The sequence below is a fragment of the Eleutherodactylus coqui genome, chromosome 8 (assembly GCF_035609145.1).
Source record: "Eleutherodactylus coqui strain aEleCoq1 chromosome 8, aEleCoq1.hap1, whole genome shotgun sequence".
NCBI lineage: Eukaryota > Metazoa > Chordata > Amphibia > Anura > Eleutherodactylidae > Eleutherodactylus > Eleutherodactylus coqui.
This window is the reverse complement of record NC_089844.1, coordinates 139,146,193-139,290,371: the sequence shown is the minus strand read 5'-3', so window position 1 is coordinate 139,290,371 and position 144,179 is coordinate 139,146,193. Positions and strand designations below refer to the sequence as shown.

The 144,179-nt window shown below is 45.3% G+C and overlaps 4 protein-coding genes and 1 long non-coding RNA gene across 5 annotated transcripts; 2 read left to right on the top strand and 3 right to left on the bottom strand.

The window, feature by feature from the left end:
• Positions 1-27,037: 27,037 nt before the first annotated feature.
• Positions 27,038-68,031, bottom strand: LOC136576915 (hexosaminidase D-like). Its single transcript, XM_066576559.1, has 15 exons — positions 67,891-68,031; positions 67,429-67,608; positions 66,428-66,518; positions 58,069-58,324; positions 54,126-54,235; positions 51,196-51,283; positions 48,139-48,303; positions 43,454-43,637; positions 41,587-41,658; positions 39,908-40,112; positions 37,482-37,564; positions 37,329-37,407; positions 35,233-35,334; positions 33,074-33,163; positions 27,038-29,891 (listed from the first exon to the last, which is right to left on the bottom strand). The coding sequence occupies exons 3-15, from the start codon at positions 66,514-66,516 to the stop codon at positions 29,699-29,701; spliced, it is 1,716 nt and encodes a 571-aa protein (XP_066432656.1). The 5' UTR covers positions 66,517-66,518; positions 67,429-67,608; positions 67,891-68,031; the 3' UTR covers positions 27,038-29,698.
• On the top strand, positions 57,783-86,497 carry LOC136576916 (uncharacterized). Its single transcript, XR_010786417.1, has 3 exons — positions 57,783-57,843; positions 66,357-66,571; positions 85,903-86,497. It is a non-coding gene; the product is annotated as an uncharacterized lncRNA (long non-coding RNA).
• Positions 86,498-88,601: 2,104 nt separating this feature from the next.
• On the top strand, positions 88,602-107,018 carry MLST8 (MTOR associated protein, LST8 homolog). Its single transcript, XM_066576557.1, has 9 exons — positions 88,602-88,657; positions 95,109-95,244; positions 96,548-96,599; positions 97,757-97,919; positions 98,411-98,486; positions 102,978-103,130; positions 105,187-105,311; positions 105,415-105,578; positions 106,673-107,018. The coding sequence occupies exons 2-9, from the start codon at positions 95,113-95,115 to the stop codon at positions 106,789-106,791; spliced, it is 984 nt and encodes a 327-aa protein (XP_066432654.1). The 5' UTR covers positions 88,602-88,657; positions 95,109-95,112; the 3' UTR covers positions 106,792-107,018.
• On the bottom strand, positions 107,013-122,395 carry BRICD5 (BRICHOS domain containing 5). Its single transcript, XM_066576558.1, has 6 exons — positions 122,141-122,395; positions 118,331-118,471; positions 116,121-116,270; positions 112,170-112,277; positions 110,143-110,296; positions 107,013-107,687 (listed from the first exon to the last, which is right to left on the bottom strand). Exons 1-6 carry the CDS (start codon positions 122,162-122,164, stop codon positions 107,596-107,598), a joined length of 669 nt encoding a protein of 222 aa, XP_066432655.1. The 5' UTR covers positions 122,165-122,395; the 3' UTR covers positions 107,013-107,595.
• A 14,505-nt stretch (positions 122,396-136,900) lies between these two features.
• PGP (phosphoglycolate phosphatase) lies at positions 136,901-141,645 on the bottom strand. The gene is made up of 2 exons (XM_066576556.1): positions 140,952-141,645; positions 136,901-137,539 (listed from the first exon to the last, which is right to left on the bottom strand). Exons 1-2 carry the CDS (start codon positions 141,544-141,546, stop codon positions 137,214-137,216), a joined length of 921 nt encoding a protein of 306 aa, XP_066432653.1. The 5' UTR covers positions 141,547-141,645; the 3' UTR covers positions 136,901-137,213.
• Between the last annotated feature and the right edge of the window lie 2,534 nt (positions 141,646-144,179).

Sequence of the window (144,179 nt, the reverse complement as noted above, 5' to 3'; positions counted from 1 at the left end):
ATCAGGCTTGACTTTCTACAAGAGATACACAAACATTTTTAGCTAAGCACTGATAAGGGAGTGAAAGTTTATGGTCCCTGAATTACTGTTGATGGTGTGATAGACATGATGATTATTTATAAAATGTCTATCGTTTAATATAACCCAAATGTATTTTGCTATTGTAATGACTTTTAGCTCAGGAGTTTAAAGGACACACACACAATCTAATCATAGTATTTGCTAGACAATGGATGTCTGATCTAATGTTAGTTAAGTACATAGAAGTTACACAAGTTGCACAACCAGCTTCTAAGAGTTAAGGGCCATAGTGTCGTGTATATCCTTATATCCTGTGTTTAATACTGAGTGTTTGTCTAGCCCCCTTCCACTCCTCATCCTGAAGCTAGGTAAACAATGAGTCATCACTACACGGAGATGACTTCAGCTAGAGGACGAAGTCCATACCACCTCAACACTTGGAGGGGGTGGGCAGAGAGGTGGGGGATTCTGTATGATCCGACAAATGAGAATCTTATATGTTACTGATGTAATCTGTTGCACGCCCATTGAAGGGCGGTTGTCATGTGTTATAATAAAAAGCCTGAGCCTCTACACATGGTAGAGACTCTCTCCCGGTTTTAGACCAGCATTTGTGTCTGATTCTGGATCGATGATGTGTGCACACGACACTCAATTCGGAAAGCGACAAAATACCCCAAAGCCTGCTGGAGAAATCATATTCCAGATCAGTGGCGTCCCTGGGTGGGCCGAGTTAAGAGATTTTGATTTCTTTCATTCTGGAAAAATACAGAGATCGGCGGATGGCACGCAGAACTCAGGGGCCCGAAAATCTACAGAACACGGTAAGATTGCTTTATGTAAATCTACCGATGTGATCTGGGTTCTGACTGCTTTTCTGCCTGTTCCTGATCCAGAGTGATAAATCAATGAAAGGCAGGTAATATAGTTCTTTCTTACTCGGAAAAGACCACCGTTTTAACCTGCTTAAGGGGTATTTTGTATGCTGTGTCTGTTATGTCTGAGACGGTTAAAAATTGTGTATACAAGACCAAGAGATAAATTCTGTGAGGGTTAATGTGTCGGGAGGGCGGACTCGGCTGTTTAAGTCTGAGGGAACACGCCAGTGACACGTGCTCCTAGGTAAAACTAGTGTGAGGTTAGGAAGATTTATGATACGTATACTTAACTTTATGATTGAGCGTGTTATGTTCTCATATGTGGAAAGGTATATACTGTGAAGTATAGCCGTGCTTTGTGACGGCTGATTTCTCCAGAATATTATTGAGGTTTTGGTCATTGAAAATAATCGTCAGTCTCTGTGTATAGCTAAATGTCCTGTCTAGGACGTGTACAGGAAGTGCTCTTCGGGATTGCTAGTAGACCTTGGGTTGATATAAAGGTAGATGAGATATATACCTTGGGTTGATATAAAGGTGGATGAGATATATATATACCTTGAGCCGTTGTGGGTATTCTCCAGTAATCCCGTCTGTCTGGTATTATAGAAAGAATGTGCAGTGTTTATTGTTGGGGGGAGGGCTGCTGATAAGAGTGAGCTGAAAGCTTTTTCCAATTAACCCTTTCTGTTTACTTTGTCGTTCCCTGTGTTTTGTAGAATTAATGTGCATTATAATTCTGAGTGGGAAAGAGGTTATATGGAAAGGATTTGAAGAAAGCAGATTTTACAAGAGAAACAGTACTGTATGCAGAAACTTTGAATAGAATAGAATAAGCAGGTAGCATAGAGTTGAGCAAAGTGAGCAAGGACAAAGGTCATAGAGCTTGTGATTTGGTTACTGAACAATGGGAAAGGATCAGGAAAAGTTGCAGAAAGAAATGCCAGGTTATAGACAGATAAGATAGATTGTAGAAAGTTTTCAGAAGATGAGCAGGAAGCCTAGCAGAAAGAAATGTGTTTTTAGATTGCTAGAAGGAGGTATAATGTAGTTAAGAGATTGAAGAGGGGAAAGCATGTAGGGGGGGTATGTGTATTGCTTATGAACAATGTAATGTCTTTGTGTTGACTGCGGCCCCTCCCTGTAATGGCGGCCGTGCTTGCAATGTTTACAATCCAACATAGTGTGACTCTGCAGTAAATGTAGTGAGGCCTGCCCCCACCCTGAAGTTACTTCCCCCCATGTGCTCACTTTCAGGGTGTGTGATGTTACTTCCGGTCCCTCCCCATCCGGGACAGGACCTGGCCCCGCCCCTTCCTCCTCCAGCAGCCATCTTGCCTCACCTGGAAGTGCTGCTGCCCCTGGCCCCGCCCGTTCCTCCGGCAGCCATTTTGCCTCACTTGGGAGATTTGTAGCCCCGCCCCTTTCTGCCTCTGGCGGCCATTTTGCTGCATTTGGGAAGCCTATATTTCCCAATGCCACTGTATCCAGTGCTGACATCATGATTGTCTGAAGTAAGGTTTTGTTTGACCAGACTTTGTTACGCTCCAAGATGTGGCCACTTTGGATGTGTGATAAGTTCAGGGAAACAAACCTTTGTGGAGATGCAGCTTGGGACATAGTAGATGGCTAAGCTGGTTTATAGTGCATGGAAGATTGGAGTTGATGCATGGGGGGCAGAGGCTGGGAATACATGACAGGGGACGCTCTCTCATGTTCCCAGGGGCTCTGTTTTCCACTGCCCGCTTCTCCAATGGATGCTCAGACAGATGATGTTACGGAAGGCTCCTACAGATGAAATAATTTCCCTATAGTCACCCAGCAAACTTTTTCATGCAATTTGGTGAAGTAATTTTACTTTTTATGTGAAGAAAGAGGGACTGAATTGCCCAGAGTAGGATGTTAATTCATCCGTATTCTTTAGTTTTTCTTTAAGTCTTTTGTATATTCTAGTGTCAGTTTACACTGAAGCTATAATTATATTCCGACAGGAGAGTAAAAGCTAAACGCTGGCCATACCCTGAAATACTATTACACTGGGTGACGTAAAATTTTACTTGTGTTGCGCCCCCTTGTGTTAAAAAATGCTAACTGCGACCTGAAATTAAAAAAAAAAATTTTTTTTAAGGAGATTTTCGCTCAGACTTCGCTGCATACAATGTCACCTTGACCTACAAAGTGCTTGTTTTTGTGCCTCTTGGTTTACTAGTTTGAACGCAATGACTCTTTTTCCATTGAGTATTGCGGTTCAAAAGGGGGGAGGCATAGGTGATCTGGGTCATAGATGATCTAGGTGTTGTAGATCAGCTATTGGGTTTGAAAAAAAATAAATAAATGATTTTGTGCTACAAGATTCCGAGCCATGTGAAATAGAACATCAGAACGATTATTTAGTACTAATTCAGTAAGAAACTGCAGATATGCAAACAGTTATCAGAACCTCTGTTGATAATGCATATGTTGAGCTTTTTGCAGATGGTACCAGGGTGAGGACTGATGACTCCACATCGGATATGCAGTGGTCACACAACAAGATGTCCTAGAAGCAGGAGCTCTGCCTCCGCATGTCACAGTACAATAAGCGGAATGGAAGGCCCTCACTGAGGCGTGTAGAGTGGCGAGAGGTAAGACCGGCAATCCTTTACACTGACTCCTGGTATGCATTTGGCATAGCTCATGATTACGGCCCAATATGGAAGGCCAGACAGTTTTTTACCTTAGCAGGACAACCAATTGAGAATGGTGCAACGGTACAGAGTCGCATGGAGGCCCTACTTCTACCTGACAAAGTTGAGAGTTCGCACCGATTCCTACACTGGAGAGGCGAGAGACGACACACTCGCTGACAGCGCAGCAAAGGCAGCGGCCCTCAAGCCGTGGAAGAAAGAAGAAAGATACTGACAGCATGAGTCAGTGGTAAAAAAAACTTTGGACATTGACAAAAATTTGGACTTTGATATGCTAAAGACTTTTACAGTTACCAGCCAGCAAGGAAGGAAAGAATAAATGGACTAATATGGGAGCAGCAGAAACAGGACAGCGTGTGGTGAACAGTCAACAGCACTTGCCCACCACAGTTCCTGTATCCCATGATGGCCCAGCTGATGGACGCAAAGACCCACCTAGTAAAGCAGTAATGACGACGACGCTTGAAAGAGGTTGGGCGACTTCTAGGTTCTCTGTAGCTGCTGCATCATTTGTCCGGTTTAGCATGATCTATGCCATGGGTAAGTCAGGGCAGAAGTAAATTTGCCACATCACACTTGCCGGGACCACTCTACCCATTTCAGGGATTGCAAATTGACTACGTTCAGCTCCCACTTGTTGGGAAGTATGACTACGTGCTTGTTGTTGTTGATGTCTTTGCAGGTTGGAGGCCGACCCTGTTACCAAGGTAAACAAGTAGGTAACCGCAAAGAAGCTCATGAACGAGGTAAACTGTGAATATGGGGTACCAGAGGTGATTCAGAGTCAGACAGAGGTATAAACTTCGCAGGTGAATGTAACATGTCATGTCTGCTCTGGGTGTATCCCAGGCCTTTTACATACTCTACCATCTTTAGAGTAGTGGAAAGGTGGAGAGACGTAGTGGCACGCTAAAAAGTAAGACACTTAAAAATGACGCCACTTTGGAAAGACTGTCATCCAATAGCCTTATACAGTGTTAGATATGAACCCAGGGGGGATTATACATTATCTCCCTACGAGATTGTTTGGGCTAGCCCCAAGACTAGGTCGTTACTATCCTCAGTGGTTACAATTACAATCTGATGTGTTGACTGAGTATGTGATTTCCGTTGTTAAAGAACTAACCAAAGCCTATGCACAGGTGTTCTCTTCCAGACTCAGAGGCAGACACTGGGACACATATCTTGCAGCCTGGGGATTGGGTGTGCGTCAAGAAGTTCCCCAGGAAGCACCCTCCTGAGCCCCGATTTGATGGCCCCTACCAGGTGCTTCTGACTACTGCCACAGCTGTGAAACTAGCCGAAAGACTTACATGGATCCACGCTTCATACTGTAAGAAAGCTTCAGATCCGGGAGACCAGTCTTAGTTGTGCCAAAGACGTTACTCTGGTTAGGGCTAGTGAGAGAGGAGGGTGGCAACTGGAATCCTTAGTCGGAAGAATATGGGGGTATGGTTACCTTCTAGTATAACTCGTCCAATGCTCAAGTAGCTGCATATTCCTTCGACTATTGTACTGTGGTCCCGTATCTAGGCGCAAGATCCCACCGCAGGCCAGATTTAGCTCAGTCCAGCTGGTTATATGACTTATATACCCGGGGAATACAATATGTTTGCGCCACTGATAATGTCTGGGGAGAAGACTGCCGTTATTGGGGATTAGTGGGATGGAACGCAGGAACAGACTAGTCCTATAAACCGCGAAGTGTCTTAAATAAGAAAAATAGGAGCGGGAAATCCCTAATTAGTCGTATAACCCTCCTTGAGAATAATAAGGACAGCAGGTATTGGAAGGCTGAACTTAGTATGTTGCTTGGTTTTAATGCGGTTTTTACATTAACCATGGGAGATCCAAGCCCGGGGGACGGGGAGACTTATAGTCTGGGGACATACCGGTACGGGAGGATAGATCCCTTAGGGAAGTTTAAAATAAGGGGTATGGTAGATGCAGCCGAATGGAAGCCTTCACTTAGTCCCGTGCCCATAATTAACCCCCTCCGCCGTAAGATAAAGACCTTGACGAACATGATGATCATAGCCGACCCTACCTTTTGAGGACACCTTGACAGTAGCGACTGGCTACTCTGACCAGAATCTCTGGTTGGAGTTGATGAGGTACAATGCTAACAGGAGCAACAAGTCTAACTGTTGCGTGTGCGGTAGTGCCCGACTACACTCGGGGATGGTCCCCCTAAATCTCCCTGTAGATGCTGAAGAGTGGTTTATTAGTTTCTTCATGAACATTTCCGCTAATTTCACTGTCCGTGAGAAATGAAAGAAGGAATACTCTATAACTACTTAAGTGTTTGCACCGGAGAGAGTATTACTGACTACCCTGGAAACTACACCTGCCAGGCAAATAGGCAGGGTGGAGGGAGATTTTTGGGGAACTCACCAACGGGTATTGCTCCTCCTACAGTATGATAGGAGGGGAATAGATGCAGAATCAGGTCCAGTCCTTAGGAGACGTTTACTGGCTTTGTGGAGACATGAGGTAGAGGACCCGCCTGGAGGGTAATTGGACAGGGGAGTGTGCCTTAGTAAAGCCCTTATGCTCCTCCACATCCTGTCAGACACCAACGTTTCCCTTGTTTGAAAAAGATGAAGAGCCAGTTCCGATAATGCCAACCACATGCGCTACCAAAGAAAAGGAGAAATGTACTAGTACTGCGCCTGCCCCGATCTCCTAAGATGGATTGTCAGTGGAATTCTTATTTGCCTAGGGATAGTGCAGAAGACCTTAGGTTCCGGCGAGGGCACACCCTGTGGGGTGTTAACTTGTACAGATAGAGGGTATGGATGCCCGGAAATGAGCCCAGGGAATCCATGGCCTCCCTCTGAGGTGAGGTAGGGATCCCCCCCCTCCTAGGAGTAGGGACTTATGGGCAGTGGGAAAACCCTGACGCAAGGGTGAGGCGACTTGGACGTGTTCACCATTAGGACTATCTCCAGGAGGGACATTGGTGTGGGTGAAGATTAGGGAGTCCCACACCGTGCGTACCTGTGCACGCTACTAGTATTGTAACATTATGCTAGAGCGAGAAGAGAGACCCCTGGTGGTAGTTTTGATCTACACGTGTACATTGACGTCATAGGATAGCCAAGGGGGGTACCTGACAAGTTTTAAAAATTAGAGACCAAGTTAAAACTAGATTCGAGTCCATTTTCCTGATCATTATGGTAAATAAACGTTGACTGGATTAATTATGTTTATTATAATTAGCAGTGGTTTATAAATTATACTAGAGACGCCTTATAGGGACTAGTCGACCAATAGGACCTACCTCGACTATGACTTTTTTTTTAAATAGAGTGACCTTAGATATGACTTTAGCTAAAAAGGGGAGTGTCTGTAAGGTGATAGGGGAGACTTGTTGTACCTACATCCTAGACGACACGTGACCCGCGGGTAAAGACGCAGTTGCTATTAAGAAGCTGACCGCACTAACTAAAAAGAGCTAACTTTTGGGACCAGCCCTCGCCATGGATGAGCGGGTGGTAAAGGATCCTGGCACAGACGGGCGTCGCTGTTGTATGTGAACTGATTATCTTTTCTGTTCTAGTCTGCTGTGTTATCCCCTGTGTCAGAGAGACCTGTGAAACTGATGCTGGAAAAGCCGCTCCCACCATGAGTTTGCTGGATGCATCCCCAGAAGGAGTGGACAAGTCCTACACCCCCTTGAAGACCCTAAAACGAACCTTCAACGCGCTCCAGTTATAGGCTCATGCGCAGAAAACTGTGAAAATTAGATAGAAAATTAGAGGATAGACATTTTAAGGGGGGATTGTGATAGACATGATGATTATTTATAAAATGTCTATCGTTTAATATAACCCAAATGTATTTTGCTATTGTAATGACTTTTAGCTCAGGAGTTTAAAGGACACACACACAATCTAATCATAGTATTTGCTAGACAATGGATGTCTGATCTAATGTTAGTTAAGTACATAGAAGTTACACAAGTTGCACAACCAGCTTCTAAGAGTTAAGGGCCATAGTGTCGTGTATATCCTTATATCCTGTGTTTAATACTGAGTGTTTGTCTAGCCCCCTTCCACTCCTCATCCTGAAGCTAGGTAAACAATGAGTCATCACTACACGGAGATGACTTCAGCTAGAGGACGAAGTCCATACCACCTCAACACTTGGAGGGGGTGGGCAGAGAGGTGGGGGATTCTGTATGATCCGACAAATGAGAATCTTATATGTTACTGATGTAATCTGTTGCACGCCCATTGAAGGGCGGTTGTCATGTGTTATAATAAAAAGCCTGAGCCTCTACACATGGTAGAGACTCTCTCCCGGTTTTAGACCAGCATTTGTGTCTGATTCTGGATCGATGATGTGTGCACACGACACTCAATTCGGAAAGCGACAAAATACCCCAAAGCCTGCTGGAGAAATCATATTCCAGATCAATGGGGGTCTTATCTGTGCAATAAATGTCTCACACCTCCCATTCACGCATAAATCCTGGGGAATAATTTAACCCAGTATTCAGAGTGTCAAAGGTTGTTATCAATTTATATTCCCAAATTCTTCTGTGGTTTTGTGACTAGAAACCACCCTTCAATATCAAAAACTCTCATATCTCCTATGTCATGTCCATGGTTAGAGAAGTGCTCGGCCACAGGTAGTTCTCTTTTTCTGTGTTCAATTGTATGGCGATGAGATCTCATCCTGGCTTTCAGTTTCTGTCCTGTTTCCCCAACATAAAGACCCCCAACAGTACATTTACTGCACATGATCAGGTACACAACATTGGACGAGGAACACGTAAAAAACCACAGAAGAATTTGGGAATACCTGCCGACCCTGCTGGACCAGAGGACACGGGACCCCAGATCTACAAAACACCGGTGTAAGGTAAGCCCTTGACTTACCGCCCTAGATCTGAGTTCCCCTGTCTTCAAAGTCACGTGTCGACAGAACGGTTTGTTGCTGCATGTTTATAGGATACTTCTGCCTGTTATTTACGGTGTTCTTGGTAACCGTGCTAGACGGAAGAACCCATATGTGTATATTGCCATGCTGTCTGCTGCAAGCATTGAACTGATAGCTTTTTGTTGTACTTTGACTGCCGCACTCATTTTCCTAGCTGTAATTTGTTATAAGATTACAAAAGCCGCGTATAGAGGCGAGCCGTGGTCTCCTCTCTCTCCATAAAAAGGTCTACTAATAAGTGTCCTGCCAGCCGCGTACCTGGCAGAAGGGACTGTCCTGATCTACCCGAAGGACTGAGGTAGAAACAGAGGAACAAGTCCATAGTGAACATACGTGTCCTGCCAGCCGCGTACCTGGCAGAAGGGACTAAAAGGTCTTTGCGACCGCCAGATTTACCCAGAGGACGTTTTGTGCATCCTCACTACTCCGTGATTGTGGTAAATCAAAAACGGCAAGTCCAATTATTAGTATGGGGTCCGGACAGCCAAAGACTTTCTTGACCCCTATTGAGATAATCAGGGAGAGAGAGGGGGAGGGCATTTATAGGCAAGCCTGTAAAGTCTACAAGCTGATAGGGCTTAAAAGAGCAGGAACTTTTAACTATGAGTTCTGGCGGCAGTACGGAACAAAACACTTGAAAGCTATCAAAGACGTCGGTCTAGATAAAGGAATAGAGGCCATAATCAAATATAGTAGAAAGGTAAACGTAGAACGGTGGGATTGTGAACCGAGGAATGAGGGCATACTTGTGTATGCACCCCCAGTGCCTGATCCAGCCAGAATGCACCCGATCTTACCAACCGCAAACAGCTCTGAAATTCTTCCTGATTATCAGAGTTGTACCGCTGCAACTCCGCCACAAGAGCCCCAAAGAGAAAAACCTTATTGGGATTGTCCCAGGTGCGGACAACAAAACCCTTTACAAAAACAAACAGCTTTAACTATGTGTAAACGGGAAAAGAATGAAACCGTTGAATGCTATTTTGGCAGACTGGAAACAAAGGATAGAGGCACACAGACTTTTGAGCCTGCTTCCATATGAGGTGAGGAAGTGCCCTTCCTTATAGACACTGGGGCTACAAATCCTGTCTCAAAAATTCATGTGAAATAGTAGAAACGTTCAAGGCAAGGAGTATGCCTATATGGAAACAGCTAGAGAAATAACAAAGGTCAGACAAAGCAAGTTAGCCGTGGGGAGAGGATCTAGCAAGTTGTTGAGAAAAGCAAGTTAGAATTTTGGGAATCTGAGACCAACAAGTTTCAAAAAGATTCAGAGATAAGCCAAAGTTGGGTAACGTATGTTAGATAGATGGAGTAAGGCACGTGTAGATACGGTAGTTATCAGAGAAAGGGAATTCTTTTATAGTTTGTGTTCCTTTGGGACATAAAGTAAGTTCATGCAGAATTTGTGGACACTTGTGTGACAAATAACCAATATTGTGTGTCTTCATGTTATGTAATCTAATCTTTGTTATACGTTTAGTCTTCTTTGTCCTGTTCTGTTCCAGAGAGAGAGATAAAATTCAAAGTCATAGAAGAAAGACAGACGTTGAATGTGTTGTGTGAATTGTATGGTTTTGAAAATGGAGAATATAAGAGATAGAGGGTTAATGTGTGCTTCTTGTGAAAAGCTGCAGCTGCAAGTCGCCCCCCCCTTGTCTCCGAAAGGGGGGGTTGTTAAGAAAATTGTAGATCAATGTATCAGTTAATTATTCTATATTGCATTGTAGAGCATGATACTGGTATGAGTAGTGAAAGAGTTAAATATATCCCTTCTTTAGGCCTCCATGTCTTCTCAGGAAAGATGATAGTCTACTAGACCCCCCATGTATGCATATCTATAGACAGGAAGCTACACACCACAGGGGGTAGGTCTGGAAAGTATTACATGCATTTCTTTCTCCTGAATTCATAGTGGTCTCATTGTATGTAATAGATACACCCTAGAAGGTGTAACTTATGTTAAGCATTTTTTATCTTAACCTATCATATATTCTATCCATTTTTGGAGGTATAATCTTTACTGTGATGTCATTTAGACTATATATGCTTTGTCCACCTCAGAATAAACCAGAAATTATTTGATACCACATAAGTGGTTTGATTTGAATTTCTCCTGAGCTCAGATTACTACACGGAATCTGATAGTCTTCTTCTTGAAAACAAATTCTCTCTACATTTTTGGTCCTTCGAGCCGGAATCACTCACTGCAGAGGGAGAGGAAAGCCTGGCTGTGAAAAGGTGGGTCTGAAGTACTCTCCGATCATTAAAAGACCTCCGTCTTGCTTAGACGTAATTAGAGGCCAGTCGGGCATCCTGTCTGAAACAGTGACGTTTTTCCGAACTAGCCGGAGAATTTGGAAGCCTCCCAGATAACGTGTAGTAAGTATAACAATGGTTAAACTTTTCTTCTCTCTTCTTCTTCTTCTGTATACTTTAGTGTTAGTAGAATTTACAATGTGTATTGTAAATGAGAGGCAATCATAGACGAAGGGACAATAGCAGTAGTCTATGTGAAATGTGTAAGGTAAATGAGAAGTATAGACGAATGGGTTGCCAAAGGGGCAATAGCAGTAGTCTATGTGAGACCATAGCCATTGTGAGAAGGCTACAGGAAAGAATTAACTCCGTGCGACACGTAAAAAGTGGTTAGATGACGTCATGGGACACAGGGGTGTCCAGGAACTTTACTTCTTATCTTTCTATTACTTTCTCTTTGATATTGTGTTATAGAGTAACTAAGAATATGAAGAGGGCGGCCGCCTACTAACATAATGTACTATTTGTATTGCTGTCTTATATTGCATGAAGCGAATGTGTGAGTGATTGAGATGAGTGGAATAAATAAATAAATTAAAAGTCCTAGTTGTAAAGAATTATGTGATAAAATACGGACAAAATCAGCTAAAAGATCAGCAGAAATACGGATTATCCGCTGCTGAAGTCTGGTTAAAAGAAGCCCCAAACTGTCACGCCCATATAAAAAGAGACGCCCGACAGTTTGATGGACAATTCAAAGGGTTAATGGGGAGTTCCAATTGAATGAAAAATAGAGAGAGCAGATAGAATAATTCTATGGCCAGATTGGAGTTCTGTAGAAGGAATTTAGAATGGGAGGGGAGGAGATGGTAGACCCCTTCCATAGGATAATCAGGGGGCATGAGAGATGATCCTAATGCTGCATATAATCAGCCATTAAGGAACACGTTTGTAAGTGCAGTAAAGAAGGAAATAGGAGGTTATATAATGAGATACATAGTTACCCTGAGGATGGGATCGTTGCAGGATGTTTTGCAATATGCAAAACATGCAGAAAAGTGTTACAAAGAAAAGGGTCAGAAAGTGAGGTTTTTTATACAGGGAGAGGAATGTGATATGATGGTTCAAGAAAGTCAGAGAGGTTATTGGACAGCGAGAGGATGTGAAAGTAGAGACAGAGGGAGAAGCAGAGGTCGGGTGCAGCTCGGGGATTTAAATGTGTGTTTGAATAATGGAAGTCTAGTGATTTTGCCTGAGAGTGCCCTGAGAAACAATGTTCTCAGCGACCGTGGGGAAAAATGACTAGGAGGGGTGCATGTACAACACTTGGAGGGGTCGATGTACAACACTTGGAGGATCTCGTGGCAATTTCCACTGCCCGAGATAGATCTCCAGGTGAATGGGCGGATGATTACTTTCCTGGTGGGCTCAGGAGCGACCAGGGCATTAATACATCCCAATATGTAGCCAATGTTAAATGTAGTAATAGTCATATCCTGGTAAGAGGGGTTAATGGCCGGACCCACAGGGAATCCCTTTCTGAACCAGTTATAACAGACCTAGAGACAAATAAGCCTGTGAAATGTCAGATTATGTAGTCTTGAATATGTCCAGTAAATGTGTTGTAATGAGATATTATTATAACATTAGGTATACCTTCACCAGAGTACCTCAGGGCTGCTGTGAATCTCCAACAATTGTCTCCCAGGCTATGTCAGCACACTTAGCCCAGTTCCAGCCTCTTAGAGGTAGTCAGCGACTACTGCATGTTGGTAGTCAGCAGCAGACAGTGGAGAGAATTGTGGGGGGACACAGTCGTACTCTTGAGGTTTATTTATGAGCAAGGCCATAAAGTAAACATGTAGAAACTCCAATACGGTCAGCAAATGGTTAAATATTTGGGGTATAACCTGTCAGATGAAGGTAGGCAAGCAATTCTGGAGGTCCCACAACTATGAGCAAATGATCTCCTTTTTGGGAATGAGAATGTTACGTGTGCTGCTGGGATTTGTTGTTCTATTGTGTTTCCAGCAGCACAGCACTCACAGGGTTAATGATTGAGCTGGCTGGGTGTGGTGCTGTCTGCTAGCCAATCCCCTGGTCAGTCTATCAGGTGGGCCGTCATGAATGCTTGTCCGGTGAGGTTTGCAGTGTGACTTGGTTCATGTCCGTTTGTACGTTTAAATTCTGTCAGTTTTGTGTTAGCTTGCTGTGTGTTCTGCAATCTGTGTCCTGTCCTGTGGCTGCGTACGGTGTGAACGGTGTCCGGTTCTGCTGGACTCCTGGTTAGTGTAGGGACTAGCAGTATAACCAGGAGCCGTGAAGTGGCCTGCTAGCTTTCAACATCTTGTACAACATGTCAACTAATACCTGGTATTTATATTCAGCTTCCAATCTGTTACTAGTGGTTGTATGTTGTATGCAGTGTATTCTGGGTCTGTCATGTGGCATGTGAATGCATCCTGTTCTGGTGTGTGGCTCCTAGGATCAGCTAGGGCCCAGATCCGAAGACCGCTGGGCTGCCCTTATTAGGGCAATGTCCCCGCTTAGGTAGGGCCACTGTCATCCTCCCTTGTAGCACAGGGTCAGTTGCCTGAAACCGGTGTGAGTCCCGTGTGACCCTGGTGATACCCGTGTGCGTCCCCTTTGGTCATGATCATGTGGGTTCCGTGCTTTGCCTGCCCACACGATCGTAACAGACAAACTCCTACAGCTCCTGGATCTCAAATTCTGCATCTCTGACAGCGCTTCTTACCAGACTCATCTGTGATGAACTTCTGGCTGCAGTTGACCGGATCCAGTGAGATGGGCTGTACATCTCCGTTAAAAAAAAAAAAAAAAAGCTATCTTACCTAAATCGTTCTTCAGATGTGCAGCAGTTTTGAGCCATGGCCTGTGTCATGTCTCAACAGGGGGGATGGTAGCACTCATATGGACAGTGTTCACAGCCTAGGGGTTTACAAACTACTCTAAAAAAAATTTTTTGTCTTGTATTATTTGTGCTAAACAATGCAGAAGGGAGTATAAGACCAGGAGGGGGCGCCGTCCTACACATGGGGGATGCTGGGAGAGCGCGGGGTGTAACTTCTATAGAAGGAGTGACGAGCGCCATACTGGTAGATCTGCTCCCTGACCTACTGACTGCAATCCCTGCTAGCCGTCATAAACCGCTCCTGCAGTCACACAGTTTCTGCCGTCACACGGCTAAATGTCTGACCATTTGTCTATGTGTATAGCATCCCTCACTCTTCACTTCGCCATACTGTGCACATCTTCACTTCGCCATACCGTGCACATCTCCACCTCACCATACCGTGCACATCTCCACCCCGCCATACTGTGCACATCTCCAGCCCTTTACCCTCTGTATCACCCCATTACCTGTAGTATGTAAGCTCGTTGGAGCAGGACCCTCACCCCTATTGTTCGCATCGCCTGATTACTATGTAACCGTGGTTCTGTAATGTTTGTACTTTTGTCTTTCTGTATTCCCCTGTCTATGTAAGCGCTGCGGGATATGTTGGCGCTATACACAAAGATTATTATAGATGTGTGTCAGATGAGGGACTTGTTGGCATTGCACACAAAGGGGTAAGGCATGGCTAGATGCTTGCCTGGCTTGATAGTACTCCTAGTCAGGCCACGTCCCTGGTGGCCATCTTAGTGCTAGTCATGGCCTGCGCCCATTTTAGTACCTGCTGTAATACCTTTGGCCGCCGCCCAGACGCCATCTTGGCTCCTTACATCCCATAGCTGTACCTTCTACCTGGCATCCCAATGCTTGCACTTGTAGTACACAACACCAGTGATTAGTGCCTTCTCTGAACTGCATAGGAATAGTCAGCAGCCTCCATCACTGTCCTCTGTGTGTTGATGATATGTTGTCTATCTTATTAAGTGTGTGCTATAAGATGGGGTCAGCTCACAAATGGTTAAATCGTCTGTTACATGGGAATGCTTCTTTTACCCTCGCCCCCACCTTTCAGCTTTAGAGTTCAGTGAGGGAGGGAGGGGGTATGTGACTGACTCTAGCCATGCTCTGCTTGCTTGATATGAATAGACCTGTAATGAAGATGATCAGGAATGAAGTTTAGTATAAACCTGTGTGAACAGGGAACGTCCATTCTTGCTGTTATTTGTGTACATGTCAGTTCTGTGATTGGTTTGCAGTGATTTTGATTGTTAAATGGTGTTTTCAATGTGATAATGTCATGTAAGATATAATAATAATGAAGTTGTTGATAATGTGAGAGCTGAGTGTCCCTATTAAGGGGAGGATAGCACAAGGATGCTGCAGTTATCTGTAGGAGGCAGACACAGCTAAAGCTCTGTTTATCTTACTCCATTACCTCTCCTTGATAAGAGAAATTCCTGAGGGGGGTTGTTAAGGTTGGAGGATCAAGCGACTGCAGATGATTGGAGTAGTAGTAGTTGTGTGAATCTTAATGTTATGCAGTAAATATTGTGTATAGAGAATGTTAATAATTATATGAGATAGAAAGACTTGACCCCATGATAGATAAAAGTTAATGACAAGTCCTCACGCTGTGATGAACGTAAAATGTGTGATTAAGCTTCTTCACTCTACCTACCCCCCACAGATAAGTGATCCATGTTATACATTGAGTTTGCTGTTTCCACCTGTGAGCAGGGACCAAATACCTGCTGTTGCCTCTGATCTTGGGGTTATACTTGCTTCGCGCTACCTGGTAATGGGACCAAGGCAGACTATGGGAGACTGCCTGAGGGATGCTGTGCGGAGAGGAGAACCGTAAGGGCACGCTGTCTCTGGGATATGGCCTGAGCTACAGAGAGCACGCACAGACGTGTGATGGTTGTGTGGTGACCGGGCCTAGAACAGGTGCCAGGTACAGCCCCTAACGGGATTGTGCTTGGTACAACTGATAATGCCTATATACCTCATGACCTCCGAGGGTAACAGCAAGGGCCGTGTCCGGAGAACTAGGGACACCTCTCCCAAAGGTTCCTCTGACCCATCGGGGTCCCAAGGGGGGTACCGGACGAGTATGGGACGAGAAATCGGATGGCTGCAGGGGGTTTGAGTCTCTTCTTGCATGGTGGGTAACAGTGAATAAAAATGTAGACTGGATTATATATATATTATAACCAACAGAGATTTGTTAATTATACAAGAGATGCAATCAAGGGCCTAGCGGAACAACTAGGACCTACCTCACTCATTGCATGGCAAAATAGAATGGCTCTTGATATGTTACTAGCAGAAAAAGGAGGAGTTTGTAAAATGATTGGAGGATATTGTTGTACTTTCATTCCTAATAACACAGCACCTGATGGTAGTGTTACTCGAGCACTGGAAGGGTTAAATGCATTATCAAATGAACTAGCCGAGAACTCTGGTATAAATCATCCATTCACAGACTGGTTGGAAAACTTGTTCGGACACTGGTCACAAGTCATATACTCCACATTAGTCTCTATGTCAGTATTTGCCTCCATTCTAGTACTTTGCGGTTGTTGTTGTATTCCATGTATTCGAGGACTGTTACAAAACCTTATTAACACTTCCATCACCAAAACTATGTTCCAAAATATACAAGATGACGAAGAACAGGATGATTTACTGGGTCAGGTGACCACCTTTTATGACAAGTGATGGTTAAAAGTTCTATGAAGAAAGCACCATTTTACTTTGATGATTTTGAAGTGTGACATTTTGATTCCAGTGTGTCCTGATTGTACTGGAGGATCGCTCTAATAACTGAGTGACATTTCAATAAATAAGATTTTATATCATGATGGACAATCATTTATATATGAAGAAAGGAGCATCAATCTCATAATAAATAAAGGCCAAGCTTCTCTTGGAGGCGGGCCTAATTGTGGGTACAATTGGTGGAATGACTTTATATATATATCAATGTAATACTTTTATATGAAATAATTATATACTTAGTCTTGAAGTGTGAACCCAGGCGTCCTGGTAATAAAGCTTCGGGCCGTAGCCAGGGGGTCTGTGGTAGTCATTTTATATGTGTATTTACTATTATACAGTGTTGATGTATTGATCTAAAGTGGGGAATGTTAAGAAAATTGTAGATCAATGTATCAGTTAATTATTCTATATTGCATTGTAGAGCATGATACTGGTATGAGTAGTGAAAGAGTTAAATATATCCCTTCTTTAGGCCTCCATGTCTTCTCAGGAAAGATGATAGTCTACTAGACCCCCCATGTATGCATATCTATAGACAGGAAGCTACACACCACAGGGGGTAGGTCTGGAAAGTATTACATGCATTTCTTTCTCCTGAATTCATAGTGGTCTCATTGTATGTAATAGATACACCCTAGAAGGTGTAACTTATGTTAAGCATTTTTTATCTTAACCTATCATATATTCTATCCATTTTTGGAGGTATAATCTTTACTGTGATGTCATTTAGACTATATATGCTTTGTCCACCTCAGAATAAACCAGAAATTATTTGATACCACATAAGTGGTTTGATTTGAATTTCTCCTGAGCTCAGATTACTACACGGAATCTGATAGTCTTCTTCTTGAAAACAAATTCTCTCTACAGGGGTATAGTGAGGAGGAACAGAGTTTAGTGAGATTTACAGAGAAGGAATGTGTGCTTCTCAAGGCCAAAGATTAGAGCGGAGAACACTGGACAAGTAGCCCTGCTTGCTTGAACAGAATAGAACCCGTAATGAATCCAGTGAATCTTACTGTTTTTGCTGTTCTTTGTGTAAATGTCAGTTCTGTAACTGGTCGGACGTGTGCATAATTGCTAAATGTGTGTTTCTTTCATGGAAAAATATTAGTTTTACAAAGTGGTTGTTGTGGAATCTGGTATACTTCTCTAGTATTACAGACAGTTAAAGTTTGACTGATTCCAGGGAGGGGTGGGAGTAATTGAATGCATTTGTTTGCAAGATGAGGACAGTTGCATCATACGCGTTACGTCCTGTGTGAACTCTTACTAATATTTGAATGAGACTTGACTGCATGAACGGATGAGAGTTAATGTGTGATGTAGGCGCTGTGTGCTGATAATTTGGAAGCCTGCCAACAAGTCACAATTATACTGTTTCTGAGAATGCTCTATAGAAGAAACGTGCAGACGGCCATACCTGTACTTACAACTGTTGCCAAACTCCGCACCTTTCTGGGCCTTGTTTTCATACTGCCACCCATGGGCCCACTGTGTTCTCGCTCTTATACAACTACTCTATGACTGCCTTTCAATCATTCTTTTTTTTTTTTTTTTCTCACCCCTGAAGTTCATTTCTCACCCTTTTACACTTTATCCTTTATTCTTTTCTGTACGGAATTTTCTGGCCAGGGGACGACAGTGTTGACACAAAAGCACAGGGGACAACCACGGCCACTTGGATGCTACTCCATGAAGCTGTATCCAGTGGCTCGAGGAGCTCCCTCATGTGTTTGTGCGGTGGCAGCAGTAGAGGCAATGGTTAACAAATCTTCGGAGTTGGTATTGAACCAACCCCCCCTACTGGTCCTTATCCCCCCCCCCCATGACACCCGGAGCATATACACGCAAGTGCAACCCAAGCACTTATTTCTGGTCCGTCAAATCCAGCTACAATGTGCTCTTGTCATTCTTCTCACTGTTGCTACTACCTTGAACTCGGTTACCCTTCCAATTAAGTACCCTAGTTCAAAAGGGGGGGGAGGGAAGATATAGGTGATCTAGGTATTGCAGGTCAGCTATTTTTTAATTTTTTAATTTTTTTCTTTTCCTTCTTACAACAAGGTTATGATCTATTTGAAATAGAATACCAGCCTGATTGTCTAGCGGTAATTGGTGCAAGGGGTTTCAGAAGTGCCAATTCAGCTGGCAGAAACTGAACCGCTTGAGGTAATGTTTAAAGGGTCACGATACCTCACGCGCTTCCTTGTGCTGGAAGGTCCTGAAAGCATATTGAGAACTGATGTGATGGGACCCCTGGGAGGTTGTATCAAACTTCACCCGTCCGGTGAGACTCGTATACACCCCGGGTCTGAAAGTCACCCGACCTTATGTCAGATGGCAGCAGACCAAGCGACACCTCTCCCTGTCCTCACTCTTACGCATGCAGATGAACAAGCTCTTAGCCCCCTTGGTCCGTCAGTACCCCCTGGCACATGTCCAGGAAGATGCAATTGCAGACACTGTCTCTTCTTTATGTTAACTGAAAGCCCTTGTTAATAATGCATATTCTGAGTTGTTTTTGTAGATGGTACCAGGGGTGATTGACGACTCCACGCTGGATATGCAGTGGTCACGCAACAAGATGTCCTAAAAGCAGAATGCCTCCGCATGTCCCAGGACAGGAAGCGGAGCTAAAGGCCCTCACTGAGGCGTGTGGAGTGGTAGAAGGTAAGATGGCAACCATTTACACTGACTCCCGGTATGCATTTGGCATAGCTCATGACTACGGCCTAACATGGAAGGCCAGACAGCTTGTTACCTCAGCAGGACAGCCAATTAAGAATGGTGCAGAGTCTCACAGAGGCCCTACTTACTTCTACCTGACAAAGTGGAAAGCTCACACCAATTCCTACAGCAGAGAAACAAGAGGCAACGCCATCACAGACCACAAAGCAAAGGCAGTGGCCCTCAAGCCATGGAAGAAAAGAAGGAAAGAAGAATTTAACAATAACTTTGGACTTTGATACAAACCTTGGACTTTGATACAAACCTTGGACTTTGATACAAACCTTGGACTTTGATACAAACCTTGGACTTTGATACAAACCTTGGACTTTGATACAAACCTTGGACTTTGATACAAACCTTGGACTTTGATACAAACCTTGGACTTTGATACAAACCTTGGACTTTGATACAAACCTTGGACTTTGATACAAACTTTGGACTTTGATATGCTAAAGACTTTACAGTTACAAGCCAGCAAGGAAGAAAAAGACAAATGGACTTAATATGGGAGCAGCAGAAATGGGACGGTGAATGGCGAACAGTCAACAGAACTTGCCCACCACGGTCCCTGTGCCCCATGATGGCCCAGCGAATGCACGGAAAGACACACCTACCGGGGGTCCAGAAGTCCGCCTTGAGGTCGTGTCCTCTGGCCTGCTCTGTCGCCTCCAGTGCCGTCCGGCATGGCGTGCCCACAAGGGTCTTTCTGACTTTATTCCTGATGATGTTGCCTCCTGTGGCTAGAAACGCGCTGACGCCGAAATCTGCAATCTGCACGGAGCCGTCTTCACCCAGGAGGATGTTCCCAGCCTTAACATCCCTGAGGATCTGGCCGTTCTTATGCAGGTACTCCAGGCCTTCTAGCACCTCCTTCAGCATGGTGGCGATGCTTGCCTCATCCAGCACCCCGTTTAAAGCAGCAATGATGTCGACGCTTGAACAAGGACGGGTGGCTCCTGGGTTTTCGGTAGCTGCTGCATCATCACTTGTCCAATTTTGCATGATCTTTGCCGTAAGCAACAGGGCAGAAGTAAATTTGCCACATAACACTTGCCTAGACCACTCTACCCATTTCAGGGATTGCAAATTGACTACACTCAGCTCCCACTTGTTGGGAAGTATGAATACGTGCTTGTTGTTGTTGATGTCTTTTCAGGTCGGAGACCTTCCCTGTTACCAAAGTAAATAAGCAGGTAATCGCACAGGAGCTGATGAATGAGGTAACCTGCAGATATGGGGCACCGGAAGTGATTGACTCAAACAAAGGTACACACTTCACACCCGCAGAGTTTAGGCAAAGTTAAAAGACTAAATGGTACGCTTAAGTTAAAAGAAGTGTTGTTTGGCTCTATGCCAAGATTGGGGCTGTATCATCCACAGGTCCTACAGCAGGGCTATGACATAGTAGCCGGATATGTAAAGCACCTGTGTGACCAACTAATGGTAACCCAGAATCTAGTCTTTTTCTCCCATTCCAGGCCCAGACAACCTAGAGGGATCTCATTCCCTACTACCTGGAAACTGGGTGGTCATAAAGAGGCGTGTCCGGAAATCCCTAGAGCCCAGACTCGAGGGGCCCTATCGAGTCCTGCTGATCACACCTACTTCAGTAAAGTTGAAGGAACTGTTGTTTGTTTTGGGACTAATGGACTTTTCACGCCCTACCTTTGCCCCCCCATGAGAAGGAAAATAAAGGACATTTTGTTTATTGATGGACTTTTGGACTCCTCACTCCATGCTTCGCCCTTGTGAGAGGGTGCAAAGGGACAATGCCCAGAACCACCTTGTTAGACACCACCAAGTACTGTTGGACTTGTACACACACCTGGTGCCACTGGTTTTCCTTTCTTGGCTGTTCCTGTTCCGTCAAAAGAACTGTTGCATGGACAAATGAAAACTCAGAAATCAGAGATAGCTGGTGGGGTAACACATTTAGTTCTTTGAACCCTGCCAATTGGTTCTCTGGTTTAGGAGGGTGGTTCAGGGGAGTATTACCAAGTATGCTTTAAGTAGTGATGATTTTGTTCGTCATATATAGATATATATTGCTTTAAAGTTAATCATGTCTTGTACCACACGTTGTAGTGAAAAGGCTTTTGCTAAACTTCAACCCAGATGGACTTAGGGACCACCACATGACTCTAGGGAATCGGTTGTAGTACCTAGCATGATGGTGGACCCTATGTCCAAACGGGGGATGTGGGGGGTTAATTCAGGTTAATGCCTTTAAATTGATAAGTGTATTTCACAGAATACTTATGTGTTTATAATTTGCATCTTCTTCTGCTAAAGGTTTAAGCTTATACGTGTAAGGGCCGACGCTTTAATAATAGACTACAGAGACTCCATTTTGTATTTCTTTGCTTGTCTGCTTTAATACATGTATCTGTATTAATTTCAACTTTTACCTAGAAAGATGTTAGATCCCAATTATAGTGACCCTGAATATGTTCCCATATGCCTTATCAGTTCGTTCTCATGTGTTTTCATCCCTGAGAAGCTCACTCCCTTCTAAGAAGCGTCCAAGGACATTATGTTTTGATACAGTTGTCACCGGACATTGATGTATTGTTCATGTAGGAGACGTCTTTGAAAGATATGTATTGTTAATTAAAATTCGCAGATGTTCAGCGGCCTTGGGCATGCGCAGTAATCAAATAACTATGTCAGCAAAAATCTTCTATAACTGTAACCTCTTTGAATAAACTTCACTTCACTCATGGCAATCCCATCTTGCATGTGGCTGTCCATTTGTGTCGTCTGAGTACTCACCTCTAAAGACTAATTCGGAAGCAGACAGCATTAGCTAGAAAGGTCTGATTTTTGACCCTAACAGTACATACCTAACGGAATAGGCCCCAGCCCATATGAGGTACTTTTTGGGTCGGCCCCAGGGTTAGGATTGTGTAGTGGCCCAGTACATGCTTTCCTGGCTCACTCCATAATGTCATATATGTCCTGTCTTATGTTAACACATATTCACTGAAAAAGCCAAAAATACCTGAAAGTCTGCAAAGCAGACACGGTCGCCATAGGCACGATCGCCATAAGGCAGGCACAATCGCCACCGGCACAATCGCCGTAGGGCATGCGCAATGGCCTTAAGCCCTGAAAATATGTAGTCAGCCAGACAATAATGTGTGGGCCACACTGGCTGACATCTTGGGCTCCCCCACCAACTAGCAAACTACATACAAAGATACTAATGCATACTAATAAAATGCGGGTGTTAGTACTGCATTTTGGCCAAAACGCATAGGCTGACGGATAGCGTCGAGGTCACACCGCTTCCGTCAGTACCTACGCTTCCGTCAGCCCAAGATGTCAGCCAGTGTGGCCCACCTTGGAGATACAGGGCAACCCGCTGTCATATCAGCCAGGGTTGATATCCTGTATGGTGGGTCACCACCCATCTATGGCTGACATCTTTGGTATCGTTCACATGTGCAGGCTATTAGTATATGCAGTCGCTCCTCCCCAAACTGGGCTGGGTTGAGTGGGTGACTGCATATTAGCCTGCCAGGAACAAGCTGCTCCTCCACACATTATTGTCTGGCTGACTACATATTTTCAGGGCTTAAGGCCATTGCGCCTGCCCTACGGCGATTGTGCCGGTGGCGATTGTGCCTGCCTTATGGCGATCGTGCCTATGGCGACCGTGTCTGCTTCGCAGACTTTCAGGTATTTTTGGCTTTTTCAGTGAATTCCTGTCTTATGTTGGTGTACTGTGCAAATCTGTCTAGTAATGCTCTTATGTGTATTGCACAGCTGCAGCGTGTGATGGGTTAAGTGTTTGCAAGGGCCTGCAAATTGCCTGTGAATGTATCAATTTAGGTCCTGTCACGTGGTATGAGGCTATAAATGTGAGTGTCTGAGAGTGGGAAAGGAGTTCTGAGGGGTCCATTCTTCAAAGGTTGAGATTCATCTGGGTTCCTGATCAAGAGTGCTGGCTGCATGGGGGTGCCTTCAACCCTCATGCAGTGAAGAATGGAAGAAGAGGAGAGGTTCCCTTGATTGACTGTTCTAGCATGAGCGAAGAGTAAGCCCCAGAGAGAGAGGGAGCATGAGCGAACCGCGAGTGTGTTTTCCCAGAGTGCAGAGGTACTTGTCTTTAATTTACATACCCGAGCGTCCTGAAGTCTGAGACTGCTGGGTTGAGCTAAACGTCTTTGGTTGTTCACACAGGGGCGTCCTAAATTAAGGGATCACCGTGTGGAGGTACTCTAAATCAAGTCTGTCTTAATGCCTGCACTTGGAACACTGTTTATTCTGCCTTGGCATCTCTGCGTCCATAAAAGTTTGATCTATCAAACTAAGGGCTTATGCAGACGACCATTGCAAATAGTGGCGAGGGGCAGAGAGGGGGCGGGAGCTCAGTGCACTGCTCCCGGCTCTGAAAACCTCATCCCCCTGCAGAGAAAACCCTGCCGATATACGGTCGTCTGAAGCTGTCCTAAGGCATTCTTTATCCAGCACGGTAAACATCATCAGAAAAAACCCCCCACAAAATTGCACTTAAGTCACCACCGTCTCCAAGAAAAAATGTAATAAAAAGCAATCAAAAAGTCACACAATATAAGGGCCTATTCACATGAGTGAATATGCTACCATGCGATGCACGGGCTCGGCATATATGCCGTCGGGCGGGGGGACGACAGAGCTAAGCTGTCTTCCCCTTCCCTCCCTGGCTCACCTCCTCTCTTCTCCCCTCCAGCTGTTTGCAATGGGATGGTGTGGGGTGGAGCTAAGCTTATGCCCCCTCCCCGCTCCCTCCCATTGCAAACAGCTGGAGGGGAAGATAAAAGGGGGAGGGAGTTGAGCAGACACACTGCTAAACTCCCTTCCACCTTCCTTCTCTGGCTGCTGTCATTGGCTCCCATAGGAGTCTATGGCAGTGGCCATAGTCAGGACAGGAAGATCTTTCCGGGCGGGCGCTTTTACACCTCAGGAATACATCTGTGTGATCTGATGCATTGGAATCCAATACATCAGATGGTAGCGTATATCGGTTGGCCGATAGGGCTTATTCATACGAGCGTATAAGGCTGGATTTACACAAGCGTATATCGGCTGTGTTTTCATGCCCGGCTGATATACACTGCCCCTCTGATGCATGGGTTTACAATGCACCAGTTCACATGGGCCGGTGGGCAAATGTAAAAACACAGATGCCCGTGTGAATAAGCCCTAAACCACAGAACGTCCCGTAAAAAACGAGCCCTCAACAGAAATATAAAAAAAGTTTTGGCTTAGAAATTATTTTGTTTTTCAGTACATTATATGATACATTAAATAGTACTATTGAAGAATACAACTCATTCAGAGAAAAAAGGCCTCAGACAACTACCTTAACCCCTTGAGTGGCGGGTTTCCTACCACCCTGTCGTGCCCACCAGGGCAGGTTTTTTAAAATGGTCTAATCATTGAATTTCAACTAATTTTGCAGTTGCGTCCCAAGAGCCATAACTTTTTCATTTTTCCATTGACATGGCCATATGAGGGCTTGTTTTTTGCGGGACAAGTTGTGATTTTTTAAACAGGGGGGAGGAAAAAAAGAAATGGGGAAAAAAGAAAAAAAGGGGCCATGTCATTAAGGGGTTAAATAATGTATTAACTTCCTTCTCTGGGTCATTACGACGCATGGATACCACATGTGTGATTGTATTTTTGATTTTTTTACAAAGTAAAGGGAGACAAGTGTTTTTATAATTTTTTTTTTATAATTTTTTACCTTTTTTTTTTTTTTATTTTTTTATTTTTGTCCCTTTAGGGGACTTCCACAGGGACCCATCAGGACCCCTGATCACATTCCGGGGGTCCGATGGTGACAGCCCTTTACATGCTGCAGTGACAGCCCTTTACATGCTGCAGTCACATAGACTGCTGCATGTAAAGGGTTAACACAGCAGAGATCGGAGGTTTTCTCTGATCTCTGCTGTAAGAGCTAGTACCTAGCTGTCCTCTGACAGCCAAGCACCAAGCTCTCCCTGCCACAGAGACCATCGGCTTGCTTCTGACAAGCCGATGGTCTCTATGGCAACCTGTAAACAAACCAGTGCAGGACATTGCCGGCAATATCTTCTGCTTGTTTTTCAAAGCCCTTGCTTTGTTCTCTGTGGGTCTGTGCAGGCAGAGCACACTGTCACAGCTTGTGGCATTGTGCTCTGCAGCTCCCATAGTGATACATAGCCCGGAAATCTTCCGGGGTATATCACTATGGGCAGTGGAGCTCGTCCCGGAAATTTTCCGGGCGTGCCACTCAAGGGGTTAATGGACAATAAAAGGGTTAGGATCTTTTTAAACGGGGGACATAGGAAGCCTCCCTAGGATACAGGCGGATATAAGGAAGTATTACTGCAACTTTAAGGGTGCATTCACATGAACGTATATCGGCTCGGGTTTCTCGCCGAGCCGATATACGTCGTCTCTCTCTGCAGGGGGGGAGCCTGGAAGAGCCAGGAGCAGGAACTGAGCTCCCGCCCCCTCTCCACCCCTCTGCAGTATTTGCAATTAGGAGAGGCGGGACGGGGTGCTAATTCACCCACTTAGCCCCGCCCCCGTCCCGCCTCCTTTCATTGCAAATAGTGCACAGGCGCGGAGAGGGGGCGGGAGCCCAGTTCCTGGCTCTTCCATCCTCCCCCCCCCCCCCCCCCGCAGATGAGGACGACATATATCGGCTCGGCGTGAAAACCGAGCCGATATACGTTCATGGGAATCTAGCCTAAAACAGAATCTTAGGGTAAGTAGGGAATGGTATAAAAAAAAAAATAGCTATTAGTCACCAGTCTGCTGTGCTCTGGCCCAGCGCTGTCTACCTGCTCCCCACTGAAAGGGTCACATTTATTGCTCACATAACTGCTTCAGCCAATCGCTGCCCCCAGTGGTCACGACTGCGTAAACAACATGCGACCACTGTAGACCGCAATTAGCCACAGTGGTCACGTGAGCAATGGATGTGACATCATCACTTCCGGTTTTAGCAGCGACCTGAGCAGAGGAGACCAGGTCGGTGGCCCAAGGAGAGGGCGACTAGTCACTATTTTAATAATAGATACAGTCATGGTCGGGAATGCTGCTCGCGTGTCATTATTTCTGCTTCATTTAATAAAAACGTGCATATCACAGATATAACGGAGTACGCGTTTCAGCTTTTCCCAGAACCTTGCTTACCTCTGGGAAGAACTGAAACGCGTACTCCGTTATATCTGTGATATGCACATTTTTATTAAATGAAGCAGAAAGAATGACACGCAAGCAGCATTCCCGACCATGACTGTATCTGTACAAGGAAGCCAGAGTAACCGGATGGCTGATTTAAAGTCTTGCGCACATATCTGCTAATAGGAACGAGGAGCAGTGAATCGACAAAGGTGGGACAAATAACTTTATCATTTGAGCACTATTTTAATTATACCATTCCCTAACCTGGGGCATGTTTTTTTTAAATGTCGGAAAACTCCTTTAATGTCTTGGCCCCAATATCTCTGCATTGCGAGTGCCTCTCTAGTGCCCTCTATGGACTTGTCAGAAAGGCTGGGATCACACAACTGTCATTTGCGGCTTGCTGCATGCTGCCCATCGTCATGTACGATCTTGCCCGTGTTTGTGTGCGTAATATGCGCCAAGATAGAACATGCTGCAATTTTTCTTGCGTGCAAATTTAACACAATTCATGTAAGCGGCAACATGGGCGCCTATGGGAGATCGGTACAGCGTATTTCACGTGCAAAACCCGCAGTTGTGTGAGCCCGGCCTGAGTCTGTTGGTAGCAGGTTGCATGTGTAATATGTTGTGTACAGCACTGAATAAACTGCAAATAAGAAAATATGTTTTATTTGAACTAACACAAAATAACAAAAAGAACCTAAACAATAATTTACATAATTTACATCCATTAATTCAAAAAGTGAAAAAAAATAACAGAAGCCGAGGAGATAAGAACATTTTGGTACAGTTTCTGACCATTTCAGGTATCTAGGTGATATAATTGCTACGAGCGGCTAACAAGGAACCAAGTGGACTGATTGATACTCATAAAACCCCACTAGCTGCATTTTTCCATCTGGTTAAATGGTCACAGAGTTTTCATACAACTTGTGTTAATGTGATAACTGCTAAAAGTGCTATTTATTTCATTTACCTAAAATGACATTTTTGTGCTGAAGTATCCCTCTAAAGTGCTGGACGCTAAGGGGTCTCACTTTTTTCTAATTTGCAGTTCACTGCATGCACTCTAGTAACAGAGACACCCGAACAGTTTACAGGAAGTTGGTGGTGAGGTCTCATGTGGTCTATAAAAGTCTATGGAGAGGGGAGGGCAGGAGGAAGGAGAGAGATTCACCCAGACGCTGCTGCAGCTAATACTAAGTGATTTACAGCAACTGTCTGTGCTAGAGAATTAGGGGACTGGGGGCACCTTACCTTAATTCTAGCTCACTTACCTATAACCAAAAACATACCAACAACTTCTTGGTGAAAACGTGGGTTGGCCACAGCTTTATTAAATATTTTCAAACATATACTTTTAACTTTATTTAATTTAACTTTATTAACTTTATCTGACTATAAACCTCCCATGCCTAATTGAACTATTTTAATACCGTAACGGCCCAAAGGACGTTCGTAAGCCCCTATCCATGGGCCTGAAAACCTTCCTTTGCGCCGTAGCCCGCATGGGAAGCTCCCGGCCTTACCTCCGCTGTGACAACTTCCTAAACTGTCCCTACGCCAAAAACACCTCTCCTCCTACCCTCCACCGGGCGGGTGGGTGGGTGTCTTCTTTTTCGCTCCTTCTCTCTCGCTAGCTCCACTCGCACTGACTTTCCCGCTCCCCACTCCCTTCTCTTCCTGTCTATAACTCCGCCCCTTCCCCCTAACCGCTCGCTATTCAAACTTACATAATTCCCTCCCCGCCCCCAGTCCCACGTCGCCTCATTAATCATTTTGCGGCATACAAAGAATAAACTGCAGTTTTCTCTATGTGCAGAGTATGGAGACATCATAGCAGCTACTCTGTATCCACCAGCTCAGAGAAAACTGAGAATTAGGCTGGCTGTACACAAACAGGTCGCATTCCAGATGCGGGATTCCACACTGTAATCCAACCCCATTCCCGGCCGGTGGCCCCGCGTACCTGACTACTTTCTTCTTTATCTATATTGAGGATGGTCTGGATGGCTTTCCATCAGACATGTGCAGTACAGATTTTCCCACGATGACGTGGGTCCCGCGGCCATTCTGCAATATTAATTGTGGAAATGCTGCAGGTCGGACAGCTTCTATTGACTTCAATGAAAGTCGTCTGTGTGGACACCGCACATAAATAGAGCATGCTGTGATTTTTTTTTCCTCCTCAAGCGGAAAAATCGCAGTTGGTTTCTGCTCATGTGCAGGAAAAAGTGCTTTTTCCATAGCATGCTGCGGAAGTTATTTGCTGCGGAACCCGGGAGCGGATGCCCGCCCTAGATTTCACAATGCAAATATGCCCTATGTTAGAGAAGGTGGTTCGAAGGAAGTGTGACTGTATGACTGGGCTGCTCAGAGTTTGTTTACAGTCTGTAGCCATGGAGACACATAGGTCTGCACAAGAGCTGTATACACAAAACGGTAAGAGATTTCTAATCCAGATTATTTGCAGAGGTGCATTGTTTTTTTGTTAGATGCACTGGAACAAAGGTTGGCCAACCCTTTAATAGAGCTGAGCAAATTCTCTCTCCCAATCCAAGCTTTGCTGATTCACCTGATTTCTTGGAGATTAGTTCTCATTGGTGAATCTATTCCTGCTCTACTTTTTAACCAGCCCGACAATTACGGATTTGTTTTGTTACTTTTTGCTGTCATTGGACATTAGTGTTTGTGATCCTATCATATTTTTCACACAATTTTTTTTGTTACTGGAATTGTAAGAAGTCTGATTATATAACCCTAAAAATAAAAGTTCTCTACTCTGTATGGACTGAAGAATCTGTGAGCGATTTTAGAAGAACCCATCACCTCGGAGGCAAATGTTTTTAAGTGCACATAAACTATAATGCAGGGGGCAGTCATGAGATACTATTGACTGTATAATATGGCTACTGGAGCTGGTCTGTTCTGTGCCTCAGTTCAGGTACGAGTCCGGCGGATGTAAAGAAGCCATATTACCTTATGTTATATTACTATGTGCAGAAGGCAGGAAGACACTCCCATGATGCTTCACAAGGCTGATGATTAGAAATAACCCATCACTGGAGATGTAGATTAGTAGGGTTGGGGTGGCATCACCTTTCACATGCCGAGTCATAAGGGGCTCTTCTCATATACACAGTGAGTATTCACATCTACCCGTATATAAGTATGGGCAATTCCCAGACACCCTGGCAATCGTCTGCTGCACCCCAGTGCTTTGGATTCTGCAGAATATTAACCCTTCCCCTAGTTCTGATTTCTAGCAAAATCCAGTCCGTGGTGTTCTCACATTCCCTGGGCGCTTCTATACTTCACTTTTGCAATAGGACCTTTGGGCGAGCATTGAGTTGCAGAATCTCCTGGAAATCTTTAGCCATTTGTCGTAGAGCGTCCATGTACGGGTTCACATTCTCTTCCATCCACTCCTCCACTGTGTCTGGGAAGTAGATTGCATCGAGCTGGGATCGCAGGGCGTCTATATGAGATTCCCATTCTTCGTTGGCTCTGAAAGAACATGGAAGAAGCTCATAAAAGGACATCATGTTACCTTGTTTTTGCACCGAGGTCATGCTGCTGTTTCTGGTCATCCAGCCTATGACATCTGTACTTTTACAGCCTCCTATATTGCCGTAGGCTTCATGTCCATGGGCACGTGTGGATTCAAAGTGCAGAATCCCGCAGCGGAATACACCCGTGCCCACAGCCATGGACATTTTCTCACCAGTCCGTTGCGGGTCTCCTCCGTCCTGGACAGATCTTCTTTTCAAATCTCCTGCTTTCCCACGGATCTATGGCACGTCTGCAGTGTCAGCTGCGGGTGTGGCGCAGATCGGCCGGCCTTCGTTGATTTCAATGGAGGCCATCCATGCGGGAATCCACAGAAAATGGAGCATGCCGCATTTTTTCCCCCGCGCGTGTGATCCGCATGATGGGATAAAGTGACATCCGCAGGTATTTAATTACCTGCAGATGCCAATGATTGTCTATGGGCAGGTTGAACTGCAGATCATCAGCGTGGGTGATCCGTATTTCATTTATGCCCGTGGACATGAGGCCTTACAGTGACTATGTCACTAACATTTTTTAGATTCTGTTCTCTACACATGACTATGGGGGCGGCCATCTTTCCTGAGCTACATTTAACAGCATCTAGAGCATTTAGAAAATGTGCTTTACAGCAGCTTCATGGACCATGCACAGAATGGACAGCAGGGGATCCATTGACTTGTATGGGAGGCTGTTCTAGGCATGCTCTATGACTTGTGTAGAGGTCTTACTTCTGGGAGGTGGAGTAAAACGTTGCGCAAAATGTGATGAATACAACCCATTGTTGTGCGCAATTCCTATGTGTGAGAAAAGATAGGACCTGCCCTATCTGTCTGCGTTTTATGCAGTAAGCTGCCATAGAAGTCTATGGCAGGGTCAAAAAAGCAATGGGAGGGTGCAACCAGCGATCAATGCCGGGAAGAGAAGACAGCTGGCCCTTATCAGGCTTTAATAGCCATTCAATTCTAGCTAAAGGGAGAATCATGTGTGCTTGTAAACTGGCCATGCGAGCGCAAAAATTACAGTACTGTGTGCAGACACACGTGTAACAGCCTGATTATTGCCATTCCCATTCATGCGCAATTTGGGCATACGCTCGTCTGTCGAAGCCCTTAGGGCTCCCACACACTTGCGATTGCGTTTTTTGTTAACGCGATTGTCAATGGGACTTTCTAATGTTAAAAATGCAACAAAACGCCGTTGCGTGCGTTGTGTTTTTTTACAATAGAAAGTCCCATTGACAATCGCGTTAACAAAAAACACAATCGCAAGTGTGTGGGAGCCCTTAGATGGAGCAATGTATTGTTTGTACGAGCGAACGATGTCAGGTGTTTATTTGTACATCCTGTTCATACAGGCAGATAAATTGTTCAGTTCGCTGTACCAGAATGACGGAACAATCAGTATTTAAACCAAACAATTAGTGGACGAGCCAAGAATGATTTTCATGCTTGCATGAAATGACTGATGAGCGAACTAATTATCATCCATCATTTGATTGTTGGCTATGTTTACATTGAACAATTATCATTCAAATGCAAATGATACACCAATTTTTTTTTTAAACGATAATCGTTCCGTGTAACTCCACCCTTAGGGCTTATTCAGACAGGCGTATATCGGCCGGGTTTTCACGGCCGCTTAATGTACTTTTCCATCTAAGCGGTTCCCTCACCAGCTCTCTGCCTCTCTCCTCCAGTTCGGCGTTTGCAATGGGAGGGTGCGGGGCAGAGGTAAGCTCCACCCCCATCCTGCCCACTCCCATTGTAAACCGCTCGGCGGGGAGGAGAGAGGTAGAGAGTCGTTGAGGGGGCGGGAAGGGGGGGGCGGACTGCTTAGATGGAAGCCTATATACGCTCGTGTAAATAAGCCCTTAGATAGATGACTCCTACAAATCTTTCTCTACAGATCAGAAACTGTCAGACTAGTATTAGGCTCTGTGGTCAGAGCGAAAAATGCAAGATTGTAGGATTTTTTAAAAACATAGATTGTGACGAAAAACGAAAAGGAAAATCACCAAAATATTCTTTGAAAATATGTTTAAGGGCTCCTTCACATGAGCGCTGCGGTCGGGCCCCTTTACGTCGGTGGCGGTAGCTGCAGTGACTCCTATGGGAGCCAATGGCAGCTGCAGGTGAAGAGAGGTGGGAGGGAGTTTAGCAATGTGACTGCTAAACTCCGCCCCTCTTCTGTTCTCCTCTCCGCCCCTTGCCACTGTTTGCAATAGGATGGGCGGGACGAGGGTGGAGCTAAACCCCTTCACCCCAGTGCAAACAGTGGAGAGGGGAGGGAGCTCAGCACACCAGCTCCCGCCTTGTCCCACCTCCTCCCATTGCAGAGAGCCGACGAGGGGGAGGGAAGGGGAAGACAGCCCGACAGCGTATACGCTACCCTGTGCATCACACAGTGGCATATATTGGCCGGCCGATATAAGATTGTGTGATAAGACCTAAAAATGGAGATCTGCATTTTTGCCAGAAACAGCGCCCCATATGAGTATTCCTGACATTGCAACTTGCTATCAGCCAGAGTCCAGTGTGCAGATTGCAGCACGAATAAGAAAATGAGGATTACTTATTGGTTGTGCCTCGTATACCTATGATAACACTACCGGAGCACATTTCTAGGACGTGTTGCCAGGGATTCTATATTTATATGGAGTCTATAACTTCGAAGGGATTATCTGACACTTCAAAACTGATGGTTCATTCTTAGAATAATCCACTAATATTAGACCGCTGAGGGTCTGACTCTCAAACCTATGTGGATCATTTGCTTGAAGAGTCTCCTTCACTATTTACTAGCCACAGCTCCATACTTTTCGTAGTGCTTATGCCTGGTATTACAGTTCCATCCCATTCACTTGGGAAGGATGAAGCTGCTGTGAGTTGTAATACCAGACATAGCCACTACTAACAGTACGGTGCTGTGCCTGGTAAATAATGAAGGTGGTACAACTGATTGATGGAGTGCCAAGAGTCAGTCCCCCCACCAATCTAAAATTGATGGCCTATCCTTAGCATAGACAATCAAATGTTAAGTCCTGCAGAATGTCTTTAGCCCACACAAGGTAGATTTCTATTTACACAAATAAGATATTACTTAAAGGGCTCTTAGTCCGTATTTAATTTTATACTCACTTCAATATTTTTGCACTGAATGTCTCCATCTTATGCGGATTGCCAAAGCGGTGTGCCCTGTGGTAACGTGAGAACCAGCCGTTGATTTCACTGTGCAAAAAAGAGAAAACATCACTGAAGAATACAAAAACGGATTATACAATATACACTCTTTTGCCACTTTATTAGAGACCCCCATCTAGTATCATGTTGAGCCTACTTTGGCCTTCAGAACCGTAGCAATTTGTGTTGGCGTAGATTCCACTAGGTGAGGAAATCGTTCTGCAGGAATATCGGCCCCTGCGGACAGGAAGCTTCTTGTAGTTGCTGCAGATTAGATGGAGGTGCTGACCTGTTCTGATCAGCTGACAGGAAGGGGTCATCGATTCATGCTTCTTGCACCAAATTCTGACCTCCCAACAGCACGGGGCAACAGAATTCTGGATTCATCCAACCAGGTGAGGTTTTCTGCTGCTCAGTGATACAAGTTTTGTGCTCTTTTGCCCCCCGGAGTCTTCTCTCTTACACAGCAATGTCACTGGAACTCGTCACCAGCTGTTTTAGCCCATTCGTGTTAAAGAATAAGAAGCTGTGCATTTGGACACATTAGTTATGGTACCCGCATTGTATTTGGCTGCAATTTGCCTGACTGTGCAGCGCCTGTCATTAGAATGATTTTTCACATCCTCCTCTGACCCCTTTCCTCATGGAGTTTTTCCATCCACAGGATCCCCTTTTGCTGGTGTGTTTCCTTGATCACACCATATCTGTATGCTCTCCACATTGCTATACAAGAAAACTCCACGCGTGTGGCAGTGACATCCTGGCTCCTGTAGTCTAACAATGATGACCGGGCCTCGTTAGAAGTCACTCAGATCGCTGGATTTTCCCATCTAATGTGAATTCACACTGAAACTGATCGACGGAAAACTTGTCACCTGATTTTATGCTGCACTCCGGGGTCACGGGGAGAATTTCCATATAGGAGAGTCCAATCGTGAAAGGGCTGGCATCATTAATAAAGGGGCCATTCAGAGTAATATACCTTTGGTTGGGGTCAAAGTTACTAAGACCAGCGTGTTCATGAAATAAATCAGGATTATGTTCCTCACTCTCCCCAATTATTTTCTCTCCTTCCATCATACATTGGGATTAGAGATGAGCGAACCTACTCGTTTCGAGTAATTACTCAATTGAGCACCACGATTTTCGAGTACTTCCGTACTCAGGTGAAAAGATTCGGGGGGCGCCAGGGGGCGGGGGGAGGCGTGGCGGAGCGGGGGGTAGCAGCGGGGAACAGGGGGGAGCCCTCTCTCTCTCCCTCTCCCCCCCCCCCTCCACTCTCCGCTGCAACCCCCCACTCACCCACGGCGCCCCCCGAATCTTGTCGCCCGAGTACGGAAGTACTCGAAAATCGCGGCGCTCGGGCGAAAAAGGGGCGTGGCCGAGTATGCTCGCTCATCTCTAATTGGGATCACTACCTGCTGTTCCCCCTTAACCGCTGGGCCCCATAGCAGCTGCTATACCTTTTTTCCATATATATAACACATTTCCAAGCTTCAGCATAATGTGGTCATAACATTTGTTGCATAGAGTATTAAAGGACACATGGTCTGGACAATGGGGTCAGTTCACTATGCCCATGGTTGGTACCCAAGAGGGTACATGACATGTCCAGTACTGGTACACTGGTACAGTGCATGATCATAACTTTAATGGTACTTTGATGTAGTTTATTTGAGTAAAAGAATGGACTTGATGATTAATTGAATTATTTAGATTACTTCGCCCCTCGGTAACCCCGTGATTCTGTTTTCACACTAAATTGCAAAAAAAAAACAATAAAAAGCAATCAAAAAGTCCCTACATGGTACCACTGAAGTCTACAACTCGTATCGCAGTCTTAGTATTTAGCAAAAAAAAAAAGAAAATTGAGATTGGAATTGAAAATTGTCCATAAGTTAAAAAAAATTGATTTTAATTTTTGGCAAAAATCAGCCCCAGTAGAAGGTTTTTAGTTTTTAGCATTGAGAAACCCTGCCCTGTACCATGGAGACTGTGGAGCTGGTGCCCAGCACCACCGTATGGACCCTGTGATGTACCCTGTCCTTGGGTGCTATACTAGTCATATAGCTCACATCCACTGCTGTGCAGTCATAGTTTGGTCATTCCCTTCTTACCTGTCTCCCTCTGTGATTTCATGAACCTTCCCCTTCAGTTCGCTGTGGACTTTCTTCACCATGTTATAAATTTCAGATCCAGGAAATCCTCCGGTCCCGTCACTAAGAGGAAGAAATCACCAAAGAACTATATTTCGACTGTAAACTTCATTGTCGTTCATTAAAAGGGTTTCCAGGGTTTTTCTGGAAACAGCGCCACTCTTGTTCATGGGCTATGTATGGTATTGCAGCCTCACTGAAAATCTGCCATTGCGTTTGAGCTCCATAAACTGTGTCATGGGGCTGAAAGGTGATGGAACAGAGAGTCCTGGGAGCTGCGTTCCATACTCACTGGGTGCTCCATTCCAGAGCTGTATCTCCACAAAGATTACAGGTGCCAACAGCTTGACTCTTTCTGCACATGCATCTTACATAGAGATGAATGGGAGATGCGCACGCAGAAAGTGAATATGAGACACTGCTCCAAGGACTGCCCATTCCATCACCTTGGAGCCCCATAACATAGTTTATGGGGGTCAAACATAATGACAAGTTCTCTTTAATGGGATTATCTGTGATGTAAATATTGATGGCCTGTCCTTAAGATGTCATCAATACTAGATTGGTGGGGTCTTACTCCTGGGATCCCGATCAATCATCTTTTTAACCCCAGACAAGTGCTGTGATGACACATTTATTGGTTACGTGACCTTTCTGCAGCTCAGTCCCAATCCACTGAATGGGATTAAGTTGCAAATACCTGACACCAATGCTATGTAACCTACAGCTCTGTGCCTGGTATACACTGATAGAAGTCTAAAAAAGGGAGGACTCCGGCACAACCTGGTGGCAGGTGTCAAATTAGATGAGAGGTGGAGCCAAAGATAACTAAAGATGCTTTATTATATAACCAGCAGGTTACATGTTTCGAGGTATAACCTCTTCTTCAGAAAGCTGAGTGAACACTAAAAACAGTACAAACAAGGTGCAAGTAAAAAGCAAAGTATGGAAAGAGTACAGAAAAGCATTAAAAATAAAATAAAACTAGAATATCACTCCAAGGGCTATTTCAGACGACCGTATATCGGCTCGGTTTTCACTTAGCTCTGCCCCCATCTCGCCCCCTCCTATTGCAAATAGTGGAGAGGGGAGCTCAGTTCCTGCTCCTGGCTCTTCCATCCTCCTCCCCCTGCAGACAAGGACACCGTATATCGGCTCGGCGTGAAAACCGAGCCAATATATGGTCGTCTGAAACAGCCCTAAGGGTGCCTTTCCACTAGCCTTTTTTTTTATCGCCGAGCCGATATACGGTGTCCTTGTCTGCAGGAGGGGGGGGGGGGAAGAGCCAGGAGCCAGAACTGAGCCCTCTCCCCCTCTCCGCCCCTTGCCACTATTTGCAATAGTCCTGGTGCTTAGCTCCATCCCTGCCTGCCCCTCTCATTGCAAATAGTGGCGAGGGGCAGGCAAGGGGCGGGGGCTCAGTTCCTGCTCCCGGCTCTTCCATCCCCCCCCCCCCCCTCTGCAGACAAGGACACCGTATATCGGCTCGGCGTGAAAACAGAGCTGATATATGGTCGTCTAAATAGGCCCTTATGGTGAATGCACATGGGCGGACTTGAATTGCAGAATCTGGAGAGAGCGACCGCCTCGGGATTCCGCAGCAAATACCAATCATATAGTGCAAAGCAGAAGTGATTCTTTCTGCACATTGCGATTTCCGCTCGCGGATGAATAAAAGAAATCGCAGCATGCTCTGTTTTCCTGCGGATTCCCCACGGATGGCTTCCATTGAAGTCAATGGAAGCCGTCTGACCCGCGGTCCGCTTGCAATTGAAATTGGGGGCCGCGGATTTCGCGGGAAAAGCAAGAGTTTAAAAAACAATCTGTACTGCGCATGTCCGACGGCGAGCCGTGCAGCCATCCGCAGTACAGAAAGAAGAAAACGAAAGCAGGTACGCACGGACGCTGCTGCTGCCAGGGCCGGATTCCACATGCAGAATCCGACCCGCCGCTGTGCAGACGGCCTCAATGAAAATAAATAAAGTGGACAGGAGAGAACTTGAAATTCTGGTCCAACCTTTTTAACCCCCTCAGTAAAGGCTATGGGTTGTAGTTACCAAGTGTTTTTCTCCGGATTGATGCTGCTGAATCCGAGTATGTGACTGATGTCCTTCTTGGCATCTTCTTTGAGTTCTCCTGTGTGGGAGAAGACAGGTGACAATGCTGCAGATAAGGCGACACATCTCAGTGACTTCAGTGAACGCACTTACCGTACTTGAGAGTCTTTAGACACACCGCCAGGGAGGGGATGCCCACCGGGAGCAGCTCACAGAGCACTGAGTAATGATCGTACCTGCAGGGACAGACAACGGGCAATCAGTGACATGAGCACTATAGGTCTGTAGGTAAAACACCTTCATCTCAGCCATAATGTCATCAATCCAATACAGCGAATCAAACCATTATACTCCTCAATGCAGGTAGTGAATGCACAGACCACTGAGCAGTAGAGTAATCCCAGGACAGCATTTACATTGACTGATGTACCCCAGAATGGCAGAGGAGGTACATGCCGTAGATGTGGATGCATTTACAGTATGGGGTCTCTTACAGCAACTGTAAGTAGCCCGAAGCTCTGCAGCCGTTCTGAAGCTTTAAGACAATGTGATGCCACTCTCCCTTATTATACAATATGCAGCTGAAGCTGACAACTGCATGATGTATAATAAGTGCTGCCCCCTGCCGGTGACTTCAAAAACTGCAGTTGTATATTTACTCATAGATAGTCCAAGGGGATGTGAGGTCAGAAGACACATTTAGGATGTGTTCCTTTTCCAGCTGAATTGCGCTGCGTACTGCGCATCTCCTTGTGTATTGTGTGCCCATTTGCACCCCCTCCCCCCCATAGACTTCTATGGGGGCATTTGGTGCGCACAAAAATAGGGCATGCTGCTATTTTTCAATGTGTGCGAAAAACTGGATTGTGGACGAACCCATTGAAATCAATGGGTTCTATTCTCTGCATACTGTTCACGTAAATTTTGCAAATATGCCCGAGTGAGGGAGCACTTAACCTGATTCTAAAAAAAAAATTGCCCCAGTGAAGAGGGGCCGAGCTGCAATACCAGATATTGATTCTAATGGACATCCCATGTTACTGATTAAACTACATGGATTTTTGCTCCTGCAGACTTGGAAAAAAAAGGGACTTATCACTTCTTGATGTTAGTTTGGTGGCAAATTTTCCCATTAAATTCATTGGAGACTCAAAATCCGCACCAAATTTGCATCAAAATCTACATACAACATTGAAAACCGTGTTAAAAATCCCTAGTTTAAGATGCATATTTTAAACGTGGATTCCACATTGGATTTTTCAGCCTCACACAGGTGAGCGCAATGCCAATCCGTGAAAAATGGACTCATTTTCCTTTTGATTTTCATGCGTTTTTCCTTTTTTCCCACACAACAGTCTCATCCAAGTGTCATCTATGTATTAAAAGAAATGGTGGCTTAATTGATGTAATTGAAAAGTTCTATTGAAGTCAATGGGTGCATGAAAAAAAAACAGAACGCACTCATATGCCATGCGAATGCATTCCGTTTTTTTAACGCACTCATTGATTTGAATGGATAATTCTTGCCCAAGAATCAGACCAAGATAGGAGATGATGCATTTTTTTTTTACTCAGACTGTCTGATTATGAAATCAGTGCGTTCTATTTCCATGCGAGTTTGGTTTGATTAAAAATCGGACCATACTTGCACGGAAAAAACCTCTTGTGTTAAAAAGCCCTTAAATCACCACGTGAATGTATCCTAAGAAGATGTTTGAGAAGCTGTATTATTACTGTGTTAGGTAGCCTAAGGGCTTATTCACAGGAGCGTACATAGGCCGCTATGTCACGGCCGGAGAGGAGGAGAGAGGCAGAAAGTCGGTAAGGGGGAGGGAAAGGGGAAGACAGCTCAGACGGTAGAGTATATCGGCTGGCCATGAAAACCGCGGACGATATACGCTACTGTGAATAAGCCCTAAAGCTGATGAGCCTGGCAGAAGCTGCACCAAACTGAACACCGTGATTCACTGTGCTATACATTTAGCGCAGCTTGCCAGATATGATAGTAATTCTTCTTGAATGGCATATCTATTAATATATGTACACCAGTTTTCTGACAGACAAAAGTCGCACATTATAGTGCACACCATAATTTGAAACTTTTTGCCTTTTTACTCCGGCCATCACCAATTTTCTAAAAGTCCTGGTAAAAACGGTGTGTGGCCGCACAAGGACCATAAGACTTGTTATAATTTATGCAACAAACTGCATTAAAGCTGAAACCTACGTAAGCTCGTAAATGAAGTAGGTTTCAGTCCGGCCATCAGAGATACCACCAGATGCCACAAATAGTATTAAGACACTTATGCCTCCTAATACATTTGTCACACCAATGTCAGTGTAACCTTTATAAGGCATGTATGCGCCACTTGCATGACACAAGGTGAGCTAGAATACTGGCACACTGAGTTTAGTAACTCTCCCCCCACCAGACCACAGTTGGTGGACCCTTCTACAATGTAGTGCTGCTCCTTATCTTACCTGTAAATCTAGTTCTCGGTTTGCTACTGTATATAGAGATATTAAGCATAGCCATCATGAATATTCCCAGTCACCCTCACACACACAAGGTTTCTAACCTCTGCCACCCAGTTAGTGCTATGCCACTATAGTGGATCTTGGGGAACTTTCTCATCTGGTTGATGACTTTCTTCCACTCCTGGTGGTTCTTCATGTGCATGCCCATTGGGGTCCACATCTGAGCCGGGCCTGTTGCCCCTTTAAACGCACTTGCAAACCAAATATTTGTAAATCCGCTTTTTTCATACTTAGCAATAAAGGACTCTGAGAATGGAAACACAAGACAAGACCATTAGATATGATAGTTTCTCAGTGCGTAATATGTCCCCTGAGCTGGTAGGGATGTATCGGGATAGATAAGGCCGGACTTGTCATGTCCACCACCATAACACTTGTAAGCAGTAAATGCAGAATCCACAATGAAATTTCAGTCCGAAAAAAGCTCCAATTAACAACCTGCAATTGTCTTCCTCGTCTAACCAGTCTCATTCCATCCGTCTTAGTGATGACACCGAGTCATGTTCATCAGCCTCCCTTACGGGCTAATCACAGTGATAAGCGGTTTAATGTGCTTTGCATGGCAGTAGAGCTCACAAAGCAAGCAAATCTGTCTCTACCTCATTAGCTGAAGGATTTATTTTTTAACATATGAAATACAAAAATCCACAAGAGAAAATGTCAAATACAGTAGATTAAGCAGTGGAGATTTCTGTGGTCATCATTAAAGGTGTTGTGACAAGATGGTATTCCCTGTTCATATACCCTATTAGGACATATGTCTGTCATAGAGAGGAGTCCCCCGCTTAGAAACCCCCTCTATGTCCTAGAATGGAGAACTGTTCAGAGTCGGGGTGCCAAGAGCTCCGCATTCTCAGAGGGGTTGTGCTTCTTGGCATACCCCCTCTAAGGAGTTGTCGCACAAACACAAACCCTTCTAGAATAGAAGTAGCCCTGTGTCTGGATTCTCTTAATCTACTCCTAGTGATCAGCTGTCATCACTGGAAGCCGCGCCTGACCATACACTCCTCCAGCAGTGGCCGGGTAGCATTGCATGGTGGCCATTCAGATGAACTGCGATCAACGTCATAAATAAGCATTCATGTAATGCAAGAACAGAGCAGCTCTTCATTCTGGCTCATAGAGGGGGCCTAGAGCTAGGGACCCATCTATAAATACCATGTGTCCTAACAAAGCATATGGACTGGGGTGGTCTTCATAAGACAACCTCTTTAACTATCTTTAAAGGTGTTGTACCAAGATTACAAGTTATCCCCTATCCATAGGATAAGGGGTAACTTGCTGATCGATGGGGGTTTCACTGCCGTTCTCGAGATCAGGGGTGCATGTCACCTATCCTCCTCATTGCAGGGTCACTGCACCCCGCGCAATGAGGAGGAAACTGAATGGAGCACTCCAACGCTCCATTCACGTTCAATGGGCACCACTTTCAAGTAGCACCACTTGAGTATTTCCGTCAGCCCCATTGAAATGAATGGAGCATTGACCACGCATGCTCGGCCAGCATCCCTTCATGCTTTCATCGCTGCAGAGGGAGAAGTGACCCCTGCAGTAAAAGGCAGAACGGGACATGGGAGTCCCATTCTGGAGATTGGCAGGGGTGTCAGCAGTGAGACCCACACCGATCATCTATGGATAGGGGTATTCTTATCTTTCATCGTGTTGCACAAACATTATTCTCCCCCAACTAATCAGAGATGTGACGACGTACACAATTTACCTGTTTGTTCCATATTAAAATTGCCATGATAGAGCCACAGGACTGGAGAAACGTGCTTAATGATTCCGGAGGCTGCAAGAGATTGTGCAACATTGTGGCTGTGATATTACAAGGTGTAAAGCAATACAAGAAGTTGTGTATATTTGTGTCTCAACATACTGCAGTCACTTCTCATCATATTAAAGGGGTGGGTATTCCAGGAATTTACTATTGATGACCTATCCTCAGGATAGGTCATCAATACTTTATTGGCAGCGTCTACCGCTCAGGATCCCTGTAGATCCTCTGATACTCCAGCAGGTCATCAGTAGTAAATTCCCAGAAAACCTCTTTATGCTGCCCATATAAATTAAACTAGTAATTATTAGGAAGTTAAAGTACCAGTGTTTCTGGTGGTGCTACATGTATGTCACACACACAGTACTGCTGCATACATTGTTAATCCCATACAACAGGGACCAGAAGCAGCACAGCACTGGAGATGAAGGACCTGTGATGATGTCACCGTCATGCTCCGCCCTTGATCACATGATGGTGACGTTCATCCCGAGAAAATGACTTACATGCTTCGCCCCTTATCACATGACGGTGACGTCATCAAAGGACCTGTACCCTTGCGCAGATCATGGTCGGACTACAAACTACCTGCGGCATGCATTGCTGTGGAATACTAAGAAACACCTTGCCAGACAGCAGCTGTGTGCGTACAGGACCTGTGATGATGTCATGTGATCAGGGGCGGAGCATTTAACTCCCTCACTGGGGATGAAAGTCCTTTGATGACGTCACCATCATATGATCAGGGGTGCAGAATGTAAGTCACTCACGAATCCACTCACTCACGGATGGACAGATCGTCGTCAGTCAAAACATTTATGTTGGTATATCATGTTAACATAGACAATACCTGCCAACAATCTAATACATGTACGGGGTCTCCTGACTGACCCCCAATGGAGAAATCTTATGCATGGCCTGCTCATAGATCTGGCATCACTATACCTTGCTCCTTCCACTACCTTTAAGGGAACCTGTCAGCAGAATATAGGTATATTACCTGGCCCCACAGTGTAAAACAGCATAGTAGCAGGATCACATTGATGTTTTAAGCAGAATGGAGCGATTCTGCAAAAAAAAGTCAAAATCCTACTTTTATTGCAGAGCGCCTGTTAAGTCAAATGCCCTGCCTCAAGAGGCGGCGCCATTACAGCTCCAAGTAAAGATGTCACTTGTTAAATCCCTCCTCTTCAACCTCTCGCTGCCACCCACGTTAGTACAAACCAGGCTGAATCGCATGCAAGTGTCTCATCTTCCAGCACGTATAATGTAAAGCAAGGCTTAGATGACTGGAATTTACTGGTGCACTGCGTATGCGCCAGAAGACAAGCCAAGAGAGGTGCATGTCGCATGCGCAGGATTCAGCATGGCAAGCGCTGACTATCCATGCATATTAATGCACAGTGTGCCTCAGGTAGTCAGACTAGCGGTGCGGCCATCTATGTTTCTTCAGGATGGGCGGGTCACTTTAAATCATGTCTATGGCCTTCTACTTGTCTCCACTTTGCTGACAAATCACATTCCGTCCTGTCCTCACTAACACAACCACAGATCACTTCCTGATCTAAGATACTCTGTGCTGCTGTAGCTTCTTGTAACCTTTTGTATGTCCCCCTCCGTCACTGCTACTGTCTTACTAACATACCAAAGAAAGTGGACAGGTCATTGCCCCATATGCTCAGCATACTCATCTGCTGCTGCTCTCATCACTGCCAGGATCTGATTGGCTACACTGTGTTATAGCCCCACCCCACCTTCTGATTGGCTACCGTTTTTGCTAAAAGGAAACAGTAGACAGACGGCCACTCACCTTGTATGCTCTCTCTGCTCAGCTTTCTCAGCATGTCATCCCACATCAGCAGTTTCTTCTCGGGGAACTCGGTGTGGAGGAAGCCAACTACATTCTTCAAGTGGGAGAGGAACATCTTGCCCAGGTCTCCTTTGTTATTGTTTAGCCAGGACGTGGAATCCTGACCCTCACCCAGGTGGTAAACCTACAATTATGGAGGACATCGAGACAAGATAAAGCACAGCTCCACTTACCAATATCTCTTTATATCTTACACCTAAGAATCTGTTCACATTTCCATCATAGGAACAGAAAAACTTTAATAACGGTGTGACAGATCCGTCATATGAGGGACATCAACGGAGCCAGACAGATCCCATTGACAAGAATGGTTTCCATCAGGTTTTCATCACGGTGTTTGTCATCATACCAGATAATCAGGTTAATTCCCAACGCCCACAGCTTTAAAAACACATTATTTAGGGAGGCCTACCATACAACCTAACCTAAAGTCTTTTCCATCTACACTGCTATACTCTCCTTTGGAAGGAAACCTGCGCTGCTTCTCACTTCAACCCCCACGCACCCCACTGCACCTCTTATCTGCGTATTCACTAACAGGGCTGGGGATCTGCGTATTCACTAACAGGGCTTGAAAAAGACTTAGATTAAGTCGAAACGTCGCCATTTTATGGAGCAATAAAACCCTTTTTTTATAATCTCTACACCGTTGATGCTGCCGCCTCCTTGGATACCATTGCATTTATTTGGGGTTTGGTTCATGACCCCACAGGTGGCTTGGCATATACAGACTGGAACCTCTGCACTGAAGTGCATGTGTTAGGTGTGCTGCGGGACTTTCCTATTTCTACTGATACAATGCTACAAATCACATATATGTGAAGCCCATGCTTTCCTATTCACACATGCGATGTTTTGTAGCATGCAAAAATCCAACACAAAAACCTTGCGGGCCCGGTGATATGCCCGCGACATGCGAGCTTTTGTTGCCCATGTTTTCCTATGGAGCCTTTCTCTCTGTTGCATCGCATCGCAGAAAAACTGGATTTTTGTGCGGTGCGATGCAACTTTGACATTAGGAAATCCTATTATCAAAGCCCTAATCTAAGCCCTGGCTGCAAGAAAAAGAAAAAAAAAAGCGCATCTTTTCCCCGGGTCCTCAACATTATTCTCCTTCATCTCTTCTGGCCGGGGATTTAAAAAGAAGCATACATCACCTAGAAGTGCTGTCCCAGGCTCCGCTGCACCTTCTTCCTAGTCCCCAACACTTGTTTTCTTCATTTCTTCTGGCCGGGGATTGAAAATGATGATGCTTAGCCAATCACAGCCAGCGCTCGATGGACTAATCACAGTCATTCATCGAGCGCTGGCTGTGATTGGCTAAGCATCAGCCAATCACAGCCAGTGCTTCCAGGAGGCGGGGATTTTCAAACCCTGTGCCAGAATAGATGAAGAAAACAAGTGCTGGGGACTAGGAAGACGCTGCACGTGGAGCCCTGGACAGAGCTTCTAGGTGAGGTATGCTTTTTTTAAAAACTTTTTTGCAGTTAGGGTATATTTTCAGGGTAGGGCTTATATATTTCAAGCACCCCCCAAAAATCCTCGCAGGTAGTGCTACAAAGTGGCAGTATTGCTGCCAGAAGACGCAGCAATATCGCTGGGACCAGTTATGCGATATCGCTGTGACATCTCGCGGCACCATATGTGTATACTTCCCTACAGTCTGTGAGCTCTTGCAAGCAAGCCCTTCACTCGTATTGTTCAAGCTTCGCATCAGTTTAATACTGTATGTCATGACTCACTTCGTGCATGTTTACTAGAGATGAGCGAATATACTCGTTTCGAGTAATTACTCGATCGAGCACCGCGATTTTCGAGTACTTCCGTATTCGGGTGAAAAGATTCAGGGGGTGCCGGGGGGCAGGGGGAGGCGTGGCGGAGCAGGGGGTAGCAGCGGGGAACAGGGGGGAGCCCTCTCTCTCTCCCTCGCCCCCCCACTCACCCACGGCGCCCCCCGAATCTTTTCACCCGAGTACGGAAGTACTCGAAAATCGCGGCGCTCGGGCGAAAAAGGGGCGTGGCCGAGTAGGTTCGCTCATCTTTAATGTTTACCCCAATTTCTAAAGCATTACAGAATATGTTAGTGTGATATAGAGACTGGGGGGACGTCAGCCATGTTGGCAGTGTGTGTCAGGCCTACTGTCATCCATTTTGTAAAGTTTCTCAGTCCCCCCTGCCTTTTGAATATTCGCATTTAGAAAGGCAATTGTCTGACATTCCCCTGGACCAAAGTGAATAAGCCCCTTCTATTCTCCCTGCCCTCCTAGCTCCACTTGTCTGTTTAGTTTAGAATTAGCATGGGGATACCACATTGTGTGACCATTTACTTGTTAATGAAGTCTAAGGAAAATCATTCACCTAGGAGCTGGTTTCTCACAGACACTCTGGCTCCAAGGTTCAAATTAGGAAAAAATCTTTTAATAAGGATTGTTGGTGGTGTGAAGGTCCTAGCCTGATATGAATTATATTTTCGGAATCGGGAAGGGAAGAGAGGGGTGGTGTCGTCTGAATAAAACACATCTAAACTCATTGAGGTACAAGCCCCAGAATACACCCAAATAGTGTATCTGCGTACCTGGTAATAATTTAAGTGTCACGTTTGATATCGCTGAGTAGATAAAATCATGACCGGAAATATGCCAGGCATATATTCCTGATCGGAGGATCTCCTGCGGAGATATGGCCGAAATGGGGAATTATGTTTTTTCACAGGTATGTACGCGTTTACCCCACCCTTCTCTGAATGACCTCAGAGGGGGCAGGGGGAGGTGTGCTCTATGGAAACTTTAAATACTGGGAGATTAGAGACACCGTCAGATCTTTAGAGATATGCCACAGCATAAAGACTTTCCGTTTGCTTCCAGTGACTTCGCACAATCCCAAATCTGGTATCTTCTTTATTTCTTCCTTGTTTTATTTTAAGTATTGTCTTTTGTGTATACCTGTAAACCTTATCTCCACTGTAACATCTTTTTCTGTTTATTTTTGTATATATATATATATATATATAAATATTTAGCACTGCTAGTCTTTTTTTTAGAATAAATCTGCAATTTATTAGTAAAACCTTGTTCGAATCCTAACTCCGAAGATTGTGTTAATAATTCATAAATGTGGGTTCCAGCTTACCTAAGGGAACAAAGATGGTGGTGGCAGTGAGTGTGTGTGTATTGTGAAGTGCTGGAGTCCTTAGTCCGGATCGGGGGTGATTTGAGCTTTTGTTTTGCATACGTGCAGGCGCCTGAGAAAGCTGGGTACAAATCCGCCTGTATTCTATCAACTCCGCGCTTACTATTATGTTAGGGTGATTGATAGAGACTCTGCCGAGACAAGTGTTCACAGCAGTGAGAGCGCTCGGAATAGTTGATCTGTGACATTTGGTGATAGAGTCGGGATCAATAGGGGTCTCCCCATCTCTCCCATCCGTGACAAATACAGATTGTTCTTATTATCTCCTGAACTGCTATTTTTTATTTGTGCTAGTTGCTGCTTGGAATCCGTCAGCACTTTGCCGACAGACACACCCATAACTGGATACACATCTGCAGCTGCCTTAGGAGGAGTTGAATGTAGAGCTAACAGAAATATTGGGAGTAATCTGCATATGACAGATTTATGTTTTTTGTATGGAGCTGAACTGAAACAGCTGGCACATCCAGGGACGTAACTATAGGGGATGCAGTTAGGGGGCCCATAAGGCCTCTCTTCTCCATATAGGGAGCCCAGTACTATGAATAAAGCATTATAGTTGGGAGCCCTATAACAGATTTTGCATTAGGGCCCAGAAGCTTCATGTTACGCCTCTGGGTACATCCTATGGTGAGATGTGGCACTGTATTTGGAGATGTCCTAGACCAAACCCTTTAATGCAAAAAACAATCAGTTCAATAGGTTTGCTTTATTTTTGAATAATGTTTTGTAAGATAAAATTGTTTTTTTCCATATAAGACAACTGCACAGAGATTTAAGGCCCATTTAGACACAACGATTATTGCTCAAGATTCGCTTAAAGGCAAATTTTAGGAGCAATAATCATTGTATGCTTTTAGGTCCTCCGAGAACTGCGTGTTCTCGGAGCGCTCAGCTGGTATCCAGCTGAGTGCTCTGAGTGGGGTATACAGAACACAGCTGGAGCACTGTCTTGTGCATACTCCTGCTGTGTTCTCCGAACGGGATACCAATTGAAACAATAGTATCAGCGGTATCCTGCTGAGAACTTAGCTCGCGGTCCTGATAAAACTCATCATTGTCTTTCAGCTAGCTGAAAGTTAACGATGAGCGAATAGTGCACGAACAGTGCACGATGGCCGCGCGTTTAGACAACGATTATCGCTCAAAAGACAGCTTTTGAGCGACTTTTGAGCGATAATCGTTGTGTCTAAATGGGGTATTACAGTTCACCAACATGCTGTGTAAAGATACCGAACAAGCAAGAAGTGCTGGAAAATGTTGTGTCTTGTCATCTAAGAACTAGTCAGAAATCAAGAGAATGCTGAATGTACCTTAGGGGCATGCATGACATGTATTATGTAACCCAAGAACAAATGTTTCAGCAAAGAATACAACATAGGTGTACACTTTATGGCAGTGTTGTAAAAGCAACTTGCTAGATGAATTGTACTTACTTCATCACATCCAATATGGACCCAACTGCTCATTGGATGCTTTTCCAGAACTTGGGTAAGGATTGCTTTGACTATTGGCAAGGTTTCTGTATGATGAGGGTTCAGGCTGTTGGGGTAACGATCCACCTCTCTCAGACTTCTGTACTTGTCATGCTTTAGGACATACTGTATAGAATGATGCATTTATTTTAGCTGATATTCAAACAATGTTAATTAAGTTGGAAAATTGTTCCCATTGTAGCAAAGGTTGAATGCACTCATTGCTCGATATACAAAAGTTTAAGCTGACTGCAGCCACCACTAGGGGGAGCCCAGGACCTTGCTGCATACTATATATATTGAACTCAAGAATAACACAATATACAATAAGTTACTAAGCTCACACTAGTGGTGGCTGAAGGTAAACCAGAATGTTATCTTTTACTTCTTCATCTATGCTGAGAATTTGGAGCTCTGTATCAGAAAAATGGAGCTCTGATTGCTACAATTATATATTAAGAAATTAATAAGCGCAGAATTATGGACCTAAAACAACATAATGGTGGAAGGTAGAGATAGCTGCCAAGAAATCACTGGAGAGAACTAAGAGGTTAGGGCTCCAAAACTTTAAAAACCCCTTGGGCAATTGCCCTTTTTGCCCTCTCTATAATCCTGTATATAGGGCTTGTTTTAAAAGGTCTGTTCCACTTCAAGTTTATCAATAGCAGATTGATGGGCGTCCACCGCTCAGAACCCCTTGGTGAGCAGGTCAATGTCTTTGTGTACTGAGATATTTTGATGCAGCAAGCAAATCAGAGGCAGCGCTTTCAAGAGGCTGGGATTTTTAAATCCCCAGCTAGAAGAGAAGAAGAAGAGTGCCGGTGACCTGCTAGAAGACGCGCCAGAGATGACTGCACTTCCAAGGTGATGTCCTAATATATATTTTTTTTCTACAGTTCATAGATTTTAGGGGGGTGGCTTATATTTCAAGCCCCGCCCTGAAAATCCTCGCCATGTGGAGTCTCCTGCCACTGCTGTTACAGCAGTGGCGGAGGATCACTAGTATCTCCCATTGATTTCAATGGGGCTGGCACTGCTGCCGCCGGCCCCATTGGAAAGAATGGGAGAAGATCTCTATCTTCTGCACTGGCTGTCACAGCCACAGCAGGAGTTTCCTTCAGCCCTGCTGGGATGGGAGGCTGTTTCCCTGCGGAAACGCCTCGCATCCAGGGCTGCAGAAGGATTGCAAGAGCGATATCAGAGCGTCAATCACATCCCGATATCGCTCTCGCCAGTGTGCAGGAGCCCTTAGTGTGTTTCAGATGTGCTGCTTTGATGCAGCTTTAGTAGCCAAAGCAATAAGGAATCAGTATGGAAGTAGAAGTATATAGGAAAAATGTTATTTTTCAGTTTTTTTTAATCCACTTCATCAGGACGGCCTGTCAATAATTAAAGTGCACTGTTACTTTAATTATAGCCATTACGAGATAGTCAGGAGTACACAGTACACTGCAGATCTCAGATCTTAAAGGGGTTGTACCAAGATTACAAATTATCCTCTATTCACAGGATAGGGGATACCTTGCTGATCTGTGGGGGTCCCATGTCTCCCACCCTCCTCACTGCAGGGTTACTGCACCCTCACAATGACTAAAACACTGAATGGAGCTGAGTCTTCATTTGCCAAATACCTGAGCGGCTTACCTGATTGGGCATTTCCATTCCTGCCATTGAAATGAATGGACATAATTGAAGGTGGACAGACTCTGTTACAGTCAATGGGGTCCTTTTGGCACCATTGGTTTCTGTCTTGTGACAGAACAGGAAAACAGAAACCCTAACAGCAATGTGAGTGAGCCCTAACTTTTCTTTTTCAGTCCTTGAAATATTGCCAGGTTTTCATTTCTATAATACACTGCAATACTTCAGTACTTTGGAAGGATCTAATAGGTCTACTAAGATGGCAGACTTGGGGAAAATTGTTAGGCCATAGCTGAAATAGCAACCCATTGACACCCTGCAAACACATATAGTACAGCTGGAGCTGGCGTGAACTCAAAGAGGAAAATATCCCCAACATGTAGAATCTGTGTTTTATTAGCATTGTGATGGAACACGGCCAGGAACTTTATCACTGTCCAGTATTCATTTCAGTGACGCCCTGCTGAACTCAATCTGTGCAGATTAGAAACAACTTTGCCCTGATTATAAATGTTGTTTTACTAAACCTGATAACGTCTCAGCACTTGGGTTATGGCCTGCTTTCACGTAGCGATTGCCACTCAAAATGCGCTTAAACGAATAAAAGTGAGCGATTATTGTTACTCCTAAATGCGGACTAATGACTGAATGACTAACGAGAATTGTGCATTTCTCATCAGTCGTTCAGTGTATATCAGCATAAAAATAATCAGCGGCTCGTTTACTTCTCATTACGTTTAAACGTTCCCCGCGCTGAATGACAAGTGAACGCTTCCCAACGATGATCTGCCTGTCTACACAGGCTGTGCGAGCACGAACCATTAAAAACGAGTTAGCAGTGAACTCGCTCGTTCAAGCTCGTTCGTGTAAAAGGGGCATTAGTCACTAAAAGGAAAGGTTTCACTAGATAAAGAGGTTCTCCAATTGTAAACTATTCAATGCCTATCAGCAGGATAGAACATCAATAGACGATTGACACAGGTCCATTGCCTGGCACCCCTACCAATCAGCTGCTTGCTGGGCCTGTGTGCTTGTGCACTGAGTGAGCGGATTTCTGAAGGGAGTAGACAGCTCCATTTTCAATGCAGTGGCCAGGCTTGGTATTGCAGATCCAGCTTATATTGAAGTGAATGGAAACTTGGCCTGCAGTACTAAGCTTTGTCACTAAAGTTTGAACGGAGCTGTCTGCTTCCTGCAGAAATCAGCTCATTTTATGAACACACCAACTCAGCGAACAACTGATCGATGGGGGTCCTGGGTGGCAGACAACCGCCGATCTATTAATGCTTGTCTATCCTGCTGATAGACCATCAGTAGTTTACAACTGGACAACCCCTTTAAAGTAACGTGGCAAACACTATAAAACACAAGACTTACCTCCATGTGTCCAAATGTCTGCACAAGTGGTACCACTTCTAGGTTGTTAATCTCTGCAAGGTGTAGAATCTGCTTAAGGTCAGCTTCACTGCAAAAGGCAAAAACACAGAAGTAATGTTGGGCTCATACGAGCATAAGTGCGTTCCATCCGCACAAATACATTGCGTGACCGTAATGGGCTCCCACATATTTTGCCAGCTCCTGCGTGTATTTGTGTGCGCATACAAAAAAAAAACACACAAAAAAAATCACATCGATTTTGTGAGTATATGCACAGCAATTAAGCAAGTTTTCAGTATATGTCGGGCGCATTTACCCAGTCTCGTGGATTTTAATGGGCTCTTGCGGTGCACAAATGCACTCAATATAGGTCATGTCACGTATTGTTTTCAATCGCACATCGCATGAAAAAATACGCTCATGTTAATGAACTCATTGAAATCAATGGGTTATATTCACTGCGTATTAAGCGCACAAAGTGTATTTAGCCCCGGATATAGATACTGTAGAGGCAGAGCAAGTGACTGTGGATGGTCCCTGTGTGGTACCTTCTTTTGGTGTACTGTCATGCAGTGTACAAATAGCGAAGCGATAAGTGTTTAAAGCGGTTTCCTCAAAAAAGCAAGATAGTTCCTACCTACGGCATAGGGGATAACTTGGTAATCAGTGAGTATCCAACTGCTGGGATCCCAAAGGGGATCCAATATATCTGATCAGTCGTTGCATGCTGAAGCTGTATCCATTTCAATCAGCCCATCAGAGATAGATGAGTTCACATGCTCAGCTATCTCTGGTGATCTCATTTGCTCCTACTCTGTTTGCTCCTAATGCACTGGATCGCTTTCTCAGAATCATTGGGGATTTCAACAGTCGAACGCCCGCTGATGAGCAAATTTTCCTCTAACCTGGGGACAGGAGATAACTTGCTCTTGTAGGAAAACCCCTTATAAGGCTTATTTTGTAGCACTACATGAGCATTTTTTTTAGGGGGGGTGGGCTTGAAACATAAGCCCTACCCCCAAAATAAGCCCTAGTTGCAGAAATTTTTTAAATAAAAAAAAAAAAGTATACATCACCTATAAGCACTGTCCAGCTCCGCTACAGCTTTTTCCTGGTCCCTGACACTGGTCGCCTTCTTCTCTTCTGGCTGGGGATTGAAAAATCCCCGCCTCCTGGAAGCGCTGGCTGTGATTGGCTGATGCTTAGCCAATCAGAGCCAGCACTCGGTGAATGGCTGTGATTGGCTCTTCAAATGCTGGCTGTGATTGGCTACTTCTAGGGGCAGGAATTTTTCGATCCCCGTCCAGAAGAGATGAAGAAGACCAGTGTCGGGGACAGAAAGGAAGCTACAGCGGAGTCGGACAGCGCTTCTAAGTTGATGTATACTTTTTTTTTCTGTAGTTAGGGCTTAGGTTATGGCTTTGACAATAGGATTTCCTATTGAAAAAAGGTACATCTCACCGCACGAAAACTGATGCGATGCAAGAGGCCTCGGTTAGGCCCTATCTTTTCACGCAGCACGGAATTTGAGTTGCTGAATTTCAGTTGCTGATGTTTTGTTTTTTTTAGGTGCTTTTTTTTTGCGCAGCTAAAATTCCTTTGCCTGAATGTTTCCTTAGGAAACCCTGGGTTCTGACAGTCACAATTTTTTTGCACGCAGAATTTTCGCGCAGTTAAGGCCCTCCTGTGAAAGAACCCTAAGGCCTCCTTCACACAACTGTATGCTCTTTTACGTTCACCCGTATGCAGTGTATACACGCATGAATTACTTTTTGACACAATCGAGCCCTAATCTAAATTAGCATGTTTAAAGCCATTCACATGGCACTGTTGCATGAATGTTAAAAAATACGCAGAGACGATGGCAAGCAACGATTGCCAGAAATCCTTGGAATGTCATTAAAATGCCTAATACTGGGAGTTGTCTTCTTTCTCTGCGTAGTACACAGGGTATCTCCCTCCCATTTTTCTAGCTGCATGTCATGTTGAAAGATAGAGCAAGACCTATCTTTTCACATGAAGTATAAAATGATCGCGTATGCCCTATTTTGTCCCGTGTGTATATTTCACACAGAAAAATAATATTAGTTTGAATGAAGACATTGAAATCCAATGCTTCGCTTTGTTGCATTTTTGGTGCATTTTTTTAATGCACCGAAATACCTGCGCGAAAACAGCCGTGTGAATAAGCCCTTAGGCTAGTTTCACACGATGAATGCGATATCGGGCCATGCACCTCGCATGCCATGCCATGCTGATCTGGCCCCATTGAAAATAATGGGCGATGCGAGGTGTTCGGAGGGAACGTCTAAAGATAGGACATGCCGCGATTTTTTAAAAAGAATGTGGTTTATATTTAGGCCGAGATTTGTGCGTCTCGCGAGTTATTTTTTCAGCTGTGTGAAACCGGCTTTAGTGTTTTGTAACAACAAGTGCCATCAGTTTTACAAAATTACAACTTCCAGCAGGTATTAGTGTACCATGTCTCCACTGGCGGTATGGGTGGAGACATGGGTTGGCAGGGATGAATTACAGGGAACACCCACAGCTGTTGATTCGCTGGGCGGACACATAGCTTCAAAAGTCCGCAGGATGCTGACCGCTGTACTACTTGCTCAGCCCATGTCAGCTTCCCGGGTGGTGATGATGGTCGGTATGTTGTCTTCAACCAGAGGAGGTGCTGTGGACGTGGCTCTGTGAAGGCGTTTGTCAGCCAGCCAATCAGCAGCTGTGGGTGTTCCACCCCTGCCAAACAAAGTCTCCACCCATACATCCAGTGTCGACATATTGCACTAATCCCCTTCAGCATGCACTAATAGCGTACACTCCTTAGTTAATGACTATAATCTTACAAGTTCCTCTTTATGTTCTGTGGACTGGAGGTATGACAGATTAGTAGATTGTTATAGGGTGTAATATATTCGTCTCACCTGTAAGCATATGGAGACTTCAGGATGGCCAGCTCTCCGGTAAATGGAAACATATCCTCATATTCAATGAGCAACCCATTGGCTCCAAGCTTGGAGAAAAGAGGGAATATCTAACAAGAAGAGAAAAGGCGATTGGTTGCCAGGGTTATGTTCTCTATAATGATCTGCAAAACAGTCACCGGCATGATACTCCGTATTCTCTTTACAAAGAAGTTTGGCAGCAAGAGGAATACTCGTTACGAAATGCAACAGTTGATAATATAACAATTGACTCCTCAACTACTGCAAAACCTCATAATAGGCATGCCAGCAGTTACAAAACTTTATAATAGACAACCTAGCTACTGCAAACTAGAAAGTGGAATTATTGAAATCACCACCTTTGTCCTTTTTACTACCGTAGTTGGCGAGACAGCTTTTATTCTTTTTTATATCTTTTAATTATCAACTAGAAGCACAAATAATATCCACTGATAGCTCCTAGGAGGATATCAACCCACTGGGGGCGCGGGTAGCACAAGCTTCGTCTGCACTAGCAACAAAGACAATTGGGGGCCCCTATGCAAGAACAGCTTGCCCGAAACTTACATAGTAAAAAGGAAGAATGGCTGCAAATACCTACATTTATTACTGTAATCTCTGAGGAAAACATTGATGGCTAATTGTACTCCATGAAAAAATAAGCATTACATAGCACCTAGTAAAATCACTCATTTGAGAAGTTGGGCCCTCCAGCATCTCTCTGCTTTGGCTGATTAGGGAGTGTAAGGAGAGCTTAATGGGAGTTTCCCTGGTGGTCTAGGGTAGTGAAAGGGATAACAATAGCATTTCTGGTGCTGTAGGATAGTGAAAGGATTAATGACTAGATCTCTGTTGGTGTAGGATAGTGAAAAGATTAATGATAACATCCTTGGTGGTCTAGGTTAGTGAAAGGGTTAATGATAACATCCTTGGTGGTCTAGGTTAGTGAAAAGGTTATTGATAACATCCTTGGTGGTGTAGCATATCCAAAAATAGTGTAGGAAATGGAAAATTGTAAAAATATATTCTGCACAAAAACTTGATTTATACAATAGGTCATTTTCTGATTGCACATTCTATTTAAAGGGACTATATCACCATTGTTCTATTAATTAAAAGCAGATAGAGAAATATTTTCCATTTTTCTAATCTGTTTTTTTTTTCTGATTGTGGATTCTGTTCTCCATACATGACTATGGGTGCAGCCATCCTTCCTGAGCTACATTTAACAGTATCTAGAGCATATGAAGATATACAGCAGCTTCATGGGCCATTCACGGAATGGACAGACGGGGACCCATTGACTTGTATGGGAAGCTGTTCTAGACATGTTCTGTGATCTGTACAGAGGTTATTCAGCAGGGAGGTGGAGTAGATAGTCACAGTTTATACCTATTCCTAATGGTGTATCCTATGTTATCTACATATAGGTGTTACATCTCAGTGTAGTCCTGCCTGCGATGTTAGTGAGATGACGGCTGCAAAGCTTTCTTTACGGATCAGGAAGTCACAAAAAAAAAATCACCAAAAATTCTTTAAAAATAGGTTTGACACAAAAATTAGATTTATATAATAGGTCATTTTCTGATGACACAATCTCTTTAAGACAAATTCCTTGCAGGAAGGCCCAACTGATCATTCATGATACAGCACTTTCTTTTTTTAAATCCTTTTTGTAGACTGTATAATGTTCCAGCTGATATAATGTCCCTTGTGGTGATACGCTAACTACATTATTTGCTCAGTGACTACACCTGTTTGCTTAAAATATTGACAATTACAATTCATTTTAACCATCTGATGATACAGAATAAGGGCTTATTCACACGTATATAGGCTGGATTTTCATGCCTGTCCGATATACGCTGCCCCTCAGATACATTGGCTTACAATGCATCAGTGCACAGGGGCGTATTTCCACGGTGTGAAAGCAGCGGCGGCGGCAGCTGCATAGGTTCCTATGGGAGCCTACGCTAGCTGCCGGAGAAGGGAGGTGGGAGGGAGTTTAGCGGTGTGCCTGCTAAACTCCCTCCCCCTTCTCTTCTCTATCTCTTGCTCCTGTTTGCAATGGGAGGGGGCGGAGCTAAGCTCCGGCTCGCTAGGCCCCCTCCCATTGCTGGCTGCGGACAAGGGGTGGGAGCTTAGCTCCACCCTCACCCCGCCCCCTCACATTGCCAATGGCCGGAGGGGAGGAGAGAGGAGATGAGCTTGCGAGAGGGAGGGAAGGGGGAATGTCTCCCCAGGCCGCACAGCATTGTGGCCTCGGCGTATATGCACCAGGCCCTTTGCCCTTCCGGCGTTTTTACGGCACCAACCCTAAGGAACACAATCTTTTTCTGCCTTTTTTGGAAACTGGAAGAAAAACATACACCAGTTCATAGCTACAAAAATGGTGCAGAGTCACATTATGTATGCACAGAAATGTCTCATATGAGCCCCTACATCAGCTATAAGTCTCCAATGATATTTGAAGGAAGGTATGAGAACAGTGAAGAACTAATTAACTTAAGCCGGTGTCTCACGGGCATATATGCATTTCTGTGTATTTGCTTCACATATTTGCTCAATGGATGTTGCGTATTTGTGTCACAGTTAGCAATAATTGTTTTATAACTGGTGGATTAACCTTTACAGCATGTAATCATTCTATCTTTGCTGTAATGGAGAACAAATGATTCTACATGCGCAAACCAGTCAATCTAAACAAGCAGAACTGCAGTGTAAAGCATGGAGTAGGGATAGAGCAGCAGCATGAGTCTCTGATAAAGCACTGCCTGCACTGCCTTCAGATCTATACTAGAGGTCAACAGCAGTAGACCCTTAGAGAATAATCACACGGGCGAGTCTTAGATGCAAGTTTTGTCCAAGTTTGTAATTGCGCAAACTTGGACGAATCTCTTACCCATTAAAATCAATGGGATGTTTCAAACCAGTTATGTTTTTCACAGAACAGTAGTCCGTGTAAAAAAATAGCAGTATGTCCTACTCTAGTCCAATTCACGGACAAGACTAGGACACTGTCTTATATTAATTTTCTGCTCCAAAAGAGGCACAAGGTCTTATTTTCGAAGGATGTCTTATAACAGTGGCAGAGTGCCACGATTTTACTTTCACTTTCGTAGGCAGCGTTCCTGCTTCTGATAGTAGCTTTACCACACCCCATCATTGAGGAGGTGTGCAAAACGTAAAAAATAGAACAGACAGCGCTCGAAAATTGCGTTCAAGCGCATGTCTACGAGGCTCCCATGGAAATAAATGGGAGCATTATACCACGATTACCAGGGTGGTAATTGCGGTTAATAAGTCTGTGTGCTACTTACCCAGCACGATCCCTCCCACTGGTCTGCGGAGTTACAGCAGCTTGCTTGCAGTCGCCGACAGAAAATTGCTTCCTGGTAACAGAGTTTGTAAACCCCACCTCCAGGAAGAGATGGCTCTGATTGGTTCTCGAGCGCCGTGGCTCAACCAATCCATGCAGCGCTCGATGAACCAATAACAGCCATTCATTGAATGGCTGTGATTAGTTTATGGAACGCTGCATTGATAGGCTCAAGAACCAATCAGAACCATTGCTTCCAAGAGGTGGGGTTTACAAACTTTGTTACCAGGAAGCAATTTTCTGTTGGCTGCTAAGGACTGAAGCAAGAGTTCTGGAGCTCCGCAGAGCGGCGTGAGGGATTGGGACGGCACCTGCTAGGTATGTATTGCTTTTTTTTTGGTAGTGTAGCTAGAGCTTATTTTCAGGCTAGTTCCTATTTTCGGGGAAACACGGTAGCACCCATAGACAAGGTGGACCTGTATCACCTCTTCTCTTCACAGGTGCAGCTGACAAACAATGGAGGAGGAAACTGACTAGACAGTAACGCTGTCCATCTCTTCTAACAATATTCTGCAATACGCAGTGATAAGATTGTCCTCTCACCTGTTCATAGTAGGAAACCTTCGGAGGAGCTCCCTTCAGATCGAGGTGGACTAGTTTCATCTCTATGTGACTGAAGTCTTTTGATATGACCTTTCCTGCTACTGTTCTCTTCTTCGGCTGAACAACTAGTTCCTCATCCCGTTGTGGCTCAGGTGGAAGGTCCTTGATTACCGGTTCTACCGGATCGCCTGCCTTTTCACCCCAAAAAGCTTCATCCCGCCTTTCTACATTTACGAGCTGCATTACCTGTGGATGACTGTAGACAGGAAAACATGGATAAATATCTGCTGGTAGATCGATACATAGGTAGTTAGATATAAACTCCACGGTAAGCTCCAGATTGTCTTCTGCTAGACCTTTGCATTTGTTGCACTAAGGGTGGCCAAATACATTAGATATAGATTGACCAAACCCGCCAATTTCATGGGAATTGGTCGATTATCTAATGTGTATGGCGGCCTTCTGACTCTCCTCCAACAGCAGATGGCAGGGAGATAATGTTCAGGCTGTTGAACTTCAGCTGCCCATTTCTTTTTCTCTTGGGAGATAAACTGCTGTTCAAAATGTCTGGCAGCGACATTCTCTCTACGCTACATACAACACACATTCATGCTTAAACGGTGGGAAAGGTTGAGAGAGATAGCGGTCCGGCAAAAGAGCGTTCAGCTAACAGCTATCTAATGTGCATGGGCCTAAGGGGGCCTTCAGACTGGCGATAAAATCCTGCGATTTTCATGCAATGCGAGAGTCAGTGAAAACGCAGAATTATGAAACCAAAGATTTTCAATGGTTTCTTTCACATTTGCGATGTTTTCACTCATGCGATGTTGCAAGGAAGATAAATCCCGCCATGCCCATTCTTTCTCCGTTTTGCTTTTTTTTTAGCTGGTATGTTTGCTTCTTATTGCATCTCAAAGCACAAATTTGTGATTTTCGTGCGATGCGATTTTAACATTAGACAGTCCTATTTGTATGTTCTCCTGCTGTACGGTGTATTTAGAGGGGGCAGGGCCAGGAAAGACTGTCTATACACACTCATCATTCCGGATAAGGTCCTGAACAATGAGAGTGCAGTGTAAACAGCAGCCGTTCAGTACTGAACAGCCGCTGTGTAAAGTAAATGGAGAAGGGCAGGGGAGAGCGGGGAGAGACATCTCCTAAAACAGACCCGCTGTGAAACAAGGATACCCGCTCGACAGGCGCCCCCTCCCGCTCCCCCCACCACCACGACAAGTAACGCAGACAGCCACCTCCTGTTCCCCCACCCCCCCAGCATGACAAGTAACACTGACAGCCCTTCTCCCCCTGCGGCGACAAGTTGTCAGCACCCCGACCATTCACAATAGTCACAGCTCACCTCCTCTCCTCTCTGCACAGGCAGGATTATACTGAGAGGAGACACCTATATATGGGTAACACAGGACCCACCATTCACAATAGTCACAGCTCATCTCCTTCCCTCCCTGCACAGGCAGGATTACACTGAGAGGAGACACCTACATATATAGGTAGCACAGGACCCACCAATCACAATAGTCACAGCTCACCTGCTCAGCACAATGACAGCACCCCCCCCCCCCCCCCCCCGGGAGGGCGGCAAGCTTTTGTCAGATCCAGGGACAACGGGGTCGTCAACACAGGAGGGGGGAACCCCTGTAGGTAAGTATATAACTTCTGTATGGCTCATATAAAGTGCACAAAGTATATTACAAAGTGCATTATAATGGCCATACAGAAGTGCATACGTGCACTTGTCACAACGGGACAACTCCTCTAACCATTTAGCTGCTCCTATGTACTAAGAAGGAAAATATACTAATATCTATATATAGGAGTGTTTGCATAGGCTGATGTGAGAAACATATGAAAATATATATACAATAGAATACATGTATTATTACAATAACATACATGTTTATCTTTTCTTTATGGAGAAGATTCTGGTTTGCCTTAGTCAAGTTATAAGGCCTGTTAGAAAGTTGGACACTGACTTATAGGAAAGCCACCTCCCAACAGGTAGTACTACAGAGTTATTGAACCATCTTCCATCTGCATACCATAAATGTAAAAACAGCATTAGAGTGCAGGTAGTGTCCTGTATATCAAATATGTATTTAGCATGATTGGCCTATTGGCCTATAAGCCTATTATAAGTGTATCTAATCCAAACCAGATGGTCCAGAATTCTTACTATCAATCAATGAGTAACTCACAGCAACCAAAAATAATTGTCCTTGGACAGACAGAAAACTAGCAGTAGTGGAGTAGAATTCACAGGGAAGAAAACTGCTAACTCAAACATAATATACTCCTCAACATTAAAACTGCAACACCAAAAAGGGAAAGTCATGGAATTATGGAAATCAGAGGATTGACAGACATGTTAATGATATGCAAATGAAAAAAATGGAAACAAAATATTCAGATCATCCAACTTGATTATTCAGTTTCGAGTATGAGCATCCCACGCAGAAATACACGCACTTACACGCCTTGGCGTGCTATCAATGAGGTTATTAATATTTGCCTGAGAATTGTTCGCTGAATGCACTTGGGCATGCAAATCATCAAGATGGCAATGACGCCCCAGATATGCTTGATGGGAGACACTGTAGACCAGTTGCACGAACAACAAGCAGCCTGGCTTTGTCATGTTGAGAAACGTCTCCTGGGACACTTTGGAGAAATGGCCGTACCACTCGTTCCACGACTAAATAAATATACCGCTGAATTGTTAGTCTACCTGGATTGAAGACTAGAGGGGTCCGGCTACTCTATATAATGCCACCCCACACCATAATCCTGGGAGTAGGACTGGTGTGACATTCCCTCGTGAAAGCCTCTTCATGTGGTCTCCAGGCCAATCTATAGCTATCATTGCATCCGATACAAAAGTGGGACTCATCACTGAAGAGGAAAGACCTCTTTCCAGTTTCCATTTCGGTCTTGCTCTGCACCACGATAGCCTTTGCAAGCGGTGGCGTGAGGTCAGTGGTAGACCCGTGGCTGGACGTCTGGCACGTAGTCCAATGTGGTGCAAGCACCTTCTGATGGTTTGTGTGGACACTGTTCGATGCCCTAGACTTGGGTTGTGATGTCTAATTTAGCGCACAGTACAGAATGGATGACCATGCGCCATTCTTCCAATCTGACGATCCGTGCGTGCAGAGATTTGCCTCATTGCACCTCTTGCAGTCACTCGAGTTTGTCATTGTTCCCCCAACCATGAGACACAGAATGTGCATACCGATCTACCAGAGTGATGAACCAAGATCTCTCAGCTCAAGGGTTCCGTCCCTCTCAGTTTATAGCAAGTGGCGATATATGGTACAGCGACAAACAGGAGGCATCACACAATCATACCACAAGACTTTATCCTGTTTTTGAGGTTTCATGTGCTTTCGTTCTGGCTTTTATATCCTTGAAGCTCCTCCCATATGCCTCAGATGCTTGAAAATGTTAACACTTGCATATCTTAATGATACCTTCTGCCTCTTCGATTTGTATAACCTTACGGCTTGTCCTTCATGGTGTTGCAATTTCAATATGGAGGAGTGTAGGATCTCCAAAATGTAACTTATACTTCAACCAGTTAAAAGTAATAACAAGACCAAAAAGTAAAAAGAAAACAATGAAGGGAAAGTAACAGAAACATAATACCCTACTACAACCTGGTATTACCACTAGCAATGGCAGAGCACTCGCCCCGAAAAGAGAGACCCTGATCAGGAACCTAGCCCTAGATGGCGCTATTAGACCCTAAAACTAAATAAGATCAGGAAAATTCAAATTAATATAATAGTAGAATAAAAGAGAATCTGGCAACATAGACCAGTTTCTGTCAGGTAGTAGACAAATCCTTGGATGGCAACACCAAATACATAAATCCACTAATCCCAGGAAGAATTAGATCACATCAATTTACCTATAAAGAATGATACCTAGATACTCATATTGTCAAAATATAAGTAATCCTACGTGCTTCGCCCGCAAGTAACACCAGCTCATCAGGGAAGAAAATTATACGACTGTCATACAGTGATTAAAAAAATATATATATGAGGGCAAATATTATGTTTCATGTTAAAGGGGTTGTCCAAACAATTTTTCTTTATATATATATATAACTGTCCATGCCATAAAATAAGAAAAGAAACAATACTCACCTCTCTTTGATGCCCCAAGAAACAGCACAGTGGCTGATACAGCGATCCAGGACGGAGGACGGCGGAAGTCTGGTGACCATTGCAGCCAATCAGAGGCCACAGTTTTGCTGTTCAGAACTCCTGGAATTATGGCGCCCAGGATGTGACCACTCATGCCAGGAGAATGGGCGGTGATGCTGTGACCTCGGATTCGCTGCAGTGGTCACCTGATTTCCACTGTTAGTACAGACTGGGATTGCTGCAGGAGCCACTGCGCTGTTTCTTAGGGGTGCAAAGAGAGGTGACTATTTTTCCTTTTGCTATTTTATGGCATGGACAATGTCGAACAACCCCTTTAAGAGTGACCTTTGCAACATGAGCAGGGATTTTGTAAATAAGGCAAAGGTTAAATACATCCTCTGACCAGAGGGGTAATATGCGAGAAAATTTATTTGAGGCCCAAGGGGCATAAGCTGGCCAGGCATGTGCCTGGAGTGCTCGCTGCCAGTGGGGTACCTACAAGTCTTGACCAGGGTATTTAATGGGTAAAAATTTCATAGTGACACTTAAGACATTTTGATTGGTGGGGGGTCCGAGTAGTGAGACGCCAGACGATCGTGAAAATGAACAGGCAGAAGAACTGAGTTGAGCACTGTGCCCATCAGCGAGCGGTGTAACTTTCTTAGCTGAGCATATCTGCTAGTTTTCTTTGAGCGATTCGTGGGGGTCTCAGCACCTGGACCCCTACCAATCAAAATTTCTGACTTTGCATTATGACACATCAGGAGGTGTTTTTTTTTAAATTTAGTTAAAGGGGTTGTCCCGCGCCGAAACGTTTTTGTTTTTTTTTCAATAGCCCCCCCGTTCGGCGCGAGACAAACCCGATGCAGGGGTTTAAAAAAAAAAACCGCACAGTACTTACCCGAATCCCCGCGCTCCGGTGACTTCTTACTTACCTTGCGAAGATGGCCGCCGGGATCTTCACCCACGGTGGACCGCAGGTCTTCTCCCATGGTGCACCGTGGTCTCTGTGCGTTCCATTGCCGATTCCAGACTCCTGATTGGCTGGAATCGGCACACGTGACGGGGCGGAGCTACGAGGAGCAGCTCTCCAGCACGAGCGGCCCCATTCAGAAGGGAGAAGACCGGACTGCGCAAGCGCGTCTAATCGGGAGATTAGACGCTGAAATTAGACGGCACCATGGAGACGAGGACGCCAGCAACGGAACAGGTAAGTGAATAACTTCTGTATGGCTCATAATTAATGCACGATGTACATTACAAAGTGCATTAATATGGCCATACAGAAGTGTATACCCCCACTTGCTTTCGCGGGACAACCCCTTTAAGTTTTAAATATTGGGCTATGACAGCCAACCCAGGAAAGCCTAGCTACACCTCTATGCAGACCCCTTACTTGTCAGGGCCCAAATCACAGACGACCATTGATGCTATCTACTCATATATCTATATGAAATGTCAAGATACAGAACATATTCATCTGGAACCCAAAAATGTAAATGATGAATATATATATAGTATATATATATAAATCCTTAAAATGGGGCTGAACTGCAATATCAGACACAGTCCATAAACAAGGGTGGCGCCATTTCTATTTTTCTATACTTGGGCAACCCCTTTAAGAAGTTGTTCAGAGTTATTTGCTCTAGTTTAACAGGATACTATAGGAAACACAACTCTTTTCCTGTATAATAGCGTTCTCCAATGTCTTCAAAGTACGGGCCGAATTCCAGACAGGAAAACATTGAAGAGGTCAGCGATGTGACTGTGTTCTGTGAGAGCCTATGAATAGAAATATGAGGCGCTTCTCTTCTTAGATTCTTGTCCTGTCCATGTGTATGTAAATGGTCTCACCTTACCTGCCCTGATATATGCTTCCGACCTATATAGTTATTTCATCTGCAACGTCTTTGTAACGCCCCAGGACTTGTGTCACTGACTGGTTTTTGGCTATTCCTGAGACCTGCACAAAGGGGTCCACTGGTTTTCATCCTTTAACCCCTTTTTGAGAGATCTGGTCCTACAAGAGCCTCCAAATCCTTTGCCCAGAAGTAGTCTAAGTGCACTGTCAGCTAACTCTGGCAGGTCAAAGGCACTGGAGTGTGGTACCAAAGCGACAGGCAAGGCCGTAGTCAGAAAAACAGCCCAAGGTTGGAGCAGGTAGAGTTTAAAGGGAATCTGTCACATACTTTTATTCCTATTAGCTAAGCTTATGGGCTGAAAGTTGGTGATCCGTGGAGTCCAGGGATGTAAGTTTTATAATTACCTTCCCTGTCATTCCACGGGTGTGAGCACTGGGAGCTGACGCTCAATGCATTAAACAGTTCTGCCAAGTAGTCCGGCTATTCTACTTTTAAAATGGGCGGAATACTTAGTAGCGCGGCTCAATGCTTCCAGCGCTCACACCACAAGAATGACGTGGGAGGTAAGTATAACGCTTACTTTCAGCCCGTAAGCTTTACTTATAAAGGTCCATTGAAACGCAATGATTATCACTCAAAATTCGCTTAAGTGATTAAAAGTGAGCAATGGTTTAGCTTTTAAAGATGACCGTTTAAACTTAATGATTATCACTGGAAAATGGACGATAAATGATAATTAAATGATAGTTTGTTTGAAAGGCGTGTGCATCAGTGAAGGTTAAAAAAAATAGGTAAAAGATCGTTAAACGACTGAACGAATGTTATTTAAACCAAACGAAAAGTGAGCTGCCAAACGATGGATTTGAGGGTGCGTTCCCACGAACGTATATCGGCTCGGTTTTCACGCCGAGCCGATATACGTTGTCCTCATGTGCAGGGGGTGGAGGCTGGAAGAGCCCAGGAGCAGAAACTCAGCTCCCGCCCCCTCTCCACCCCTCTGCACTATTTGCAATGGGGAGAGGCGGAACGGGGGCGGGGCTCATTCCCGTCACTTAGCCCCACCCCCGTTCCGCCTCCTCTCATTGCAAGTAGTGCAGAGGGGCGGAGAGGAGGCAGAGAGGGGGCGGGAGCTCAGTTCCTGCTCCTGGGCTCTTCCAGCCTCCCCCCTCTGCACACGAGGACAACATATATCGGCTCGGCGTGAAAACCGAGCCGATATACGTTCGTGTGAATGCACCCTTAAGCAGACTGAAAGACAACGATGCATGAATTACGATCGAGAAGTGCACAGTGAGTGCGTGTTTACACGTAACGATTATCACTTTCAACACTTTTAACGAATTTTGAGCGATAATCGTTGCGTCTAAATGGGCCTTAAGACTAAAAGTAGGTGACTGATTCCCTTTAATCAATAGGGTTAACAGGCAGAAAGTCTGGGCAGGCAGCATTCAGGCAAAGGACAGCCAATATAATGGGCCAAATGGGCAGAATTCGGAGAAGTTAGTTAATCAGGCAGAGGGTCAAAACTGAAAATCAAGCAGGATACAGATACACTTTCACAGAATCACTAGGAACCTATTGCCCGGGCACCTTCCAGTGGGGGAACATGTCTTAAATAACCCAGGAATGACTGGGATATGCTTGGGACAGGAAAACTGGGGGTTTGTTTGGCCCTTTAAGAGGCAACCGAGCACGCATATGCATCCTATGGACACACTGATGGGGTTAGGTAAAAGAGAGCCCTGCTGAGCGCAGCCAGTGGCCAAAACACGAGGAGTGGTGAGACACATTGGAGGTACAGGGCTCTTGAAAATAAACGATATATAATAGAGACACAATAATAAACTGTAATATGGGAATAGAACAGTTGTGTCTGCAGCTGCTCTGTGGAGAACGGTACAGACACACCTACTGTTAAGATCCCTCAGCCCCATCTTCAGCCCCCTAGCTGTATAGCAGAAGAGGGGTTTTGTATGAAAAACGTAGAGAACAGGCTAGAAAAAAACTATTGCAAAAAAAGCTTAGAATTGCCTTAATTTGAAAAAAAAAGTGTAGGCAGTATTTAATTGAATACTGTATAGTAATACTTCATTTCCCCTGCGGGGGCACTGCAGGGAAATGAAACAGTTTCTGCTGGTTTCCCCACAGATTACGGATGATTGATGGGAGTATGGGGAACATGCAGTGGCTTTGGTAATTGCTTGTATATAAATAAACCTTTATAAAATCTCATTGGTGCTTTTTTGCCTCTACCCAGATTGGTACCAGCATTTACATGTGATATGGCCAAAAGAACTAGTATCTTTACGTGTCAAGGAGATCACTCACCTGCTTCTTTGCATATACTTTATCAAAGCCACGACTACAATGGCCAGGACTCCAAGGCGCAGAAAATAAATTCTCCTCTGAGAAAACATGTCTACGGAGATAAGAGAGAAAGGGAGAAAAAAGATTAAGCTGAAACTAAAACAGGTACAGAGAGACTGAAATATACGGTGGGAGGGCTGACTTGACTACATAAGGCCACTTTCACACAAGGATATTTCATCTCTGTTTTTGGTCCGTATTTCATAGAATGCTAGAGATGGAAGGGACCTCCAGGGTCATTTGGTCCATAATAAGGAGCTAATGTAAATCAATAGGACTATTTACATGGCGGTATTTTATACAGCTGTTTTTAAATAACGCAGCATGTCCTATTTTCTATTTTATTTTGAATTCAATGGGTTCGTTCACAAGGGCGTATTTTGTTTGTGCAATTCCATCGCGCCAAAAAATACGCAGCATGTCCCATTTTCCTGTGCATTTGCGCAGTGCAATAGAATACATAAAACTAATTAGACTAATCAACCATTTGAATGTACAATAAAACCCGCAGTTGTGCAGGTGATTATGCAACTCCTGATGTGCAAAAAAGGGGGTGCATATGTGTGCACAAATACGCATACGCTCATATATATCTGGCCTAAAGGAGTATTCTGATTGTAGCATTCATCATATTTATTGTGTAATGAAGTGTTGCAATAGCTTATACCAATTCCTCACGATTTTCAAAACCTCTGCTTGCTGTCATTCAATAGGACCTTCATTCAATAGGATCCACTTCAATGCATTCCCCTTCAAATAACAGTCATGTAATATCTATAGGCAGCAAAACCTAGGATGCTTAATAGAATGGAATTTTGTCCGTAATGGGTTAACAATCAAGTCCTCAAGAACAGAATGCATGACAGGAAAATGTGACAGTATGACATGAAATGACGGCAGACCTAGTAGGCTACAGGCCATCAGCAGGCAGAAATGGGAATGTCACAGTCAGATCTCCTTACCTGCTCACCCCATGAACTCCTGTGCAGGTATTACGGTGTACAGCTGGAGAAGTTCTGTTCAGTTTGCTGCCAGCTTACAAGTACACTCCAGGAAGTAGACTGCAATACTCGTATTTCCTGCTGTACAGTAATGTCACAGGCTGTGCCATGAATTAGGGATAGGCTGAGCGCAGGTGATACCTTCAGAAAGGAACACAGACAACTGTCACAAGCAGAGTACAGAGCATGGAGACAATTAGAACAGCACCGTACGGTTAATGAACTCTCCAGTCACTAGAATACATGACAGCGATCAAAACATTCATACTATATCTACTGGATCTAATACATGGGAGCAAAGTTACAATCTTCATGACCAACTATGTATAATGCAAGAGCTAGGATATTCCAGTCATCTAGGTGTGCACATATTAACCACCAGCTGCCCTGGCCAAAAATAACACACAAACCATATGTCATTACCTGAAAACTGCCTCTCGTTATTAAAGGGGTCGTCCAGTTTAGAGAACCCACTTTCATATACTCTATTAGGGAACTCTTGAGTAAATCCAGGGGATCCTGTGTTCAGGATCCTCATCTCTTTCATGGAGTGGTGAGCGGTTTGTGAAGTGCGTCTTTCCTCTCTCACTCCTCTCCTGTATTGTATTACACAGATAACCCGTTAATATGAATGCACATAGTGTAATACTTCATTTCCCACTTGTAATACCGCCAGGCCACCTGACAATCATGCAGCCAGCACCATTTTCTACCTTTCTTCCTACTCACACCACTATCCATATGCTTAACCTGCTCTTGGGGACCCCAGGAACCTCTCACCCCCCCCCCCCTGATGTTTTTTTGTAGGCATGGTAGTTCACTCATGTCACTTTCAAAGGGTCCTCCAGTCGGAAAGTAAATTAACTGATCTCCATACAGAAGAACCAACGTATACACTGGTGGAAATTGAAAGTGTAACTCCAGGGAAAGTTGCAGAAAATGTATGAAACTTGAATGGAAGTCTCTCCATATGAAGGCTACTGAATGATTAAAAATTGGATAAAGTCCGTGTACTAGTAGGCACATTACCAGGCCCTTTGCTGTGCACAATGCTCCATTGTTTTAGTTTATAAGTGGTAAAAGTGAGTTATGTAAGAAGGTCCACAGATTGTCCGTGACCAGGTATGACAAGTCGTAGAGTTCGAACTCCGTTCGCCCACATGTCTGACTTTCTGAGAGAGTTTGGATAATGTTCAAGTGGGGGCATCATATTGTACAACTGACTATACAAGTCATGCAAGCAGGGAAGAAGTAGAAGGCATCATTAGAAGATGAGTAGTGAAAGAAGAAAACATGGTGTGTAGTGTGACCTTACTACCATGAAGGAGAGACTTGAAACAGGAGTAAGCCTGTCTTCCTATTTACTGATAAAACCAGAAATTAGACGTGTTTTGGGGCAAAAAACTTTTCTTTAGTAATGCTGGGAGGTCCACAATTGTAGTCTTGTGGTCCTGCTGAATGTGTGATAGAAGGAGGACCACAGGGTCATAGTTCCATGCACTTCCCAGATTTACTTAAAAAGAGGTTTTGCTCCGAAATGCGTCTTATTGCTAGTTTTATCAATAAAACAGGGGTACTCCTGTTCCAAGCCTCTCCTTCATGATAGAAAGGTCTCACGGCACACCAGTGGTTTCTTCTTCCACCCCTCATCCCTACTATGCCCACTCCTCTTACTTGTTGGCATTAGTTCCGGACCTACAGCAACCTCCACAGTAGTCTACCTTTCACCACTATATCATCACGTCCTTAGGGCTCTTTCGCACAGCTGTATGCACTTTTACATTTTCCCGGCCGCGCTGTAAAAATGCATGAACGTCCATTTTTCCTCACTCACGGCCAGTGTTTTCTCGCCTACTCACACAACCGGGAGCAACGTTTTTTAGTGAAAAAATACATTGCACCTCGGAAATCCCTCGCTCTGCCAAAATCCTCAGGATGCCTTCCAATGCCTATATAGAGGGATCTGTAAACTTTTCGCAGCGTTGGATGCTGCAAAAATGCCTCTCCCCTCCCTTTTTTTTTCCAGCTCCCATAGGAATCTATGTGAGACGCCGCCGTATATCGGGCAAAAGATAGTTCCAGAACTATCGTTTTGCCTGCTGTATATGTGTCGGCGCATATTCCAGTTGCATATGTTCCATTTTTCATGGTCCGATGTATTTACACGTTCTATATTCGTGCGTGTGATCGGATGAATTGGAAACCAATGCCTCGCGTATATGGGTCGGCCGTAAAAACGTGCCATTTATGCGCTCTTGTGAATGAAGCCTCAGGGACACACGCTACATTTATAGGGCACCACGCCCTGTTGTTCTCTATTTATACCAACTTCATTATTAGAGTTTGAACAGGACATTATTAAAGCTCCGGCTAATGAAACATTAATCACGCGCCCTGCGTAATTTCCTGTAGTCTTTATTTATACTCGGTGTTTTCAGATCACATATGCGCCGTGTACACAAAGACAATGTAGACATCAGAGGGGCTTTCTGCGACAAAGAATGTCCGCACAGCATACAGTAGGCCGCGCTCACACAGGCGTTATTTTATGCATGTTTGCAACGTGCTGATTAAATGCTCCACTAAGCCGCCATTCATTTTAACGGGGCGACTCAGAAGTGTGCTTAAGCGCAGCGTTTCTAGCGCCGCGTTTTTCGAGCGCTGTCAGTTCTATATTTGTGCATCTCAGCGATCTTAAACGTGATTGAAATGAATGGAGACTGTTTAAAATGCAGTAGAACGTGGTGTACAGCGTTTTACCGCGTCTTTAAACGCAGGTTGCTATGCCGAGCTTACTTGGCCGCGTTTTTACTGCGCTGAAAGCGCCGCTCAAAACGCAGTCAAACGCTGTAAAAAACGCACCACAACAAGTGAAGCGCTGCATTAAAAAACACAGGCCGCTCTCACACATGCGTTCACAAAACACCACGTTCAAAACAGGCGTTAGTCTACCACGATTGGAATGCTTGTTAATGCGTTTCACAGCATTTTTTGGGTCAGCAAGGGTGTTGTCTCTCCTTCAGGGCTCTTACCCGCTGGCGATAGGTTTTCTAGTGATGCGAGAGTGACTGAACGCAGGATTATGAAACCGATGATTTTTAATGGTTTTATTCTCATCTGCGACGTGTTCACTTAAGCCTCGCTGCGATAAAAAAGCTGCAATATCGCCCATTGTTTTCAATGGTACCGGGGCCCCATTGAAATCAATGGGAGAAGATTGCAAAACAGCCTTGGAGTCCTCCATAGCGATGAGAGAGAGAGGAGGCGGAGCTACAGGGGATCTCCCACATATCTCCCCATATTTGGAGATAGGGGGCGGGGTCAAAGGCTTTTGCATGGCTTCACGGGGGCGGGGCCAGGGGGATTCTCATAGCGATTCTTTTCTAGAAAAGAGAGGGGCTAGCCCCGACCTCTCTCTCGGCCAGAGAAGAATTACTATGTAATCCCTCTAGCCCTGCCCCGCTCTCGGGGAAGCCCTGGGAAAGCCCTTTATCCCCGCCCCCTATCTCTCTAAATATAGGGAGATATGTAGGAAATCCCCTGTAGCTCCGCCCCTTCCCCTCGCTATGGGGGATTCAAAAGCTGTTTTGCGATTTTCCCCTATTGATTTCAATAGGGCCCAAGCCCAATTGAAAGCAATGGGCGATATCGCAGCTTTTTTGTATCGCAACGAGGCTTGAGTGAACATGTCGCAGATGAGAATGAAAAGATTGAATATCATTGGTTTCATTGGTTTCACCAGTGGGTCAGAGCCCTAAGAAAAGCACTCTAAAGGTGTGTGGAGACCTGAGAGGTGAGTGAGGAGACTTACAAGGCCATGTATGCTCCTCTTAGTTGCACAGCATTATTTAACATACCCCATCATTGTAATGGGTGATATGGCCTTGTGTTAAAGAGAGCCAAAATACATAAAATAGAGCAGATAGCACTCTTTAAATCATTTGAAACAAAAGATTTTAAGCTTACCTTAAAATCATCATTCAGCTGAAAAGTGCACGATGGCCGCATTTACACGCAACAATTATCGCTCATTTGCAGTGGTTTGAAAAATTTTGAGTGATAATTAGTGATGAGCGAGTATACTCGCTAAGGGCAATTGCTCGAGCGAGCATTGCCCTTAGCGAGTACCTGCCCGCTCGAGACAAAAGGTTCGGGTGCCGGCTGCGGGCAGGGAGCTGCGGGGGAGAGTGGGGAGGAATGGAGGGGAGATCTCTCTCTCCCTCTCTCCCCCCCGCTCCCCCCTGCTGACTGCCGCCACTCACCGCTCCCCCGTGCCGGTACCCGAACCTGTGCTCCTGAACAGGCAGGTACTCGCTAAGGGCAATGCTCGCTCGAGCAATTGCCCTTAGCGAGTATGCTCGCTCATCTCTAGTGATAATCGTTCCATGTAAATGGGCCTTTACAGAGTATGAGCGTGCCTGTGCCCTATTTATATTAACACAGCTGGGGAACACTTTTAATGTAAGCAAGATGAAAGAGCGCAAGTCAAACCAGCTCATCTCATGGGGATGACGGCGCATTCAGATGACTGTATATCGGCTGGGTTTTCAGCCCGGCTGATATACGGCTTCCCTCTCTGCAAAGGGAGGAGGCTGGAAGAGCCGGAAGCAGTGCACTGAGCTCCTGACCCCTCTCCACTATTTGCAATGGGAGGGGGCGGAGCTAAGTTCACCGCTGGCTTGGTTCAATGTCCACAAAGGATACTTCTGTTTGGATGATCGCCCTGAGCTCCCGACCTCTCTCCGCCCCTAGCCACTATTTGCAATGGGAGGGGCGGGATGGGGTGGAGCTACATATTGAAACTTAGCTCCGTCCCTGCCCCACCCCCTCCCATTGCAAATAGTGATGAGGGGCGGAGAGGGGGCGGGAGCTCAGGGCACTGCTCTCGGCTCTTCCAGCCTCCTCCCCCTGCAGAGAGGGATGCTGTATATAGACTGAGCGTATGTTCCATTTTTCATGGTCCGATGTATTTACGCATTCTATATTTGTGCGTGTGATTGGATGAATTGGAAACCAATGCCTCAGATGGTCGCGTATATGGGTCGGCCGTAAAAACGTGCCATTTATGCGTTCTTGTGAATAAAGCCTCAGGGACACGCGCTACATTTATAGGGCGCCACGCCCTGTTATTCTCTATTTGTACAAACTTCATTATTAGAGTTTGAACAGGACATTGTTTAAATAAGCTCCGGCTAATGAAACATTAATCACGCGCCCTGCGTAATTTCCTGTAGTCTTTATTTATAGTCGGTGTTTTCAGATCACATATGCGCCGTGTACACAAAGACAATGTAGACCTCACAGGGGCTTTCTGCGACAAAGAATGTCCGCACAGCATACAGTAGGCCGCGCTCACACAGGCGTTATTTATCGTTTTGTGCAAGTTTGCAACGTGCTGATTAAACGCTCTACTAAGCCGCCATTCATTTCAACGGGGCGACTCAGAAGTGTGCTTAAGCGCAGCGTTTCTAGCGTTTTTCGAGCGCTGTCAGTTCTATATTCGTGCGCCTCTGCAGAGAGGGATGCCGTATATCGGCCGAGCGTGAAAGCCCAGCCAATATACAGTCGTCTGAATGCGCCCTGATGAAGAGGAATACACAGGCATATTGATTTAAATAAGTTCATTCACATTGCCAAATTTTGCGTGCACATTTGGGTAACACTAAAAAAGCATGCTCTACTTTTTTGCGTATTGGCACACCAAAAGATTCCCATAGAAGTCAATGGGGAGGTGCAAATGTACGCGCAATACACAAGGAGGTAAGTGAAACATTGCGTAATTCCACTGAAAAAGAACACATCTGGAACTAATTAGCCGTTTCTAGCGGTGCGTATTGTTTGCTACGCACAAATGACCATGCCCTTCAGGCGGAAAACCACGGTAAAATACGTCGATACGTGTGCAAGAAAGCATAAATTGTTCAGAAAAAACCGCAGCACTAAGGCGCGCGAATGCACTAGTGTGGAGGAGCCATTAGAGCCGTGATCTTCAACTTGTGGACCTCCAGCTGCTGCAGAACTACTACTCTCATCATGGGAGTTGTACATTTTTAGCAGCTGTGTCACAAGTAGGAGTGCTAAAAATAATGTTGGTGATATAGAGCGAGTAGCTGATTACCTGAAGGTAGGTAATGACAGCTCTCCGGGTTAAGACAGTAAATTAGTGGTTTGCAGAGCAGAGCAATTATTATAATTTGCAGCAGTGTTTTCCAAATACATGAGATGTTTACAATCTGAGACATCAGATTTTGTCATATCTGGGGCACTAGTCTTCATGTGTATAGGCACGAAGCACAGTAAAATAAATAAATAAATCTTGGTATTTGTATAGCGCCAACTTATTTCGCAGCGCTTTCAGGTAATTATTACAGTAGGATGTCCCTGGACAAGTCTGCTACCGAGTTTCCCGAAAATAAGACAGTGTCTTATATTATTTTTGCTCAAAAAAGATTTAACTTTTTTACATATATAGCTGCCTGGACACTATTTAAATTGCCTTTTTTAATTAACTGTAAGCAGCACTTAATTTTGGAGTAGGGCTTATATTTCAAGCATCCTCAAAAATCCTTAAAAATCATTTTGCATCCGCAAAAATCCTGGAAAATTATGCTATGTCTTATTTTCAGGGTATGTCTTATTTTCAGGGAAACAAGGTAGTTAGCAGCAATCACCTGAATTCTCTATTGCTTCGACTATGATAGGACTGGGTCCGAGGTCTAGAGCCATTCCCATTGTCTTCTGACTGGGAGGCAACTTGCTGTGCCAGAAATCTTCCCCCTTTGCTATGCCTCACATGTAAATACGTTTCCTCATCTAGTTCACAGCCCAAAATGGAATAAATCGGAGGCTTAAGCTGCTTTACTGGGTATAATAAGAAATGCTTTAAATGCCGATTCTGGAGAATGTCATAAAAAAATGGGCATGAAGCCTCATTCATACGAGCGCTGCGAGCTCACACCGGCTGCATTGTGGCCGAAAATCGGTTCAATGAAGAATAGTTGTGATCGACTCCCATGATTAATTTGCATTTATTCACATGGGCATATCGCGGGGAAAAAACGCTGCAGCACAGAATTTCATTGGTCGGCAGAAGTTCCCGAGTGCTGCTAAACTATGTCAGTGGCTTTATTGAGCCAGTTGAAGGATTCCTTCCTGGCTGACAGAATTCCGGGCTGCGGTGTATATACGTGTGAATGGGCAAGAAAATCTAAGATTTTACTATCGGCTGGGCTTAAAGCCCAGGACCAAGCGCTGTAAATTTACAGCGTTTGGTCCTTAATGGATTAAGGAAGGGGTCCAGATGAGGTGAATTTGCAGTGCAATTTACAGTAGCAGCAAAGTGGATGAGATTTTGAAAATGTCGTCCACAAGCTGCGAAAAAATCTGCACAAAGCCTGTGCCGAAAGTGACATGCAGTGCGGAATTCAATTCTGCAGCACGCAACTTTATCACTGTTTCTGCTGCGGAATTCACCTCTTCTTAATGATGGGGTGGATCCCGCACTGGAATACGCAGTAAAACACGCTTCAAAATCCACAACATATGGCAGGCTTTCCGCAGCTGATCTACATTGATAAGATCATATGTATATTTTGATTGGTGAATATGCAGCTCATTCACAGGCCAAAATACAGGGTTTCCTTCCGTTTTTCTGCCTATTGGAAGTCTTTACTCACGTAAATACGCAGCATATTTACACATATAAAAAGAATGCAGAAGATTGCATTGATTTTGTGCGTAAATGCTCAGCATATTGTAGTAGTGCAGTACACAGAAGGGCCTGTAGAGGGCTGCAGTCAGGACTTCTGGTGCGAGGGTTAACATGAAGGGATAGAGCAGGAACTAGAAAAGGGTCAGTTCCTGCCAGAGAAAGGGAGAGAGGACCAGTGCAGCATAGGAAGGTGATGCAGGCTGGTGGCCAGAGTCCGAAAGGGATGACGCCCCTGGACTCACACCCAAGTTGAGGTGCTTATATATATATTGACATTGTGTGATGTGCTATGGAATAAAGGCTGGCAGGAGCCAGACAAAGAAATCACTGTCTCCGGAGTGTCTACATGTGTGGTGCGCCAGTTCCACGTAAGAGGGGTCAGCGATCCCGTGGCAAGGACAGCCCGCTTGCTACAATATATACATGTTTCCTGCGTGTTTTGTCTGTATTTACGCATGCCCATTGATTTCGGGCAATATAAAACATGCCGTGTATTATTTCATGTGATTGCACAGCGCATGAAACAACTCATCGATGAAAGGGGTCAGAGGAGGATGTCAGGAATCATTCTAAAGCGGACAAAAATCACATGAACGAGAGAAAGCCGTGATGACATCATGACTAAATCTTGCTTTTTCTCACCTATCCACATGGCCAGATGCGGCATATATACGCCGCAGCCCGTAATTTCCTCCCTTTGTCGGCTGGTCGTGGCAATAAAAGCTTCCATAAAAGCCTCTGGGAGCAGCTGGCAAACGGAAGGGCTAGGGAGTTTAACAGCTCTAGTCATGCTAAACTCACTTCCCCTCTCCTTGCCAGCAGCTTCCATAGGCTTCTATGGGAGCTGCCAACTGATCACGGTAAAAAGATCTTTTTCGGCAGCGTATGTGCTATGTTTTCCAGACGAACGTTTTTACGCACCATAAAATCGCCCATCTGAACAAATGCATTGGAATCCAATGCTTCACATGGCTGCGATTTTCGGTCGACGTTTTATCGTTTGTGTGAATAAGCCCTCACGAACAGGCAGTGCACAATCAAGAGCAGCTGAACATAACGCTGGTGCTCCCATCAATGTGTCTGAATGCACAATTCATCGTTCCTTAGTACAAATGGGCTGTAACAGTAGATGACCAGTTCCAGCACCTTTGTGTCTAAGGCACAATGTCCACGGACAGATCTGATGTGCGGAAGATCCGCAAAGAAGCCCGCAAGTGAAATAAAGCACGCAGATTTGATTTGTGGACCTTTCGGTCCTGAAAAAAATCGCAGCATGCTTCATTTCACTGCGGATCCCGCACGAACGGCTTCCATTGAAGTCAATTAAATTGCGGATGGGAGGCGGATTTTGTAGGAAAGGAGGAGTTTAAGAATAAAACCCCACTGCACATGTGTGGTGGCCCGCCAGCCGACACTTCTGCACTAATCCGCAGTGAAGACTTGGACAGGTAAGTAGAAGTCCTGCAGTGTCCTCCACCACGGGCAGGGTAGGATTCTGCTGCGGGCTCTCGCATGCAGAATCCGAACTTCCCGTGGACATGAGGCCTAAGAGAAACAGACAGGCGAGACCCCAGTGGGCAAAACAGCGCAAAACTTGTATCACTGAGCAGTGGAAAAACCTCACCTGGTCAGACAAGTCCAGATTTCCATTGTATAATGTTGATGGAAGGTCAGAATTTGGCACAAGCAGCATAAATTGATGACCCTTTCCTGTCAGTTGTTCAAAACATGTCAGCACTTCTATCTAATTTGCAGCAACTACAAGGAGCTTCCTGTCTGCAGGGGCCGATTTACCTGCAGAACGATTTCATCACTTAGTGGAATTGCTGCAGCTCTGAAACCAAAGCAGGTCCAACATGCTACTAGATGGGCATCTCTAATGTAGTGGCCATTTTAGTGTATGTTGCGGTTTATATTGCTTGCTGTGCTGCTGTGAAAAGGATGATAATATCATTGCCATCTAGTGGTTACATCACGTATTTCAACAGATTTCAGTTAAAGGGGTATTCACATGACAGACATTTATAGCATAAACTTAGTGGTATATTCCATACATTTCTGATAGATCCCAGCATTGGGACTCTTACAAATCAAAAGAATGGGGCATATAGATGTTAGAAATTAGAACATAAGATCCTTGTTGTTCCAGCGTTGGGAACCCCACCTATCGGACATTAATGACAGCAGGGAAGCCAAACTACATTAAAGGGGTTCTGACATGAAAAAATTTTTTTTTACTTACCTTGCCTGACCAGGACCGATCGCCAGGCATGTCCCCTCCATCTGGCATCCTCTTCTGTGGCTTCTTGAAGCAGAGCTGCAGCGGTGAAAATGACCGCTTCCTGCTCTGCTCTGTCCATCAGCCACTTCCGAGGTGAACGGACGAGCGCCACGTCACAAGCAGTGCTTGCTGTGGGCGGCCCGTCCGTTCTGGCTGAACTCCCGAGTGCTGCGCATGCGCAGTTAAGAGGTGGCCCGTCCTGACTCCTGTCAGTGGGCACCTCTCTTCTGCGCATGCGCGGATTCCAGGAGGGGGGCAGCTCGTCGGAGAAAGAAGAAGAGCCTGCTGGGAGATGACCCCGCTGCAGAACAACAACAGGATGAAAGGTAAGTGTAAGATTTTTATGCTTTAGCAGCCATTAATCGTGGGTTCCCTGTGTCCATTAGGAGGACCAGGAAACAATGGCTGCTAAAGCATAAAAATCTGATTCGTGCCAGAGCCCTTTTAATGTGAGCACAGCGGAAGTATTGCGTGATTACGCATCACCGCCCCCAGCTGGCGCATTATGGGCTGCACTGCGCTTGTGCGCCAGCTCATCGTACGGGACTCGTGCAGCGGATCCGGAGAGGTGACTATGGGGTCTTTGGGGGGCGCCGTGTCGAACTCTGCTGTGATATTCCGCTGGCGGAGTCCAAAACGTCCGTGGGCATGAGGCCTTAGTATCAATAGACTTGAGATACAGTCTTTATCGATCGGTGCTCATCATCAGCCTAAGATCAGCCTGTGTAAAAGGATCTTTAATCGTTCTGTAATGAGAAATTCTGCAACTTTATTTCAATTTCTTGCCATTTGCAAGATGTCTGTTGGCCGAAAATAGCATTTTTTGTAGGCCAGAAATCTGGCAAACCAACCTTCATACATATGCCCCATAGTATATCAGAAAGATGTAGAACTATGTCTTTATGCTTGTTATACATTAAACTACAAATACCCTTTAAGACGTCTTTGGTCTGCTCAGCTTGGCTAATTGTCACTCTGTGGGTTCATCTGATATCTCCTCCCATGTGTCACACTATGGATTACTGAAGTCACAGAGTCTACCTGATCCGAAAATATGCAAAGTAGTTAACACGAAAGGACAGTATATAGTTGCAAATCGATCTGGATAAATAAGTGGCAGATGAGGTTTAATACTAAGAAATGTAAGGTTATGCACATGGGCAGGAAAAATACACTGTCAAAAACAATTCAGGCCCCAGAAGAAGTTGTCGATTTGCTGCAAAACTCGGCATGCAGTTCTATCTTAGGCAGATATGTAAATGATGAGAGCTGTGGTGATTAGATGAACGGTCTTCCCATGTGAGGCCCTAAAAGTGGTTCCACCCTTGGCCTATAAAAGGCTCTCAGAGGCTCCTTGTGTGTAGTGACCTCTTCTTCGGCTTGTTGACCACTAGACGTCTCTATGATGCAGAGAAGAGATTTCACCCCGTTACCAGAGTCTGAGGGGGGCGCATTATTGGGCTGAGAGGAGCTGGATGGTCGTACCCATGAAATGCCCCCACCAGGGCCGTTCTGATCAGACTGTTAGGAGGTGTTGGAACCAGTGGATGTGCGAGGGCACACAAGGCAACTGGGGTCAGGATGCCCTTGACAGACCACCAGCAGAGAGGATCATCTGATCATCTGTCAAACACGAGCAACTCCAACTGTTTGATTGTTCGCCATCCAGAGACAATTGGCGCCATAATTGCAGACCAGTGTCTGTTGAACCATTTTCAGGCACTTGGCCGAAATACATGTGATCTCACGCTGTCCATTACCTTTACGGCCTTAAACATCCACCCACTGCTGCCTTAATTTATGGTGGTGTCATGAACGACGAAGCTGGACTGCTAAGGAGCGGAACCGAGTTGTCTTCAGTAATGAATTCAGGTTTAGTTTAGGCACTGACGACAGCTGTGTTCATGTCTGGAGACCTCGGGCTGAGCGCTTCAATCCTGCCTTTGCTGTGGAGCGGCACACTGCCCCCTACTGGTGAGATGGTCTGGGGGGGCCATCGTATACGACAGTCGGTCACCCCAAGTAGTGGTATGAGGGATAATGACAGCTCAGCGATAGGTTCAGGACATCCTGCAGCTACGTGTTCCTCTCATGGTGGCTACCAGGAGGCATCTTCCAGCAGGATAATGCCCGGTTGTACACACAAGGGGGTCACAGGAATGTCTCTACAACATTTATCAGATTTATCACCAATAGAACATGTATGGTCCCATCTGGGATGCCGGTTTTGACAGCCTACACGTTTGCACGATCTAGAGGCTCGGTTACAGCAAATGTGGAGCGATATGCCGCAGGTTACTATACGGAACTTGTATGCCTCCATGCCAGCCTGTATCACATCTTGTATCCAAACTAGAGGTGGTACAGCAGGGTACTGGAGCCTCCTTGCCCGCTCGTATCACATCTTGTATCCAAACTAGAGGTGGTACAGCAGGGTACTGGAGCCTCCATGCCCACTTGTATCACATCTTGTATCCAAGCTAGAGGCGGTACAGCAGGGTACTGGAGCCTCCATGCCCGCTCGTATCACATCTTGTATCCAAACTAGAGGTGGTACAGCAAAGTACTGGAGCCTCCATGCCCGCTCGTATCACATCTTGCATCCAAGCTACAGGCGGTACAACAGGGTACTAGAGCCACCCTTCAAGTGTTCAGTTTTCATCAATACATTATTCTTTTGCTCTGATATTGTTATTACTTACTTATAACAACGTTATAATTACATAGAAAGTTTCATTCCATTCCGACAACTCCTTCTAGGGAAGGGATTGTTTTGACAATGAGCGTGTATGTCACCATTAGACACGAAATGGGAAACCACTGGGTAACACTTACATGGAGAAGGACTTTGGGATTTTAGTTAATTGCAAACTTAACTGGAGCAACCAGTGTCAGGCAGCTGCTGCCAAGGCAAATAGGATCATGGGGTGCATCAAAAGAGGTCTAGGGTCACATGATGAGAACATTGTTCTTCCTCTTTACAACTCACTGGTCAGACCACACATGGAATATCGTGGACAGTTTTGGGCAACGGCACTCAAGATGGACATATCAGAGCCTTAGCGGGTTCAAAGATGGTCAGCCACGTTAATAAATAGAATGGAAAATAAAAGAAAACAGCGCTTCCATGCACGGCAGAGTAGAAAAGAAGTACGTACAGGATGAACAGGAATAACGGTACCTGGAGGAGTTGTGCTGGCAGCTTAACACGCCGAAGGCCCTGTCAGGTAAGAGCAGTGGCCTCCCCAATGGAACAGCGAGGAGTTGTCGCGCTTGACAGGAGGCAGAGAGGTGGAAGCATTCCTTATATTAAAGCAACATGTATCGGCACTACAATGGCGCCTTCATCTAGCACATTCATTTACAGAACAGGGAATGACAGGTTTAAAAAACAAAACAAAAACACAGGACCATCAGCAGGTGGATCAAATCACATGACCCCTAGGACCTTCAAGAGTATACATAACGTGAAAGCTAGTAAAAAAGGCAATACAAACATCCAATTCTGTAGAAAGAATGCAGTTGACAAAAACAGTAATACAGGTACCTTTCTTCTGTGGATGATGATAACCTCCTGCACTCTAGCACAAGCCGCCCGTTTTGTGATCTGCAGCCGGCATGGCCAGCCTCACTGGAAAAATAAAGAGAACATATGCTAATGGTTATGTAGAAGCTGAACTCCTGCCAAGTCTCTACTCAGCATTTTCCTGGAACAGGACTAAGTGGCTGTAGACGAGGAGCCGCAGAGTCATAAGAACGTGACTTATGTGGCAGAAGCTGAACCTCTCTGCCCTGGCAATGAGATGCCATGAGTTTATGTATATTTTTGCTAATACAATAATCGTTCATGGAAAACACACAAGGTTATACCCGGAGATGACGTCAGCGTGCAATTAATTCCCCTGATTCACAGAACATATTAGTATATACTATATGCAGGCTGACATGTAAGAATTGTACAGTATCCAAGGGGTTGATTAGATGGGATAAACCATAGAATCGTAGAGTTGGAAGGGACTTCTATGGTCATGGGGTTCAACCCCCTGCTCAATGCAGGATTCACTAAATCATCCCAGACAGATGTCTGTCCAGCCTTTGTTTGAACACTTTCATTGAAGGAAAACTCACCACCTCCCATGGTAACCTGTTACACTGATTGATCCCTCTCACTGTCAGAAAAATGTTTCTTATATCTAATCTGTCTCCTTCCTCTCAGTTTCATTCCATTGCTTCTAGTTGTTCCTTGTGAAAATGAGAATAGGGCTGATCCCTCTGCACTGTGACAGCCCTTCAGATATTTGGAGACAGCTACTACGTCTCCTCTCAGCCTTCTTTTTTGCAAACTAAGCTTTCACATATCCTTGAACCATTCCTCGTAGGACATGATTTGCAGACCGCTCACCATCTTGGTAGCTCTTCTCTGAACTTGCCTTGGTTTGTCAATGTCTTTTTAAAATCGGGGTGCCCAGAATTGAACACAGTATTCCAGATGAGGTCTGACCAAAGAAGAGTAGAGGGGAATAATTACCTCACATGATCTAGACTCTATGCTTCTCTTTATATATCCTAGAATTGTGTTTGCCTTTTTTGCTGCTGCATCACACTGTTGACTCATATTCAGTCTATGATCTATAAGGGCTCATGTCCACGGGGAAAATAAGAATTAAAATCCGCAGCGGATTTTAACTCTTCTCCCGCGCGCGGATCCGCACCCCATAGGGATGCATTGACCACCCGCGGGTAGATAAATACCCGCGGATCGTCAATAAAAGTGATTTAAAAAAAATGGAGCATGAAAAAATCTGGACCATGCTCCATTTTCATGCGGGTCTCCCGCGGGGACGGCTCCCGCGGGCTTCTATTGAAGCCTATGGAAGCCGTCCGGATCCGCGGGACACAAAAATCACATTTTACTTACCCGCTCCGGTTCTTCTCTTCGGCTCCGCGCCATCCTCTCTCAGCCGCGGCCGGATCATTTTGCTTCGGCCCGGCGCATGCGCGGGGCACGTCACCGACGTCATCGTGCACATCCGCCGAGCCGAAGAATGAAGATCCGGCCGCGACGAGAGAAGATGACGCCGCCGCGAAGAGAAGAAACGGAGCGGATGGGAGGTGAGTTTATTGTCATTTATTTGTATTTTCAGCCCTCATGTCCGCGGGGCAGGAGGGACCCGCTGCAGATTCTACATGTAGAATCCGTAGCGGGCCCGATTTTCCCCGTGGACATGAGGCCTAAGTATACTCGTCTTTTTTACATGTGCTGCTGCTTAGCTCAATTCCTGCCATTCTGTGCTTTTTTCCATTTTTCTTGCCCAGATGTAGGACTTTGCATTTCTCCTTGTTAAATACCATTGCGTTAGTTGCCATCCACTATTCAAGCTTGTCTAGATCTTTTTGAATCCTCTCTCCCTCTCTTTTCTAGTGTCAGCCATCCCTCCTAGCTATGTGTCATCAGCAAATTTTTCTCTGATATAGATCATTTATAAAAATGTTGAACAACACTGGGCCCAGGACAGTGTTGCGGTACCCCACTTAAGAAATTCTTCCAATTGGATGAGCAGCCATTTATGACAACTTTTTGAGTACGAATCCAGTTGTGAATCCACCTAACAGTTTCGATCCCATATTTGGTCATTTTTTTAAACAGTCCACTGCTTGATCAGAATATCATCGTCATCAATGTAGACAAATCTGATTCGCCTGAAAATTTAGAGTGTAACCATGTTTTTTCTCTTAGTGGTTTAGGTGCCCCACACAGCTTGGGGATCACTCTACAATACACAGTGGGACAAATGAAGGCAGCACCAATTTCAAGCTCAAAATTGACCACTTGGAAGTTAAAGTTTCATCTTAGATGTTTCTTTAAGTTCTTAAGTGTGCACACTATAGTCCTACCTTAGAGACCGGTCTCCACTGACAATTGTTTACGTTCAGCTGCTGCGCAACCACCATAGGTGTACTCATAGAATTTGCAGTCTCCTGTGAGTGATGGTATCACTGCTTGCTTTCTCTCTGGCAGGACTCACCTATTCTCTCCGAAAACCCGTTCTCTTTTTGCTCTCTCTCAGCAACGTCCTCTCAGTGATCTAGCTTCTGCCATCTTCGTAGACTTAGGGGACCTACGCCTACTCCTTCTCAGCTACTCCAAAATTAACTGCATCACAAGCCCTCTCATAGCATGGCCAAAAGTCTTGTTCCTCTCTTTTATGCTTACTAAAAACCTGAAAACTTCCAATTAGAAAATTGTCCAGGATAAAACAATCCAGAGGTGTTATACAAACTGGCCACTAGATGCATCTGAAACATCAAGTCTTGTATTAGCCTTTTTAAATTTGCTAGCTAAAAGGAGTTGTCCGTTTTTCACACATCTCCCCAAGGTAGCCTCCTTACACATCAATGAACCATTATACCTTGCCCCAGGTTAAAGGAAAAACTAGTCAATCTTTTCCTAGCCAATAAAATTGAATGACCACAGAAAATGTCAAAAACCAAGGGACAGAGTATAGTAAAAGATTAAAACTTTGCTTTAAAGAAAAAATCTACAAGCCGGAATATGTAGACCTTGTGGGGTTGTCCAGGTTTTGGAGTATATTTAAAGAAAACCTATATTTGATCTTATAACATAACACGTCATAACATCAGGACTGGTTTCATAGCTTTTGTAGCCATGGCCTCAATTCCTGCAATCATATCTTTCTTTTGTTCATACGTGCCCCCATTCCCGTATACAGGTCCTTCTTAGATTCAGCTCTTGGCGCTGTCTCGAATGGGAGGTCCACACCGATTACTGTCAATGGGTAACATCAGACTTGGAAGAGGAGGTAACCAACCAGCTTCAACACGTCGATCTCCAATCAATAATACTTTGTTACTTCTTCATACAGCACAGTGAAATATAAACTTTAAAAAAGCATTCCATTAAGCCACCTACGGTTACCTCCTCTTTTTGTTTCTCGGCTGCATTAGCAAGCAGTCTACCAAGTCTCCACATAAGATCTCCTCCACCGAGGTGGAATTATCAAGCCTCAGAACGGTGAGCCCTTTTTAATCCGATTTTTGGATTCACTATTTGCAGATAACATCAGACTTGGTTGACAGTGAGTGGTTGGGGCTGCCCAATTGAAGCATTCACCGTGCCAGTAGCCGAATCTAAGAAGAGCCTATATGAGGGAACGGGGTCAAGTACAAACAAAAAAAGACATTGATGGAATCAGTAGAGCCGTGGCTTCAGGCAGTCTGAAAATATACACACTGTCTGAATTATTTTTCTGTATACTTCTTCAGTTTTTACTCCATCTATTTTATGACTGGGCCATGTAATGATTTATTTCAGTACGACAAGTGGAAGTCATGCTCACGTCACAGTGGTTATGTCCATTTGGTCTAATCATCACACCGGGTGCAAGGAGAACAGTGACAGAAGACATAAGTAGATACCACTTTTTTTCTCAAGTCCACAGGTTCCTAGGGTCATTTAAAAACACCCAAAAGCCCAAGTGGCACTGGTGTAACTATAGTGGGTGCAGGGGATACGGTTGCACCCAGGCCCAGGAGCCTTAGGGGGCCCATAAGACCTCTCTTCTCTATATAGGTAGCCCAGTACTATGAATAAAGCATTATAGTTGGGGGCCGGGGTAGGGCTTATATTTCCAGCCTCCCCCCCCAAAAAAAATCAGGGTAGGGCTTAATTGTGGGGTAGGTTTTATTTTCGGGGAAACACGGTAGTATAGCTTGTTCTTGTGTTTTAATTTATATTGACTTCAAGGAGAAAAAAAAGTCAAAAACATGCTTGTAAAAGGCTTCAAGTCATAGAAATGCTGGGTAAACGCCATAGGCTGAATGCTAACGGACGGATTATCGCTGTGGAATTCGCGGTCAGACACCCACCACGAATTCCGCAGCAATGTCCGTCCATAGACATGCAATGTTAAATAATTCTCCACTGCCCACAAGCGGAGATCAACTGCGATTTTGCGCTTGTGGGGGAAAATCGCAGCATGTTCTATTCTGTGCGGAAAAACGCACAGACGGCTTCCATTGCAGTCAATGGAAGCCATCCTCCCCGCGATACTTCTGCAGTGAGCACTGCGGAAGTACTGCGAGAATCTGCATCACAGCCCAGCGTGGGCGCGTCATGTGCAGCACTGCGCACACGCACCGGCTCGCCGGGCAAGGCACTCATGGAGGATCCAGAGAGGTGACCATAGGGTCTCGCAGGTGGAATCCGACCCGGCTGTGGGCATGAGGCCTAAGGCTTCTTTACTACACAGTCTTTGGCTAGATTTACATGGATGTACGAGGGGGTGCTGATAAGTATTGAGCCCTACCCAGAAAAAAATTGAGCTAGGAAGCCGTAAATTGCAGGATGTAATTGTCTATTTGTCTATATTCAATGATGCAAAAATCAACTATCTATGATTTTAACTTATCTTTTTTTTCCCAGTCCAAAGTGAACATGGCAGCATCTCCAAAGATGTTCAGTATGAAAGAGCATAGGACCATCATCAGGTTCCTGTTTCTCCAAGGGAAAGATGCAAAGCAGATCCATGATGAAATGTCACAAACTTTGGGTGACAGCGGCCCTTCATATGCAACACTGAAACGTTGGTTTGTAAATTCTAAAACTGGCCATTTCGGTGCTGAAAGTGAGAAACCATCCAAATGTGAAAGCCATCCATGACATGATCATGGAGGACCACCGAATATCAGCCAGAAGCACTGCTACATATCTGGGGAAAACATATGAGAGAGTCCGTGCCATTATCCACAACCACTTGGGAATGAGAAAGCGTACAGCCAAGTGGATCCCGAAACGTTTGACAAGCGAACAGAAGACGTGTGGAGACGTCGGTGGCTGCTTTGGAGCATTTTGCAAGACATAAGTCCGATTTTCTGGACAAACTGGTAACTGGTGATGAGACATGGATCTATTGCTATGACCCAGAGACAAAGGAACAGTCTTAGGCCTCATTCCCACGGCTGTGTAGGACTGCGCCAGTGGAATATCGCAGCAGAGTCTGTCACGGCACCACCCAAAGACCCCATACTCACCTCTCCGGATACGCTGCGCGAGTCCCGACTGACAAGCCAACGCGCATGCACAGTACAGCGCATGACGCGCTAGCAGTTGGCAATGACGCGGCCAGTGCCGGGCGGTGACGCGTGATCACGTGATACTTCCGCTGTGCTCACAACAGAAGTATCGCATGACAAACGGCTTCCATTGACTACAATGGAAACTGACCGCTTGTTTTCCCGCAGCAATTAGAGCATGCCACACCTTCTTTCACGCTGCGGAATTCCGCAGTAGAATTCCACAGCGTGAACATTCAGCTATTAGGTTCAATAGAACGTAATACGGTAGCTGCGGGATAACGCCGCAGATTTTCGACAGAAATCTGTCCACGGGCATTAGCCCTAAGGAATGGAGGCACATAGGCCAGGGGAGTTCCATGTGCAAAAGGTCAGCGCAGAAGCAAATGGCAACTATTTTTTGGGATAAGAAGGGAGTTCTGCTTGTGGACCTCCCAAAGGGTTCAACCATCAATGCTACATATTACTGTTCGTTATTGGCAAAGCTGAGGAAAAACATTGAGGAAAGCTCATCCTGTTGCATGACAATGTCCCGTCACACACTGCAGAGGCCAGTATTGCAAAAATGGCCTCCTTAGGCTTTCAAATGATGCCCCATCCACCCTATTTGCCCCACCTGGCTCTGTCTGACTACCATCGAACTAAAGGGCCAACGGTTTGGGAGGGTTGTGGAGGCAACTGATGCTGCAAATTGGAGGTTTGTTATTTCTGGGTACGGCTCAATACTTATCAGCACCCTCAGATTTATACATGCAATACGCAGAGAATAGATCCTATTCATTTCAATAAGTTTGTTCACATGCGCATATTTTCCTGCGTATTTCGGTTGTGCAAAAATAAGCAGCATTTGCGCACCAAAGGTGCCCATAGAAGTCAATGAGGGGTGCGCAAATGTACACGCAATATGCAATGAGATGTGTGATATGTTGCGTAATCCAACAGGAAAAGGAACACATCTGGAAGTCGTTAGACTAATTAACTATTTCACTTGGTGCATCTTTGTTTACCGCAAATGAACATGCCCTGCGGGCAGAAAAAGTACAGTAGACTGATGATGCACGCGCAAAAAAGTATCCTTCATTCCTGAAAAACGCTACAGTCAAGCGCACGCAAATACACATACGCTTGTGTGAAGGAGGCCTCTTTGTAGCGCTTTCCTAGCTTATAAAGCTGCTTTCACATGGGCGACAAGATCGCACGATTTTGTAGCGATGCGACAGCACTAAAAACGCGTGTATGGGAAGCCCATTCATATAGGGCTCATGCCCACGGCCGGGTTGGATTCCGATTCCGAAATCTCGCAGCAGAATCAGACCCAGAGACCCCCTGTCCAGATCCGCCACGAGAGCGTCGGCCGGCGAGCATGCACAGTGCAGCGCATAACGTGTCAGTGCTGGGGTATGACAACGATTCATGCGATACTTCTGCTGCAACGGAAGCTGTCCGTGCATTCTTTCGCACAAACTGGAACATGCTGTGATTCTCCCCACGCGAGTGGAAAATCGTAGCTGATTTCCGCTCGTGGGCAGGGGTGAATCGTTTTACACATCGTGTCTATTGACGGACATTGCTGCAGAAATTGCAGCGGGTATCTGACCGTGAATTCTGCAGCGATAATCCCTCCGTGGGCATTTGGCCATTTAACAACACCTATAGAAAAGCGCTCAAGAAAAAACACCACACCTGAAGCATCCTGCAATTTGCAAAAAAAATTGGACCCAAATTTGTTTCATTTACTGAAATACTTAGAATAATGGAAAAAAATAAATAGAATTATTAAATATATTAATGAATTCTGACAATAAATTATTGATTTCATTCATGTTCTAATTTAACTCACTCTTCATTCTAATCTATTCCCCTCGCCACAGCCCTCTAGTCTTACCGGTTGCCAGGCAACAACAGCTTTAGGCACAAGAGAACAAATGAGGGCTCCGCAGCGTTCAGCTGAGCGGCGGCCATTTTTGCGGAGTCACTTCTTAGCACTTTGTGCAGTAGAGCACAGGAAAATCAGTCCAGATCTGAAGACAAACTCTTCCTTATCGGGTTACCGCCATGTTCTGACGTCATCTCTCTGCGCAGCAGTGAAGTGCTGGAGGATTAAGGTGAGATGGGGAGTGTTATTGTTATGGGGGATGGGATAGCGAGGATTGACTAGGTCTGTCCTGCTGGGAGTTGTAGTTCTACAGCTCCCTGTATACTAGGAGAGGCTCTTCCTGGCCTGTTGAGAGTTGTTTACACTGTTCCTGTCATGGCTTCTGCCATTGTAGTAAACCTGTGAGAGGTGTTGGAGCTTTTAGCCCCCAAAGGTAAACAGGAAGGACCCATAAGAGACTCTTGATTACTTTGCTGGAGCCTCCTAAGGATTTTGTGTCCGAGCACACTAGTTGTGCGCAGGATCTGGACGACCGCAACGTTGCTGCATTACGGACCGTGACGTCGTAACGCTCAGACTTCACGCAATTTTGTCAAGTTGATCTAAGCTCAGCAAACAAATGAATGGTTCGGTTCGTTAGGGTGATGTCACACAAACGGAATATTTCCGCAATGCTCACCACGAGCGGGCGAAAATTCTGCATCAAAATCTGCAGGTTTGGCGCGGAGTTCCACAGCAGCAGATTAAGCCGTGTATTGCGGTGTGTATTGCGGAATTATTCCGCTTGTGTGGCACCACTCTTGGCAGGACTTGGGGATGTGATATCACCCTGCCACATTGCAACTTAACCCCTAAGGCCTGTGTCACATGAGCGTATGCATTTGCGCTGCGTTTTTGCTGAATGGGCGTTTTTGCACGCACTTTGGTGTATTTTACTGGACTTTTTGCATATACAAAAAACACACACCGACGCTCTCAGCCATTGAAATGGCCAATATGTGTAATGAGTTCAAGATGTGTTCTTTCCCTACGCAAATGTGCAGTAAAATAGAGCGTGCTGTGTATTTCTTTGCACGACTGAATTGCGTGCGTCAAATATGCGCTTGTGAGGGAACCCATTAAAATCAATAGGTTCTATTTTCTGCATATTACATGCGCAAATGTTGTACATGCAAATACGCTTGTGTTACATAGCCTTTAGTGACAAGCCTATTTTTTGCTTTAGGTTGGTTTCAAAAGAAAATCTCGCACAAATATGAACCTCATGAGCGTGTTTTGTTTTTTTTTTCTTTCTTATTTCTCAGCATGCAGGAAACAAATCACGACACACATTATTTTTGGGTGTGCCCTCGCAGTGCCCATCGTTTTTAATGGGGCCTGCAGCAGCATCGCACCATGTGCTAGGTGCACGCGATGTGAGGTTCCCCCATTGAGAAAAACTCTGCAGTCCTCTGCTGCGGCAGATCGCTACTTTCCCGAAGTGATGTGAAGTGGTTTTGAAATCGCATGTTGGCGAGCACAGTATCGGGCCGTGAATCATGGCCCGATATCGCACTCACCATGGAGCGATGATCGCTCAAACGATAGTTTGAGTGACAGCTTTGAACGATCATTTTGCATAAACTATTAAGTAGCTACTCAACTACTTAATAACAATTAAGTGTGCAAATGAAGCCTTCCCTAAATGCAGTTAATAGCCCGAGGGCTCTTATCTGCGGTCAGATCCTTTGTTCTCCAGCGGAAAACAATGCTATCAGCACTCCCCGTGGAGAACTGATAAGGCCAAACGATTTTTAGTTTTGCCTGAATTTAACGATTAGCTAGCAGTGCACGATGGACGCCATTTAGACGCAATGATGATCGCTCAAACAATTGTTTTCAAGGGATTTTTTTAGCGATCATTGCTCCGTGTAAATGGGCCTTTAGGCTGGGTTCACAATTGCCACAGAATTTCTGTGCTGACTTTCTGCACGTAAGTTTCGCCGGAAATCTTAAACCCGAGCCTAAGCAGCCGAGCCATGAAACATGTCGCGAGGAATTTAAAGCCGTGACATGTTAATTGTATCGCCGTTCCCCTCTGCCAGCTCTTTCGTCTCTATGGGGAGAGATAGCCGCAGCGGACTATAGGCAGCGAAGCCACTTTAAAACCTGCGCCGGACAGCGCGGGTTTTCAAGCTGCCTTTTTGCCACGGAAATCTTGGCGAATTTCCGTTCGGTCCAGCTGCGGTCATTTCGCGTGATTTACACAGAATTTGTAGTGGGGTGATACTGTAGTCTTTGGCCATGCAGTGTGTGTGACGGGTAACGCCATCGTGTAGCCCCAGCTTAAGAGGTGGCCCTAGTACTGTCCTCTCAAAGAAGTCGGAAGTTTTGGTCCCTTTCTCATTCCTGGCTGTATCTCTGCTTGGCACTGTATGGGCACCCTGGCTGGTATTGTTGTCACTGTAAGGGTGGTATTACATGGAACAACTATAGCCGCTAAAGCATTAGAACGACTGTTATTTGTGGGGTTTTCACGTTGCGTTTGCTGAACGAGCTGTAAGGAGCATTTTCGGATGTTCTTTACACAGGAGCGATAGCCGTTCTGTGAAAGGAGGCGAAGCGGGCACAATATCGCTCCTGCCACCCACCTCCTTTTACTGCAAGCATACAGTCGCTCAGAGATTGAACGACTCCCCTTCACGTGGGCTGACAGTCACTTAGTTTTGGGTTCTGCTAAAAACCAAGTGACTCCAACAAGCTAGTTGCCGCTCAGTGTGCTGTCAGCGGCCACGTGTACACAGGAGGACTATCATCTGAATTTGCTGTTTTCAGTACTTGTAAAGGTACTTTTACACAGACTGAAATCATTTGTCAACTATTTAGCAGGCGTGAGGTTTACGTGGTTACGTGGGTGTGTATTTGATATTTTAACCCCTCCCCAACGCACGCTTATTGCTTGTCAAGCCCACTGAATGGCGTAAATATGCGGGAGCGGTCTTCGACTGAACACGCACTGCTGCGATCTCTCGCTGGACCAAAACCAGCAAGTGGCAGCAAGTACTCTTTCATAGCAGGGACCATTCAGTCGAGGATCGCTTGCACGCATTTGTGTTTTTGGGAACCAAGGAGCATTAAGTGGGAGGACAAAGTGTTCAAAAAACGCGGGAGCGCTTGGTGGGAGGCGCACGCCGAATAAGCGCAAGACTCCCTGCAACGTCGTTGGCTAGTTGTTGGGAGATGGTTACCTTTTTACACCAGATGATGATAAAGCAATCAGCAACTAGTATTAGGTGAGGTGAAATGAATCAACTAGTGAATATTTCTCACTCTTCGCCTTGGTGGTGATCAGAGGCGTCTGCAGAGCTGCATGCTCTTTATTATTTTAAGCAGCACCCCGGTTACATGCTGGGTAGGGTACGAATGAGTGAGGCTGGCTGCAGTTCCCTGCATACCTGGGTGGCAGAAAGCGCAGCTGTGCAAGGACAACTAAATCTGCACTGCAGGCCCTTCATCCTCAAGATTGGACGGATCTCAGGGTTAGGTATCAGTAGGTTGCTGAGATGCCCGGTCTTGCGCTAGTCATGGGAACAGGGGAACGCTAGTTTTGCCTCCCGTTCAATGCCATGTAAGATTTGGCATTAAGTCTAATTTGAATATATGTAAATGGACTGCAAAGGTGTCAGTCGAGAACACGAGGGGAAAAAAATACAGTAAAACCTCTAGTTTCGTTGTCTTCTAGTTTCGCCAGTTGCCAGTTTCGTAGATTTTTCAAACCAGAATTTCGCCTCTAGTTTCGCTGGCTGCTTCTAATTTTGCCGAATGGCTGTGATTGGCTGAGAGGGCTGTCACTCGGCTGATTCAGCCAATCAGAGCAACCTCTTGCTGGGAGGCAGGGAATTCAATCCTTGTCACTAGTAATAGATGCTTTGCTGGCTTGACAAGTGCCTGGCAGCCGGCCAGAAGCTCCAAAAGCAACGGTGGGGACCCCGACAGCACCTGAAAGGTGAGTATTGATGGCACCTGCAGTCCTATGTAACACCACAGATGACACGCAGCTCTACATTATGCTGATTTTTTGGTATTAAAACCCATATTTATTCTCTATAAAATGTGGTTTGGTGAGTTTTTTGGAAGGTCTAGAACGAATCAATTGGATTTACATTGATTCCTATAGAAATAATTGCCTCGAGTTTAATTGGTTTCAAGTTTGGCTGATAGCTTTCAGACAGATTACCAACAAAACTAGAGGTTTGACTGTATATGTAGAAATATTTGTGACATAAGATAATTGATTTTGAGATCAATCAATATAAATCAATTTAAACCAAGGTACATGTTGTCTCACTTCAATTTAAATATATGTACTCCATGTATAATAATATGAAATACAATAGAAGAAAGCAAAATAAAATACATTAACTCACAACACATGCATACACTCCAATAAAAGCAAACAAGATAATATAGACCCCCGAAGATACAAAAACAGATATATAAGAATCTGAATAAAAGTAGAATAAGCAATCAATCTAACATGAAGACCCAATGAAAGAGAAGGCAGAAAGATTAATCAGCGAAGTTTGATGATCTTGAAAACATGACGGCTATAAATGGTTTAAATGGTTTAACCAATGACTTGAATGATAAAAGCGCAAGTGAAGTACAGGAAGTCGATAAATGTACTGTATATCTAAAAGTGATTAGAAGATCACCATTAAAAATTATGCTTAGAAATGACTTATTCCTTACCAATAGTTGTATTACGGTAACCTTATAATCCTTTTTATATATACTTTTATAATGAGTTAAATAATTTTGATATATATGTGTAATGGTCTGCACCGCGCTTTGTATCACATGTGCCTGAGAAAGGAGAATTTGTAAGGCCGGTTTCACACGGCTCGTGCAAGATTTGTGCGTTGCGAGATGCACAAATTTCGCATGACTATGAACCCCATTCTTTTGAATGTGGTCATACACATGAGCGATATTTCTTATCTCTACCTCTGCCCTGCATTTGCATCGCACCGCGATGCGGGAAAAAGATTGCAGCATGTTCTATCCTTTCATCGCATTGGTCATTGTTTTCAATGGGGCTGGTGGCAGCATGGCGCAATGTGCGAGATGCACGCGGTGCGATGTGAGGTTTCCCCAATGAAAACAATGGGAGAATCTCTGCAATGCTCTGCCACGGTGGAGTATCGCTACTTACCCAAAGTGATGCGAGACAGTTTTAACACAAAAACCCCTCACATCTGCGGTGACATCACATATTGGTGAGTGCGATTTCAGGCCAAGTTTCACAGCCCAATATCACACTCGTCCGTGTGAAATTAGCCTAAGTCCTCTGAAACGCGTTGCACCATCCTTGGCCTGTCTAATCTGAATAAACTAGATATGGTTACATACTTCACTGGATGCTGAATACTTCCGAATTCTTTGAGGTACCATCACTTGAGGTGAACCTGGATCTTAGGGGGACTCATGTGGATTATGACCCCAGTTAGAAGTCACTATCTTTCTGCTATACACATGAGCTAATTTCTACACTGGGGACGCTGGGACTTTGTACTTCTTTGCTTTTCTTATCCTATGACGGAAGTACTGGTTCGCCCTGGATTCTCCCCCAACGCTCTCCTTTGGGTGGACGAGCTGTTGATGTTTGTGGCTGTGATTTGATTTGTGAAGCAAAGTAGGATTATTGTGTTTGGGGACTCGGCCCTCCCGGACTGGCTGCCCGCACCAGCTGAGTTCATAACGCGCCTCGTCCTAATCATTCAGTCATACCTACAGAATCTTATGACCCGGAGTGCAGTCCTAATTCTTGTAAATCACTAAGTGATGGCATATCCTACTAATACGCCCTCATTTTAAATATATGGCACTGCCCCCTTAAAGGGGTTTTCGCACTAAAGGCATTTATCCCAAATCCACGATAGTGCAGTGTCTCGCAACTGAAGTCTTCAAAACATCCCCAACTGGTCATGTTTTCAGGATATCCTGCGGAGTGAACACTTGTGGCAGTGTTTGAGGCAAAGACAATAATCACCTGTGTAATGCTATAGAAGTCCTAAATCATGACTTCTCAGTGTTTTGAAGACTGAAGTTGGGAAACACTGGGATAGGGGAAAAATGATCACTGGGAATCCGACCGCTTGAACCCCCAGCGATCACAAGACTGGCACAACTAAATTCCCTATTTGAATTGAATGGTGGCACACATGCTTAGTGGCCACTCCATTCACTTTTATGGGACATGCCGGAGGGCTTTCACCCCTCTGTCCCATAGAAATAAATGAAGCGTTGGTCATATATGCGCACCACCACTCCATTATTACAACCCTGTATGTACAGTCATACTTAGCTAACTGTCAATCACTGATGGCTCCACCCATTAGACTATTCAGCTCGGAATGAGCAGAGATGTAAGTGAATATAATACAAGTTCTACTAAATCTTTCCCCATAAAACTATATATCATTCTGCTCGGCTCCTCCTGCTCTGTAACATCATGCCTGCAGTTTGGACAGTAAGTCCCAGCTGACAACATAATTTCCCTTTAACATCATAAAAGTTTACCCACACCCCAAATAAGTTGGTGGGACCCCTTAGATAACTTGTGACTGTGTAGTTCTAGAGAGACTTCGTGTGACTGCAGAAATTAATTTTTCGTTCTTATTCATTTTTATTGTACCCAGGAAAATGATGAACTCGTCACAAGGCACCGTGGGCAGCGATCCTGTCATTCTCGCAACAGCTGGATATGACCACACAGTACGGTTTTGGCAAGCCCACAGCGGCATCTGCACTCGGACCGTCCAGCACCAAGACTCTGTATCCTTCAGACTGTATTAGGGTTGAAGACTGAGTGGGATTGATGTACTTTTTTATTGGGCCAAAGCTACTGGGGAAAAGCAGTAGTTTTTTACACTTTTATATGTTTTCCTATGACTGTCTGATAATCCAGAATATCTGATAATCAGTTAGCAGGTTGTATTGATTGCAGATTAAGGGTACGTTCACACGTAGTGGAGATGGTGCGGATTTTCTGCAGTGGATATTCCACATCGATATCATGTCAAAATCCGCACCAGACTTCACTCCTTCAATTGAAAGGGTGAAATCTAATGCAGATCTGCACCAGAAACACATCAAAATCCGCACCAATGGTGTGAATTTTGCTGCAGATTTCCCACAGAAGATTCTGCATCGTTTCCACATCCAAAACTGCATCAAATTTGTTGAATGGGGGACATCAGCACCAAAATCCACATCAAAATATGCACCATCTTTTTGATGCGGAAAAGATGCAGAATTTCTGCTACATGTGAATGCACCCTATAGGAGTTTAAGGGGGTTTTCTGAAATTTAAAAAAGAATGACCGGGTCTAACGAAGGAAAATAAAGAAAAAGATCATACTCAACTTTCCAATGGTCTCCCCTTTCCCCATCTGTTCCCCACTGGTCTAATCCCAGAGGAGACTGCAGCAGTCACGTGCAGCTCATCACTGGACACGAACAGCACGTGATCACTGAGGTTAGTAATTGGTGAGTAATGGGGATTGCTGCAGTCACTTTTGAGACGGGAGTGGCGGCGCTGGACGGAGGAGGCAATGGACAGGTGAGCATTGCTTTTTTCTTTATTTTCCACCGTTATCTGCCCCATCTTAAATAGAACACCTTTAAAAAGTACCTGCACTTTCAGAAAACTTTTGACATGTCTTAGAGGCATGTCAAAAGTATTGATCAGTGTAGAGCCTGCTGATGATCGCTAGAATAAGGAAACTGCTGTGCTTGCCACCCCCCAGCTATGTTGGCTTGTTTTCAGCTACTTCTGGCAGTTGAAGACAGCCTCATAGAGCTGTATAGAAGCTTCCTAGGAGGCCATCTTCAGCCAAAAACTAGCAGTTCCCTCATTCTGGTGATCAGCAGGGGTCTCTGCAGTGGGACCCCCACTGATCAATACTTTTGACATTTCTCTATGACATGTCAAAAGTTTTCTGAAAGTGCAGCTACTCTTTAAGTCCTTCCTCTTCTTCAACGAAGTAAGTTTGTCTATAGCTCTTTTATTCAACATCAGATTTCATCCTCTCAGTATTTGCATCTACATTATCCCAGTCCTTGACTGAAAGTTTAGCAAGTGAATTCTCTGGAAGTGACTCCAGATCGCAGCATGATTGCAGCTGCAGGTGAGCGATTGGGTGCAAGGTCTTTAAATTTAATTGTCCAGAGGTAGAAAAGCATGGCTGCTTTAAAAGGAAAAAAACAGCAGCATGTGTATTGCACGGGTTTTATCTGGTGTTACAACTGATCCCCATTCACTTCAATAGAGCCGAGCTGCAATACCAGACACAACCCATGGACAGGTGTGGCGCTATAGCTGAAAGAAAGCAGCCATGTTTATCGAAAGGCCCTATTATACAGAACAATTATCGTTCTGATTATCTCTGAATCATGTAAATCTGAACAATAATCGTTCAGTGTAAATGCTGGCAGCGACTGAATGACGAATAGTAATTCGTTTGCTTATCAGTCATCGTTCAGTTTAGGCAGGCATAAAAATCAAACGACGAATAGTCCGTGTGAACAGGCAATCGTTCATCCATGACTGATTATGAATGACTGCGTGTTTACTGTGAGAGGAAGCGGAAGAGATCTCTGGCACACTCTGCCTCTATTATTGAGTAATTATCACTTCTTTGTGAAAGCAGAGGAGCAGTAATCGCTCGGACAACTGTCAGGCACTTAAACGCCCGATAATCGTCCCATGTAAAAGGGCCCTAACCCTGGATAACCTCTCTAAGGGCTTGTTCACATGTGTGTTCCTGTGTTGGGTCCACAAAAACATCCAGACAACAAGTAGACAATACCCATGTGCTGCCTGATTTTTTTGGATCTGTTAACATTGAATGGGCTATTCTCGTTCAAGAAATCGGACCACAATAGCGCAAGTTGCAACTTTTTTCACATTGACCATTGGTCCTTGAGATAAAACGCATGTATGAACGGCCTGATTGACTATGATAGGTCCGTGTACCATCTGTGTAAAGTTCTTTGGACACAGATGTGAATCGTGTACGAGATCTAACACTTGTGTCCCAGCATAAAGGGGTTGCATAGGATTAGAGAAACATGCCTGCTTTCTTTCAGAAACAGCTCCATACCTTTTCACACGTTGTGCCTTGCATTAGGGCTGTAATACAATGCCGCATGCAACCTTTAGACAGGAGTGGCACTGCTTTTATAGGGGTTGTCTCACTTATTTTTTTTTATATGATTTTGTGTCCCACCTTTGTCCTTCTGATTGATTCCCTAAGCCGCCTCTGACTTGATCTCTTGTTCTAAGGATATCAGCACATCCGTATGTATGATCTGAACTCCAATAACCCCAATCCTGTTATAAACTATGATGGCGTGAGCAAGAACATCACCTCTGTTGGCTTCCATGAGGACGGGCGCTGGATGTATACAGGTGGAGAAGACTGTATGGCTAGGATATGGGACCTAAGGTATCAAGTCTCTCGGTGTGAGGGAGGTTATATTAAAAATTCACCTTCTTTACTTTTGAGGGTTCTTAGCTTTTGGGTCATCCGTACATTGGGTGGGGTTGGGCTCTATGAAGAGCAATAAATGAAATAAAAGATAACCCCATTTCAGCTGTTCACCAGGGGCTTCTCTAAACAGCAATCAGCTGATTTTGCCATGGGAACCTCCAACTGACTGAACATGTACCTGCAGCGGCAACTATAGGAGACCTTTAGCATTATATACCACCATTCAAATGAAAGGTCGTCCACATGATGCATAGATGCAGCAGATCTGCCACAGCATGAATCATTCTTACCATTCTGATTCATAAAGGTGGTTCACAAACCAGGAACCCCCTCTATGATGTTCATATGACTTAATATAGGGTATCAGGATGAATCGTCTGCATGAGACATGCCCTTTAATCATCTACATTTGCAATATTGAGTCTTGTCTTTGTTTTCTTTTGCAGATCACGGAACCTTCAGTGTCAGCGAATCTTCCAAGTAAATGCTCCAATCAATTGTGTTTTCCTCCATCCTAACCAGGTAACTGCACTGCACATCACAAAGTTTTACTTAGAAGGTACAATAAAGGGCATTAAGGCCGGGCTCACACGAATGATCTGGAATCCACATGCGGGTTCCTGCAGCGGAATCTGGCTGTGACACCGTCCGGTGACCCCTTGTGCCTTCTTTTTCTATACTGCGGATGACCACGGATGCCCGCCGTCGGTCATTACGCCGATCTCACACGGGCGGATTTGAATTTGGAAGTCTGCATCCACACGGAGGATCCACAGCAAATGGCATGCATTGAAAGGTATGTAAACATCGCTTTTTCCTTCACACTCGCAGAAACCAATTGCGATTTCCACAAGTGGAGGAAAAATCATGGCAAGCTCTATTTTGCTGTGGACTGGTTCCCAGCAGTCAAACCCTACTAATCAGGTGATGCAACCTCTTAAAGGGGTTGTACCACAATTGTAAATTAACCCATATCCATAGAATAGGGAATAACTTGCTGAGAAGCCTGTTGATCTCAAGAATGGGACTCTCATGTCCCACTCTCACTTTTCCGGCGGGGATCGCTTTTTCCCCTGCCGTGATGTCGGCATAAAGGGAGTGCTGGCTGAGCATGCGTGGTCAGCACTCCATTCCTTTTTAATGGGGCTGAGGAAATATCCGAGTGGGTGGCTCTTCAGTTCCATTGAAAGTGCACTTTCGCATCTAGCACTCAATTCAGTCTCCTCCTCACTACCAGGGTTGCAGTAACCTCTGTTCTTGAGATTGGTGGGGGTCTCAGCGGTAAGACTCCAACTGATTAACAAGCTACCCCCTATCCTATGGAAGAGCAACAGAGACAGTCTTACTATTAGACAGGTCTAATAAATGAGGCCCAAAATTCTTTAAGTTTTCTTTTGTCTAGTTCAAATACCAATCCATCAATCCTCATAATGTTATCATTTCGATTGATTGAAATGTGGGAGGTTTGAAAGGAACACCCTGTATAACAAACGGCGCACCCGTGTAAATGATCAGGTCAGGTTTTCAGCTTCTTAGAGTTAATACGACTGGGTCCAGTTACTGGCAGCAAACAGGGATTTTGAAAATCGTGTAGAGTTGAAACAAAAAGCTACAGAACTTTCCAAAAACTCCCTGAAACTTTAGGCCGCCTTTTCTGCCAAGTCCCAGGTGCAGCTTATGTTGTGCGGCGTATGTACTGTTTCTGTCCTTCATGGGATAATGCCGTTCCTATATATTTGGTTGAGATAGCAGCCTCTTGATAGAGATCAGTGTTGCCCTTTCTTTCGACACGTGTACATAATGTTTTCTTACCGCTGTGGAAGTTGTTATTTGGTAAGGTATGTTGTGCTCTTGAATAGGTCAGATACGTGCCAGCAGCTGGGTTTTACATGGTAGATAAACCGGCAGACACAATGCTACCTTGTTATTTGGGAGATTTCCCCTCATACAAAGCCCTTTTGTGTCTGAACAGAACAAAAATGTAATCCTTTCTCCCAGCCCCCCTCTGGATGAGAACTTATCTTACAGATGTAGGACATTTGCGATCAGATAATTTAAAGGGAAAGCGTGTCACGGTTCTAGGATTTCATTTTTGGTAAAAGTCAAAGTAATGTACAGAAATCTGCAATAAAATATGCAGTAACACACCATTAACCCCTTCCTGCTGCGGCCCTTTTTTGTTTTCTCATTTTCTTTTGTTCCCTTCCCACTTTGAAAAAGTCATAGCTTTTTTACTTTTTCCAATAACAGCCACTCGAGGACCTTTTTTTGCAGTCTGAGTTGTAATTAGTTTTTTTTTTGTTTGATTGTTTAAATAATATTTAGTTGTAATTTTTCATAATACATTAAAGTATAATATGTTCCATAATAATAGCCAAACACGTATGGTATAGGGATATTAGTTATATCATTCCAATAGCCATGTAACTTGTGTCGTAGATAAAGTGGGGTAAGGCCTCATGTCCACTGGCGGGTCGGATTCCGCCCGCTGGAGCCCGCAGCAGGATCCTGCCCCCGGCCGAGGACACTTTTTTACATGTGTGGGTCTTCTGCGTCCACGTCCGGATCTTCTTTCCTATGTACTATGGATGCGTTTGGGCGCACCGGCGCATCCGCAGTTCTCTTTCTTTTAACTCCTGCTTTCTTGCAGTATCTGCAGCCCGTCCGCAGATCGGACGGCTTACATTGACTTCAGTGAAAGCTGTCTATGCGGGACCCGCAGCTAAATGGAGCATGTTGCGATTTGTTTTCCAGACCAGAAGGTTTGCAAAACAAATCCGCATGCTTTAATTAAGCTGCGGACCCCCATGCATCCCCTTGGGCGGCTTGAATTATGGATCGTCCGCGCGGGTGTCCCGCAATTCAAACCCACCCATGGACATTGGGCCTAAGAGCACCTGGGCCAGGTGATTTACCAACTGGTGGGGAGTTGATAAGTTTAAACACTTCTGCTGCTGTAACTGGCGAATTAGATGGGTTGATTTTTTTTGCAGAAATTTTAGAATCTCTTGAGAACGTAATGGGGTCATTTTTAGATTATACAAGGTCAAATAATAATCCCAAAAGTTATTTGCTATTTCTATAGGGTTTATGAGTTTTCCTTTGTTGTTTTGGGGAATTAAATACGGAATTCGTGATTTAAGATCTTAGGCTTTGAGGCGAGATGCCAATAATTTCCCAGATTTATTATTTTGTGAATAATATTGGGCCTGCCTTCGTTTCCTCTCAGGCAGCCATTCACTTCAGCAGCCAAGCCTCCGCACGAGTTGTGATTTTCAGGGGTACCATTTAACCTGTGTTAGAACTACTTAAAAATTTTAAGTGGGGGAAAATGGAAAAAAAATGCAAAGGACTATTTTTGGGGGGAGGCTGCTTTTACTGTGCAGTAAAAATGATAGTTTAATAATGTGAACTTTTATGGACAGGGTGATACCATTTTTTTTTGATGTGACAGCTGGGAGTTTTTATTTATTTTTTTTGTTTTTTTTTAACTTTAAAATTTTTTAGCTTTACTCATTTTTACATTTTCTTTAGTCCCCATAGGGGACTTCAACTTACGATCATTTGATCGCTCATAGAGTATAATGCAATACCATTGTAATGCATTATACTCTATTCTGACCGTCAATCATTCATGACAGCCCTGGGGGCCTTCATAAGCCTCCCATGAACTCTGATCTTAACTGATGCGGTCGGGTGCCGACTGTCAAAGATGGCCAACATCTGCCATGTATGGAACTGGCTCTGCTCCTGAGCTCAATCCATACACAAATGCCTAACGTGTGCTGTATAGGTATAGCGCACAACGGGAAGACGTTAATTCAGTATAAGTGGGAAGAAAAGTTACTTCTTACGGGTGGAATTGCCGCGGATTTTGAAGCTGCGCTTTTCCAGCGGAATTCTTGTGATTTTTCAGTGCGGCCATTCCGCGAGAATTTAGCTGGAATTCCGTCCCGTGTGACCCCAGCCTAAAGGAGTTTTATCCCTAAAGACATTTATTCCGATACTGATCGCTGCAGGTTTGACCACTGGGACTTCTAGCCATCCTTAGATCTGCACACCCTGAATGCCCTATGTGAATGGAGAGGTAATGCACCAGCATAACTACCACTCCATTCACTTCATTGGGATGGAGAGAGATTACATCTAACTCCCTCTGTTCCGTAGAGGTGAATGAAGCAGTGGCCACATGTGCACCACGCCGGCCACAGAATCCCTGGGAGTCCCAATGTTTAGACATTCATTCCCTATCCCATGGTTAGTGGATAAATGTCTTTAGTGGTAAAAAATCCTTTAGGCCCAATGTCCACGGGCAAATTTGATTTGCGTAATCTGTGCGGGACACCCGCAAATCAAGCCGCCCATGGAAAAGCATGGGCGTCCGCAAATGGATTAAAGCACGCGGATTTGTTTTGCAGACCTTTGTGGTCTGGAAAACAAATCGCAGCATGCTCCATTTTTGTGCGGTTCTCGTACGGATGCTTGAAGTCAGTAGAAGACGTCCGATCCGCAACTGACACTGCGGACGTGTCGCAGATCCCATGAGAAAGCGGGAGATTAAAAAAAAAAACTGTACTGCGCATGTCCGATGGCAAGTCATGAGGGCCATGCACAGTACAGCAAACCCGGAAGTGGAAAGATCCACGCGGAAGAATACAGGTACGCAGGGCTCACTGGCCACCGGCAGGGCTGGATTCCGTCCACGCTGCTGTGACTGGTCAGCACTGCTGACATAGACAGCACTGGTTAATCAAAGTAAGTAAATAGGAAATGACCTGATAGACTAATACTGGATAATGGAGGTCAAGAGGAATGTCCGTAGTCTTTGGTGTTGGTGATGTTCACACACATCCAAATGGCCAGAAATTTGGATTTTTTTGCAATCCAGCACCTTGGTCGTCCCCAACATAGATCAACAAGTATAATCTGTCGCTGCCATGTGTCAATAATCTTTGGTCTTCCTAATAAAATGGATGTTTTTTAATTTGTTCTGATGCTTATTTCTCTCCTTAGGCTGAGCTTATTGTTGGCGACCAGAGCGGAGCAATCCACATATGGGACCTCAAAACCGATCAGAATGAGCAGCTTATTCCGGAGGTCGACGCTTCTGTCAATTCTGTCCACATAGATCCAGATGCCAGCTACATGGCCGCTGTCAACAGCTCTGTGAGTGTCAGCTATTATTCTTCAGCTAAAGGCCCATAATCCTCAGCTCCGTTCTGCTGGATGTGCTATATTCCAATTATTCCATAGGGAGACCTTCAGATTCTGTTCACATCTCATTCACTGTTTATGCTGTGAGTGTTCCCTGACCTCTACATCTGATGTGTGTTACTATATAGCCATACAATGGCACGTCAGTCATTGGCCACAACAATACCCATATTTTGCTATGGCTAACTGTATAAGAAAGCGCAGTGCTTTCCTGTACAATCAAAAAAAAAAAAGGCCAGGACACACCATCCCGACGCTTTTGGATTTCGTTGGGTCAGTGGTGACTTGTGTATTTGCTGACAGCTTCCTGGCACTTATGCCATATGTGTTCACATATAGAGTTTTGAAACCTGAACCCATTCAGGACCAGAGATTTTTACTTTATTTTTTTCTCTCCGCTTTCAAAAAAAATTTTTTTTTTATTTTTCCATAGATTTACTCATATGAGGACTAAATGTTTTTTGCATTGGATTTTTTTAATGCTGTCACTTCATGCCATATAATGCATTGAAAACCGTATAAAAAATTCTGAGTGGGGTGAAATGGAGAAAAAACTGCAAATGCGTCATTTTTAAGGAGAGTATATGCTAAAAGAAAATCTGCTGTGCTAGGCGCAACTCTCCAGAGGTTCCAATAAAGGTACCGAACAATTGGATGAATATCCCACTTCTCGTTTTATTTAGAATATTAAAATCCAGCTAGTAAACGCGTTTCGGGGTGAACCCCTTCATCAGTAGTGCTGGGATCACTTCACTCTCAGGGAAGGGAACTCATAACCCTAAGTACTGGGTAACAGAGTCATGAGCTATTCTCCCTTGGACATCCACTGTGCTCCAGCTCATGACTCTGTTACCCAGTACTTAGGGTTAGGAGTACTTAGGGTTAGTGAAGTCTCAGTCTTCATTGTGGGTTCGCTCCACTTCTCTCTCCACCTATTTTTAAGGAGGGCTTTGTTTTTATGGTGTGTTTTTTGACATTCTGTGGATCAGTATAATTATGAAACTATATTTATATAGATTATTTTATATATAAAAATTACTTTCTGGCACCATTTTCTGACTTCCACAACATTTTTAATTTTTTTGTCATTGGGGCTGTGCTAGGATGAGTTTTTTGCGAGGAAGGCTGTAGTTTCTATTGGTACTATTTTGGAGTACATACAACCTTTGACCTTTTTTTATTGAATTTTTTTTTCTTGGAGGTGGTGTGACCAAAAAAAGTGCAGTCCTGGTGTTTTTTGTTTTCTTCTCCTAATGACGTTCACCATCCTGGATAAATAATACACTATTATAATAGATAGACCTTTACGGGTGCAGTAATGCTCAATGATTTTTGCTTTGATTTTTTTAAGTTGAAAATGGAAAAATGTTTTTTTCAGTTTTTAGATTTAAATTTTACTCTTCTTTACTTCCCCGTAGGGGGCTTGAACTAACGATCATTTTATCACTTATACAATACACTGCAATACTTCAGTATTGCAATATATTGTATTTCTGTAGGTCTTCTGCTAAACCCTGCTACATGTACAGCTTAATAGCCAGAAATCCATGGCAGCCATGGGGGGGCTTCCACAAGGCCACAGGCTGCCATAAGGGAAGGGACTTATTATTTGTATAGTGCCAATTTATTCTGCAGCGTTTTCAGGTAATTTTTTTCTTTGTTTATTATTATTACCCCCAGCAAGCTGGGTACTCATAACACACAAACTGTGGGTTTCAGCTTGCCCAATCCTTTCGTTCTCAGGGAGAATCTGCCACCACCAGAGGCGTCTGGCAGCGGCTTATTCCATTCAGAACATGTTTTGAATTATATATTGGTTTTGGTGGGAGTTCCAGCAATTGGAGCTCTACCAATCAGGTAGTTTTCCCTTGTGCTATAGTGACTAGGGATACCTTGCTGAGGTGGGACAATCCCTTTAATCTTCTTCCTTTAATTTGGCTGGGGCATTTTGTAAAGAGGAGGAGTATTCAGAGGTGACATTATCTTCTACATTTCTACCTTGTCTTAGGGAAATTGCTTTGTCTGGAACCTGACAGGAGGCCTCGGTGAAGATCTCACACAGCTCATCCCTAAAACAAAAATCCCTTCACACAAACGCTGCGCTCTTCGCTGTAAATTCAGCCCGGATTCCACGTGAGTGCGCACTGAGTGTCATATCCCAGGATGAAAGTGTATAGTCACAAATACATCAGTTTATTTAAATTGGTCATTCACTTTGGACTCACTTCATTTCCAGGCTACTGGCCACATGTTCAGCTGACCAGACCTGCAAGATATGGAGGACTTCAAACTTCTCTCTGATGACAGAGCTGAGTATTAAAAGCAATAACCCAGGAGAGACATCACGTGGTTGGATGTGGGACTGCGCCTTTTCTGGGGACTCGCAGTACATTGTAACCGGTAAGTAATAAAAACAATCATATATGTGCTAATATATGAAAGAAATAAGATAATACATGATAAAGAAAGGTCCATACATACGTCATAATATCATCTACAGTCGAATACAGACAAGTATATAAACTGTAGTATCATATATTAAAGAGTAGGACCACTTCTTGAGCACAATTTTACAAATAAGGTACATTAGAAATCTACGTAAAATGTTGCATAAATCATTACATTACTGTGTGACTGATAGATGATTGGTGGGGCTCCGCAGCTCAGGATCTCCACTGATCAGCTGATTCTTGGTGCTGCTGTCAGCACGGACTGTGTCGTCTGTAATGCAGCAGCCCTGGTTGGTATTGCAGGAACAGATCCCATTGAATCCAGTGGGAGCTGCGCCTGCAGTATGAAACCAGACTGCTGCAATTTTGCCAGTGATATCTGCTTCCAGTGCTGACCAGCGGGGCTGGGGGTCAGTTGATTCGCTGGGGACCCATTGGCTGGAACATACGCAAGTGATAGGCTGGGATCCCAGCCTATCACTTGCGTAGGTCATCAAAAGAAAAAAATGCCCCAAATCCTTGACAACCCCTTTAAGGTTCTTTTAAATGGGCTGATAAATGACCGAACAAGCATTTACATGAACACCCATTTCCAATCCTTCTTTTCCCTACATCTGCCATGGGGGGGGGGGGGGGGGTGTTTGGGGGGTAACCGGGACACCACTACATACAGCGGGTGTTGATCTAATGTGAATGGCCATCGTTAGTAGAGATGAGCGAGCGTACTCGGCCACGCCCCTTTTTCGCCCGAGCGCCGCGATTTTCAAGTACTTCCGTACTTGGGCGAAAAGATTCGGGGGGCGCCATGGGTGAGTGGGGGGTTGCAGCGGGGAGTGGGGGGGGAGAGGGAGAGAGAGAGGGCTCCCCCCTGTTCCCTGCTGCTACCCCCCGCTCTGCCACGCCTCCCCCGGCGCCCCCCCGAATCTTTTCACCCGAGTACGGAAGTACTCGAAAATCGCGGTGCTCGCTCGAGTAATTACTCGAAACGAGTAGGTTCGCTCATCTCTAATCGTTAGTAAACATGATTGACTACTTCTTCTACAGCTTCATCTGATAACCTGGCTCGGCTGTGGTGTGTGGAGACCGGAGAAATCAAGAGGGAGTACAGCGGTCACCAGAAAGCAGTGGTCTGTCTGGCTTTTAATGACAGTGTCCTGGGGTAACACGGACTGGCAGTACCGAGCTCTTGTATTTTGGCTTCAGAGGGACATGAGACTTTACTCTTCGGCCAGAGATTACATCAGACAATGGACAAAAATACATTTTTCCCAGCCCGTTTCTTGCAGCAGGTGAGGATACAAGTCGCTGTAATTACAGGTAAATGTACGGAGGGGTCCTGTCTGCAGGAAAGTCCTTACCTTCTGTCTAATAAAGCAGTACATTAATGGAGTCCGAGACTCAAATGTATGTATTTTAATCTGTAATCAAACATATGCGATGGATTATACAAACAGGAATCTGCCATCTTTGTCTACGGATGTAGCAAAGTTTAACTTGACACCTAACGCATTAAATAAACTCCGGCACAGAACTTTTTTCTTGCCTTTTTTAATAGCTTTACGATGGCTTTCAATGTGTTACGATAACTTGTTGCAAAAAGGTATCATTGTTGGGTTAAACTTTGCTACATCGGTATATTCATCCCCATCTTCAGTCTGGGCCATGGCTAGAACTGAACTTGGGGTTTACACTGTATATCCATACACTGGGTTTAATCAATGTCTATCGGGTATTCAGTTCCACATGATTGTTCCTGTTGTCAGAGAAATGATGCACATGGCAGCGCGGCCGTCGGTTTGTACGGACGACATAGGATACACTACACAGTCCAGCTGTCACAAAGGGGTTAACAAGGAACCATACCAAGCAATCCTAAATTACATCCTCCCACACTTTGTGCAAAATCTGCTGGAGAAGGATTTTTCCAGGCCACGCTGGGAGAAGTCCGTGTTTGGCGGGTGGTTGGCTTAGTCAGGCAGGTAGTAGAAGCAGACGGACACACAGATGTTGTTGGGGAAACAGATGTCAATGCAGAGATAAATGAGGCGTCTTGTGGGAACTGCAGAACAGAGAAGAGAGTTTTAGGTACAACTTGCAGCAAAGGAGGAGGAGGTCACCTTCAGATATATAGCATGCAGTACACGGTTAGCGAAATTATGCTGCATGATGCTCGGGAGGGCGTTTTGCTTCTCCAAATGAGTCAAAATTCGGACAGCGGCCAATTCAGAAGTTGCACTCGCCATTTATGAAAAAATAATTTTAGCAAAAAAGGTGGCTCTGTAGTGGACCAGGACCACCGTGACGGGCCTGCATCAGTGTTAGATCTGAAGGACAGCATTCGTCGGCAGCGATTTTAGCTGATTCGCTGCGTTTAGCAATGAAAAACATGGTTTTGCGAATGGAGAGCGTTGTGAAAACCAACCATATAGAACATTTGTAGTGATTTGCTTAGCTACAGCGCCACCTATCAGTGACTTTTTTACAAATTTATTTTCTGGCGAGTTCATCGTCTGAAGGGGCCGTAGTCCGAATTTGGAACATCAGAACGTCCTCCAGAGACATCTGAGTTGGGCAAGTTTAATCTCGCCAGCCCTGTAGACACTGAGTTCGTGTAGTGATGCAAAGCTGCAAAGGAAGAGAATAGCAGGTGTGTATCTAAAAACCTCAGCACACCAGTGTGAATGTAGCCAAAGGAGGATTGCTAGAGCACACGTATGACTAGATAGACACACAAATGTAAAAACAATTAAAGCAGCGCTCAGACAACACGGTCAGAGCTTGACACTATCACTGTAATAAGTGATCTGTGAATCCCTAATATGTCATACAAACTACAAGACTGACATTAGGTAAGGATATAGGAAATGGGAATCCACATGTGTGTAAGGCAAGAGCCGATCAGATACAACCTAATGGATGCAATGTAGTACGACAGGTACAGGACTAACTGTCCTGAATAGAACAGATATTGCAACAAAAGTGTGATTGCAGAAAAAAGGGGGAAGAAGGCAAATCATCAAATATGGCCTGGTTTAACCCCTTAAGGACATGGCCTATTTTGGCCAATTTTCATCTCCATTTTTCAAAAGTCACTTTTTTATCTTTCTATGGATGGAGCTCTGTGAGGGCTTATTTTTTGCGAGACAAGCTGTAGTTTTTATTGGTACCATTTTGGGGTATATATGGGTTTTTTGATCACTTATTGCCTTTTTAGTGAGGCAAAATGCTAAAAATTAGCATTTTGCCTTAGTTTTTTAGCGTTTTTTTAAATGCTTTTTTCCTACTACTGTCCTGCAATGCCTTATCGCTTATTACAGCGATCACAGGCGCTGGCAATACAGGACGCTGGTATCTGGCGTCCTGTTGCCATGGCAACCAGCCGGGCTTTCTGCGATTATATCGCAAGAGCCCGGCAACGTCACAGAGGGAGCGTGCTTCCTCTGTGAACCCTTCACATTTCGTGATCTACATAGATCGCGGCAGGTAAGGGGGTTAACAGCAGGGGGGGCATCTCCGATGCATCCCCGCTGTTGCAGCGAGAGGCCGGCTATGACTGACAGCCGGCTCCCGCTGCCGGATAGTGTGAGATCACTTATGATCGCGCGCTATTCCCATGACGTAAGTTTACGCCCTGTTGCGGGAAGTACCCCACTGCTAGGACGTAAACTTACTCCCTGGAGCGGGAAGGGGTTAAACGGTGGTGTAGTATAGTACAAGAGCAGCTCGCCTTGATGCAATCAATATTGCAAAAGGAATACAAATAATGCTGCTGGAGGACCATACAATCACATGTGCCTCAATAACATACAACATGTACAGAGAACATATCCCAAGTCAGCTGTAGTCAGAAGGGGGGGAGGGTTGAATCCCCCCCCCCCCCCCCCCCTCCGTATCGCCCATTACCAATGATAAATAGGTTTCCTAGATAATGGTGTGCTGAGGTTTTTATATATACACTTGCTATTCTCTTTTTTGTCTGTCACTGCAGTTTTCAGTGTGTTGCCTTACAGCACCCTAGTTATTGTGTGTTTTTTTGTATTTAAGCTGTGCCTGTTTTCTTTCATTGTAATTGTAAAGCTACCTATAGGCGCACAAGTGTATAAATTGATTTATAGGGAGGGTTGGAGCCCACAAATCATATCACCCTTTGACATGCCGTAACAGCCATGGCCCTACTGACTCTCTTCATACTTGCCCCATTCACCCTTATGTGTCCTTAGATTCGACTCCTGGTGCTGTGACTCTATTAAGCGGGCGCTCCACACTGTCACTGGGTGATGTTGGACTTGATTGACGGCAAAGGAGACCGCCCCCTTGATAGATTCAGAGAATCGGTGGCCGGACCTAAGAAGATCTCATGAGGGCAAGTACAAAAAAGAAAAGCAGAGACGGAGTCCGTGGGGCTGCTGTTACAGAGCTAGGCAGCCGGTCTCACTGACTTCATGACTTCATAAGTGAAGAGGTAACCCCAGTATCATCTATTTGACTTGTGCATACCTTTAAGGCCGACTTACCGTCACTCTTTTTTACCCAGTAAATTGGGAGCTGGCCACACAATATTTGTACAGGTTCCCCTACGAATTCATGATTGACTTTTCGACCCCCTATTACACCGAGGAACTCGCGGTAGTAACGTGTCCTGTTGTTCTGAAGGAGAAGGACTCCATCCTGTTTTTAAGACATGTAATGCAACCGAAAGAGTAGTCAGAAACTGTGAAAAGGACTAATTTGTTTTTGTAGAGGAGAAAAGACCATTAACCCCTCTAGTGGCACGCCCAGAAGATCTCTGGGGCTTGCTGCACTGACCATGTAGTTAAACATCAGAAGATTTCCGTGGACAGCTCTAGTGCTGAAGTGTGCAGAGCACTGAGCTGTCATCTGAAATCTTCCAGGGTTTTTATTACATTGTTGACTCATTTAAAAAACCTGCCCTGTGAGGCATAACATGGCAATAATAAACCGGCCACTGAAGGGGTATTCCGAGACTTTGAAGTACTGATGATCTATTCCCACAAAGGGTCGACAGTAGTGTATAAACGTAGGTGGTCTACGCCAGAAATGTAATACCTGGCTTCTCTTCTGTTGAAATCAATGGAAGCACTGCTTGTTCTTACACTTCAAACTCCTCATTGTTGTCAGAACCGGACGTCCCACTCAATGAAAAACCGGTAGTGCAATAGGTGGCAGAACTCTCTTTGATTTCATGGGAGTGAAGCCAGCTATTACACTTCCACCCCTAAGCACCTATGACGAGTTGGACCGAGCAGTCAGGTGATTGGCAGGGATTTCGAGTGGTGAGACTCTGTCCATCAACTACTGATGAACTATCTTAAGGACAGATCCTCAGTAGTTAAAAGTCCTGGAATACCCCTCTAAGTAAGTGGCCATACACTTTAGATGCAGGTAAGCTAAACCTGCCATTTTTTTTTCCGTATTGGCTGCTCAATAAATTTGTGTATTGGCCTCACGACACCCACCAACGCTAAATGTCGGGGAATATAAGGATCAGGGAGCTGGTTTTTAACATCCTGATGGCTTTGATGAAGATGAGCTTCTGCCAGATGTGTCTGGAGGGGACAGAGGAATCTGGCAGTGACTTTATCCCCTCCGTAAATTCAAAACGCATGCCCGCTTACCTGAGACAAGCATGTACGTGCATGGGGGTGTCAGGTGAGATTGTTGCTGGCCAAAGGCTCAGCTGTCTATAATGTGTGGGCATCCTAGGATCAACATTTAAATACTCCTGCCATGGGCTTTAGTAAATCATGTATTAAGTAATAATATCCACTGCCAAATTTATTTAAAGGGGTTTTACGAATATTTTTTTACATTGCTGCCACAATGGTCCTTCCCCGCCTTGTACGCTGGTCTTCTATTTACGTTAGCTGCAGCTGTCACATAGGTTCTTTATCCCAAGTGATCGCTGCAGCCAATAGAAAGCCTGGCAGCTATGTCATTAATGATATCTCGTTAACCTGCCAAAGATCTCTAAGCCCACATAACAGGTTTACAGGATGTCACGTCATACACACCATGGCACCAAAGTTGTGTTCCGGTGCCACGGTGTGTATGTTACTTTTATGTAGTTTTGGGCACGGTGGGAAACCAAAACTATTTGAAAAAAATGTACGTTGGACAACCTCTTTAATAGAAAAGTAACATTAATTTCAGGTTTATTTTTTATTAGCTAAATAAGTGCAACACTGTGCTGATTACTTTCTTAATGCATCTTTATAGCAGTCAGTATTCTGTTTTTTGATACAGAGCTCCAAATTTTCTGCCTAGACATAGTGTTAAATGACAAAATTATGTCTGCCTTTAGCTACCACTAGAGGGAGCTCACTGCATACAAACAATACATTCAGCTCAGTAATAAAACCATATGCAATAAGCTCCCTCTAATGGTGATTGCAGGAAGGCAGACTTTTTAACATGTTTCTCTACAAGCTCAAATTCCACTGCATAGCCATAGAGACAGAAATAGGGGATCTGAATGAACACTTATATATATGAAGGTGGCGAGCATAACCTAATATCTGACCTTGGCTACGGAAATATTTAGGAAGGACTGGATATTTTCCATATCTCTCATCTCCATGCGTCGAAGGAAACAGGATTTCTCTCCAGCAGCCTTGTAGCAAACCAGTCCCTGTAGGAAATAGAGGGGGATTCAGTGGGGCTGAGGAGGAATAGAGCAAATTATACTAACATGTTAAAGGGGCTTTCCAATAAATCACAATTATGGCACATGATTCAGATGAGTGATTGGTGGAGGGTAGAGATAAGCCAGCATACTCGCTAAGGGCATTTACTCGATCAAGCATTGCCCTTAGCGAGTACCTGCCCGCTCGGAAGAAAAGACTCTCTCTCCCCCCACTCCCCCCTGCTCACTGCCGCAACTCACCTGTCACTCGCACCGGCAGCCGAACTTTTTCTTCCGAGCGGGGAGATACTCGCTAAGGACAATGCTCGATCGAGCAATTGTTCTTAGCGAGTATGCTCGCTCATCTCTAGTGGAGGGGGATCCCTTCACCCTCAGAATCAGTAAGGGTCTCTGCAGTTAGACCTCCACTATTCACACTTAATGATTCCTCATAGAAATGTATACCCCCTTCTTACTCGTCTCACTTCCATTATATTTTACGGAGGACCTGTCGCTTTTACCGACATGTTTGTTTTAGAAAATACCCCCAATATAAAGGAATTCTGGAGCATCTTTTCTCTTTTCCTACAACTCTACATTGTGCTGTTCCTCTGTTATTCCTCCTGGAAATTTATGAATGAATTGACTACTGGGTGTTACTAGATGGGGACGTGCAAAACACGAAGTAAAGGCCCTTTTACACGGAACAGCTGTCGTTTAAAAAAATAATTGGATTATGTGAATTTGAACAATAATCGTTCAGTGTAAACACGGCCAATGATTAAACAACAATTGAGAATTCGTTCGCTTCTCGTTCGCTGTTCCTTTTATATAGAGGCATAAAAATAATCATTTGCATGTTGTTGCATGTAAACAGCAGTCATTTAGTCGTTCACATTCACTGGTCCAGTGGATGCAAACGATTTATCTGCCTGTATAAACGGGCTGCACGAGCGAACTCTGTCATCATTCGCCCGTGCAAACGATAAATTGCTCCGCGAAAGGCCGCCTGCAAACGGGCAGATTTGCATTGCGAAATCCGGAGCGGGCGTCCACCTCCGGTTTACACAGCAAAACCAGCCCATAGTATGCTAAGGCAATACACGATTTCATGTCTACAAGCAGAAATCGATTGCGATTTTGCGCGAGCTCCGCACGGACGGCTTCCATTGAAGTCAATGGAAGCCTTCTGTTCCACGGCCATTCCGCAATCATCATTGCGGAATGGTCGCGGGATCCGCCTCATCGCCATAGTGACATCGCCATCTGTACTGCGCATCTGTGCTGGCCAGCACATTCACAACACAGGGAAGAAAACGCTGGATCACCGGCCAGGCATCGGGTCGAACTCCGCTGCGGGATCTGACCCGGCCATGTGCAGGCGGGCTAAAAGGAGTCCAATCAGCACTTTCTTAACACAGTGAAATAAATAGGTAGGTTCATGTCTGCTATCACTATCGGGCACAGGCAAACAAATGCAGCATCACCTTGCAGGCACTGAGATATATGCAGACATGTAATAATGGTATTATTGTACACTGCATTACATTATCGCTATACTTACTATGGTCATACGGTTGAGGTTCTGCCACAACAAAGCGTCCCCCGTACAGGTATGACCCTACACTTAACAGCAGGGGACTTGCCTTTCTTGATACTGGGCCTACAAAATGAGCTCTGGATTGGTAGGAACCAGTTTAACCCCTTAATGACGCGGACCCTTTTTCTTTTTCCATTTTCGTTTTTTGCGGGACGAGTTGTATTTTTCAATGGTGCTATTTACTGTACCATATAATGTACTGAAAAACATTTAAAAAATTCTAAGTGGAGTAAAATGAAAAAAAAAAAACGACATTTCGCCATCTTTAAGTGCGTCTTGTTTCTGCGGCGCACAAACGGCAACAAAAGTGACATGATAACTTCATTCCATGGGTCGGTACGATTACTGCGATACCAAACTTGTATAGTTTTTTTTTTTTACTATACTACTCTTTTTTTTTTTTTCAAAGACATTTAATTTTTTTCAATTATTTTCTGTGGTCATTTTGTGCGCGCAATAACTTTTTTATTTTTCCGTCGACGTTGTTGAGCGAGGGCTCATTTTTTGCGTAATGTCCTGTAGTTTCTGATAGTACCAATTTGGAGTACATACGACTTTTTGATCGCTTTTTATTGCGTTTTTTTCTGTGAGACAGGGTAACTAAAAAAGTGCATTTGTCGTTTTTTGGGGGGGGGCGGTTTCGGATGATGTTTACCATGCGGGAAAAATAATGCGCTAGTTTGATAGAGCAGAGTTTTACGGACGCGGCGATACCAAATACATATTTTTATTTTATATGGCAAAAGGGGGGGATTTAAACTTTTATAACTTTTTTTTTTTTTATTTTTTTATTTTTTTAAACAATTAAAAAAACTTTATTAATTTTTTTTTGCTTTACTTTGAAGTCCCCCAGGGGAACTACAACCAGCGATGCTTTGATCGCTCCTGCAGTATGACGAAATGCTATAGCGTTACCTCATACTGCAATTTAACAGGCAGTCTATCAAGCCACCCCACGGGGATGGCTTGATAGGCAGTCTGGTAAGGCAGCCCTGGGGCCTTTCATTAGGCCCCCGGCTGCCATGAAACCTGCACGGCTCCCCTGATCTCACCGCGGGGGGGGCATGCGGGACCCCCGAACATCATTCGGGGGATTTAAATGCCGCTGTTGCCCGCAGGTGTCGCTGTTGCCCGCGGGTGTCAGCTGTTATAAACACCTGACGCCCACGCTGTGTGCAAAGAGGTTGCCACGCAACCTCTCTTCATACATATCCCGCCGCTCCATGACGTACCTTTTAGGGGCATGTCAATCTTTTTTTGGATATTTTCATCTTCACTTTTCTAAAACTATAGTCGTAATTTTTTATTTGTCCATTGACTTAGAGCCCATTCACACGGGCAGTTTGTGCGTGTGAAAAACAGATGTCACACAGACATAAAAAAATGCTCCTACACAATAAAAACACATGCAACACACAGATACAGTGAAATCGGCCCATTTTTCATGGCCCAAAATTGCATATGCCAGTGTGAATGGGCCCTTAGTCATATAAGGAGGCTTGTTTGTTTTAGGGTTTTATTGGTACTATTTTGGGGTACATACAACTTTTGATGACTTTTATAAAAACAATTTTGGGGGGTGGGGGGGGGGTTCTTTTACCAGTTGGGGATGTATCCCTGCCTTTTGACATTGTCCAATCAGAGTTCACAGTGTAGGGATATATCGCTTTGAGAAGGGGAATGGTAACACCCAGCTGTCAATTTATTCATATATTTTCAGGATGAATAACAGAGGAATAGCATAACGTAGAGTTCTAAGAAAAGATGCGCCAGAATTAACTTTTATCACCTATTTCTAGGATAAGTGATAAACGTCTGATTAGTGGGGGTCTCGCCACTGAAACCCTCACTAATCCAGAGAATGGGGCTTCTCCATTCATTTTCAGTCGGGTAAAAGGACTCAGGTATTCCCGTCAGCCCCTTTGAAATTAATCGAGCGCTGGTTGCGAATTTACATCTATTGCTACATTCAATGTGACGTTACTGAGGATGTCAGAAGCATCCTTGCATTCACAGAAGAGGGGCATGTAGGACCCCCGTTCTTGAGACCTATGGGATTTCAATGGTGAGACCCCAAGCAATCAAACTTTTATCACCTCCCCTATGGATAATGATAAAAGCCAATTCAGGTAAACCCCTTTAACTGGAACTGCAAGTATTTCCTAAAGCAGACAGTAGAGGTGCCCGCTGTATGTAATAAAGGATCTAGGAGGACGTTCTCTATATAATGTACACCCGTCACTGCTCACGTGTTTGCTGTCAAATAACACCACCGACGTCTGATTTCTGGAGGTCACCCGATAGGTGACCGTACTCCTCCGCTTGTCAGTAACGGCAGACTGGTTTACTGAGGAACCCTGCAGGTTTTTGTAGGTCAGTCGGACAACCTGTAAGAGAGGCTGAACATAAAGGCTTTAAGAATGTCACGGGGTAAAGCCGACAAACGGGGTGTCCTCTGTTTCCTCTTGTCCATGGGCGGCACCTGGTATTACAGATGATTCTTTCCCCCTAAATAAGCAACATTGGGGAGTTCTGATAGGTGCTTATTTCTACCCCTCCATGGAGATAACGTGCTTGTTCAGCCACCAGCCATGTCTATGGCCTTGTATCTATGTTCGTTAAATGGGTTTTCCCACTAAAGACATTAATCGTCTATCCGCAGAATAAAGGCTTAACATCTGATCACTGGAAATCCGACCGCTGGGACCCCCAGTGATCCTAAAAACAGTGTCCCCATGAATGCCCCATGTAAATGGAGCGATGGTGCACAGGCTCAACTGTCACTCCATTCACTTCTTTGAGACGGAGGGAAATACATTCTCATTGCTATGTCCTTCCATCTCATAGAAGGGAATGGAGTAGCGGTTGAACATGCACACGACTGCTCCATCTACATGGGGCATTCAGTTTGCACTGTTCTCAGGATTGCTGGGTTTAAGCAGATTCTCATCCCTCTTTTTTTTGGATCCCCTCATGGCACCATAGGGACTGACTGACAACTAAGATTTGATGGTGACCACTTTTCCATTCTAGATAATCTTGTACATACTTTATTTTCCGCCAATTTACTCATTGCCCACAAGGTGACATGTTGGCTATTATAGTGTTATATATACTATGCTACCGAAAGTAATATGACACCTGAGCTGGAATGAAAATTAGTATTTATTTCCATATGTTACTACTTAGTGGGGCTCCTTTGGCCCCTAATGACATCGGATGCACTCCGTGGCATGCTTTCTGCTAACGTCTGATACACTTCAGCTGGTGTTTCCCTCCATTCATCCTGCAAATGTCTGGCGAAGTCTACAATGGTGCAAGGAGTGTTGTCATTGGACAGTTGAGCAATGGAAGAATGTTCTATGGAGTGATGAATCGTGCTACTCTATCTTCACATCAGATGGAGGTACCGGGGTGTGCAGGATGATGAGGAAACGCCTTTTACCTGAGTGTGTTGTGCCAACAGTTAAGTACGGTGGAGGTTCCATTATGGTCTGGGGATGTGTTACGTGGCATGGCCTGGGTCCGTTGGTTGTAGTGACAAGAACCATGAACACGGAGGTGTACCCTGACATTTTAGACAATGTGCTGCTGACAATGTGGTAATACTCTGGGAATGGTCGGCCATACTTCCAACAAGACAACCTGCCTTGTCACACATCCAATGCTGTTTTATGTTGGTTAGAGGATATGGATGTTCCACGATTGGACTGGCCCATACAGAGTCCGATCTGAACTCTACTGGACATCTTTGGGATGAACTGGAACATCGGGTCAGGAAATATGAACAGCATCCATCATCTTTGAGATAACTCCTTGGATGTTTGCAGGGTGAATGGAGGGAAATACCAGCTGAAGTGAATCAGATGTTAGTTGCAAGTATGCCATGGAGAATATCCGATGTCATTAAGGCCAAAGAAGCCACACTAAGTATTAACATATGAAAATAAATACTACTTTTCATTCTTGTTCAGGTGTCCAATTTCTTTTGGTAGCATGGTGTATTGTCCGATGCTTATTCAATTATTGGTAAATCTTATAAGCCTATACAGAGGGACGGTTCACTCCCAATAGATGACCTACCCCCTGCTGACACAAAGCGACCTTTAATATTCAAGTACCTGCCCTGATCAGCTTGTTGAGGGGTGATCTGCAATATATGAGGTTGTCTAAAACAAATAATTCCCTTTCAAACTAGCATAAGATGAACCTCCTCAAACGTCAGGACAATCTGATGTGTGAAGAGGCGGTGTTCCCTGTAGTTCTGTCATTTGTTCATGGACCTGGACGCTCAGCATAAACAGATGTGCCCAGAGAGGAGTGTTTTATACTGAGCCTCAATAATTTTCTACCTGAGGATCTTTAATATGGAACAGTCCATAACTGTGACTATAAGTTGTGTAGAATCAGTTGTTGCCCCTCAAGACCTAGATAAAGAAGTAACAGTATCAGTCTGTACCTTCGTCTTACTATCCTTCCATCCTAGGACTCCAATCACACTTATTCCTACAATGGAGAAAAGCAGAGCAACCGCCAGGAAGCCCCAGAATATCCTAGTGGCAGCTTTTGATCTCCCTCTGGGTCCTCTCTCGGTGGGAGGCTGGAGGAAAAAAAGATTCTGATTAGTCTTAAGTACTTCAGGTTGAGAGGGGTAAAGTGTCTCCTTAGGGAGAGCACCCAGAAGGTGGGAGGAGACTTACAATGCCATGCATGCTCCTCTGGGAAATCTATGCAAATGAAAAGTTAGAAAAATGCCTCCACAGCGCCACCTATTAGAAGGTAGCATTCCTGCAAGTCAGTGTCAGACCTTTTAATAGGCCTTGTAACAATGACTTTTGGAGAAGACTCTGCATTGGCTTATATTCCCAGTCATTGTTACAAGGCCTATTAAAAGATCAGACGCTGATTTGCAGGAATGCTGCCTTCTAATAGGTGGCGCTGTGGAGGCATTTTTCCATCTATGTACTTTGGAATAGTACAAGAAAGATGTCCTCTGGTAGCATATAGCTAGGGTCCTTTTACACATGTCAATTGCATGCCGATAAGTGCCAATCAATTAGATCATTTATGTAGTCTTCACACAGACTACTTTCGGATGGATGGGGGACGAACGATCATCCAACCAATTGTAAATCCCCCATGCAGCTTCTTCACTGTCGGCAGCACATCCTCTGTTATGCCGACAACAATCATTTTTTTAGCGACATGAAAGATGCGATCAGATGATTGGGCAAATAAAACGTTTATGCCTGATCATCGAATCATGTAAAAGGTCCTACAGGCTTGTATTACACTGGGTGTGATTTTTTTTTTTTTGCATTCATGTAGAGCAACTTCTTAAAAGTCCCAGGCTTGGGCACAATTTTAAAAAAATGGCCACCGTGTGTGCAGCTACTGAGAAACCTTTCCCAGAACATATAGGAGCGTGCATACAGCTCTAGACCGGAGGGGTCGGGGGTGGAGCTTAACTACACCGTCCCTTCAGGCCTTGTGATTCGAAAAAATGTACAGTTTTTTCATGCGATTTTTCACTCATTTTTTGCATGCCTGAGCGTCATCCATTTTTTTGCTGTGGTTTAAAAAGTTAAAAATGAATACTGTTAATAGAAGCATTGAAGTCAATGTGTTCTATTTCCATGTGAGTTTAGTCCAATTACAAATCAGACCATAGTCGCACAGAAAAAATGCCCGTTTGAATAAACCCTTAGTGCCATTCAGCTGGACAAGAACCATGTGGTGTTAGGCTCCACCCTATGCCCCTCCCCCTCTAGTCTGGAGCTACATGCACCTATGCTAGTTACATTCTAGGACAGGTTTCTCATCGTTTGCGCAGATAACGGCTATATTTCTCGGTTCCTGAACAACCCCTATTAGCGTGTTCACACAGCTAATTTGTTGCAGATTTCATCCTTTCAATTAAACGGGTGAAATCTGCTGCAGATCTGCAACAAAATCCACAGCACATCCGCTACATTTAAACATACCCTAAAAGGGGAACCTGTCAGCAGCTTGTAGGGAGCGATATATTAAAGAGTGTAGCAAAGCTTTCTGTTTAAATCTAGAGATGAGCGAGCGTACTCGGCCACGCCCCTTTTTCGCCCGAGCGCCACGATTTTCGAGTACTTTCGTACTCGGGCGAAAAGATTCGGGGGGCGCCGTGGGTGAGTGGGGGGTTGCAGCGGGGAGTGGGGGGGAGAGGGAGAGAGGGCTCCCCTTTGTTCCCCCCCGCTCTGCCACGCCTCCCCCCGCCCCCCGAATCTTTTCACCCGAGTACGGAAGTACTCGAAAATCGCGGTGCTCGATCGAGTAATTACTCGAAACGAGTAGGTTCGCTCATCTCTATTTAAATCCCTTGCAACCCTTCCAATTCTGTATGGTAATGACTCCCAAACAGTCCGGTAGGCGGGCCTGGACTGTCTAAATCTCGTGCAAGTACAGACTACAGATTGTCTAGCCCTATTGTAGGCAGACCACATTGACTCTTCTGGAAGTTAGTTGGTACAAGGTTGTATGGCGCATGTGTGAGATTTGGACAGGACTGTGGATGACATAGGAGATGTCATGCATATTACCCCTCAATCCCAGAGAGAATGGCCAGGGATTGGAGGGCATTAGTCGGCAGCAGAGACCGTTTAGGCCGAGACTGAATGGAGTGCTGGTTGCACTAGCGCTCCATTCACTTTCAATGGGACTGCGGAAATACCCAAGCAGCACCCGGCCCCATTGAAATGGATGGAGTGCTGAGCATGCATACTCGGCCAGTGCTCCATTCACAGTGTTGTCACTGCAGGGGGTGAAGCAACCTCCACAGTGACAGTCATAGCAGGACACGAGTCCTGTTCTCGAGATCAATAGGGTTCTCAGCGATGAGACCCCCACTGATCAGAAAGTTATCCCCAATCCTGTGGGTAAGGCGATAACTTTTAATTTTGGTACAATTCCTTTAATATGTTATGTAGGAATTCCACCGGCCTTTCCACCCGGATCACCACAAAACGGCATCCAGACAGAACCCTGGAATGAACATAATGGATAAGTACCTTTATATAGTGATGTACAGAGAGCAGGCGTTGGACGGAGCATTGACATCTATGAGGCTGGGCTCATGCCACGTTTCAGCCTACAAGCAGATCGCCAAAAACAACATCCAAGAGTAACCCTGATTGGAGTCGTAGGCTCTTACTAATCAAACAGAGTCCAGATTTTCATTCATTTTTACCATCTGTGCCAGAGAGAATACCATAGCTGATTATGCTCTTCTGTCTGCTACAAATGCTGGAAATGAATGAAAACCTGGTCAATTAAGAGACTTTATTCATCCCCATTGGACTAGTGACAACCTATGGCTCCAACCAGGGTGTCGTTTTTGGCAATCTGCATGTAGACTAAACTATGTTAATGCTCGGTCATAAGCCTGCCCCTCCTCCGAACCTCTGTACATTACTATATGACTATGTTCACACTGGTGCAAATTGTCTGCACAGCAAATCCGCAGCATTTACAGTAGCAGCAAAGTGGATGAGATTTTTAAAAACTCATCCACAAGCTGCAGGAAACATCTGCACTAAATCAGTGCGGACATTGACAGACAGTGCAGAATTTTAATCCGCATGTCAATGATAGCAGTGGGCTTGCAGTACAGATTCCACCTCTTCAAATGAGTGGATGAGATCGGCACCAAATTCTGATATGGATTTTGCACTTCAGATCTGCTGTGGATGGTCCGCGGCAAATTTACCCCATGTGAACATAACCTATAAGGTACTCATCCATTATGTCAAAAATGTGCCATATGTATCATTAGGACCCTTCAACACCCACTTCCCATCTTCCAATACACACAATAAAAATTCTCCACCAATTATTGGAATGGATTGCGAAAAAAACATGATCTTGTGAACAAAGATGACATGCAGAACTGGTGATATATGGAAATTTAAATGGTGAATGGCTACAATGTATCTACGGTAATAAAAATATTATCCACTGGTAGCCATCAGTGATGAGATGAAATGGAGTAAAGCATATCAAGTAGTAAAAAAAAAACAAAAACACCAAAAATGATCAATAATTCTATGGCAGGTAGTATTCTATGAAGCAGCTAATGTATGGAGAAGGGTCTTCAACCAACAAAAAGCAATGCCAACAACTCTATATTCCAATTAAAGTCCATTGTGGTTTATAATGATATAATAAGGTCACATGACTGCCCCTATTATGTAATTATAGTCGCTGGGTATCCAGCCTATAAAGATAGCGCATTTCTTACCGCTGACTCTCCACTCCCCTCCATACTGTGCTGCAGTCCCAATCTCTGCAAGTCCTTGCAATGTGAAGATTGGGCATGGTCCGTGGACAGCACAGGGTGAAGGGCGCGTCCATCAGCACCCAGGCAGCTAGCACCTCCAGAGCCACCTTCTCAGCCAGGCTCCACCTGAGAAACTCGAGAAGCAGGAATGTAACAATGACAGAGCTGTGATGAGAAACTGGAAGACGGTAAAAGAATGAGCCCCCCTGGAACTGGAACCAGTGAGATGGAAACACAAACCTGGGCTTTGTACTAAGGGGGGGAGAAGGAAAAAAAAAATGACCTTATCAGCGGCAGGATGGAGAGGATGCCAAGTGCGCACATTCCTGACTCTCAACAAGTCACAAAAGACACTGTGTACAGGAAACCAGGGACTGGAGAAAAGAAGGCAGACTTCAAGGAATAAGACAGAACCTACTAGGCTATCTGCCAGGTGGTAACACAGGGGTCATCCATTGTGAAGGGCGGCCAAAAATGGACAGGGACCCAACCGAGACTGATAGCTGTGGAGATATTTGCCAGTCCTCAGACTCCCTTGAGAGATGACCGTTCTACCTTTTACAGCCAATTAATTCAGAAGCTGTGATCAATGCTCCCAATCAATATTGTGTGAACTGAAACAGTAGAATCCGGTTTTGGGTCAAACTTTGCTGAAAGTTCAGTTTGGTGCGAACATGAGCCTCAGGTGGTTTGTTTTGGCTGAACCTGCTAGAAGAAGAAAAAATACTCTTTTTCCTTCAACTTTTTTCCTCTTTTTCCTTCGTTTTTCATTTTTTTACTACTCTTTTTTGCTGCTTCTCTTTGATTCTCCTTTTACCTCCTCATTCTTCCCCCTACTCCTTTTTTACCTTTTTCCTCTTCCTTTTCCCTCTTTTTTCCTCTTTCCTCTTCTTCCTCCTCCTCCTGAGAGGTGAGAAGTGTATCCCAAGCCCTGAATACCTGCTCCATACACGACTGCTATAAGCCATATCATTAGATTGATCAGAACTACTACTAATCTGTGTGTGTCCAATCTAATGTGAATATCCAACCATATTGATTTCTTCGTACATCTTCATGGGGATCAGAGCTCCAAATCTACATAGTCATGGAGATAAATGATGGTTACCTGCAGCCACCACTAGTGGTAGCTTCCTGCACATACTCAATAACACAGTAAGACGCCCCTAGTGGTAGTTTCAGACAAATTATTATGATTTAACTGTATGACAATGCAGGGAATTCAATAGAAAGATATAGTAAAAGGATTGTCTTCTGAGAGGCAACCATTTTCAGACAGCGGTTCTTGTCAGGGAAAGCTGTGGCCAGTTGGGCATTTCCCCTGTAGAGTTACATGGGGCGATGCAGATGAACAGCTGTCCCTGTAATACAAGGACAGCACAAATCCACCAGAATTGGGGGCCTCTCATGCAGAGCAATACTTCATTGTGGCTAAAAGATTGGGGTACCAGGCAGGCGACCTCCCCTCTATGGCATGCCCTATTAGGGTATATGGACAGGGATTGTTCATGAGACAATCCCTTTAAAGTCACTGAAGAGGAGGTAGTCTGGGGGAAAAAATGAAATCGAAATCTGTGCAGTGGGGGAATTTAGCAAGTTCGGAATGGGAACCATGAAAATTTGGGTGAGGCGAGGATGACTTATTTATGTTTTTATACAGCAGCTTCAATTTCATTTTTTCTCCCCAGACTTCCCCTTTAAAAGGGTTGTCTGAATTTTTTTTAGGTTTTGCTGGGAGCAGATACAGTATGTGTAAAAAAAAACCCCAAGACACTAATCCATGTCTTGCGCTCCGGCGTCGTTACATCTGCACCAGAAGCTTCTGCAGTGGTGATGTGCCATTCATTATTCACATGACCGCCACAGCTAATCACTTGCCTTAAATATGTAAAAGCCCGCACATTGTCCATACATGTCCAACTCTAAAGCCCTCGGCATCCAAGCAAAAAAAGATATATTGTCTATGTGGTAATTACACCGCAATACTTAGCATTCACATGCAGTGACCAAGCTGTATTGACAGCATGCCAAGCAGTCTGACCGAGGTTTTGCCTTTATCACAGGCTTGGTTGGTATGCTGGTAATAGAGTTTGTTCGATGCGTATTATAATCCTTTCTTCCCCAGTCGTCTCCACGACAGCACCAATTGAGATTGCCTCCTCCTGATAGGACAGGAACACACTGAGAGGTTAAAAGCCCCCCCCCTTCCCCACTTTCCTCAGTGTCTTCCTGTCCTGCCAGGAGGCAGGATCTCTGAGAGGGGCTGGTGGAGAAGCCAGCCAGGATTACTTACAGGCGGATCGGAGGGCAGTGGGTCAGCCTGTCCTCCCTTCCAAGCCAGACGACTCCCGGGACGCCACATGGGGTGGTAACCCCCGGGCCAGGTTCCTCCCGCGGCGGCCCATGGGGGGTACAAAGCGGGAGCCTCAGTCCCCCTCGTCCTCCCTGCAGAAGTTACAGTGCGGCGCTCCAGGAAGCCCTTCGACGGCGGGGCGCCGCGTCACGTGTCCAGCGCGATGACGTCATCGCGTCTGCATCAGGAGCGGAGGGGGCGGGGCTTAGTGCAGGAGCGCAAAAATTAAAAAAAAAATAGGAACCTGAGAGAAGCCAGAACAGACCAGCACTACAGGTCGCAGGGTGTCTGCAGCACCGGTATAGTAATGAGTGCTCCAGCCCCAGAGACAGCTGAAACCTCAGCCTCAGCGGCCGTAAGTAGCCAGTGCGGCAAAAAATACAATGCAAATATCCAGTGTATTGTGTATGGAAAAATTGCATATTTACCCGCAAAAATGCTTTGTTTGTCAGGGGAATAAAAAAGACACCCCCCCCCCCCCCCCCCCAGAACAAAAATGCGTGGAATGCGGGATAAATGCCTCTATGCAAGGCATGCGTAGCTAGGCTGGTCAGAGAAGAATCGGGGGGATTCATGGAGGACGTTAGGAAGCTGGTGAAAGAAGAGGTTAGATCAGCCCTAACGTCACAGTCGGCGCCGCCAGCAAAACGCCAGAAAAGAGCGTATGTTCCTGACGAGCCTTCCGACTCCGAGAGTTCTATCGGGTCGGAGCAAGATGAACAGGCGGCCGAGGAGTCCTCAGATGAGGAGGACTACAAAAGATACTTATTCCATCAGGACGACTTAACGGAATTGATTAAGTCAGTCAGGGCTACACTAAAAATGGAAGAGCCCAGAGAACCACGTACCTTACAAGATGAGATATTCGGGGGACTAGGGGAGAGGCGCAAGCATACCTTCCCTGTCCACAAGAATATCACCAAAATAATCCAGAAAGAGTGGAGGAAACCAGACGCAAGCTCCTTCTCCACTAGAGGGATAAAAAGTAGGTACCCATTCGAGGAGGAAGTTTGTGCAAGCTGGGAGGAGGTACCTAAGGTAGACGTCCCAGTGGCCAGGAAAACGACCCTGCCCTTTAAGGACGCCGCACAGTTAAAAGATCCCATGGATTGCAAAGCTGAGGGCCTTCTAAAGAAATCATGGGAGGCAGCGGCAAACATACTTAGGCCAGGAATCGCAGCCACTTGTGTGGCGCGAACTCTGGGGGTATGGCTAGAACAGCTACAGCTACACCTAACCCATAAGACGCCGAGGGAACAGATCCTAAATTCCCTTCCAATCCTGCGTATGGGAACAAATTTCCTAGCGGACGCCGCGGCCGAGACTGTCAAACTCTCGGCAAAAGCTACAGCCCGGTCTAACTCAGCCAGAAGAGTGTTATGGCTGAAATCGTGGTCAGGCGACCTAGCCTCAAAAAATGAGCTATGCGCCCTCCCGTTCTACGGCCAGTTTTTGTTCGGACCGGACCTTGACAAGATTCTAGAGAAGGCGGCCGACAAAAAGAAGGGATTCCCGGAAGAAAAGCCACAGAGAGGGAAGACCTTCTTCCGGGCCCCAGTGCAACAGCCAGAGGCCTACCGAGGCAAGGGCAAGACAGGCCGCTGGAGTTACCCCAAGGGGGGCAGAGGAAGGAACATCCTCTTTAACCCCCACCAGGGGGAGCCAAAGCAGAGACCCTGACGCCATCCCCGTAGGGGCAAGGCTGGGGAGCTTTGTGGATCAATGGGCCGCGATTTCCGAAGGCCCATGGATACCAAAGATCTTACAGCAGGGATACCGGATAGAGCTGGTGTCCCTCCCCAGAAGAAAATTCATTATCACGGGAGGCTCCAAACAACAGTTACACCTACTAAGGCAAAGCGTTCGGGACCTGCAACAACTAAATGCAATATCCCCCGTACCGCAAAACGAGGAAACCCAGGGCCATTATTCCAGGCTCTTCCTAGTAAGGAAACCCTGCGGGAAACAGTGGATGATAGTGAACCTGAAACCTCTGAACACCTGCATCAGATACAGAAAATTCAAGATGGAGTCCATCTCCTCAACGATAAAGTTGATTCCCAAAAGGAGCCTACATGGCATCCATCGATTTAAAGGATGCTTATTTCCACGTACCGATCCACGAGGAGTCCGGAAATACCTAAGGTTCGCAGTGGATATGGGCAAAGGAATAGAGCACCATCAATTCAGATGCCTGCCCTTCGGGATCTCCTCAGCACCCAGAATCTTCACCAAAATTATGGCAGAGGTAGCCACCTACCTGAGGAAGAAGTCGGTCCTAATAGTACCCTACCTGGGTACCCTACCTAACGGAACACCTGAGGATAGTGCTAGAACTTCTCCAATCCTTAGGATGGATCATAAACTGGGAAAAATCCAGCCTAGATCCCGACAAACAGAAAACGTTTCTGGGTATAACGCTCGACTCAGAATTGCAATGCTCCTGCCTACCCGAGGAGAAAATACAAAAAATCCGACGGCTAGTCAAAACCTTTCTACGGAGACGATTATGCACAATTCGGGAAGCCATGTCTCTCCTGGGAAGCTTGACGTCATGCATTCCAGGAGTGGCATGGGCCCAGGCTCACACCAGAGCCCTGCAAGCCTCAGTCCTATCCACGTGGGACAAAAGGCAGTCCTCTCTAGGGACAAGAATGTACATCCCAAGTGCGGTGAAAACATCCCTGCGTTGGTGGACATCCCAGAGAACTTGCGGAGAGGGGTTCATTGGCTACAAAACCCAGCCACTCCCATCACAACGGATGCAAGCGCCTGGGGATGGGGAGCGCATGTGGGGAACCAGTTCTTTCAGGGCCCATGGCCTCAAAGGACAAAAGAACAGTCCTCAAATTACAGGGAACTACAGGCCATATGGCAGGTCCTACAGCAGTTAGGGAACTCGCTACGGGACCAGCATATAAAGATACTGTCAGACAATATCACCGCGGTCGCCCATATACGACACCAAGGGGGCACAAGATCTCCCGCCCTGCAAAACATCGCACAGAAAATTTTCCACTGGGCAGAGGGCCGAATCCTCTCGATCACGGCAACCCATTTGAAGGGGACGCTAAACCAAAAAGCAGACTTTCTCAGCAGGAGGCAAATAGACCCAGGAGAATGGTCTCTCTCCCTGAAAGCATTCAGAATCCTGATCAACCAGTGGGGGATGCCACAATTGGACCTGTTCGCAACCAGGGAAAATGCCAAAGTAAGCAATTTCTTCTCCCTCCGGCCAGGAGATCGTCCGACAGCAGTAGACGCCCTAGGCCAAGACTGGGGAGAGGGGCTGGTGTACGCCTTTCCTCCTATACCGTTGATCCCCAGAGTCTTACAACATTTCAGAACCCAGGTATGCACACGAATCCTGGTGACCCCCTTCTGGCCCAAAAGAAGCTGGTTCGGTCTTCTAGCAACATTGAGCGTCCAGGACCCAGTCACCTTCCCTACCTGGACAGATCTTCTATCGCAGGGGCCACTGAACCATCCGAGCCTAGACAAGCTCCACTTAACAGCATGACTCTTGAGAAATCCTCACTAAAAGAGAAGGGATTCTCAGAGAGAGTAGTAGAAACGTTAATGTCCAGCAGAAAAAAGACTACCCACCTTATCTACCAGAAAGTTTGGAGAAGGTTCTCCTCATGGAGACAGGGAAGGGATCGCGGGGATTCTATCCCGGACATCCCTCTAATCTTAGAGTTCTTGCAGGAGGGCCTAGAGATGGGCCTCTCTCCAAGCACCCTGAAGGTCCAGGTCGCAGCCCTTAGCGCCATATGTGACACAAAGTTCGCAGACAACAGATGGGTCAACAGGTTCCTAGCAGCAGCAACTAGATTACAGCCTAGGCCCATAAATCTTTTTCCAGACTGGAACCTTAATTGGGCCCTAAGGGCCATGACAACGGTACCATTCGAGCCGATCGAAGCACTACCCATAAAAATGCTTACTATCAAGACCATTTTCTTAGTAGCCATCACCTCCGCAAGACGGGTTAGCGAGCTGCAGGCCTTGTCCATTCGCCACCCGTTCCTGAAAATCTCGGACACCAAATTAGTATTTAAAACGGACCCGGCGTTTATGCCAAAAGTAGTATCACATTTTCATAGGTCCCAAGACATAATAATCCCCTCATTTTTTAGTAAACCTAAAAACGAGGAAGAAAAAACCCTAAGCTGCCTGGACGTTAGGAGAGCAGTCCTAGGCTACATAGAGGCGACAAGCCACTGGAGGCGGGACGACAACTTGTTCGTCCAGTTCAGTGGCCCAAATAAAGGGAGCAAAGCAGCTAAAAGCTCCATAGCCAGGTGGATTCGCCTAGCCATCATAGAGTCCTATAAGGCCCTCGGGAAGGAAATCCCTTTAGCTCTTAAAGCCCATTCTACAAGGGCAGTAGCATCCTCATGGGCCGAACACAGCTCAGCCTCGGTCGAGCAGATATGCAAAGCCTCAGTCTGGAAGAAGCCCCACACGTTCGTTAAACACTATAGGGTAAAAGTGCAGCAGGACGAGGACATGGCCTTCGGCCGCAAAGTCCTCTCGGCAGCAATCCCACCCTAGGGAAACTTTAGTTGGTACGTCTCAATTGGTGCTGTCGTGGAGACGACTGGGGAAAAAATAGATTATACCTACCCGATAATCGGGTTTCCAGTAGTCTCCATGACAGCACCCGTACCTTCCCCCCCTAAATGGATAGAAAAGAAACTATAGAATATAATATTAAAAAAAAATATATATATATATTGTGAGGGATTAGCGTTTAGGGGCAGTAGCAGCGTGGGCATCCGCGGCCAGAGACAGTGACACCGGGAAACAACGTTCTTTAGTCCAGGCTTTGCCTGGGTTTATTGCAGCAGAAACAAAACCAAAACGTAAATAAACACCTGCTCGTCTGAGCACTCACTATACATATGCTTGTTCCTGACTACTCACTTTCAGAATACTTCTTGCTTGCTGCACACAGCCAGTCCGGTCCTCAGACCTGTGGAGGTCTCACCACACCCTCCTGGGTGTTGAGGTTAGGGGCGTCACCCTGTCAACCTCGCCTTTTGGCTCTCACAGCCCACACGCTGGGCTAGCCGGGCTCCTTGCTCCACAGAGCCCTCTCTCTGGCTCTCAGCCAGATGCTCTCTCTGGCTCTCAGCCAGACGCTTTCTCTCTGGCTCTCAGCCAGATGCTTTTTTCCAACTCTGACCTGCAGGCCCAGGCTTTATAAGGCCTGGTACCAGCCCCACCTGGTACGTGGGACTGGCCATCCCACCCTTCACTTTGACCACTCCCGGAAAGCCGGCCCGGACTATGCGGCTTGGAGCCACTTACCAAACTACAACGTGTCAGTAACATAGCGTTACTGACACAGAAATGCTGGCTTCCTCCACCGAGCCCAGGCCGCTCGGTGGCACGTATCCACCCTCCAGCATTTTATCAGTCACTGTCTTACAATATATATATATATATATATATATATATATATATATATGTGTATATATATATATATATATGTGTATATATATATATATATATGTGTATATATATATATATATATGTATATATATAATTTTATTAAAAAAAACAAAAAAAACCCCGGTTAAGGGAAAAAATTTAAGTTGAGCTCCTACCCCGGCAATTCATTAGAATCCACTGAGGAAAGTGGGGAAGGGGGGGAGCTTTTAACCTCTCAGTATGTTCCTGTCCTATCAGGAGGAGGCAATCTCAATTGGTGCTGTCGTGGAGACTACTGGAAACCTGATTATCGGGTAGGTATAATCTACTTTTTTTTGTAAGTATAATACAGAAGCCTCTATCTCCTAACATTGAAAGGTTTACACCAGTTTTGGTTGCATATATCTTCCATTGAATATTCTGTTGTATATACATCCCTCTGTGGTTGGCAGTCTCATGTATTAACCTATTAAGGACCAAGTACAGTAAATTTACAGCGCTTGGTTGTGAGCTTTAACCCCTTCCCGCTCCAGGACGAACATTTACATCCTGGAGCGTCGGGGTATGTATGCAGAGACGTCGCGGGGCGACCTCTCTGCATACAGCGCAGGCGTCAGCTGTTTACTACAGCTGACACTTGTGGCTATTAACCCTTTAAATGCCGCTGTCAATTTTGACAGCAGCATTTAAAGCCTCCGAACGCTGTTCGGGGGTCCCGTACGCCCCCCCCCCCACTGTGAGGTTGAGAGACTGCCTATCAAGCCATCCCCGTGGGGTGGCTTGATAGGCTGCCTGTCAGAATGCAGTATGACGTAATGCCATAGCATTACATCATACTGCAGGAGCGATCAAAGAATCGCATATTGTAGTGCCCCAGGGGGACTTAAAAGTTATTTGTTTAAAAAAAAGTAATAAAAGTTTAAATCACCCCCTTTTGCCATATCTGTAATTAAAAAATCGAAATCATAAAATAAAAATACATATTTGGTATCGCCGCGTCCGTAAAAATCCGATCTATCAAAGTAGCACATTATTTACTTCGCACGGTGAACGTCGTCAAAAAAATAAAAATGAAGAACGCCAGAAATGCACTTTTTCAGTCCAGTCCTGTCTCCCAGAAAAAATGCAATAAAAAGCGATCAGTGGAGTAAAATGGAAAAAAAAAACACATTCCGCCATCTTTCAGTGCGTCTTGTTTCTACGGCGCACAAAAGGCAACAAAAGCGACATGATAACTTCATTCTATGGGTCAGTACAAGTACTACAATACCAAACGTGTATAGTTTTTTTTTTTTTTACTATGCTACTCTTTTTTTTTTCAAAGACATTTAATTTTTTTCAATTATTTTCTGCGGTAATATTGTGCGCGCAATAACTTTTTTATTTTTCCGTCGACGTAGTTCAGCGAGGGCTCATTTTTTGCGGAATGTCTTTTAGTTTCCATTACTACTAATTTGGAATACGTACGACTTCTTGATTGCTTTTTATTGTTTAGACTTTTTAATTATAGATATGGCAAAACTTGATTTAAAATATGATTTAAACTTTTATTACTTTTTAAAAAAAAAAACTTTATTGCTCTTTTTTTTCCCTACAATATGCAATACTTTGATCAATCCTGCAGTATGACGTAATGCTATTGCACTACGTCATACTGCATTCTGACAGGCAGCCTATCAAGCCACCCCACGGGGATGGCTTGATAGGCAATCTCTTAAGGCAGCCCTGGGGCCTTTCAGAAGGCCCCCTGCAGCCATGACACCTGCACGGCTCCCCTCAATCGAGTAGTGCCTTAGCCGAGTATCTTCCCGCTCGTCTCTAAAGATTCAGGGGGCAGAGAGCGGCGGGGGAGAGCGGGGAGGAACGGAGGGGAGATCTCTCTCTCCCGCCTGCTCCCCGCCGCAACTCACCTGTCACCTGCACTGGCCCCCGAATCTTTAGAGACGAGCGGGGAGATACTCGGCTAAGGCACTACTCGCTCGAGTAATGTGCCTTAGCGAGTAAACTCGCTTATCTCTACTGTTTAAATAATCCATTAACAAAGGTACGTCTCCATGGCAGAACTTCACATCCACAATGATGTTGTCCAGATAACGGCCATACAAAAAAATATCTGAAAAAAGCTAAAACTAGAACGCGCCTTCCACCCTACTACAAAGAAAAGGACAGGGAGAAGCATGCGCCTATCTTGGTTCTTGTACACTGCAGATAGAAACATGTACACTCATTCAGCCATAGCAGCGGTCCCACGGGACTCGGAGAGACACAAAAGCGATTTCTGCTGCTCACATGTTACTCTTCAACTTTGCATCTGGGTTTTACTCTCAATCTCTTAGGCCTCATATCCACTGGTGGGTCGGATTTCGCATTCTTACCCGTCCGGGTCTTCTTATTTCTGCACTGTAGATGTGCTGACCGACGCACATGCGCAGTACAGTTTTTATTTTTCAAACTTCTGCTTTCCCGCAGAATCCGCGGCCTGTCCACATTGACAATTGAGACAGGTTGCAGATCGGACAGCTTTCATTGACTTCAATGGAAGCTGTTGGTGCATAAACCGCACTAAAAAGGAGCACCCTGCGATTTGTCTTCCGCATGCGGAATCCGGAAAACAAATCTGCATGTGTAAATTCCAGTGCGGACGCCCATGGTTCCCTATGGCTGGCTTGAACTGCAGATTCCGCAATTTAAATCCGCCTGTGGACATTGGGCCTTACAGGGGGCCACAACACAAAACTGAAATCCATGTCCAGGGCTCCCAGGGACCAATTCTTCATACCATCATGTAAATCATCATTTAAAATAAAAAAAATCTTGGACAGCCTCTTTAAAGGGCCACTCTGGTAAAATAGTTTTCATTTATTTTGCAACCCTCCTACCAGTACACATAAGTCAGCCAGTATTACCTTGGTTACTTATGCCTTTCTATCTGAAAACTCCTGTGAGTCCTTCTCCACGGGTGGGTCACGTGATCTTATTCTGACCACCTGAGAATTTCTTTACTTTTATGTTTTCTCAAAAAGTAAGTTTTTCAGTCAGCACAATTCCTGTGTGATATCTCATGGACTCGACCCCACAAGCTCTTCATAGAGGGAGGATAGAAACTCATCACAGTTAGGCCTTTGGCACACTAGCGTATTTGGGTCTGTGCGCTGCCTGTGGTACATGGACAGCACACAGACTCATTATAGCCTATGGTCTGCAAGAAAAAGCCCATCATATGCTCCATTATTGTCCTTATCACGAATGAGAATTAGGACATGTAAATGCATGTCAACATGCAGATAGACAGGTATCCATGTGGTTTCCAATGTGAGTTGTGCCTGAACCTCTCGGCAAGTGCGCCCAACCTTACTGGGAATGATTAGAGACTCCTATCACAGTTATAATGGAGATCACAGCTCATCCTCCTGATAATTATGGCCTGTAGTTTATTTATATTCTTTATATAAAATACAGAAGGTAATGGCAGTATCCTCCCAGCAGGCAGAGATGGTAATGGCTCTAGCAGTAATGTAATGCTGTGCTGATGCATCATGGGAGTGTTAGCTGGGCATAAAGAAAGTGAGCAGGGAGAAATGTCAATATCAAAATGGTGCCTGATAAGTATCAGACAAGAGGCTGCACTGCATGGAAGTGACTGCAACATACATAGGCTTATACATAGAGAGTGTGACTGGCAATCAGGTGAGGAGTGCAGAGATGGGAAAATGTGTATTTGCCGAAGTGGTCGTTTAATTAGAACACAACTTAACATTGCAGGGAAATGAAATCCCATTTTTAACAGAAAGTATGACACGGGGTGGTTTCACGTCTGTGTTGGAACCTCCGGCCGGAGGTCCCATTACAGCTGTGACTTACAATACCGGGGAAAAAAGCGTTGCATGCAGCAGTTATTCTTCCGTCCAAAAGCCGGCCAGCTGGGCGGACCCCCAATGGAGCAGGAAAGCTGAATCCCCAGCACAGATATTAAAGCGCCCTCACATAGTGTATACAGTTGTCATTGAATAGATCAACAGTGAAGATATAGGTGATCATTGTCTGCTCATACATGTTATTTGCAAACGGACCGGTCACCTCTTCGATGTTGTTTGGAAATACTCGATTATACTGCCCTCTAGAGGTCACCAAGAGGGTACAACAAGAACCACCATAATAAACACTCCAGAGTTGCCAATGCCGTATACCACTTTTTATTTAGCCCTTGCATATTATTTCATTTTGAAAAATAGGTTTCTGTAAGGTTTTCAAGTTGAACAAAACTAAAAGTAATAAATACCGCCAAGAGTGTCTGTCTTGTAGCCACAAGCTCAGTGCGGATAGATGTCATCTCCGTGGCCTCCTGTGCTTCAGTGCCATCAACAATGCTTCAAGGAGTTGTACCAAGATCACAAGTTATCCCCTATTCACAGCATAACTTGTTAATTGGCGAGGGTCTCACCTTTTAAACATCCACCTGTCAGGGCTCCTGTGTTCTCCTCTGCGTGTGGAAGGGGGGTCGCTTCTCTCCCCCACAGTAATGTCACAGTGAATGGAACGCTAGCCAAGCATGCGCAATTGGCACTCCATTCATTTCAGTGGTGCTGATGGTAACACCAGAACACTTGCCTATCTCCGAAGTCCCATTGAAAGTGAATGTAGCATCAGCAGACTTGCATGACCAGCGCTCCATTCACTGTCCTCTTCAGTGTGGGTTCAGTAAGCCTGCAGTCAGGAGGATGGGGACCACAGTAAGGGGATGTGAACCCAACACTGACCAGCAACTTGTTTGTGTCCCTGTGGATAGGGAATAACTTGTGATCCTAGTACAATCCCCTTAAACATGATTACAGAGCTGCAATGTGGACAGTTGATGAAACATGTATCACCAATGGAGATGAGCGAGCATACTGGCTAAGGGCAATTGCTCAAGCGAGCATTGCCCTTAGCGAGTACTGCCCGCTCGAGAGAAAAGGTTCGGGTGACAGGTGAGTTGCGGCAGTCAGCAGGGGTGAGAGAGAGATCTCCCCTCCGTTCCTCCCAGCTCTCCCTGCCCGCCGCCGGCACCCAAACCTTTTCTCTCGAGCAGGCAGGTATTCGCTAAGGGCAATGCTTGCTCGAGCAATTGCCCTTAGCCAGTATGCTCGCTTATCACTAATCACTAACTATCCCTACTAGAGATGAGCGAACGTACTCGGATAGGCACTACTCGTCCGAGTAATGTGCCTTATCCGAGTACCGCTGTGCTCGTGCTCAAAGATTCGGGTGCCGGCACGGAGCGGGGAGCTGCAGGGGAGAGCGGGGAGGAACGGAGGGGAGATCTTTCTCTCCTTCTCTCCCGGCTGCTCTGCCCCGCTCCGACTCACCTGTCAGCAGCGGAGCGCCCCGAATCTTTGAGCACGAGTACAGCGGTACTCGGATAAGGCACATTACTCGGACGAGTAGTGCCTATCCGAGTACGTTCGCTCATCTCTAATCCCTACTCTTCAGAAAAAGTGTGTGTACCTGCCTGCTCACCAAATTTTTAGCTTAAAAAAAGAAACGAACAAACAAAAAAAAACGATAGTCATTCTCTTCCCGGACATCTGCCATGGGGGAGGTGGGGGAGGTCCCCATACACATTAGAGGGGTTGTCACACTTCTAGCTGTTTTGCTGTAGGAAGCTCATGCATTGTGCAGTGGCCAAGGTTGGTACTGGATATTGAGACCTATTGAAGTGAAGGGGACTCAGCCTGCAGTACCTTCTCTAGCCACTGCGGAATGTATGGAGCTGTTTGCTTCCTGCAGCAAAACAACTAGACGTGCAACGCCTTTAATCAGCTTTACACTTACTGCCTGATGATGTGAGCAAAGCTAGCTTAAAAAAATTGAAAGGGCTAAAAGGAGTATTCCTATTAGACATGCATGACACACTAGTAAATACCATAACTGTCTGATAGGCCTCACCTCCCCATTATTGCTGTAACTTCTAAAAGCTGAGAGGGAAAAAGTGAAAGCATCTGCGCAGCCAGTTCTCCACTTCATCTCCTGTGGCCAGGCTGCCACTGGAGCCCCGCTCACACTATAGATGGGAGGATCTCACCTATCAGCCATCTATAGGATGCAGCAATGAGATTCTATCAGCAGGACAATCTTAAATTAAGGCTACATGGGGGGCTAGCCTCAGTTGTGTGCGAACCCCCACTTAAACATCTTTATTGGGAATACCCATCTAACGCCGGCTTCACATGGACATGTGTGCAATTGCGCACACCTTAGTACAACCTTTTTGCGCCATGAATGAGGCTTTTTCTGCCTGCATGGCCTGCTTTTTTGCCTACGGGACACAAACACACACGGCCAATTTGTCTAATTAGCTCCAGATGTGTTCTTTTTCCAATAGAATGGCGCAGTATTTCATGCATCTCCTTGCATTTTGCACACCCGAATCGACTTCTATGGGAACCTTTGGTGCGCGACTCCACAGAAAAATATAGCATGTTCTATTTATTTTAGCATGACGGACACGTGTACACCAAAATCCGCACATGTGAACAAAATCAATGGGTTCTATTCTCTGCATATTGCGAGTGCACATATGTCTGTATAAAGCCAGCCCAAGCCTATATAAAACTTCCACATAGGCGATGTATTCAGTCAAGGATCCATTGAGCAGCTTTCCCCTGTATTATGGGATCTGTGCGCCTTTTGGGAGCACTTTACTAAAGCTGCGGGTGGCGTAACAATCCACTGCATTATCTATACGTGGATTCTGATGCAGATTTGCTAAGGGTAAAACCCACATACAAGACATGCAGATTTGGGGACATTCATCCGCCAAGTGACTTTCCATCTAACATGAACTCGATGGCTTTTGAAGGAACCAAACTCTAGTGTTTGAGTATAAACTATATGGCTAGTTTTCATGAAGCCCCCAGAAGGGAGTGGACAAATAACACATTACAGAACGGTTCCTGTAAAACAACTTTTTATGATAAAATAGATGGATAATTTCTCACGAGATGTTATTTCTGCCATGACGCACAGGACAGGGGGGGGGGGGGGGGGGGGGCTGTATGTAAACCTTCTGCCGCAGTACTCTATATGATTAGAACGGGGGCTGTGCGGACCCCCGCGTGCACCCAAGTACACGGACCAAGGACTGACCGGATAACCAATTAACAATCATCAAAAATATGGTTCAAGCCAGAAGGAAAGCTTGTATAAAACTAAAGCTAATCAGGTAATCTGTGGGAATCCAGTTGTCTTGCATGGAAGGACGGGTCACTGATCAGCAGACGACAGCGCCGGCAGTAGATCAGCAACAGAGTCCACGTAGAAGTCTGGGACCATGGAGAAGGTGCCACTTTCTTGGTGGGACTTCACATCCTCAAGACTGGAGAATCCGGTTAGGGTCAAGAGTGTGCGGATCCCACATGTGGAACCCATCTGAATATCGGTGTCCAGGCGATCTCCCACCATCACAGTCCTAGCGGGATCCAAGCCGCACTCTTTGACTACACAGTCATAGAGGAAGGAGTTGGGCTTTCCAATGACCTGTGCTTTGCGATGAGCTGCAGTTTCTACCGCTCGTACCAAGCAGCCGGTTCCTAAGAAGAAGACAAGGCTAGTAAAAAGTTTGAACATTTCCAATACTTAAAAGGAGTCGTCCCATGAAAATAAGTTATCTGATTAGTGGGGGTTCAGCTGCTACCATAGTGATCACAAGAACAAGGGGTCCCAAAGCTCAGACCCTCTCCAATCAGATCCTTATCCCCTACCCTGTCGATAGGGGATCTTATTTTTATGGGACAATCCCTTAAAATCCATTGTAACTAAAATTAAATACGTGGCATTTCCTTTTAGTGTCGCTCCCCGGCTGCACTCTCAATGTTCTGAATGGTAGCTGAACCAGTGATTACCCTACTACAGGGCATCAGCAGGAGCCCAATAGTTTTAAGCCCCATTTACACACAACGATTATCGCTCAATGTCTTTTGAGCAATAATCGTTGCGTGTAAATGCTACCATTGTTTGCTTTTCGTCCAAATGATGATTTTTAGCTGAATTTAAAATCCATCATTTGGCCGGGCAGCTGATAGCACGGACTGCACGCTGGGATTCTCCACCAGAGCTCTGATAACATTGTATTCGGCTGCAGTCCCACAGCAGAATAAAGGGGCTATATACAGATAACAGCCCACCTGCTGTTATCTGCATACAGTGAGGGGAGGCACATATTAGCCTCATTTGCATGTAAAAGCTACAAATGAGTATTAGTGCCCATTAGCAGCTTATCCAAAATGATCGCTCGAACTGTCAGTCATCCAATCTTTTGAATTAATTTTGAGCAATCATCTTTGTGTGTAAATGGGGCTTTAGTTCCCCCCTGGTTACTGCTGCCAGTTTTGCCTTAACAGATACATTGTTCATCTGTTAAAAGGGTTGTACCAAGATAGACCTATTGATAGGTGATAGATCTATTTGGTGGTGGTAAGAGGGGTGGGGGGGTCTTATCACTGAGACCCCCAATGATCCTGAGAACAGGGGTCCAGTGACCCCTTCTGTCACTGCAGGGATGCTTGTCCCACCTCTAGTGACATTAGATTGACTGCAGTGATGGCAGCTGCTCTATACTCATTTCAATGGGTTCTCCGTCCCATTGAAAAGTAAGGCCGCCTGCAGACGGGCGGAAATTCCACAGCGGGATTTCCGCCCTCGGAAGCTGCTATAGGATTGCGTTAGGAAACGCAATCCTAGGCAGACGGCTGCGGTTTGGCCGCGCTAAATCTCACGCGGCAAACAAACTGCGCGAGCCCCGCACCGAAACGTCACTCACCGGCTCCGGTCTGCGCATGCGCCGGCACATGAAAGATCCGAAGCTGCGGGGCGCGGGTGAGTACGCGCTGCTCTCTGCAGGCGCTCAGGTCGGGTCCCGCAGCGAGAATTCTCGCTGCCGGATCCGACCCGCCCGTCTGCAGGCGGCCTAAGGCATCGGCAGTGCGCCTGTACAGCTAGTGCTCCTTTCCACCTCCTCTTCAGTGCAGGGAGGACAAAAGGGAAGCAAGACGCCCATTCTCAGGATTGGTGGGGTCTCACTCTGGATGGGTGATAAGTCTATCTTGGCACAGCCCCTTAAAGTGTGAACAAAGTAATAAAGCTCTGCATTTTAGATTAACTCTAAAGTAGCTGACACAGCCACCTCTGCCCTTCCTTACACTGTTCCTACCAGCAGTCTTATGTAATGTTTGTAGTAACCAGCCCAAGGGTTACATGACCGCCCCGCCCGCTGAATAAAGCCACTTCCTCCTCTGTCAGGATGATGCAGCAGATCTGACCTTTCCCTAGTTATGACTTCTTTCTGCATCCAGCCCCGCAGCCTCTAAATATAGTCAGAGCCCAGGGGGTGTATGTGCAGCTCATGTAGCTCCAGTCCTCGAGGCCTGCGGTTTACAGGGTGCACATTAAAAACACAGACAGGCTGATGACGTCCATCCCCCACCCCACCCGGTGGCATAGCGACGTGCGTTAAAAAAAAAAACACCACAGTATTATGTGTGCAATTGCGTATTACTGCATGACTTAAGCACCCATTCATTTCAACAGGTGGTGTGTGTGAAATGTGCGCTAAAAAGCCGAAAATACATGCTGCATGTGAGTTTGCGTGCGCAAGATACACGGCGCAAAAACCCTAGTTTGATAGGCCCCACTTAAATACACGGACGCCTCGTGCTGCGTATGTCAAGGGGCGTAATACACAGCAAAAAAATGCTCGTGTGCCGCAGTATCGCCACGGCGGATTAGTGGTGTATTCGCTGATTTTTCTCTGTGGAAACACATCTTTGTGAAGGCATCTATAGGGGACGGCTACACAGTGGGGAATCTATAGGGGACGGTTACACCGTGGGAATCTGCCGACTATTGTCAAAAAGGTTATCCTCACCGCATCTCTATGACGCGACTATTTTCTGCACGCGGACTTCAAATCCACATGCGAGAAAGAAAAAAGCTAGTCCCCTTTCCTGCGGCGTTCCCTACGCGGATTCTGCATCGCATTTCGCAGATGGATTTGCCCGTCAGTAACAGATGATATCCGTGTGCAGATCTGCGGGCCCACAGCTACGTAGCTACCCAAAGAGATATAAAAATCTGCATTTGATTCCACCGTGTGCGCAAAAACGGTGTTTAGGCCGCGCAGGCAGTTTTTTTGTGTGTTTCGCGCGGGGTGTCAAACGCTTCCTTTGATGTCAATGGTGCTTCTCAGATGAGCGATTCTCAGATGCCATCTGCTACATTTCAGCGATTTGTAACGCACCTCATCACCCGCTGCAGCGACGGGGCGCGGGGAAAACCGCTGGCGGACACGTTTAACAACACTGCGTCTTTAGACACTTGTGTGAGAGCAGCCTTCGGCCGGCTGCAGGCGAGCGGATGTCCATTGCGGAATCCATGGTCTGCGTCCGCACCAAATACCGTTCATAGCATGTTAGGGAGGGGGATCTGTACTGCGCCTGTCAGACAGCGAGCCGCGGGGACCATCCGCAGTACAGGAAGTATGGTACACACAGGCACCGGCTGGGCACAGGGTTGGGTTCCGCTGCGGAATCCTGTCGTGTGCAGCAATACACGATCGAACAAAGCGTAGTTGTCCAATAGTTTCACCAACCGCCTCCGGCTGCGCTCACACGTACCAAGTACAGACAGCGCCAGTAAGAAGCAATGCACAAGATAACGCCGCGGTCACATCCGTGCGGGCCCTCCATCGCAGGTCCTACACTAAACACCGGAAGAAAGAGCGCTGCACGCCGCACATTTTCTTCCGGTGAGCGGAAGCCGAACGAATCCGGTAATAATGAATGGGGTCCGTCTGGCGCGGTCATGTGACGGATCCGGTAATAATGAATGGGGTCCGTCTGGCGCGGTCATGTGACGGATCCGTTCGGCCCGGGATTCACCGGACCCGGCGCAGATGTGACGGCAGCCTAGTCAGTTACGGTGTCATGGCGGCCAGGTCCTCCGTACCGGGGATGGCGCGGCCCCCCTCCAGCGGCAGCCGGCTGTCCGTGTTGGTGGCGATGAACAGGCAGTCCGCGTCCTGCAGGTACCGCAGCGCCCGCGTCAGCTTCATGTAGCTGAAGTGCTCGTCGAAGCCGACCACCACCGCCCGCACGGCCGGGTCCTTCTCCAGCGCAGCCCACTCCTTCATGCCGCCGCACACCGGCTCCGGTCCGCCGCCCACGTGCGGGATCCCCGCCGCCTGCAGCTCCTCGCTCAGCGCCGGCCCGCCGACCAGGTAGACCTTCCCCCGCAGCCGCGCCTCGTCCCGCAGGTACCGCGCCGTGCAGTACGCCGTGCCGAACACCTCCGCCGGCTCCGCGCCGAAGCCCAGCCGCCCCAGCTTGTCGGCGTACATGGCGCGGGTCTTCGTGCTGTTATTCGTCAGGTAGAACACCCGCTTCCCGCTCCTCCGCAGACCGGTGACCAGCTCCGGGGCGCCCGCCACCGCCTCGTCCCCCCGCCATAACACTCCGTCGCAGTCGAAGAGAAGCGTGTCCACCGAGGCCAGGAACTGGCGGGAACGTTCTCCTGTCAGCCGCGCGCACTTGGGAGCCGCCATCCTCTGTCAGCGGAGCCCGCCGGCCCGACACAGCAGAGCGAGGAAAGTGCTCCTCATACGGGCTGTTAGAGTGGAGTGGGCTAAAGGAGGTCTGACGTCAGGAGGGCACGTGACATTCCCTGCTCACGTGACTCTAAAAGAAAAGGCGGGCTCTGAGGAGAGGAGTGGTGCCACAGTTTGCCGGCTCATTGGGCTCTGCTCACCAAGGAGAGTGGACACGTTTGGCTCTCCATTTAAAGGGGTTGTCTCACGAAAGCAAGTGGGTCTATACACTTCTGTATGGCCATATAAATGCACTTTGTAATATACATTGTGCATTAATTATGAGCCATACAGAAGTTATTCACTTACCTGTTCCGTTGCTGGCGTCCTCGTCTCCATGGTGCCGTCTAATTTTCAGTGTCTAATCTCCAGATTAGACGCGCTTGCGCAGTCCAGGCCTTCTGCTTTTCTCAATGGGGCCGCTCGTGCCAAAGAGCGGCTCCTGGTAGCTCCGCCCCGTCACGTGTGCCGATTCCAGCCAATCAGGAGGCTGGAATCGGCAATGGACCGCACAGAAGAGCTGCGGTCCACGGAGGGAGAAGATCCCGGCGGCCATCTTCAACCGGTAAGTAAGAAGTCACCGGAGCGCGGGGATTCAGGTAAGTGCTGTGCGTTTTTCTTGTTTAACCCCTGCATCGGGTTTGTCTCGCGCCGAACGGGGGGGCTGTTGAAAAAAAAAAAAAACCCATTTCGGCGCGGGACAACCCCTTTAACGCCTTAGTATACAAGCCTGTTTGTACATTAAAGGCGTTGTCCCGCGCCGAAACAGGTTTTTTTTTTTTCAATAGCCCCCCCCGTCCGGCGCGAGACAAACCCGATGCATGTGTTGAAAAAAAAAACCGGATAGTGCTTACCTGAATCCCCGCGCTCCGGTGACTTCTTACTTACCTTGCGAAGATGGCCGCCGGGATCTTCACCCTCGGTGGACCGCAGGTCTTCTGTGCGGTCCATTGCCGATTCCAGCCTCCTGATTGGCTGGAATCGGCACACGTGACGGGGCGGAGCTACACGGAGCCGCTCTCCAGCACGAGCGGCCCCATTCAGAAGGGAGAAGACCGGACTGCGCAAGCGCGTCTAATCGGGCGATTAGATGCTGAAAATTAGACGGCACCATGGAGACGAGGACGCTAGCAACGGAACAGGTAAGTGAATAACTTCTGTATGGCTCATAATTAATGCACAATGTACATTACAAAGTGCATTAATATGGCCATACAGAAGTGTATACCCCAACTTTGTTTCGCGGGACAACCCCTTTAATGACCCCCGCCATGTACACACTGCCATTACTGTGCACAGTGACATCAGAGGGTGCTGTATCTATATACCTCTGTATGCTTTAGCTGGAGCCGTAGACTCTCAGGTTAGCGATGGCAGCATATTATTATGCTGCGCTACTCTGAGCGCTCCGTCCACTAAGGATAGTTGAATTTAATTCGTTCACATCTGGGCTACCCCTTAATGACGCGGCCCCTTTTTCTTTTTCCATTTTCGTTTTTTCCTCCCCCCTTTATCATAACTCCTTTATTTATCCATCGCTGTATGAGGGCTTGTTTTTTGCGGGACGAGTTGTAGTTTTCAATGGTGCTATTTAAAGTACCATATAATGTACTGAAAAACTTTTAAAAAATTCTAAGTGGAGTGAAATTAAAAAAAAATTACATTTCGGCATCTTTTAGTGCGTCTTGTTTCTACGGCACACAAACGGCAACAAAAGCGACATGATAACTTCATTCTATGGGTCGGTACGATTACTACGATACCAAACTTGTATAGCTTTTTTTTTTTACTATACTACTCTTTTTTTTTTTCAAAGACATTTAATTTTTTTCAATTATTTTCTGCGGTCATTTTTTGCGCAAAATAACTTTTTTATTTTTCCGTCGACATAGTTGAGCAAGGGCTCATTTTTTGCGGGATGTTCTGTAGTTTCTGATAATATCAAGTTGGAATGCATATGACTTTTTGATCGCTTTTTATTGCGTTTTTTCTGGGAGACAGGGTAACTAAAAAAGTGCATTTCTGGTATTCTTTATTTTTTTTTTCGGACAACGTTCACCGTGCGGAAAAATAATGCACTACTTTGATAGTTCGGACTTTTACGGACGCGGCGATACCAAATACATATTTTTAATTTATTATTTTGATATTTTAATAATAGATATGGCAAAAGGGGGGTGATTTAAACTTTTACAACTTTTTTTTTTTCAATTAAAAAAACTTCATTGAATTTTTTTTTACATTACTTTGAAGTCCCCCTGGGGGACTTTAACATGCGATGCTTTGATCGCTCCTGCAGTATGACGTAATGCTTTTTCACAGACAGCCTATGAAGCCACCCCATGGGGATGGCTTCATAGGCAGTCTGTTAAGGCAGCCCTGGGGCCTTTCATTAGGCCCCCGGCTGCCATGACACCTGCACGGCTCCCCCGATCTCACCGCGGGGGGGGCCGTGCGGGACCCCCCGACAGCGGCATTTAAATAAGCGCTGCTGAATATGTTGGCGCTATACAAATAAAGTTTATTATTATTATTATTAATAGCCGCTCGCGGCTATTGCCCGTGGGTGTCAGCTGTTATAAACAGCTGAC

Bases quoted from the DNA above. Each gene is read 5' to 3' on its own strand.
- LOC136576915 (XM_066576559.1), bottom strand. From the start codon at position 66,516: ATGTTTTCTCAGAGGAGAATTTATTTTCTGCGCCTTGGAGTCCTGGCC. The intron at 37,565-39,907 runs GTTAGAAACCTT...CTGTCCCTGCAG, and splicing joins GCACTAACTGGGTGGCAGAG to GTACGATCATTACTCAGTGC. The intron at 37,408-37,481 runs GTAAGTGCGTTC...TCTCCCACACAG, and splicing joins TCTAAAGACTCTCAAGTACG to GAGAACTCAAAGAAGATGCC.
- BRICD5 (XM_066576558.1), bottom strand. From the start codon at position 122,164: ATGGAGGGGAGTGGAGAGTCAGCG. The intron at 118,472-122,140 runs GTAAGAAATGCG...TTTTTCCTCCAG, and splicing joins AGGGGAGTGGAGAGTCAGCG to CCTCCCACCGAGAGAGGACC. The intron at 107,688-110,142 runs GTAAGTCGGCCT...TCTGTTCTGCAG, and splicing joins CTGGGTAAAAAAGAGTGACG to TTCCCACAAGACGCCTCATT.
- PGP (XM_066576556.1), bottom strand. From the start codon at position 141,546: ATGGCGGCTCCCAAGTGCGCGCGGCTGACAGGAGAACGTTCCCGCCAG. The intron at 137,540-140,951 runs GTACGGAGGACC...TCTTCTTCTTAG, and splicing joins GGGGGGCCGCGCCATCCCCG to GAACCGGCTGCTTGGTACGA.
- MLST8 (XM_066576557.1), top strand. From the start codon at position 95,113: ATGATGAACTCGTCACAAGGCACCGTGGGCAGCGATCCTGTCATTCTC. The intron at 97,920-98,410 runs GTATCAAGTCTC...TTTCTTTTGCAG, and splicing joins GCTAGGATATGGGACCTAAG to ATCACGGAACCTTCAGTGTC. The intron at 103,131-105,186 runs GTGAGTGTCAGC...ACCTTGTCTTAG, and splicing joins TGGCCGCTGTCAACAGCTCT to GGAAATTGCTTTGTCTGGAA.